Below are 144,179 nucleotides of genomic sequence, written 5' to 3' on the forward strand. Positions count from 1 at the left end.
CAAGGCGCGAATGCTAGCCGATCTTCCCTTTAAAGTCTCGTCACAGAGAGCAACAGATCTACAAACAGTACAAACGCAGTTCAATCATAACACATCACTCACTTCACTTCTGAAATATAGATGGCAGCACTGAAAGATCAAACGCAACACTACATACGCACTCAGACTTTTAGGTACACACACAGTTGCACTTCCGGCACAACTCATTAGGTAGTAAATCGCCCATAGATGGTGATAGACCTGAGTTGTGCTCGGTTTGAAAGAAGAAGAAAAAGTCATTAAGCTTGCTTCTGATGCCTGTGAACTTTGTTACCCTCCTACAGCAGAATATGAAGAAATCTGCGACGTACGTTGCAGAACAATCAGTGCTATTGCCGAACAATCTGGAAAAAACTTTAAGAAAAGTGAAGAAAACACTATTATATATATATATATAAGGATTTTTACCGCAGAACATTTCCAGTCAGCCAAGGGCTCGTTTGCCGACCAATGCAAAACATTCTGCTTTGGTGTTAGTTACCATCCAAGAACATTTTGTACAGAAGAGTAATAATCCGCCTCATATTGATACAGTAAAGAAGAAACAAACGAAAAATTCTAATTAATTAGTGCCTTTTTACATTTTTATTTGTTTTTATCGTTGGTTTCTTCGTTATTGTGTTAATTTTAATAATTATTGAAATTTCAGGCTTTTTTACTCTGTCTCTTACTGCTAGCTCATACATGGTTCTAGACCGTTTTCAATCTGTTCTAATTAATCTACATCAACTTGCCCTCAACTATGTCTTTTTGATTGAAGTAATATAACGTAAAATATCCAAGAAACTTGTAAAAAAATTGATGATTTTTTCGCCTTTTTTGAGCTAAAAATTTCATAAATAAAGCAATAATTTTTGTAGAAGAGTTGATTCACTTTGCCCAAGAATATTTAGAAGACACCAACGAATTAGGCAAATACACAATTGTGTATTTGCAATAATTTTTGGGAATCAATTCATTCCTCAAAGGTCACTTGAAATAACAGTCTAAAAAACTAAAACTTACGTACATAAAAACTTCGCTGAAAGAAATTTTAAGTACAGTCAGTCAAAATGACCACCGTTATTGACAATGTTCCGTTCTACAGACTTAAAACTGCGTATTCTCTTACAAACGCCGACGTATCAAGTTGCGCTGGTGCAACCTATGGTTCACATCGTTCCTTACTTTTGTTTGTGCAGGTATTGTGAACTATTTTGTAAAATTTAATATTTTTGCACTATGGTTTGTGAATTTGCACTACAGGGTGACCTGTTTCAAAAAGTATCCGTAGTTTTTGGAATTCCCTGTCAAATCGATGTGAACTATTCTAATACTGCAGTGTAGTTGTTTGTACCATACTTGATTGTAGGAGGCCATTCGCAACACTTTGAAATGGTTACTTCATTTTTTGAAATGAAAATATACGTGAGGTGCACCAGGTAACTTAATCAAAGCAAATGAAAAACATTTGCATCAATTTTATTCAAATATCAGTGCTACTAACAAATGTTGGGAATAATCGCTATCATTTTCCTTACACACAATTCGTACCAGGACGATTCGAACAACGGTTTTTGACATTTTTGGCAGCATTTACAGTGGTATCAACGACATTTATTTAGTAATAATTTTTTTTTTCAAATTGTTCGATATTTCATGCACTTGAATAATTTTTCAGAGAATAATCCCTCACACGGATAAACGTTCAAAAAAAGCAAGCAATCAACTTCTAGGCTATGAGCTGTTTCTGATCGCCGATGGCACCAATATTCATCAATTGATGAATATATTAGCTGAATATTCGCCTTAAACAAGATTTTGCTTCCAGAACGTGACACGAACTACCGCCGTTCATTAAATACTGTGGCTGGGAATCAATTAACATTTTTAACCGGTTAATCTTAAATTTTTAATCGATTGACTAATTGACTGATTAATCGAGTTTTAATAGAATAATTTTCCTAACTATATAATATATATTAACTCTATAATATTAATATATTACTATAATATTAATATATTACTATAATATTAATATATTACTATAATATTAATATATTACTATAATATTAATATATTACTATAATATTAATATATTACTATAATATTAATATATTACTATAATATTAATATATTACTATAATATTATGTAATACATATTAACACTCTCTCTCTCTCTCTCTCTTATAAAAAATATTTTATTAATTTCTTTCTCTCACACACCTATCAGGTAAATGTAAACACATATGGGAAAATTTAGATTAAGAAATGATGACTGCTTTCCCCCGAAGGTATTTAATATGCTGAACATGTTTTGTCACAACCTGGAATTCCTTCACTTGGAACAAGTAGTTTTTTTTAATCAGTTATTTTAGGTTACTCACTGATTTCGAAAGTACATTCGATCATACTGTTGCTTGTTTTTCTACATAGAAACTCCTCCCAAATAGTATACGTGAGGAGAGGAGCTAATGCTTTTTTTTTTTGAAGAATACGAAAAAAACTACTGTTTATAGTGGAGGTAATAAATTTTGGGTCCTATCTTCTGAAACTCCCATCAAACTCAATTTGAAACTGAGATCATCAGTTTTCGTTGAATCGACTTGTATTTCACCATGTCAAAAAATTTGATAAAAATATTGTTTCAAATATTTTTAAATATATAGGGACGCATCCAAAACGTTATATATTATTACATAATTTTAAACATTTTATCGGCTTTGTTAAACAAATCAAGTTTTACAAAACTTTTACGCACTTTTTATCTGCTTGATCAAGTCAATTAACTGAACTAAAATTTTTAACTGCGATTAACAATTGATCGATTAACCGACCCGATTAATCGATTATTCGGAGCAGCCCTATTAGATACAGACGCTAAGGAGAGAACTCTAAAAACTATGGGTACGCTTTGAAACTGATCATATCACACATTAAATCTGTTAGATTACCGTAAACACGGGTTGCTTTGGCCCACTTTTATGAAACGTTTTGTTTAATTTTATGCTAGAAAATAACAAATAACAAATAATGAGATTTAAGCTAATTTTTAGATGATACAAAAGTTTCTCTAAAAGACTGTGATATAAAAAATCTATTTTCTATAATATTTTTCTGGATTTTTTTAAAATTTTATTAAAGTGGGCCGTAAGTTGAGGTAATTTTGTCCCACACACACACACACACACACATATATATATATATATATTCCTATTTTAAAACATTGTAAAACATGCTTGAAGCAATGAAAATCACTGGTTTTGAAGAAAAAGTACTCCAAGGTACCCTCACATATGAATAAAAAAATATACTTTATTCTTAGTTTAGACTAGTACTTCTTTGTCTAAAGGGAAAAAGGTTTACAAATCAGTAAAGAAAAAAAAAACTGAACCGCATTAGTCTTATTATAAGTCTTAAATAGCTACGGTACGTAAGTATTATCTTTGTATGTCTTTTATAAGTTGAAATACAATTTTCAATTCTTGGCTATATAATATTAGCAGAAAAAAGTCCTCTTTTTTTCCCCAATAATTTTGGACGCTTGATACCAGGTCATTTGTAGATAAAGGTGGTTTTGTTCTGTTGGCCACTTCCAATCTTTTTTTTAGGCTCCATATAATCCACAATAGTACCAGTTTCTGCTGCACTCATAACCAGTCCTAGAAAACATTTTTCCTTCTAAGAAACTACTACAATATTTCCTTCTTCCAAAGTGTTCTTTAGGGATTGGGGGGTTTCCACAATTTTTGGTGGAGTTGATTACAATGGTTCATTTTCCTCAACAGACTTTTTGTCAATTTTACCACTGCCGCTCCCGGTGTTGGCTCATGCATTTTTCGCTACTGTTCACACTTTTTAATTGGAACAAAGTAACCCGTTTTTTAGAGTTATCAGTACTGTTTTTTGATCTAGTAACCATAAAAACTTGATAGAGTTCAAAAAATGGTGCTACGCATTCTCAATCAGGATGATATGGGCTTTAAAATTTGAATTCCCCTTGCACAAACGGAAGTTAGATATCAACAAAACATGTGTAAAGTTATTGAAACAGCACTGCTGTACCCTAGCGGTGAATATTAGAACTTTTTTGAAAGCCGGCTTGCCTAATTGATGATGTAGCCTCTCATAATCGCCGGTTACTATGCGAACCTGAAGCAATCCGTTGTAGCCCGCATGATTCAATAATTTTTTTTCGTATTGGGACAAAGCAACACTCTAGGGGGCCGAGTAGCCATTTATGGTACCTATTGGATACGTTTTTTATACCGTTATTTAATAACGGTTAGACAATCAATTATGCACTTATTACGACAATTATCAATTATGCACTTATTACGACAATTATCAATTATGCATTTATTACGACAATTATCAATTATGCACTTATTATGACAATTATCAATTATGCACTTATTACGACAATTATCAATTATGCACTTATTACGACAATTATCAATTATGCACTTATTACGACAATTATCAATTATGCACTTATTACGACAATTATTACATTATTTTACAGGAAAGAATGAAATTAGTACCAATTTGATGGCGTTATGATTCTTGCCCTTGGTTTATGACACACAACACACACACACAAAAAAAGGCTATCGATTCCAAAGACATTTTGGGCCAATTTCGAAAACCCAAAAGTAGATCATCTATTTGCGATCCCCCTCATTTTTATCTCCCTCTTCCTTCTTGAGATATCCTCTTTTGCTGTCCTGGTCTTCGAAATCAATAAAACATCAAAGACATCTGGTGCCGGTATGAATGTAACAATAAAACCAAGTTAAGAATCATTCTTGTATTCTATTCCTTAACTGAAAAATGTGAGGAATAAGGAAAAAAGAAAGTAAGCGGAAGTGATCCAAGGATTTAGGAGTTCTTATTTGACGGAACAGGAAGAATATACGTAGTATGACGTATTGGAAGAAACAAAATAAAAAACTGAAGTTGAAGATATAAAGGAGAAAGTAGAACAGTACATTCTTTTCCAATAAACGCTCAGTGAACTTAAACTGCTTAGCAGTACTTCAAGTACCGTGAAAAACTTTATTTGCGAAAAAAAAAAGAGAGTTTTATGACTCTCCCCTCTCTCTCCATAGCAAGTGCGCAAGTCTTACCAGACATATTGTTTTCATGTAAGAGAAAAACTCGGGGAATAACAGTACTATATACACAGTCATACTCGGTTATAATGACGTCAAAGATTCCTTGAAATTTTGTCATTATAACCGAGGTTTACGTTTTCGGGAATTTTTTTTTGATGAAAATATATTCACAGAGGCAATCTGAAATACTTTGTATGAAGTTTTTATTTCTTTATGATTAGGGTGACTAATATTTGATCGAGAAAATTCAATAAATGAGGATAATTAGTACGGGACATCTCCCTGATTCCTGCCAAACATGTTTCTAAATGTTAACGAAATCACCAAATATTGTTTATAAATAATCCTTGGTGAAAAGAAATGTTACAGCAAGTCTCTACTGAAATCATAGAAAAATGATTACCAAAGAATAAGGCAAGTATACGAAACAAAAACATATACACGAAAAATTTACGAATATGAATTTTCAGAATTTATGAAAATCACTTTTATCCTTTAAATAATATTTAAATTCTTTAATTATCTGTCTCTGATTGATTTTGGAATTACTTCTATCATATCTGGAATTATTTCTTTGATCAATTCTATAAGTTTTTCTCTGTTTAATTCAGGAATTATTTTTATTAATTTCGTATTTCTTAGTGTAGAAATGTAGTGTAGAAATTTACTTTCTTTATTTCTAAATTCTTACATAAATATAAAAAATGCAGTTCTATTTCAGTTATATTGCAAATTACTTGCGCCATTTCATTGCTCAATCCAACCTGTGAATCCACGCGTAACTTTGAATATGCACATGCAACCATTATTTTAGTTGTTCCAGATGTAAAAGGATTTACTTGGCAATAATATAGATAAATGAATCAGCTAAATAGTGCGCATGTATTTCTAACAGTTTATCAAATATTTTTAATGTTAGAAAAATAATTCAAAAATAATACCAATATATGGAGATCACCAATGAATTCAAAATGGTTTTACCAGCAAAATTTTTAGTACTTTATTTTTACCAGCCCCATTTTATAAATAATAATATTTATATACTTACAAAAACATATAAAAACATGATAAGAGTCAAATAAATAACTGAACAGAATATTCATTACTAGAGAGAAATTCCAATTCAGCTGTAGTATGATAGTCATGAATACCTAAAAATCGCGACAGCCATTTTTGCCGAAAATTGTAAAATCACGCAACGTTATATGCTGAATTCCCCTTAGTGACGTGCGTGATGTGCCTCGGTTATTGCCATCATAAATCAAAGTTGAATGAATAATAATGTAAAGGGTGGAATGCAGAAAAGAGATGTCGGCGCAAATGAGTCGCATTTATTTTCAAATTCACATTGGTTCTTTGTCCTTCGGCTACGGAAATTTGTCATCAGGGAACATAAAAATGGGGAAAAAATTCCACGGAATTTCTCATCTCTCTCTCTCTGCTTGAAATATACTTACGTGAAAAAAAAGAAACTCGAAAACGGAATGTACTGCTGCTTAGACTGTTAAAACAGAAAAACTAAGCAAAAGTTTTGATTGTAACGTGAATACAGCTCGAGACAATTCAAGGAATATGATTGTAGTAGAAAACAGTATTGAGAGAGTGCATGTGTAATAAGAAAATTGCAACAAAAAAAATACACTAATAATTTAGAAAATAATGTAGTTATAAATTCACAAGACAAAAAAAAAAAAATTGAATGATATCAGCATGTAATAGAAAAATTATTATATTTATCGATCGAATTGATGCTCCAGATTGATGTCTGGAAATTAGAATATAGAAATGGGTGAATAAATCCCAGGATGCTCAAATTTGAGAACAAATAATCTCTAATTGTATAATAAAAAAACTATTACAATTATTTAAACATTTCATCTATGATTTTACTGATATAAAAATTGAAAATTGATGTCGGATGCTGAAGTCTACATACGTTAAGGGTCATGTAATCTAATATTGATGTAATTAATAAAACAATTGTGTTAAAAATGTGAAATGATTAATGTGCAATACGTAAGTTTCAAATATCACGTTACATGGAGTTTATTAGGAAGCGCAAAACCTATACCAAGAAAAATAAGTAAATTTCAGTTTAGTTGTATCGAGAATTTTCCTCATATTTATCTTAATTGACAACCAACAATTATTGATTCGAAAACAGTTATGAATGTTATTGAAAACATTTAACATTTTTTTAAAATCTTTTAGGTTTTTTAGATTGTTTAGAATCTTTCACATTTTTCCATCGTGCTATTAAAGCAATAAAACAATAAATATTAAGGGTGCCTGTAAGTGTTGATGCGGCCTTTGTCTCATCAAATGTTTGTCGTAGAGGAATGGTTTCGATTTAAAAAATGCTCAAAATGTGTTAAAAAATTACTCTGTACCAGTTTTGAGAATGGAAATGCAGTGCGTCACAAAATAAAAAATCTAAATCTTTAGACGGTCTTTTTGTCCTCTAACTTCCAATTAGAGAGTTGTTGCCCCGTCTTTTCTGAGCCCAACAAAAAACCCATGCTCTTAACTGCAATATTTACTGAGATATTTAAATTCCAAAAGCAAAGAAAATTTGGTGAATAACAGCAAAAACGCTAATGGACAACGTTCCTTTCCTTCATTTTTATACTGTCCTTTCCCAACTTTTCTTCAATTTTTGAATTCGAATATCTCTTCGATTGTTGCTGTTAAATACTTAGAATCTCTTTTGTTGGGCTCAGAAAAGACAGGACAGCGGCTCTCTAATTGGGAGTTAGAGGACAAGGGGACCATATAAAAATGTATATTTTTTTTATTTTGTGACAAACTGCATTCTCTCTCTTAAATCTGATGCAGGGTAATTTTTGAACGCCTTTTGAGTATTTTTTAAATTGGAATCATACCTCTACGACAGGCGGTTGATGAGATAAATGCCGCATCAGCACTTATCGGAAACCCCGTATATTTTACAAACTATGAAAAAAAAAATGTCTCACACATATATATATAACACGCTTTAGTTACTTAGAAATCTAGAAATATTTTTCGTCAGGACAAAAATTTGATTCATGCGCTTTTAAACAACTTTAATTGCTTGAAAGAGTTTCGAGACATAATTTAATAGAGTCATTACACAGAGTGAGAGTTCAGTTCTGTCTGAAATTACCAAGAAAGAAATTTTGTTTAAAAAGTACTATTAAAACAGAAAATGCTTTTAGCTTTCAGGAACTTGAAGAGCTTTCCTATATAGTGGAAAAAAAAAATTACTTTGCAATTTCCTATCCTCTGCATTTTTTACTCGGTAAACAGCAAGTGGCTTGCTTGACCGTATCCGAACGCATGCTCGAATACGGATACCGAACAAAATGGACCTAAAAAAAAGAAATTTTCCAATAGCTCAGGTCGATGTGTGTTGCCTCAGGAAATTTGCGCATTGATTTTGAGGGGGGAGGGGAACACGACTTGAACTTCACCATCACCGCTCACGGGGCATGGTTTTTGAGATTGATTTGCTTCGCAAACTGTTTGCAAAGTTTACTTTCTTTCTTGTATCAGATTTCTTTTTGGTGAAACATTATTGCCGCTCCAAAAAATATACTGATGGCTGATTGGTACAACGTTTGAAATATCTCAGTTGAAGAAATAAAAGTCTGAGATGGAAACATAATGGAAAGAAAGTGTATGCAATGAATACAGTAGAATCTCGAAAGTCTGAGATGAACAGGACTAAGATCACCTCGGACTCGGATTACTAAAAACTCGGATTATCCGGAAAGGAATTTCAAACGACATCATAAGTAAGGGGGGGGGGTTACCTACTCTCTTACCCGTTTTGTGTTTAATACAAATACAAATACAAATACAAATACAAATACAACGCCACAACAGGCAAAATGCCCAACGAGGTGGCTGATAAAAAGATGCCCATAAAAATATGGTTGTCATATGTTTCGAAAATACAGCAACCCAATTAAAAATGCAATTAACACAAATTACAAACAATATATACACATGATAAAATATTATACAATGCCCATAAAGAATACTTATGGTTGTCTTATTCTAAGAATGGATAGCTTCTCGATTTACCCCAACATGTTTATCGTATTTCTTTTTAAACGTGTCAATTGTGTTACAATTTACTACCTCCGGGGGTAAGCTATTCCATTTATTAACAACCCTATTGGAGAAAAATTCCCTGCGACACCATAACCTTGCATTGTCCCTCACCAATCGATACTGGTGTCCCCTTGTAAAAGCAGTCGATTGGCGGTGTACTAAAAGTTCATGGTCCATCCTATCCATCCCATTGAAAATTTTGAACACTTCGATCATATCTCCTCGACACCTGCGTTCATCCAATGTAAACATATTCAAAAAATGAAGTCTTTCTTCATAACTCAAGCCCTGTGTGCCAATAAGGACACGCGTAGCTCTTCTCTGCACCCCTTCAACCAAGTCTATGTCCCTCTGTAGGTATGGTCTCCAAAACCTTACAGCATACTCCAGTCCAGGACGAACTAAGCCTCGAAAAAGCGGAAGAATGACTTTAGGAGAACGCGAAGAGACCTTTTTGAAAATGAGACCAAGCATTCTATTCGCTTTTTTGACAACCGCTGAACAATGTTCAGAAAACTTAAGTCGCTCGTCAATGAGAATTCCCAAATCGGTGACTCTAGTTGCATCCGGGATAGTGACACCATTCAACTCGTAAGAGAACCGTGGGTTGTTCGAACCAAAATGAGCGACCATGCACTTATCTACGCTAAACGTCATGCTCCATTCATTTGCCCATGCTGCAATCTTGTTTAAGTTGGTCTGGAGCAACTCCATATCGCTTTCATTCCCGATTACCCCCATTAGCTTCACATCATCTGCGAATTTGCTAGTAATTCCATCGATACCCTGATCGAGTTTGTCGATAAAAAGTGAAAAAAGTATGGGGCCAAGGACACTTCCCTGAGGAACTCCACTTGTGACGTCTGTCCAACCAGAGAATTCCCCGTTCACCATAACTCGTTGCGACCTATCTCTTAACCACGATTCTATCCAATTCAGCAAGTTGCCCCCTATTCCAATCTCATGTAAACGCTTCAAGAGTTTGCCATGTTGGACCCGATCGAATGCCTTCTGGAAATCAAGGTAAACAACGTCGACATTTTTGCTCTTACCCAAAGCCTTAGTCACGTAATCATAGAAGCAAAGGAGGTTAGTTACACATGACTTCCCCTTCCTGAACCCATGCTGATTATCCGACAATACATTATTCTCGTCTATCCACTTCACAAACTGCCTTTTGATGATAATTTCCAAAATTTTCGAGAGGGAGCTCGTCAAACTCACTGGACGATAATTAGACACCACTTCTCTACTACCCTTCTTAAATATCGGAACAACGTTAGCCAGTTTCCAATCTCTCGGGACGATACCCTCAGCAACACTACTCCTTTATATCTGTGCGACTGGCCCCAACAATTCATTAGCACCTTCCCTGAGAACCCTGGGATAGATATCATCTGGTCCTGGTGCTTTGCTTGCACATACATTTCTTAGAAGATTTAGGACCTCCACGTCTTCCACTTGAATATCGTTGAGCGTTTTATTACCCCATGCAACACCCGTATATCGAATATCATTATCTCCATTAAAAACTGACGCGAAAAAGTCATTGAAAGCACTACACATGCCTACATTGCTCTCTACTTTTGAGCCTCCTATCGAGAGGGGGCCAACTGTCCCCTTACATCCATTATTGACGTATCGAAAAAATGATTTTGGGTCAGAGCCAATGTTATCTGCCAACCTAGATTCAACTTGCTTTTTACTATCCCTTATCGCTTTCTTCAACAGTCTTCTTTTATCAGTAAACAATGATAGGTCACCTCGTCCACTTTTATACTCTCTGAATGCTCTTTTCTTTTCAAGATAAAGGTTCCGCACGCTATCCGTGAACCATAGAGGGTGTGATGTACAAACACGCTTTTTTCGAACAAAGGGTATGACGTCGTGCAAAACAGAGGACAGCTTCGTACTAAATTCTCCCCATTGACTTACCACCCCTACTGATTCCAACCGGTCTTTGAAAACTTCCGCTAACCTTCTTCGCAAAACATCAAAGTTAGTTCTCCGAAAACAAGGAACCAGTCTTTTGTTATCAACCTTACCCGAGGAAAAGTTACAGAGAAATCTGACGATACGATGATCACTGGAAGAAAACTCTTCCCCCAATGAAACATGTTCAACTAGATCCTCAGAACTAGTAAGAACTAAATCCAAAATAGCAGTACCCCTAGTGGCTTCTGATACATGCTGAAACAAAAAATTTTCGAGCACCAACTTAAGAAAGTCTCTTTCATACTGATTTCCAGATGAAAGGTTCTCCCAATCAATACCCGGGTAATTGAAATCCCCTAGTATGAGAACCCTCTTTCGCTTACACATGTAGGAAATTTCATCATGCATTTTGGCGATATAGTTTTGATCCCTATTCGGTGGATTGTAACAAACCCCAACAATAAGCTTATGACGTCTTTTGTTCTCAAGTTCAACCCATATGGTTTCAATATCACTTCTCTGCACGTTACACTCTCTAGCCTTCAAACATGATTTCACGTATATCAACACTCCACCCCCTTTCCTATCAGATCTATTTCTCAAAAAAGTATCGTATCCGGAGATGTGTAAGAAAGATTCATCCCCATCGTTTGCCCAAGATTCTGTAATGGCTATAAGATCCAAGTCCTCCACAACTATCATAGTTTCTAAAAAATCTTTCTTGTTACCCAAGCTCCTGGCATTTATTAACACACATTTTAATTTGCCCGGTGGTTTGTTGTCAATCGAGAAGCCATCCAAGTCAGAGGTGGGTAATTCCCCGTCAGTACTGTTGTGATTATCATTAACTAACCCGCATTCCCGACTACGTGGTCTGGGAGTAAAAAACCTGACCTAAGACTATCGTAAACCTCCCAGACCCCTCTCTTATTTAGATGGATCCCATCCGAACGAAGCCACCTATCGGTAAATGCGGGAAGCTCCAAGAACGTGACCCCAAGTGAGGAGCAAATGTCCTTCAGGCCTATATTGAATTGGTGGATCCTACTCCTATATCCCCTACTACCCCTTGGCAGCACTGGAATCACTGCCACATCTGAACCCCCCTCCCTAGCGGATAATAGCAAATCCCGGTATTCTGACAGAGACTCACTAATATTCGCTCCTACCTGATTTGTTCCCACCCACAGAATCACCCGCAAGGGCAACTTTCGGCGATGAAAAACGTCTCGAACGTTGCCAATCTTCCCCCCAGGAAGACAACAGCGCTCGAAACCCCGAAAATCCCTACACACTCGGTTCCCAAGTTCCCTAACCATAGAATCGCCGATGATTAAACCCCTATCACTATCCCCCTCTACCTCATCCACGACCACCCATTCGCCCTCTAAAATGTCGTTGTTCGTGGAGATTGCTTCTTCATCAACAGGTGGCTCGACGACCAGAGGGTCCGTTATAACCGGACCCTCTAGCACCCTAACTTTTTCCCGTAAAGCTTCGACCTCGTGTTCCAGCCTTTTTCTATCCAAGCACCCTTTACAATTGAAACTATCAGCTACTATACCCCTAGACCAGGGAAACCTCCCGTCGCAAGCTCTACACAACACTAGTCGAGGTCGAGGCATACTAACACTATTGCTAAAGCTAGATAATAATAATAATACTTAACAATACGAAAATGAGAAACGTTAACTGGAAATTAAAATAATGTAAAATACATTACTATGCAAAATATACGTAAGAGATTATACGAAAAAATTACGTAAAGTAGAATGCTCAGCACTAAATCACGAAGAATAAAATAAATATGTATATAAAGAATACAACACCCTCTAAAAAAAGTATTAAGCTACGAAGTACAATTTATACTTATTAGAATTAGCTAACTATCTCAAAACACTAACACTACAACAATAGGCCCAAATGGAAGGAAAACAACGTTATTGAGAGTACCCGGGAAAAAGTATACACTGTTTGCTAACACTAACGTCCAAAACCTACGAACTTATATCAAAGAAGCGAGCGAACCTGGCGAAAAAACAACGAAAATGAAATGCGAACGAGAAAAATAAATATAAGTCGATCGAAAATACACAACGAAAATTTAAAAAAAATGAGAGCAATATTAAAAAAAAAAAAAAAACCACTTATCTCACAATCCAACGTGCGCTAAAAAAAAAAAGAAAATCACCGCAGAATATGACCCAACAATAAACAACACGCTAAGTAAAACTCACGAGAACGAAGAAAAACACAAAGAAAGACACAAAATGGCGCACTGGCGTGTCGGTGAGCGGAGCGCGATAATAGCACGTCCGTTCCCAACGACGGCGAAGACGATTATGAACGACGATATGATAAATTCAACTATTTGATTCATTACACAACTGCCGAGACCAATGGCTTGTTTTTAAGAGAGGCTGACTGGGGATTCAGTCCCGGGGACTTGATATGTGAGTGTTGTGTGTGTGAACACCATCATACATACCGAAACCGTACACCATCCCGATATATCACCTAAGCGATTTACTATCGAGTGCTATTTAAGGCAGGATGGTGTCAGAAACACCTTTAATCACTGGATAAATTATAAAAACCATACAATACAATATAATACAAATATACAGAGTGATTACATAATTCCCCATTGCCGCATTTTATTGGCGAATCGTTAATCCTAGAGACATACTTCCAATTAGAAAAACTATCCAAATAACGTGTAGAACTCAGATACGTTATTCATGATGCAAGGGGTCGTATAGTTATAAATATAAAAATTAACTTTTTACACAGACACTGTGTTTTCAAAAACCGAATCAGAATGTTGTTGCCCGGTTTCTCTTGAGGCCATCAAAAAAAAAAAAATTCCACGTGTCCAAGTGCGATATTCACTGAGACATTTGAATTCGAAATCGGAGAAAAATTGAAAAGAATAGCACAAACGCAGGAACGCAAGAAAAAACATTATCCGTTAGTGTATACTGTTCTTTACAGATTTTTGAAAATATCTCAGCGTTTTCATTTGGAAACGTGGAAATATTATGTTGGCCTCATGAAAGACAGGTCAACAACTTTGTAATTGGATTTTTGAGAACAGGGTGTCCGTGTAAAAAGTTAATTCTCATATTTTTATACCTATACAACATATTGGATCATGAATTCATACGAACGTATCTGAGTTCTACATGATATTTGGATACTTTTTCTAAGCACCGGATAAACTACCTAGGATCAACGGTTCACCAGCAAAATGTGGCAAAGGGAATTATATAATCGCCTTGTATATAAAATGACAGAATAATAACAATTTTTTTACACATCACTACATAAAATCATCTCAAAATTGACACGTTTCAACTTATTGCTATTTGACACATTCAATAAGCACAGGAGAAATAACAAAAACCATACAATTCAATATGATACAAATATATAAAAAAAAGAATTACAGAATATAATACCAATATTTTTTACATCACTCTATTAAATCATCGAAAATTGACACATTTTGACATATTTTAACAATTTAATAACGATAGGCAACAAAAAACAAAAATAGGCAGCCACTTACACCATGCTACAACTAAATTTACTATGGAAGGCCCTGGGGGGGTCCACCAAAAATCGCTCATTGAAGTAGGTAATATCGAGACCTCTCAGAACTACAATTACTCTCCTTCGTAGGAGGAATGAAATGAAATAAAAAAAAGAATCTCGTTTTCTGGGTGAAAATGAGAAATTTTGGAAAATAATTAGAAAAAATTTATCCGAAACTTCGAAGTATCGAAACGCGAATTATCGAGACTCTACAGCATTCAAATACACATAAATTTTACATAAAATATGAATAAATATCGGTATTATTGGCATTTCATTTCAAAGATGTATGAACCAAGTTGTATTGCTCGTTAGATGTCTATTTATGCTGTTGAACAAAAAAGACACGACACTGACATGGGAATTAAATGAATTTCCTTCTTATGTTAGTCTCTTAAAATCATACAAAAAAATCAAACGAATTTAATATATTGTAGTGAAGTATATTCAACTATCTATTTTCTTTATAATGTAGAAAACGTTTGTAACTACAGAAAATATTTTCACCGAATAACGAAGTGGAGCCGGTTAATAAGCCAGAATACAGTAAATTTCTATACATAACAAAAAGTAAAATTATCTCATTAGTTAGTAATATACTTCAAAATTCTTATTTTCATTTGATACAATGTGTATTGAATAGAATTTATTGATAAATATGTGTTATATATATACGGGTAATGTGATAAATGCGTTGATTACGCATAATCACCAACTATTGTGGTAAGTTTGATAAATATTGTGAATTTATCATATTTACCGGTGACTATGCACAAATGATCTCTAGCTACTCTAGCTGATATTGGTAAATATGATAAATCGTCCATCAATCATTTACATTTTCCGTACATTATGCATAAACTGTGCAATTTAGGATGATGATTTTCCAACTTCGAGGCGTGAATGCGAGTCGGTCTCCCATTTAAAAAAAAGTCTCTCCGCAGTACAACAAAACGATACCAACATAACATCAAGTATTTACCATCTTCACTTCTAAATATGGAAAACAGATGGCAGCACCAGGAAGAGCACGAAACAAACATAATCCTGACAACATAAATACGTTAGAGCCACATATACACTCAGAACATACATTTCGGCATGTATCAATTCGTTAGAAATTCCGTAGAGGAGGAATGTGTATGAAGTATATGTACGGTTAAGTAAGTAAGTCTAGGATGACGAATTCGATCAGTGATGTTAGTTATGTTTGCATGTGTTGATAAATATGAAGAAAGTCAACAATAACAAGACTGATAAAAATTTAATTTTACCACCTTCTTCACACTTAATTTGACATAATTTATTTTTTATGACGAAATACGTGTAGTGCACGTAGTACGTGCGAGTAAAACTGAGTTGCTAAATTAAAGTTACATTTCCATATGATTTCTTCCATATTTATCCAATTTATCAACTTAATTTAGGAATTATGCATCATCACCGAAAAAAGTGATAAATGCAATGAAATCTATCAAACTTTTACCGAAACTGATTATGCATAATCACCGGTTTTTCAAATTTACAGCATTTACTGCATATACGTATCTCGTATGGTATTTTAAGAAAATTTTTAAAGAATACTTATATAAATGTAATTACCCGTGAAAGAGTTACATATGAGCTGTGTGATATCTGTTTAAAAGCATAAAAACAAACTCAAGATCAATCCGAAAAATTCAGTTCAATTGTAATTAGAAACGTCCGAAATAACTGAACTGAAGAAGAACTGTTGCAAGATAACGACAAAACAATTTTGCTTGAATGAGTTCACGCAGTACCCATTATCAAGATTTACAAAATAATTCCCGTGGAAGTGGGAAAGAAACAACAACAAACAAAACTAAGAAGGAGTAAAAAGTTTTTCCCACCTTTTCGATCTTCACCGTAAGAATTAAGACAGACAAAACACACAGGAGTTGTGATGGAACTCTTGATTCCAATGAAAGTGGAGCATCGGAGGTAGAAAAGTGGAATTGTGTTGGTAACTTGAAAAGCAGCTGTTGCCCTCTAACAGAAGAGGCCAGATGAGAAAACTCTTCATCCAAAAATCAGTCCTTACCAGAAACAAAAAATTAAATGAAAAGAAAAAGCCTTAACGTTTTTATTTTTTTTTATTTTTCGGAAAGAAAATATTAGGAGATTACCGAAGCGCATTTTGTTCAAAGAGCATCAAAGTGAAGAAATGATTTCGTCACCGACTTTTTCCCTTCTTTAACTAAAGAGAAAAAATGTGGTACCTCTTCTGTAATTCCACTCGTTTGTCTACTCCATCTTCGGAGAGCTGGGAGGAAAAATCGAAAGAGTCAACAGCTTTGTAACACCACACGTGTCCTAAATCTTTATGAAGAGATGAGAACTTAACGACGCTGTCTTAAATTCAACAAAAGCCGTCATTGACATTTCACTGATTTAATCGATATTTGTCTGATAAAAAAAAAAAAGACGAATCTTTTTTTGCTTGAATTTTCTCTTTAATATGTACCGGGTAATCCAAAAGTCAGGAAAACGTTAAAATTCAATAATTCACCCACCAGTGAAGCTAAAACGATTCCGAGAATGATGAAAACCAACCTACACTGGTGAAATAAATTAAGAGAATTTGCATATTGCATCGAATTTCATGAAAAGAACTGAACTGAATGTAAAACCACTGCTTCTAGACAAAAATGCAAATCTTGTACGTCAAATATGTAAGCGTACACGTGTGGGTAGGCGGAGCAAGTAGAGAAACAGGCTATAAAGCCTGTTAAAGCGCGCATAAGTTAAGACGCATTTCGTTCGCTAGCACACCTCGGCGAATTTCTTGGTGTTATTTTGCAGCAATCGGTTAATTTCAAATTGTAACAGTAAAAATGAGTAACAACCAACGTTTAGATGACGGAATGAGGTGGCGAAATGTGGGGAGGCTATAAGCAGGCCAATCTCAAGTCCAGATTTGTAGAGAGTTAAATTTAACGCCCAGCGTCGTATGTAACTTATGGAAACAGTTCCAGGATACCGGATCCATCGAGAGAAAGCCTGGGCAAGGTCGTCCAAGAGCCACGACGGCCAGAGAAGACCGCCATTTGTCGATTATAGCGAGGCGTAACAGGAGTGCTACAGCTTCTCAGCTCTCTCGTGACTTGTATGCAGCCACAGGAACCCGTGTATCAAGGGTGACTGTTTTCAAAAGACTTCATGAGAGAGGGTTGTTTGCAAGAAGACCTGCTGTTTGCGTCCCGCTCACTTCTACGGACAGGAGAATCCGTTTATTATGGTGCAGAGTATGGATCAATGGGCGACCGTTCTCTTCACTGATGAGTCCCGGTTCAGCCTAAGCACCGATTCTCGCCGTACGTTCATATGGAGAGAACCAGGGACCCACTACCTACCCTCCAATGTCCGCGAAATCGACCATTATGGCGGAGGAGGTTTAATGGTCTGGGCAGGCATCATGTTGGATGGCCGCACACCACTCCATGTCTTTGAAAGAGGCACTGTGACTGGTATGAGGTATAGGGATGAGGTCTTGGAGCCCTATGTTCGCCTTTTCAGGGGTGCAGTTGGCCCTGAGTTCATTTTAATGGACGATAACGCGAGGTCACATAGAACTTATCTGCTCGACGATTGAGGATATTCGCCGGATGGATTGGCCAGCCAGATCTCCAGACCTTAACCCTATAGAGCAGCGGTTTTCAACCTTTCTTGACTCGCGGAGCCCTTTTTAGTAAAAAATTCTATGGCGGAGCCCCGTAGACCCATTTCTTAATTATTCATCAAAAGTTACTGATTTATTTTTACTATTTATAATTATTTTTTTAATTTTTACTGGCTTTTTTTTTTATTTTCCTCCAGTGGTCGCGGAGCTCCTGGACAGTGCACAAGGAGCCACAAGGGCTCCACGGAGCACCGGTTGAGAACCTCTGCTATAGAGCATGTCTGGGACGCTCTGGGGAGGGCAATTGCAACTCGCAACCCCCCTCCGGGAACCATCCAGGGAATGAAAACAGCGTTGCTGAACAAGTGGGACCAATTGCCACAGGAAACGATAAACTGCCTTATTTCAAGTATGAAATAACGCTGCGAGACCCGTATATCTGTAAGAGGGGACCATACCCCCTATTAACCCATCTATTAACCCATTTTTTTGTTTATTCTGCAACCGCTGTTTCATACCTTCCGACTCCAACGAGTGTTACGCACGATCATGCGTATGTATTACAATTATTGAATGGTTATTTGTTTTTTATTGTATCAATGTATGTACATATCAAATTTCATTAAAATTGTTACAGTAGTTCAAGAGATAATCGACCAAGTCTGCAAATTCTCTTAATTTCTTACACCAGTGTACTTAAAATACGAAAATACGACACCAAACAGCGGTTTCGAGGCTAATATAGCATCTTCTTCACGGGTAGAAAATCTGTTATAGCGTAGGCTACTCACTTGATTTTTTTTACGCTACTATAAAATATATAATTATAGTATACCGTACAAGCACTATGTAAAAAATCAGAGAGGAGCTCAATCGATCTTCCATAGCACAACATTGCTGGACCAATAATCACCTCTGACTTTAATTCTGCCAAAAATGTTCCTCGCCTCTTGATTTAGATTTCTTTGAAGCACTTCACATTTATAAAAATTCTTCTTCTTTAGCTAACGATTTCTCCAGCATTCCATATATCTCCGATATTTCGGCCCGATTTGACCCTTTCTTCCACTCCATCATCAATACACCCCGTCCCACAATCGTAATCGTATGCATCATTATCACTATAAAGTCAAGTCTCTTTCTCTGCATCATCATTACCATCGTGTGTCGACCCCATACCTACCACGTGTTGTGTTCAAGCGAGTAGCCTGCGCTATTATAGACTTTCTGCAACTGAAGAAGAGGCTGTATTAGCCTCGAAACTGCTGTTTGGTGTCTAATTTTCGTATTTTGAGTTATAATCGTTGGTTTTCATCTTTCTCACTGTAATCAAAAGATATTTTTTTAAATAAAAATATTCTGTTTTCACAGAAAGGGTGGATAAGAAGATTGATTTATTGTCAAAAAATAATGCTAGATTAGTTCGTTTTTTGACTAAGAGATGGCGATTCAGTTGGCCTAGCTATGTATTATATAGGATAGTATGCCAGATTAACTCTCGGCTACAATTGTGCAATGTGCCGTCCGTCATTTAGTGACACGGATGTCAGACAAGGAGCCATGCTTTTCATAGCATTTAGCATAATTTCTGTCGATATGGCATATAGATGTTGCCGGATGAAATCTTTTAATGTTGCCAATGACGATGGTTGATCGTGGTAGACCTTTAACTTCAAATATCTCCACAGCCAAAAGTCACAAGATGTCGGATCGGGAGATCTGAGCAGCTACGCATGCGGAAAGGATAGACTGAGACACGATTCTCCCCAAATGTTAAGCGTAGTAATCGCTTTAGAGGAGTAGCACGCAATATGCGTTTTGGTATACTCCATCTATATATATATAATAACATGTCCTGATTGACTGATTCATCATCACTGAGCCAGAACCACTGACACTATAAATATAAAATTTATTCAATAGTTTTGTTATAATAGGGTTTTTCGAAATTCGACCCCTAAAGGGGGGTCATAAGGGGGTTCAAATGCTACATAGAGCAATCACGCCGAGCTGAAACCACTGCAGCTTTAATTATGCAATTTAGTCAGTAGTTTTACTTGATGACGAAAAAACAATTTAAAGAAGGGGATTTTTGAAATTCGACCCCTAAAGGGGGTCATAAGAGGGATCAAAGGTTATATAGCGAAATCATGCCAAGCCGCTATAGCTATAATTATGAAATTTTGTCAGTAGTTTTAGTTTGTAATGTAGAGGCTCACTAAAAAGGAATATTTCAAAATTAAACATCGAAGGGGGTCATATGTAGAGGGGGGTTTCAAAGGTTATATGGCGCAATCATCGTGGAGTCCAAACAGCAGAAGCTATAAATATGAAATTCGGTGAGCATTATATTTTATAATGCAGAGAATCACCTATATACGACGGGATTTCTGAAAATTTAACCCCCAACGTGGTGAGACTGTTATATGGGGGAAATCATAGCAGAACAATTTTTAGATGACCAAATTCACGCGAGCGAAGCTGCGGCTTACAGCTAGTCTTGCATAAAGATGAGAAAGGTGAATATCATACCGACCGAAAAGATAATTAATGCTGTGAATAGCGCAGTTCCTCGTCTGACATCTGTGTTACTGAATGACGGACGGCACATTTAAGAAATGTAAGCCCATTTAGTTGATCTGACATATTATCCTATATAATGAAGAGCTAGACGAACTGCATCGCCATCTATTAGTAAAAAATGAACTAATCTCGCATTATTATTTTTTACCTTTTGATAATAAATCCGGCTTCATAGCCACCCTTTCTGTGTAAACAGAACTTTTTAGTTTCATTGCTTCACGAATTATTTAATTTTAAAGTTTTTCCTGACTTCTAGATCACCCGGTACATAAAAAATCAAAACGAAATGAAGTTCAGTGAAACTTCGATATAACAATATTTTGCGGACCAAGAAAAAATATCGTTGCAGAGGAGTTATCGCGGGTTTTTAACATCTGACTGGATGCGAAGATGAATTTTAGGAACGAGAGAAAATTTAACTGCTCTTGCGGGGTATCGAACCCACGTACTCTCACTTACCGGGTAAGCGCCCTAGACCAATGGTTCTCAACTTTTGGAAGCCCACGGCCCGGTTGATTTCTTTTTTTGCGAGTGGAAGGCCTAGCCATACACACGACTAGTGGGAAATAAATAGGTAAAAATGAAACGGTGAGCCACTCATGGCCCGGTGTGACTGATGTCAGGGCCAGGCACCGGGCCACGGCTCAGTGGTTGAGAACCACTGTTCTAGACAACTTAACTACAAAGAAAACGAAAATATCTCACTATCCTTAGAGCTCATGTGCACTGAACGGGACCATACACGGACGGTCAGACCTGATTCAGGCCAAAGCTCACAATTGCTGACACTGCCACCAGATGGCGTCTTATCTAAAATTCATCTTCGCATCAGCCAGCTGTTAAAAAGCTTCGTATGGATAGAGGAGAGTGACATCATACTTGGAAGAGTTATCGAGAGATAGCATTATCATCAGGCGTCACCAAACTTACGCTGTTGTTCATCTCTTCTGAATTTTGGCGTTATTAGTAACATAATAAAATACATTTATATAAGTATTTATTCGAGCAAAAAAATTCTAATTTATTAGTTTTTGAACAAAATTCAGTTAACACCCTGTAAAGTAGTTTCTCGCACAGCATTTTTTGTACTGTACAGAAAGTAGCTTCACGGAAACTTCATTAACGATTTCGGAGGTTAGACAGTGCAAAATAACGATGTTATTAAATAAACTCGAAAGAAAAAACATTGGCGAAAAATATATTGAAAGGGATTTTGAGTGAAAGAAAAATATATCGTCGTAGCCGTTTAAAAAAAATATTGTTATAGAGGTATTGATCGTGGTTAAAAATATCGTTGCATCGAGAGGAGTTTAACGTTAGACTATAGGCAATTTGAAGCTCGATTCGAAAAAATACCGTTGCAGGGAGATTTATCGTTGCATCGAGAATTGTTGTATCGAGGTTTCACTGTATGAAATTTTCGTAATAAAACATGGGGGGAAAAAAATTGAGTTAAATTAAAGTTACCTAGTAAAAATGGGAAGTTGAAAAAAAAGGAATATACTATTAGAGTTTCAATTATACAACGTTTAAGTTCCCTTTGTGAATTATAGTTTTAATAAAAGTGTTCATTTTAATATTTATTCTTTACATTATAAATTTTAAAAGTTTTACTAATTCAGAATCACTGTAAAAATGTTTCTCTAATGATTTCAAAAGAAAGGTCAGAAAAGATCTGAAAGAACAAAGCCAAAACAAACGAGTTTCTACTCAGCTAAACAATATACTTTATAAATATCTGTTAACATAACGATTCAAAACTGCTTTGATGTTGAGTTTTTGTACTTCAAAATCAGTCGAAACGTGCTGAATTTAAATTAGCTAGCAGCTTAAATTTCTGAGCATTTGCGATGCATATGGTTTTGTACCTAAGAACAAAACATAATGTTACTAAAATATAACCATGCTCCAAGATCCGTTTTTCTTTTTTGCTTCAAAAAAAAAACATGAGGTTCCGATATTTTTCTTTTTTAGCAAAGTGCTCGTTACTTCACTTTTTTCTTGAATTCCAAAAGGTTTTTCAGCTTTATTTCCCATTTATTGTAAGTGAAATTTTAGACGTAGGGAGATACATTTTTTTCCTCAAACAATTTTATATCGCTGGGTGAAGGTAATTTTTATGTAACAAGTCTTTTCAAGCTACTGTGACGATTTGACTCGGTATAGGGAAAAATATGTCAAAATATAATATGTATAGAAAATTCTATTCATTTAAAAAGTTTGCGTGCATTGTGAAAAGTTGTCAAAGCTCCTTTCAGATAAACAAACGGATGAATAAGGTACGTAAAAAGGTATAAAGGCCAATGATATTACGGTCTCTGATTCTGAGTTTGTCGATTTCCCTTATCACAATGATCCAAAAAAAATTGTATTAACCTTTCCGTTAACAGAACACCTTTAATAAAAATCGGGAACATTACATTTTTTTCTCTCTCTCTCACGTCGTTTTTCGTAGACATCCGAGACTTTGATCGACGTCTATATAAAGAACAATTCGACGGGAGTACATGTACCACGCCTTTCTCGCTTGTCCCAGAGACCTACGCATGTATACCTCTGAAGATGTCCACCAAAGATGTGGGTGAAACGTCAGGGATGGAATTTCTTAGACCATGATCAAACAAAACGAAAACACCGTACGTAATTCATTAAACACCGGCCATGAAAAGCCTTAGACCATAGTTTTCTAACCTTTTTTGTCCCATCACCCTCTTCTTCAGAAATTTTTTTCTCCCATCGCCCCCAACGCAATTTAACCCATAGAATCCTATTTTATACGCGTAGCTTCTACCGCCCCCTGGAACATTCCATCGCCTCCCGGGGGTGTTAACGTCAAAAAGTCACTAAAGTCACAAGAAGTGTCTGCAATTTGGTATATATAATCTTTGTATACCCCGACAAAGCAAGAACAAAAAACAACCACCACGAGGTGGTAAATCAGGGTTGTTTGCAGTACAAGAAAAAATTACTATAACGGATGCAGTATGTGAAAGGGCAGACTCTTGCTGAAAATAAGTCCAAGGTTCTACGAATAGAACGGCAACGCAACATGTAATAAAACGTCGTTAACATACCGCTGTGATGTGTGGATGCCAAGGAGTATCCGGTTATCAATGCAGCGCCATTAATGAAAAACAGACACGACAGGCAATCTCTGCTATAGGCTGCATAAAAATTGTATAAATATAATAAATTAGCACACACACATTTCCCCCGTCCACCCATACCATTAATTACATCGAAAATACCAGAAAAAAGTCAGACTATAAATCACCACCTATTGTTGCCCCACGTGTACTTGACGTAAGCATCATTCTGTACTTTTTTTTCGAACGTATTAATTGATTAAGAGTTGATCACCCAAGACGACAAGCGATTTCATTCGTTAACTTTCCCAGCAAAAGAAGTACTTCTTATAACGCGAAAGTCTAACTTTATTCTTCCTTAGTTGTAATAGGTCAAGGATGTGCTCAATCTTTTGGAGAACGTGGGCCACACACTCAACTGATTTGATTATTTTATAGCCTGTCACTGACCGCTACGAAACTAAATAACCAAGGACCATAGGACAATTTCAACTGGTCCTGATGCTTTGCTTGCACCTACATTTCTTCGAAGTTTTAGGACGTCCAAATCTTCTACATGAATTTCGTTGAGGACATTGTCACCCCATGTCACACCGGTACTTTGAATATCGCCTTCACTAATAAAGACTAACACGAAAAAGTCATTGAAAGCACTATACATGGCGTATTTCTCTCTACCCTAGACCCTCCTATCGAGAGGGGGAGGGAACTGTCCCCTTACATCCAATATTGACATACCTAAAAAATTATTTTGAGTCAGACTTTTTAGTTGACTTTAATGCAGCAGTAAGAATTATAAAACAAAGATACAAATTATCACAAAAAAAAATTATCACAAAAAAATGAGTAACTTTGCCTGGTTTTAATTTATACAAAAATTGCCACGTTTTTAAGACAAATAAATTACACTGGTCGAATGGTCGACGCGTTTCGGCTCTTCAATGGAGAGCCGTCATCAGGACCTCGTGGTCAGAACTCACACGAATGAAGAGTGATGTTTACGTCTGGTCGTCCGAAGAGTTCGCCTTTGTATTTGCTGCGTCCGAGTGGTCTTTGGATGCGAATTGGGGAGCCATCTGTTGTAAAGTGTTGAAAGTTTTTTCACGACTGAGGTTAATAAAGCCTGTCCAAGCTGACGAAATAGGTGGTGTGTTTCTTCCATCATTAACGAGGAAATTCTGGCATGTTCTGATGAAGTATCCCTCGAGAAAATTCAATTCCGAATTGTGTGTTGCTTTTTTAAAAACAAATGCTTTGTCAAAATCATTTTATAGAATGCATTCTGTTTGATTAAAATCATAAAAAATATGGTATGGCAACAATAGGAACATTGATTTCATTAACAGGAGACTATATCAAATTTTGTTAGCTTGTTTATATTATTTAATTGATTTTCAGCTATACCCCTGAGTTACACGATAGATGAGACCAACGATAACCGCTACGTCAGGATTATACGATTATGCCTAAAAACATAAATAGTAATTAATTGGGACAAAAATTTAGGAAAAGCATCTTTTTTCTGGTAAAAATTAAAACAAAAATGCAATAATTCCTGCACAACGTACTGGTACAACGTAATGGAAAGTAGAAAGTTGTTTTGATGATGATGGCTTCGAAAATCAAAGTTGCTTCGTCGCTGCAATCTAGTCTTTAAAATATCCATATTTCTTGAAATCTGCGCAAACGAACGTCATGTGTAGTACGCTTCAAATGTTTTTCATAATACCTTGGTTTCGGAGGCAAGAAAAACTTTTACTCGTGAGTTTGAATTAAGTAAGAATTGCAGACCCGGCGAGTTATCATTGATGAGCGTTAATTAATTTTTTAATGCTGGCAATAAGGTATGAAATAGTGACCAGTTTGAAGAAATGGCAGGTATCGCACCAAGCCTTGGAACAACATTTTTAAAAATTACGGCGAAATTTTCATCTTCAACCACTCTCCTCTCTCTTCCCCAGCTTATACCACCCTCAAAAATCAGCCTAGTTCAGTGCATATACTGTTCTGATCGATTAAGCAATTATTATTACTTGATTATAATTTGGTAATCGCTACCAATTTAGCGATTATCCTGTGATTATGCTTTAATTTGAGAAATGTACATTTTTCACAAAAAATCGCGTAACCCGGGGTAGCGCACCATATCAGGTTCGAGATCGTGTGAACCACATCAAAGTTCTCTGAGGACTACGTTTGGTTTGCGGGTCATGGGTTGAGCGAGCATGTTTGTAACAGGTGCGCCCTCGTTTGACAATTGATAGGCCCATACAAGCAAATATGTATAAAGGTCCAAAATCTGTTAATACCTATAACACACACATTGTGAATGGTTCACTTATATTACCATGATCGATATTTCTTTCAGTGACATGTTATGTTGCTTTTATATATATTCATACTTCTATAGTTTTTTATCGCAAGCCAGTTAATGATGACTTTTCTGTATCACTTCGATCAAATCCATGTCTCTTTAAGGGAATGATTTGGGATGGTGACTTAAGAAATAGCTTCTGTTAATACATTCTTCCCAACATTTGGGTAATTGTTGCGTCGCTTCATCCTTGATTGTAGCAATACAGAAATTTAACTTTTCACTTATTTGGCACTAGCGTTCGCGAACTTATCACCAGGGTGTGGCCACATAGAAGATGAGCACGACAGGGATTATCACGATGTTTTGGTTTTTGAGTACGAGTATTGCTTTTTGCATATACCGTCAAAAGTTTCAGTTACGAAGCAAGAAGAAACAAACATACCAGAATTACGCCATAATCAGATTTTTTCCGGTGCGCGTATATATATTTTTTGTCAAAAATTATATTTGATACACTAAACGAGTTTCATTTGCATCTACATTAAATTAAAACTAGATGAAGCTTAAAAGCTTTCAATTTCTTTTCAAGTATTTTCCAATCTTTTGAAGATACCGTAACGTCCCAGGCTAAGTAAATGACTTATCGATTAGTCATCCTAAAAAACGAAGAAAAATCGTTTTATTTACCCACGATTATATGAATTTAACTTCAGTTACTCTGCAATAACGATGTGTTATTTCAGCGAAATGCAGATGTATGTTTGAGTAATACGAATGTATTAATCGTTATTTGAACTTTGTTTTCATTTCAATATACAGTAGCAATTACAAGATGAGAATGAAGCTTTTCACGAGCCGTCAAAACACAAACTTTGTAAAAACATTGGTACGGAAAATTGTTGATAAAAAAAATTTCTACTCTTTTCCTTGAAGGTATACAAAGCTTTACTGAATGCATTTATCACATCTAGAAAAAGCAAAGCAGGCATGACTTTTTTTTCTACTATGCAAAGACGGGCATCCTTCCAGATTCCCAACTCTAATCTAAAAGATAGAAACAGGAGAATATAAAAGACCTGAACCTTCACTGCTTTTTATCTACTTAAGGCATGCTCTTTTTGTTATACGTATCGTTTATAAATCATATACATGAATGAAAATATTACGTTAAAGAATTGGAATGATGTAGGATGATTTTCATGAGAGATTTCTTTTGACGCAAGTGGTTAACTGTTTCGGAATCTTAACAAAATTGCCATCCACTTAATTAACTGTAGCATTTAAATCAGTCACCCAAACAAAGAAAAATAAAAACAAATGAATGCTAAATATTTTAAGAAAAACCAATTTACTCTTTTTTGCTCAAATACGATATTCGAGTTTACCAGCTCCATAATAAACATCAATCTAATTGCAGTTGTTGGTTGTCGAAAAAAAAACAACTAAGAATTTTGATAATTATCTTGGGTTTCTCACAATTGCACCCAGAATAGTTATACCATATCAGCAAATTGAAAAAAAGAGAACGGAAACACATTTTAGGCAATGCGTGAGGATAATTTGTTTGGCATAAGGGGGCTGCAAATCACGAATAACGTTCATACATCTTCTATAATTATTAACGAACCAAAGATAATAATCGATCATTACAGAATTGGAAGTCGCCAGGGAAATAAAACTTACGTGAAATGTGTGAATTCTTGTTACTTTGCTGCAAAATACATCTCATATAATGTATTTGACATGTCGTTCCGAAGAGTATTTGACATAGTTCAACCGAACTGGAATAAATACTGCAGTAAATTCCCATAATTACTTGGATTCAAAAACTAAAGAATAAAACATATAAATGAATGAAAACATGAGATTAACTGCAAATTGAGCAGCGGACGATGGGATTGTAAAGTTACTAATAATACAGGGTGGGCACAAATTCCGTATAGAAACTTTAAAAATTCATAAAAACCGAAAAAATAACCGAAATAAAAACGGTTTGCAGGGTTAGCATCGCTAGGTCACAGGAATTTTCTAAGACGGGAAAAAATAACTCAAAACAGCCGATAGATGACGCTGGTACGAACGACTTCGGTGGAAATATGCAAATGAGACGGTTATAAGAATCCAAACTGTATATGTGAACAAGGATGCTGAGCGCGAAGGATAAAGCTTTGTTGGTGAAGTTATTTTACGTGAACCAGGAATCAGCGACCATTGCCTTGTGTAAATTCCGAGTTCAGAAGAATGTGAGGACCGGAAAAGGGCCTTTGACAGCGACAAGCCTCATAAAGCTTGTTTAGCGGTTTGAGGAAACTGGAACGCTGGAGGATCGTGTTTAAAGAAGGCACGTTCACCGCGTGTTCCAGCCGAAATGGAAGCGTTAGCGTCCGAATCAGCTGCAGGGACCAGCAGTGCTCGTGAAGCTGCCAGACGCTTGGACTTATCACCATCCTCGATACGCAATATTCTTCATGGAATCTTGATCTGCACCCATACAGATTGCAGTCGTGCCATGAACTTTTACCAGCGGATACCATACAGAGGGAAGAATCTCCAAAATCGAACAGAATCCTACCTGGGTCTTTAACATCTTGTGGACAGATGAAGCTCATTTTTTGCTTCATGGCGACATTAATACCCATAACTGTCGCATCTGGGCGACGTCTAATCCACGTGAGTACAGGCAGAAACCATTGCATTCCCCAAAAAGTGACAGTGTGGTGTGGGTTCACAGGTTCATTCCTCTTCCCACAGGACCCATATTCTTTGAAACTCAGCGCCCAGTAAATCGGTGGAAAATGACTTCGGTGAATGCGTTATTTAACGCTTTTGTGCGAGAAGGTTGTGCCATGTTTGCTGAAAGAGATGCGCTTTCTACCGTCACGTTTATGCAAGATGGAGCAACTAGTCACACTGCTACTCCGGTCAAGGCACTCCTGATACAGACGTTCGGGGAAGACAAAATCATTAGCAGGCGTTGCAGGTTCCCATGACCTCCTCGGTGTCCAGATTCGACACCGGCAGACTTCTGGTTATGGGGATATTTGAAATCCCGGGTGTATCGATCCGGTCCATCCAATCTGTCGGAACTGAAAGATGCGATCCGTCGAGAGGTGTCATGTATACATCCGGACCTGCTGCAATCTGCAGTTGCTGGATTTGTGACTCGCCTGCAATGTGTTATCCCCTGTGGTGGTGATCATGTGGAACACATACTGCTGTAATAAACGATTGGAGGCATTCTGTTCATTATTTGCGTTTCCTTTCTTCGACTTGTGTACGTCAGCACAACCTATCGGCTGTTTTTGTCAAAAGTTTTTACGGCAACCGTTTTTTCCAATTTTTATGAATTTTTAAAGTTTCTACGGACTTTTTGCCCACCCTGTATTTAAGAACGAAATATAATTTATACGAATCGCACGTGTATATTTAAACAATAACTTTTGCTGCCGTATAGAATTTTTCATATACGAGATTTTATTACCAATATTTCTAATCGGATGAGAAATCTCTTCGCAGCAAAAAATTCATATCTACAAAATAAACCAAAACTAATGCTATACTTTCTAAATATTCATAAAAATTTAACAGATTGTCATTCAGATTACATCAGCATTCATGATTTTTATTGGAAATCCCATTCTGGATAATAACTCATCGCAGTACTTCGGGAACATAAACTAGAACAAAATAAAAGAATTGGAGTTTCTTATACAAAATTGCCTCATATCTGCATCATTTCGAAATAACATTACTTTTGTGGCCAGTGTTCTCGAAGCATAACATGAACTTTTGTGAAAAATGCCATTCGTGCGACAATTCGTGTGTTTAATTTTTACAATTTTTTAAAAAGTCTAGTGACTTTTGATTCACCTTTTATACAAACCTTGGACGGACAGTGCTAAATACATTGTAAGTATTTTCGTATATTTTTTACGAATGTATTTCACAAATGGCAAAAGACTGTTTAAAACAGTCAAAATCAAAATATATTTATGAACTGAAAAAATAGATTCCAGTATATGTGACGCCAAGTGAAGGCGATTTCATCGAGCTAAAACGATAGATGAAAAATGGACATTAAGGGTTAAGATCTTTTATGAGTTACTGCTGAAGTTAGCTTTAAGATCCGTCTGTTTTTTTTCATTATACAGAATTCTTTTCTTACTTCATTATAGTTGACATTACATATTGTCGAGAATTCGGAATCCAGCATTTTGGGCTACTGGAAATGTCGTTGGATGCATGCCAGCAAAGAAAACTGCCATGCAGAAAAAGTTGATAAAAGGAAATGTTGTGTAGGGGTTTTTTTTTATAAAAGGAATGCACATTTAAATATACATAAAATAATTTTTTTGTATTTTTTATCGTTATAAAAAAATGCACAGTAGTAGTTGGATAACTTTTTTTACGGACATAAAAGAACATGTTTTCTTGTTCCAAATTCAAATATTGCATACTTTTGGATTCGTTGTACTGCAAACTTGCCCCCTAATATACATATACACATGTATCTATGATTCACATCGAAATGGGAAAAAAGCGTTGAAATTATGAAACTGCTTCGAAAAATTGATTTTTATGCCGAAGATTTTTACACTGGAGTTCTCAATTTTTCTAATTTTGTTCTAAATTTTTTGTTTCTCTTACAGATATACGTACTGTATATAAATATATAATTTAATCAACACAGACCAGAAAATGAAACGAAGGTAGATACAGAAAAAAATTAACTATTAACATAGTAAAAACTGAGTATAAAATTACATTTGAAAAAAAAGAAAGAAATCTATATATTTTAGTGCTTTTTGGAGTAAATCAACGAAAACAAAATTGACTTCGAGAAATAAAAACAGAATAAAAAGAGTTCGTAGAAAAAAAGAAATTACAGTGTTCTCTTTTTGAAAAACATTGAAGAATATTTGAAAATAAGAGCGAATTAGTTTTCCTTGAGAAATTTTATTGTGTTTTTAAACCTACGTTAGAGTAAAAATGAACTTCACTACGATAGAGTGAAAATTGAATTTCAAGAAATTTTCTTTTATTTTTGATGTATCGTACATTTAATTTATTATATTTACGTATTTTTATAACTTTTGTCTACGCACTAAATCAAATAAAATTAATTTTCACGAAATTCAATAATGTCTCACAATAAAATCGAATTATAAATATTTAGGGGGGGGGGAGATGGTAGTCCATGTTAACATATGCCGATTGTACCTAAAGCACATTCCGTGACACAGTGGTAGTAGTTCCACTGGAGCGTGTGATGGAAAGATGACCACCAAAACATATAACCACCACTATAAACTTGATGTGCTGGTTTGATTAGCCCTATGGGGGAAGGACCCTAGCAAAAACTATCAATAAAATATCTCTGTTTGCCAAGTTTTTAATTGGGGTTCATTCAAAAAAAATTCGCTGATAAAAAAATAAATCACATCTTTATTTCTAAAATTTTACTATTTTATTATATTTAGACCGGATTTTCAAAGAGTTATTGAATGGTATTGTATGTGTTTGAATATATTGTTTATAACTAACCGGTTATTTTAACCCTTTTAGACACGATCATTGATTTTGTGGAATTTTCAAAATTTGTTTGCATTTTTGATACTGAAAAAATGCATTGGAAACTAATGTCAACATATACATATTTTTTAAATTTTTTTTTCAAATTTTTTTGGTTATTTTGTGAAGAAATAATTTACTTCATTCAAATCTTTTTCACTAAGATGACGGAGGGTATATTCATCTTCACATACAATTTTTTCTAGAACTTTATTACTAAATTTTATGTAACAAAACACGTTTTTCCCGAAGGCACTTTCTCCTGAAAGCCATCGTAAAAACCCCCCGACAGTTCAACTTTAAATGTTGCTACCTCTCTGATGAAAGTCCCAAAAGTTCATATTCACCATATTTCTGACTCAAAACTTACGCAATCCTTCAAGTCAGGTCTTAACTTCCTGAGGTCAAAAGAAAAATTCTACCGTGAGAAAAAGCAATACACATATTTGTAGCACCAGCGTCTGAAAGAGTTAACACTTATTTACAAAACGTCACAATGTAATGAAGTCAATTAGTAACTATATTTTTCTCATGCTGAGAAAAAAATTATGTATTCAGCATCAGAAATCCAAAAAATCAATAGACTAACCATATTTTTATTTAGTAGTAGTAAGGAAGAATCCGTTATTTTATTGGTGTCGAGGATGTGCAACAAATAAAGGTTTACGACTAGACATATCTACGAGACAATATGTCATGATAATCACTATGTATGGCCTAATGCAATACGTTCCTTACAAAACATTTATTCCGATCGGATGAAAGTGAATCAGATGGATGTTAACGTGATGGAAATACAATGTTAGATTTCCCGAGGAAACATGAATCTCATTTCTCTCATAGTTTATCTTGAAATGCTAGAAGGAATGTCTATTCCCCTTGTTAAAACTGTGTTTAGCTTCAGTAATAGATGTTTGAGAACTGTGTATATATATATATATATATAGTATACATATTCCCGTCTCTCTCTCTCATGAAAATCTGTTATCTGCAGTGTGTTAAAAAAAATTTTCTAACTAGATTCTTAATCCAAAACAATTAAAAACCGGGCTTAAACATTCAGAATTAATATCAGCACTTTTTTTTTATCATGATATATTATGCTATTAACAATAAAAAATATTAGTAAAATCACATAACAGAAAATATCTAGCAAGTTGTCTTCAATATCCAATGACTTAAGCTGAAGTTGATAAAGCCGCTGAGATACAGTGAAATTTTTGCTTTTTGTAAGCTTCAGTTGTTCCGATTTTTTTTTAAAGATTGATGCAGAAGACTTAAAATTATGGCAGCACTTTTATGCCTTCTGCTTAGGTCAACAGAAATTCCGAAACAGCATTCAACATATCTATACTAATTCTGTTTCTAGATTTCATATCGATAGGATTTAACTGATTGAAAATTCTGACTTCCTGCGTACGACCAAGTTATAAGACCTTTGCATTACAAACTGCATATTTAAAGGAAGCTTGACATTCCTAACTCTCAATTACATTCAATTTTTCATTCATAGTTAAATGGAAATCTATCGGAGTAGTTTTTAAAAGAATTAATATAGATATATGCGAAAAGGAACCACTTTTTAGTGGAAAAACAAACCTAAACTACAAGGAAAAATTGAGAAAAAAAGAAACAGAATTTTTTTCCCAAGAAGACCTATCAAATGGTTATTTTTTTAATGAAATGGGCATGCAAAAAATAGATTTGGTTATAAAACGATCAAGTTGGCAGTACGGGATGGCACACTTTAATCTGCATAGTTAGAAAATTTATATACCATACAGTATTTCGAATTACATTTACTTCGAAGGAATTCATGTTAAATTGCAGAGAATTTGAATACCGAAGAAGAAAACACAGTTCGCATAGGTTTCTGAAAATTTCTTTATATATATATTTTTAGAATATTTCAGCAGATCCATTTTCACACACTTCCATTTTTTTTTCTGAGAAAAGAATAAAAAATAAGCACTTTAATAAATCAACTAATATGCAAGATAGATGATATGCAGAAAAAATGAAAAAAAAAATCACCATGGGAAGAAGGGACCAAAGAGGGGACATATGTTTCTCATTGGTATTTTTAGTGGGACACATATATCTTAGTGGCGTTCTGATAATGATTAAAATGCAATGAACAACTAAATTATTTTTATTAAAATCAATTTTGCGAAAGATACGAATAAAACAATAAAATACCCACGAAACATATGTGTCCTAGTGGTATCGAAAGGGTTAAAGTATTTTAACAAATTATTTTAAATATTCTACATTGCTTAAAACAATCAGGAGAAATGTGGTTTTTATTAACTGCTACTTTTAAGCATTTTAATTGATGAAATATTGACAGGGAACATTGTTAGGTATGCACAAGAAGTCGTGTTACAAGAGTTAATTATAAACAAAATTTAAATAAATTTAAATAAATAATACATTGTAATAATATCCCCTAATTGTTTTGAGCAGCGTAACAGAATTTAACCACATATTGCAAGGCAGTTTATCGAGAATCTGTTTCGAAATTCCAAATTTCGTTTTTAAACGTGAAAATAATCTAATAATATCCGAATTAAATCATATTCTCTTGTAAAAAATCTGGAAAAAAAAGGTTAATTCATCATTCTCTACATCAAAAATATTTAAAAATGTAAATCACGATATGTTTGATGCAATAAATTATATGACCCCCGATAAAGATTAATTTTATAGTTGTCCTGCTATGTTTAGAAACGTTATAATATATATATGAACATTGCGGATACGTTATGTAATGAATAAAAAAAAATCAGGTTATAGATTTTAAGTACTATACAAATAAATAAAACTCTTAGAATATGAAAAAAAAAACCCAATCATTAGAGCGTGAAATACGTCCGTTCCAGTGAAATATTTCTATTTTGTTCCTTCTTTTTAGAAATTGTTCCTTTCCGGACATATTGGGAAATAAGCTTTCAATATATAGTCCATTCTTTTCAAACCTCGAGATCCCACACATGGCAACACTCTTTTTCGCTGCGTTTTTTTTTGGAATATTTATTTTTATTTTATGATTATTATTGTGGTGCTGGACGACGCCGCCTAGCGGGCAGCGATCATCAAAGTATTTGAGAACAAAATCCCAAGCCCGCTTGCTCGCTCACAAAACCACGTGCGATGTGGCCTGAGAACTGGCTGCTCATCGCGAGACTCTCTTCCTCATCCGCCAACTGTGTTACTTACACGCTGCTGGGACAGTGAAAAAGTTTTTCTCCTACGAATAAGAAATTTACAAAAAAAAAAAACCTAACTAATATCCATAAAGAAAAAAAAGTGAGTTTAAGAAAACTTTTTGAATTTTCAAAAATTTAAATTATTATTATTTTTCTACATGGATACAGGGTCAGGCACATTACTTCTTTTGCTGTCAACTGTCGTAGGTAAGTTCAATGTGATTTTATTTTTGCTTGATAATTTAGAAATACCGATTTCATCGAGAATATAATTCATAATAAATTTTAAAATAAATTATCACTTTATTTTTTATAAGAACATTTTATTTTTTATAAATGATAAGTGGGCATTTTTTTCTGAGTAAAATAATTTAGTTTGTTTTTTGAAATGGCTATTTCCGACTGAAAATTTTTTTTATCTCGGAAATGTTTCTTAAAGCTTTAAAACTTTCATTCATTTTCAACATTCTTTAAATTTTTCGTATATCCCTTGAAATATTTTTGTGATATTTGTTATGTTTAAAAATATAATTTATTTCTTTGAACTCAGAAAAAATTCTATACAATTTAGTCTATAAAAATGTTAGAGAATAATACTTTTTCTCAAATATGAAATTTATATATTTTATATAAATTATATTTCAACAAAATTATAAGTATTTTGGAAATGCTTCTTAAAAGTTTAAACGTTCAATAATTTTTAAACGTTCTTTAAATTTTTTGTATATTTACTGAAATACTTCTTTGATATTTTTTACATTTAGAATTTTTATATTTCTTTCCTTTTATAAACTCAAAAAAATTTATATAATTTAGTCAATAAAAATAATTAGAGATGTTATATTTTTTAAACCCACATTTACACAAAACTTATACTTCATAAATTATATTTCAACAAAATCATAAGAATTTATAATGAAAATTTATGAATTTTTAAAGAAAATGGCAGCGTGAAATGAATCACTTACTTTATGGTGATAACCCTTAGATGTCATGTCACTATGAACTATAAAAATATGTGTATTGAAAATCAAAAACATTAAAATCATGATATAATTTTTTTCCATTCACACATATTAATGTTAAAATTATGTATCTTTCGTTATCATGATTAGTAAGGTTTCGATAAAGTCTTTATTTATACATAGATATATGCATATTTTGAAAATGAGTCAAATTTCTCATATATTTAAAAATAAATTTATATATAAAGTCGTTTTTTTTTCTCTCTCATATGAAATTTTGTATTTTCAAATTTTCGATGATGGATGAAAAAATGTAATACTGTACACAATGAGAATTATTATGCATAATTTATAAGAAAATAAATGCAAGTTGTGCGGAAAATAAATCTGAATATTTTCGGCAAATTCTCGTGACTAGTTTACATAGCAAAAAATTTGACGATATAGCTGACAATATAGTATATAGGCCTATTTATCCGTGAAAAATAACTTCTACCTCGTCCAATTTGTACATCGCTAAGAAATATCCAAAAAAAAAAAAAAAAACCCAAACTAAAATACACTCACTGTATTTGAAAATATCTCCAATTCGAAGCACTACAATGCACTATATTTACTTTTTTTTTGTATTCGACCCGAAAAAAAAATCTGTTGGAAGTGACAAGAGCAGAATAATTCCGTACGAATCGGGGTAAAGAAAAATACCCAGTAAATTTTTCCTTTCTGCAAGTTTTAGGTAAAATATTCCAAGAAATATTTGTATCAGATTTAAGGCATGTGCCTATATGCCGGTGAATGAAAAAAAAAAAAAAGATAAAAGAAAATTGAAAAATAGGAAAAGGAAAGGAGAAAAAGAAGACCCGCTCCCAGAACCGAAAGGAAATTTAAAATTAGTTTCTGTAGGTAAGAGACCCTTGAGGGAATGAAGCGATGCTTTTATTTTATTTTTCGTAACTTCGGAAAGTATTTCGCTCATTTTTTCTTACGCCAAAGCAGTAAGTTGCAGCTACCAATGAGACAGACGAGAAAAGTAGTTACAGCAAGGAATTCTGTTCTTAGTAGAATTACGTCTTTAATTTTTAAGATCAATTTTCCGAGACGTCTGCACAGAAAATTTCCGTTAAATATTTATCTTAATCCAATGGTTTTCATGTGCTCTTCTTCTCTTTAGTTTCAAAAATAAAAATATAATATTTTTTTTTTCCCTCTCATTTTCTTGTTTAACGGTAAGTTCGTGAGAAAGATCTTTTTGGCTAGCCAATGTCTTAAAACGATTTAAAGGAGAATCACAAAACTGAAATCGATAATTGCGATGGCTGGGAACTTCTTTAAGACGCACAAAACAAGCTGCAGATTTATATAATTTTTTTTTTCCTCTCGTTTTTTTAAGTTTCCTCAAAAATAATTTATCTCTTTTTTTTTTCTTGTTGAAAGCGAGAAAGATGATTGCCAATATATATTTTTAGATTTTTATTTCCATTTTTTGGAAAATGTTTAGATGATTTCCAATTCAAAACTGTTTAATGCACTTAAATCTCTCTAAACGCTTTTGAATTGGCATTGCTTGTGTCATTTTGTGACACGTTCGAGCACCACAAACTAGATTATGAATAGATAAAAATAAAACGTTTTTCCTCTTGAAAATATGTTTTTTTTCCTCTCGCACGGAATACTGTGATTTTCTGAAAGCTGTCTTAAACGATAATCTTTGAGTTATCTTGAATCCTTTGGGACATTGGAATTTAGTATGACTTGGAAGGAAATTTGTGAAAATTTTTTTTATGAATTGCACTTTCAGTGTTGAAAGTGTGCGCTTGCTTTTCCTTTTTTTTATGTATTGAATTATGTAAACTCTTCGTTAACAGAAGGGAATATTAGTCTGAAAGAGAGAAAAATAAACTGAGAAATAACTTCGTTGCATTAGTTATTTGCGTGAATCATGTCTGTTTTATTCTGATAACGATGCCATTTTTTTCAACATTTTTATCCTTGAATTATTTAAGTATTGATATCATAAAAATCATCACACAAAGTGAAACGTGATTTGAGATATCACTAATTTCTTAAACTGCTGCAATCGTTTATTTTGAAGATAATCGAAAATAAATTTTTTGTGTGGTCAGTATTTTCTAATAGGTTACATGTGATGACTATAACAAGGAACTTTTAAGATTTTTTCTTGTAATGTAATACCGATATCGATATACGACATACACACATACACTGCGTGGACAAAAATAAATGTTGCGGTACATTTTACTGTATCAGTGTTCCTACTATGCAATCCCCAGATGAAAGTGTCATGCTACGGAGCTGTGTCTAATGAGCTGATTCAATGTCAGCAATAGTGTTGTAGCAGTAAAATGAAATCATCTAAGATTATACATATTTAATGAACAAATTTGTCTATCAATGAATATTTGCTTCGCTGAAGTTGATCGCATATTCAGAATGTATTTATTGATCTCGAACTGCGTGCGAAATATTGACTGATAGAAGGCGAGGCATTATTCAGCTACCTTCAGATTTACTTGACCTCCGGAGTGAGACTTGTAACTTCCATACCTAGTCGGGGATACATAGTCAGGATTCATGGCACTTTGGATAGATTAGAATTTTAAATATCTTCGGGGTTTGATTTCGTAGCATTCCATCGACATCATAAATGCCGTGGCACACTGGTTGGGTGTGCTTAATAAACATTCAATGTAATTTTATCAGCAAAATATCTCCTGATACACAGTTTGGGAATCACTGAATCGATAATTTTTATTTTAATTATAAACACATAACTTAATTGCGTAATTAATATACCGTCATCTTTCATTCTTATCCAAGTTTGGGACAGTCGTTATACGTACAGTAGTCTCTACTGTCCATATAACAAAATCATTTCTTTCAGAAAATTCTTTACAAAGAAATAGATTTCAATGTAGAGCGAATAGATGAAAATGTTAGCGTTCCTGTAAATATTTTGTTTTATACAATAGGAGTTCATTATATAGAGCTCTACTGGATATGTATCGCCAAAAGCGTGCCTCATCACCTTATATCTCTACAAGAAGCATAATTTCTATTTTTTTTCTCTTAAAAGAAAACGTGACACAATAAATTCTACGAGAATGCATGAGGGGTGATTATCGTGATGATCTTAAAAAAAATGATAACGCTAATCTCTAGAGAGAAATATAAGAACTTCGTGATGCGAATTTAATATTAAGTTGGCCCCATTTAAAATTTTTGTCCATGTCAGAAGAATATTATTCACTACTGCAGCGTTTCTCAACCTATGATCCGCGGACATTGTTGTAATTGATATTAGTAATATTCATGTGGGGTTCAAATAAAAATTATAGGTGTCTTTATAATTGGGTTCACCATATCTCATCGAGGAAAATCCGGGAAATAGCGAACCTGGGGAGGGGAATATCACTAATTGTAGACAATAAATGCAATTAACGACAAATTTGCTAATTACTGCCACAAGGGATGCTGAAAATCACTGTAAACAAAAATGTATTTCACGTGAAAAGAATCAATAGACCATATTTTGTTGAGAAAAATACGGGTAACTACGATCTTAAATATGGTGAAACACGAGACATCATCAATTATCACCAAAAACGTTACCATAAGCTAGCAAAATCACCGATTGTTCTTGAAATTGCGTAAATAACATGAAAACCGGACACACCTCCACGTTAATATTTCTTGAGAAATTCTAACCTGTTGGAGGTGTGCCGGAGATTGCGTAAATAACAACAAGCCTGTGTGTGTGACAAATATGCGCGATGAATATAAATTATTTATATAGCCATAAATATTTATACATCTATAATTATTATAATTTATAAGTTATGAAAATGTTGCTTATTCATGATTTTATTAAATATTACAAATAAGCCTAGTTAAAAAACGGGACAAATGCATAAAAATATTTGGAACAACCAAAAATACAGGAATGTCTAGTAATACGAGACGCAAGTGGTCCATCGAATTGTTTCGGACATTTTACTGATCCTTGAATTAAGAAAGGTTGAGAAACGCTGCACTATTGTGCTCGTATGAAATATCTTTCTCTGGGTCACTGTTATGGTCACTCACTGACCTCCCTGTCTTGGTAACTATTTTAATCACTTTATACCTGTAAACTCTCTAGGTCACTTTAATGCTGTCTCACTGACCAGGTATCTCCCTCTCTATGTAACTGTTTTGGTCACTTACTGACCTGGTCCATCTCTCTCTAGGTCACTGTTTTGGTTACTTATATGCTTGTAAACTCTCCACGTCATTTTAATGCTTTCTCACTGACCAGGTCCCTCCCTCTCTAGGTCACTTTTGGTCAATCACTGACCTTGCTCTCAAAGTCACTGTTTTGGTTGCTGCTTACGTGCTTGCAAAATCTCTAGGTCGCTTTTTTTGCTCACTTACTAACCAGGTCCCTCTTTTTCTGGGTCACTCATTGACATGGTCCCCTGCTTTGTAAGCCAAAGTGAATTTGTGGTTTTACCATCCATGAACTGTAAGAATTTTGCTCCTCCCTCTCCTTTCATTCTACTAATTTTCTTAACCACCCATTCCCCAAATTTGCCATCCTCCCCTGAACACATCACTCTGGGCTATATATAGCCTGTGCTAACTCTCTATAAATACTCCTCTGCCTACATCACAAGGGTCAGGCATGTTTAGTTTTCTTAGTCAGTGTGTAATATATCTTTAAAATCTAGAGGTTCCCCCTAAATAATGGGGCCTTTTTTTGGGTAAATTTATTTTCCTTCGAGAGAATTGGGTCCCAGTATCGAGATCTATATAAAGGTACTTCCTGGATGAATTTGAGGTGTATGATTCAATTCATAAGCAATATCCTTAAGAGAAATCTTTGAAATAGTTTAATCGTGAAAGAGCATCATTAATTGATCATTTATATCTTATCTTATGCAACGCTCCTGTTGACGAAAGACTATCAACAAAATTAGAATTTTTCCCACGTATAATTCCTTTCAAGGCTCATCAGCTCTTTATCGGCCCCAACTGCTTTTATGATGCTATGTAGGTGACGTTAAGAAAAAAGAATCTCCACACATAAGCATATGTTGTCTTACAAGGACTAGACCTTCAAGCTTAACGCCACCACATCGTTGGGCGTTTTGCCTGTTGTGGTCTTGTATTTGTATTTGAATTCTTTTCTAATATGTAACAAGAAAGGACAAAAGATGGACCATAAGTATTTGGATTGGTACCCCGTAGTGTTTAACATCCGAAAAGAGGTGACCCCACACTAGATGGACCGTCGAGATCCGAGAGGTGGTTGGAGTCAACTGGGTGACAAAAGCATCAGAGTAAAATTAAAAAATTTAAAGGAGACTTTCCTCCAGCAGTGGATTGAAAACGGTTGATAATTATGATGACGATAGTCAAATATATTGTTCACTTTTTCTCAATACTTTTGGCAAAAGCTATCTACAAATGAAAGATCTCTTGTCCGAAAATAAAACTATTCAGTCATTTACCTAAAAAAGCAAAGCCTTTCTCGGAGAAAATACGTTTAGAAGCTATCCTAGCTGTTGTGTTTTATCCAAGCCGTTAAACCTCGGGCGTAATAGCCGGCTTTGTCTTTATGGGTTGCATGGTCTTTTAGACGACCATTGATCATTTGCAGATCATTTCTTTTCGTGCGGAAGCATCCCCATGGACAAAGCTTGTCTGTTTTTATTCCAGATCTCTTTATTGGGAGTGGCGTTTACTTCTAGCGGGCAGCCTCCGGTTAGGAATACAAACGGAATGACGCTCTTTCCTTTCTGCTTCAGATATGATAAGTGATAAAGTAGGTCTAGATGAAGACTGGCAATTTTATGAATCCTTCCCGTCACCACATCTAAGAAATTGCTTTTTGCCTACATTTCTTGAACTAAAGCCGAGGTGTTTCCAATCCATAACTACTATCAATAGATATCAATACTTTTAACTTTGTTTCATGTTTCGAAATGTTAGTAATACTTTTAACGGTAAAAGTAATTTTTTTCTGAGGACTGAATCGCATTGAATAAAGTGAAACCACCAATTCAAGTATGTTTTCCAAAAACTTGAAATACATTCGGTCTTTATAAATCAATAACATAGGGGAAACAAACTTTCCGATGCAGCAGAAAAAAAAAGTCCAAGAAAATACAAATTCAAATACAACGCCACAACAGGCAAAATGCCCAACGAGGTGGCTGAGAAGCAAGAATTGTCCTTCTCTTTCTGATCATATACAATGTGATTCTTATACAACTGGCCCAATGAATTTACTAATAATTCCGTAGTTGATTCCCGTAGCCACTAAACATTAGGACGCATTAATCTCTCGGCTTTGTAGAGCGGAATAGTCGAATAACTTGCGAATGCCACAAGCAGGAGGCAGCACATGCGGTGCTAAGTACAAGAACACACGAGCCCCCCCCCCAAGATTCCCAGACCTCAGAAGCCTTGATTTCTTTCATAGGGGTTTTTCTGAAAAACAGAGTATACACATTGAACATTGAAGGACCGGAGACACGCTGCTTCACATCTCAGAGAGATATCGAAGCGTTCCCGAAATATGGGTGCATACCAGAGTGTACACAAGCAAACCTCACACTCACACATTACAAAATATGAAGAATAATATTCCTGCTGCGATCAGGACAATCAACAAAATGCAACGCATCACTGAGGACATGAAATATCAAGTGGCCTTCAAAAAAACGGTATCCACTGTCAACACCTGCTCTAATCACAATGAATGGCACTCGAAAGTTAAAGTACTCGAATGGCACTCGAAAGTACACATAATTACATGCATGGGATCTTGTGCGATATCTACTTGTGAATCACTTTGTAAATCATAGAAATTGTCAGTGGAAGGTTAATATCATTTTAGCGATAGATGGAAATTTAACGCACGCTGAGTATAGAAAAATAACATGACTTGTAAAATTTATGATATGCATGAATTTGCTATTAGTAGAAGCTAAAAATAGAGCAGCACAAACAAGGGTACAATCATTTTCCTGTAACAGATTCCTAGATCAGAAAAATTATGCTATTGGTAATATGACGTTTTTTGACGTTCTTAACTTTCTCCAAATTGATTGGGGTGCCTCGAAAAATTCCCTAAATATCAACCTTACAAAATTCTGTCGTAAAGCTTATTCTAACATCATCTCGTATATTATAAAAAACTTGTTCGATCTGACATTTCGAACCAAATTTCATCTACTTTAGGTGATTAATGGGAACATACTTTCGGCGTCGAAAAACTTTCATACACCTATATTATATTTTCAAAATTTCAATAACCTATCAAAAGTTATCTTGTTATGAATTCACCATACTTTAAAAAATGTGAAACATCTCATAAAAATTGTTAACAAATCACGGTAAAAAAATTCATTTTTTTTCAGATGTTTCAAACACCGGATATGAAAATATTTCAGGATGACATTTCACCATCATATACTGTGTGATGAACAAAACATAACACGTTGAGAACAGGAAATTTTACACTCTATACATACGTCGAAATACATATTTATGATAATCTTACGCTTCGATTCTTGATAGAGTTTCTTACGTACAATTTAGAGGACAAAAGAAAAAACAAAGTAATTCTTTATAGGTAAGAAAAGAAGGAACGAAAATAAAAATGGGAAGGAAAAACTGGATGCTTCTTTCATCTAGCTCTGGAGAGGGATCAGTGTTGCTCTTCACATGTCTTGGTCTTAATGCTTCTTGATTGATTAGCTGTTGAGCATGGGGACTCGGAAATCTGTAGGCGAAAACTTCCGTAAAATGCGTCGTTGCTGCCTATCCGTGATCTCGGATGCCAAGCCGAAATATCTAGGCGCATGGAAAAGGAAGAAGGTCTATGGCTGCTGTTTCAGATCTTTTCGGAAATTTTACGCACAAAAGCGGCCGGCTTCGAGAAGACGAAATGAAAGGGGAAAAAAGATACAATAAATAAGAAAAAAGAATATTTGTCGTGTTTTTGTTTGCCCAACAAGAAACATCGGGACATTCCGGGCGAAATATTTCTTGAATACTTACCTAAAGGCAGTTGTTCTGTACGTGCGTGGGAATGTTTTTTACCTCAAGCAGTTCCGCAACTGAGTTATGGCTTTTGCGGAGTTCAGTCGATCGTCAAACGTTTCTGTAAATATACACACAGGTTTTAGTTTTATTTATTTTTGTTTTATTTTATAGCTAACAATACTTTTTCCGGGTGTGAAATTTGCATCTATGGGAAATGTTGGAGTTACTACTGTCACGTACCTGATTTTTGAAAGTGAAAAATTATTTAATTCTCAATGACTATTTTAATCGACTGGTTGAGCAATCTTGGAATCAGATATAAATGAATCACATGAACAACAGCAAATTATTTGCCATGAGTTGGTGGAGTTAATGTGATAGAATAACAAATTAACTGAATTTCGAACACAAATAGGAACAACTTATATCATTTTACTCGTAGATAATCTCTATCAAAAATTATGCATTCAGAAAAGAAAATTGAAGAAAAATTTTGACGTAAAATACACAAACAAAATCTGAAGTGTTGCGAAGTACGATCTTTGAATCGGAATTAAAACTTTTTGAAATCAAACATAACTATATATATATATATATTTCTGTTTTTATCTACTGTATTCAGTTTCATGGTATTGTATTCAAGAGCAGAAATGGTAGTAGATGACAGGAATACATTAGAAAGTGTTACAGCACTATTTAAGTTGTGTTTCGTCTGTAGCTGGTCCATTCTAATAATTGCATTCTTGTAGAAGCAGAAAATAACAAAAAGTTTACAGGAACACCTGTGAAGTATAATGTTTCTGGAGAAAAACCGTTCTTATTCATTTTCTTCTTAAGCAATGTACACTGCTTTTTGAAAGTCAAGCATATGATAGTAAATTTGACATAACTAAACAACATTTGTTTTATTCGTAAAATTCACAGGAATGTAATAAATGTTATTATTTATTGAAAAATATGTAATATATATGTAATGTAAAAAAATTTAATTTCATGATATACAAATAAATCATATCAACTGAAACAAGAAACGCGACCTTCCTCCATCTTAACACGAGTTGCACATTGACGTTTCATCCTCTCAATCGCGTGATTCAGAGCAACAAAGGGCGGCAACTGTTATCTCTGTAGAAGGGTAGTTTATAGCTCCTAGAGAACAGTTGGAAGAAACTAAGTGACTAGGGACATATAATGTTCTTTAAAAGCATCTCTCCAAAACATATTTTACGCAGTCCAAGTTCCAAAAAATACTCCAGCTACCGCATACGAGCGATATCTTTGCTCTTTGGCTTCTCTCATCTATCAGCAATGCTTCATTTTGGACCTATTGTGTGGTACAGGACCTCAGAAATGATTTGAGAACTCAATGCGAATACCTTTCTGCTATTACAGTACCCTCCCGTGAATATGTGTAGATTGTTGTGGTGTAAGGAAAATCCATCTAGGAAAAACCCATCACATCTCAAATAACATCAATAAAAGTTTTAAGAATCTTCCAGATGAATTTTTTTTTTAATAACAAAGCTAATGCCACCAAAAATCAGCACTACTAAAAAAAAAAATAAGCATTTCCAAACAAAACAATTTTCTTTCCGTGAGAATTTCACATATCTGTCTGTAGGATTGTATTGTAGGATTGCATGAAAGCATATAAATCCTGTACAGTAGAAGAACCTCGATTATCTGAAAGCGGATTATCCGTTAAGCGCATTTAGCTGGGTACAAAAATTCTAACCTCACGGAAGGTGATGGAGATCTGGGCATGAAATTATTGCACCGATAAAGTAAGGTTCAGCAAAGGGTAATATGATTTGGTAATTAAAAGAAGGCGCTGTGATTAAAGATATGATTAAGTCGGATTATACAAACTTGTTTCTTGCCTAAACAGCGGTTTTTTCATGACAAAAAAAAAGAACTATAAGCATAAAACACACACACACACACACTGGCTGTCTAATAAACTACGTCTAAGAGGCCGATTTTTATTGTTAGCTGCAGTCAGGACATTCGAATTGAATGGGCTGTAGAAAAATGTGCCATTTAGGAACCCCATGATTAGGGTCAAATATGTTTGGTTCATTGGTGAATACTGGTAAATTTAGGGGATAAAATTATGAGGCCCTGTGTGTGGGCAAATGCATTATTTATCGATGTGGGAATCAAACCCAATTTTTATAGTCATTATTTAAGAGTGTGAAAATAAGGCTTTTTGTATATTTTAACTTTCCTCAGTTGTACACTGAGTATTTGTTTTAAACCTTCAGATGCATAAGTATGATATTTTCGGAATATTCTGCGATTATTGTTCTGGCACAGCCGATTTTTTTTTTATTAACGGCGATTTAACCGTGGTTTTTCGGACATATTCAGATACCAAAACCTGATTTCGCATCAAATTTCAAGTGAATTTAGAAGTTAAAACAGTCCAATGTCAATTTGTTCAACGCTTACGAAGCAAAAATTCCTGTTTTGCATTTTCCGTTTGAGCAGCATTTATTAAGACGAACCACAATCGTTCGAATTCCGGAAAAAGTAGAGAGGGTCGGTCGGCTTAGGATATTAAATCGATTATTCCGTAAGAAGCACGGCTCACTGAGCCAATATTATCTCAATATTGGCTGTCATAATTGGATCGGTATCGTTTCTTAACGCACGAACGAACGCGGCGTGTGCGGTACATTGCACAACAGTGACCAAAACAAAGCCAAGAATAACAGTTATTGGGAAATGATAAGACCACGAAAGCAATTCCGCCGTGTGATCTCAGGCGGTACGAGCGAATAATTGAGCTTCCGTCAATAAGTGGCTGGTTGTTCTTGGAGCACACGGCTGCTTTCACAGCTCCTCGGCAACGATTTTCCTAATGCTTATCAGGATACCAGGAGATGGGGGGTAAGGGATAGAAACATAACGCTCCGTCACAAAATGCTGATACAATTAATTACTGCTTTGAGAAATAATTAATTTATTGAACCCAGGCAAATGTACCAAAATAATTGAGCTCATTGCGGAAATAGCAGATCAGGATAGCAAAACACGAAACGATTAAGAAGCGAGCGATACCATGCAAAGCAAAAGCCAATAGCGCTCCTGTTTCGCTGCAACTGTTAAATTTGCCTTCAAAAGATTTAATCGAAGCCAATACAATTTTAATCAAAACGAGAAAGGTATTTAACTCACCGAAGAAATTGAGACATACGTACAGCACAGTTCACATCACTATATTATCTACATCCGTAAAATTTTATGGAGAGCTACACACAAACCAAAGTATTGGATTTCTACATGAGCATGAAAATATTTTCCTATTTTATTAATTATAATTATTATATCTTATTTTTCTATTATAATCAATTTGTTTCTTATTCTTTTTTTTTTTTGATGGGGTGTTTCAGGAAAAGTTTTAGAATGAAATAAAATTTATACTGTTGAATCCAAAATAAATTTAAAAGATGAAAGAATATCAGCAAAAAGACGAAATTTCAGCTTCGATAGAGCCACTTTATTACAAAAATAATTGAAATAAACACAAAAATTAAGATTTTTATTCTCCCTCTCTCTAAAAAAATGTGAATATTTTGGATAAAATTTTTTTCACCGTACCGATAAAAGTTTATCGCGTGACATTTGGATGAACATGTCTCAAGATTTTTTGATTTTCGTCACTTTTTACGACTTTTGGGATACCTAAAATTTTTTAGGACGTGACTGTTTTAGCATGTAATAAGTTGCCAAAAATCAAAAATATCAATCAGATGTTCCGAGAATTTTTATTCAGTTAATTGGTACGGGGCTCTTTTCTTTGGTCATCGAAGCCATGGTTGATATAAGAGAATAGGGATAATGACCAGGAGGATGAGGATTGGTAGTCTCATCTACGGCACCCCGATATATGAGTGAAGGTTCAAGATTTATTTTGGTATAATACCCCAAAGCAGAAAGCTTTACATTGTTCTGCAGCGAGCCCTCAAATGACTAGAAATGTTCTGCGGTAAAAATTTCCATAATAGTGCTTTTTATTCTACACTTTTCTAAAAATACTTCCAGATTGTTCTGCACAGTAGCACTGATAGTTCTACGACGTACGTCGCAGTTTTCCGCATATTCTGATTTGGGGGTATAATAGAGAGAGGCGTGAATTTTACTAATTAGCATTTTTTCGATCGGGAGCCGTACAAAAATTTCATACATTATGTTACAGAGGTGCAAATATCTAAGATAAATTTTTCTCTTTTAGCTGATATTCTTATATGCTTAATTTAAAATCAACAGTATTTTTTTAGGGCACCATATACTAATTATCGATATTTGAATGGGTCTCTGGAAGAAGAGCATATATTAAAATTTCAAATTTTACAAAAAAAAACCTGAACTCTTCTCATTTCCAGGTCGTAATCGCTACGGAAATCACATAAGAGATGTCGTATGCGATAAAGAGAAATTTTTCGTTAATTTATATTAACGTTCGAATATATTAAAGTTTTTCAATTAAGAAAACAAAAATCAGTTAATATGATGTATTTCAGCGTTGTATGCCTACAGCTTGTAAGATTATGCATAAAAGCATTTGATGCTATATTTTAAATAATTTTTACGTTCATGATGTTGATGAATTTGGAAATTGCTGACCCAGTAAACGTTTTAGTTTCTGAAAATCACCTTTTAGGACACTGTGTCATTAGATGAGAGTATAAAAAAATATTAAAAGCTGTATTTTTAGATTGATTAAATTTAAAGTATGAACATTCCTTCTCTTATCCCTGCTTTATAGTTAAATTTATTATCAAACAAACAAAAGGTGTATCTTATTTTGAACATTCAGAAATATATGAAGCATGCAAGTCATAAATCATACTAAATTCTCTAAGTGATTAGACTCCCGTAAGCCACAGAATTTGTTTTAAAAGTTCTTATAGCTACTTTTTAGTTTCCTAATACGATCAATGAGATGCATAGAATGTAAACCTACAGAATATTGACTGACTGGTAATTTTGTAAACTCATTTCATGTAGATGACAGGGAGTGTACATACAAATGAATCGTTCAAATCGTATGAGTTCAACATTCAACCACAATTAAAACTACTTTTAACCAAGTCAGTGAAATATGTGATGACCTTATGTTTTAAAAAAGAATAAACTAGTTCAGAGTCATGTGGCTTCTCTGTTAAAAGTTTTAGCAGCTCTCATCGGAGAAGAATCGCCTTGAAATGAAGTATAATTAAGGCATCCCCAAAGCTGCCATCAAACTGTTTTATTTCATCCATTTATCAGTTAGCTGACGCATTCCAAGGTTTCCCACATAACGTTATTAATTTTAAGAGCAGTTCTAATTTTCACTTTGGAATCTTTCGGGATTCCAAATAATTGCTCGATGTCTCTTAAAATCGGCAATAAAAGCAGTGTCTCTTATGAAAGCTATCTACGCCGTTGTCAATTAACAGGACACTGGAGATGATTATGAGAGAGCTACCAATATTCTTCGGCTATTATGATACATTGTGGGCTATTATTCAATTTGCTGGGGGAAGAAAGGTTTTTTTCCCCGTTTTCAGTATACAATAGCGCTTTGTTGTTTTTAAAAGAACAAAATTAGAATATTTACGGCTTCATCTATTGAAATAATCAAACAGCTCTTTTGAATATTATACGAGTTAATCTGGGGAAAGAATACTAATTTTTATCATATGAAACCAACATATTAAATGAAAAGTTTTTAGTATGTAGAGAAATAGTTCTCATTATTGTTTGATTCTTGGTTCGTGGAACTGATAACTGATACCGAATTACGGTTTTTAGCTTTTATACATTTTTCAGTAATTCACTTAAATTCGGCAACTGAATCTTTCAATTCTTATTTCGAACAATAATCAAGAAAATACATAAATGTGATTAAGAACCGAAATTCTTTTCTTCCTTCAGTAGAAACGAAAAAAATATCGTTCAAACTATACTGCAGAATAAGTTTGAAATATTAGGCATATAACTTGTGGACTTGGTGAATTCAAAAAAAATATTTTAAAAAGAGTTTACTAGACAAAAATGTAACAAGTTTTAAGTTCCGCATAAGAAAAAGAATCAGATTGCTTTAGATGATATACAGGGTGTTCATAAACTGTTTAGAAAAAAATTGAAGGGGTGATAGTACTCATCAAGACTAACAATATTTACAATGGAACCTATAGTCGCAATCCATTCCCCCCCCCCCCCCCCCAAATTCGGCATGTACTTCGTACCAAGAACATAGAGGGCGAGCCAGTCTTTCATTTGTCGATGTGAACTGTGCAACCACACCCTTGACTTTGAGAATCTCCTTCCAGTCTTTCGCTGATCTGCACGGGATTTTGCAACTTATGATTTCGTTGTATCTTTTTTTCCCACTGTTTAAACTTTAACGTGGACAAATATTGTTCATCTTGAAGGGCACTATCACCGCTCTAATGTTTTCTAAACAGTTTACGAACACTGTGTATACGAAGTACAATTGGCTGGATACTAAGTGCAGATAATTTGGGAAAGAAAAGTCACATTCCTCTGTGGGGAATCGAACCACAAACCTCTCACTGCTGGGCGAGTGCTCTGCCATTAAGCTCCAGAAACATATTTTCCAACCTTAGAACAATACGGTTAGAAAATTAGACTGAACGGGACTGCGCAATAGACAATTCAATAAGGCTTTCTCACGCAAAGTGGTGGTTCGATTCCCCACACAGGCATGTGAGTTTTCTTTCCGAAATCATCTTCGCTTGATATCCAGTCAATCGTACTTTGTATAATAAGCGGAGAGGTTCACAACTTTATGTTCTTCCCTATACATAGCAACTTCTTAAATATATTTATTATATATTATGATATAAAATTATATCAAACAATATTATATATTATATCCGAAATTATATTCAAACTTCGATATAATGAACGATTAGACAGGGTGCATAGCTAACAGCTGACACCGCAATTTACCGGCTAACCGTTGATCCTAGAGGTATTTTTCCAGTTAGTATTCTAATCACGCGTAGAACTCAGAAGCATCATTCATGTTGCAAGGGATTGTATAGCTATCAAAATAAAAAAATATATATATGGACATCTTGTGGTGGAAAACCCAATAAGAAAGTTGTTGTCTTGTCTTTCTTGATACCAACAAAAAATCTACGTTTCTGAGTGCAATATTGGCTGAGATATGTGAATTAAAAAAATGAAGAAAAATTTGGGAAAAACAGCATAAATTAACAGAAAATATTTTAGCCTCATTTATGTTGTTTTTCTCAATTTTATTCCATTTTTTGAATTCAAATATCTCAGTAAATATTGCACTTAGAAACGTGGAATTTCTTTTTTTTCCTTAAAAGAGACAGGGCAACTACTTTCTAATTGAGCTTTTGAGAACAGGGTGTCTGTATAAAAAGTTGATGCTTTTATTTTAATAACTGTACAACCCCTTGCAATATGAATTACATATCTGACTATCGCACGTTATCTGGATACTTTTTCTAATTGAAAGTATGTCTCTACAATCAATGGTTTGCCAGTTGTTTCCCTGTATATTTGAAAGAATATAAATCCGCGAAAAAAAACCAATCTGTACACTTTTTATGAATTTATTTCTTCTATGCAATCGGAAAATAATAGTTATATGCGAGTCAGGTCTATACTTATCTATTATTGCATTTCTATATACGGTAAAACGACGAACTATTTAAAAATTAGTAAAGAAGACTCGTTCGAATACTTATTTTAAAGTTTCTGTTTCTCAATGATGCAACGCCCATTCGCGTGAGAAAGCATTTCTTGGACCCACGCGAACCTAAGTAATGGTGTTCTTTAGCTTTACCCATAAAATCCGGTTTTAATAGACCACAGCTTCCGACATTACACGATTTCCTTCCTGCCGCAGCCAGGAAAACGCTCCATGAAATCAGATTATCCTCACAAACATTATGCTTCGATATTTTCTTTCAATGGCCTACACACGGACTGCATATCAGTTAAGGTGAAGCCATTCTGAGCCACAGTTCAGGTACATCAATTACTTGTGCAGAGTAAATTCACGCGAGCTTCACTGCTGCCAGTCAGAAATGAATATCATCGTCATATTATATGTGTTACATAATTTTTTATTACGGCTTTAGTTGATATTCTTTTTTTTTCCCGTGAAATACTTCATAATGAGTTGAAGTGTTTTGATGTTTAATGTCACGCAGAATATGTTTTAGTATGCACGTCTTGTGACCACACATGTCTATGTACATAAAAAATGATGTTTGCGATGAATTTGGAGTTTTCGCTGTTTTCCATCGATGTGAACAAATACCATAACAATTCTGTTAGGGTGGATTCACATCTACAGACACTCATCGTGTCATGTTAGACATGGCAAACATTCTTTAATATAAAAATGTGTCTTCGCCTGCGCAGACACGATATGATAGATATGAATACGTACATTGGTTTTATAAGTTAAAGAATTTTTGCCGTATCTGATACGACACGGTGAGTGTCTGTAGATATGAATCCACCCTTATTCTAAAACTTTTATGGAGATGTTATCGATGTTAATATAGGGTGGTTTCGAAAGAGACGGGTCAAAGTTTATGAGGCGTTAGAACACAAAGAGACAATAATTTTTTTGTATTGCGATGGGTTGCATGGCCGGAAATGAATAGGGGGGGGGCAGCAAGTATCAGTTTCACTGATATAAAATTATCATTTTTCATATAACATCAGTATCCGCAACTTGAACCAATACTGACCAAATTTAACAGGTGGAAAAATGGGAGACATTATTTTTCTGTAATTGAATGCATTGTCGGAAATGATATATGAAGGAGCTAGAGGGCGAGATAGTCGGAATTTTTAATTGTCGAAACGTGTTCGTTTCGCCATCTCTCTAGAATCATTCTTTCATATCAACCCCAAAAAAAAGATTGTCTTGATGCGTTCTAACCACCTCGGTTCTCCAAGTTTGGTTCATCTTTTTTAAAACACGAAATTTAGGTTGGCCTACATATCAATTTTTTTAGATTGTTAAACCAACACCATCTATAGAAGAAGTCCTCCGCGCGAAGCTCGTGACGTCACTGAAGAAGGTAATCTCACCTGTAGCCATTGGATATAGCAGGTCGACGCGTGCGCCATCTTTACCCTTTTTTGTAATATAGCCAATGGCTATAGGTGAGATGAACTTCTTCAGTGACGTCACGAGCTTCGCGCGGAGGTCTTCTGTTATAGACGGTGTTGGTTAAACCAGTTTATGTCCTTCAAATGCATTTGAAATTGATATGTATCTCACATTAACACGAGTGAGTGTGTTACTACAAAATAATAATAAAAAATTTAAGAATTTATGTATCATTAAAATTAGTTTAATTTCGTAATATTTATTGTGAAATACATGCTTATTCGAGACATGCATCAGGCATATGCGCAGTAATCACATCAAAAATCCTGGTGATGATCGTAGTAAAATATATATCTATTCTGATAAAAGAGAAAAATCTTACCTGGGATTTAACTACCATCTAATATAATATAGATTTAAAATCCAAAATAGTCAATAAATGACGTTTCCTTGTCGTTGATATTGGCAATTGGTGCTATGAAAACGTGAATATTTAATTATACGTCTAGTTGATGCTCTCTCGAACGTAGATAAACGACATCGACAACTTTCTCTTTCATTATCACTGTCCTCAAGATTATGAGCAATTAATTAATAGATTAACGGAATTGATACATGATATTTTTCATGCAACATAATCGAAAGGTTTTATCGAAAGAAAAGCTGATATCATTGCTACCCTTGTGATTCACGCGACATCAAGTTCAAAGATGATTACATAGTGCAATCGATTGAATCGCGGGAAACATTTTAACCGGCAATGCTTGCAAACTAATTTTAATTTTAATCTACTCCACCCATTTGTCGTAGCTAAATTATTCGCATTTTTGAATCTGACTTGTTCCACAATCAACAATGCTCGAGAAGCGACAGGCCACGTCGAAATTTACTAATCTGTCTTGCTTAAGTCGAGAGCTTGACGCTCTCAAATGAAATCCTTCGGATTATTTATTAGAGCGTGAGACGCCTAAAGTGGACATAAATCTTCTCGTGGAAGCGGAGAGAAGATCGAAAAGAGGAAGTGTAAGCATTGAAAAGAAATCTTACTTATAATCACCTACTGGCAATTGAAAAGCAGAAAGAAATGACGAAGGTTGCTTCGATTCGACAATTGAAACACATTTGGACAAGTGCCAGTTCTTCTGAAAAATCCAGGAGGTCAGTCGTTGATTTTACGGAATTCAGCTTATAGAAGACGATAGAAAAAAAAACGAAGAAAGAGAGAAATAGCGCATGAGAGGATTGAAATTGTTTCCACGCTGCGTCTTTGCTGAATCCCCTGTTTTTTGAGAATTGAAAACATTCCTTCCACAAGGTGAAATGAGAAAAAAGAAAGAAGCATGAATACCATCTTCAGTGTCCGCTTCATGAAAACCTGCTCAGAATGCAGAAGAGAGACCGACACGGTCTCGAGAAATTTTCTGTTGCACGAAATTTATTTTCTGTCAAGAATTACACTTGAGCAAAAGCATTTGCTAGGTTTGATGTTATCTGGTACGTTGACTACAAATAACAGAAGAAACGTTTAGAATATATGATTCGAAAGGGAAAACTATACATATATATATATCTGTCACGTGGTTTTGATTTGCAAATTCTGTCGCTATAATATCGAGCTAAAGAAATTCCGAAGAACCAGAAAATGAAGAATTAAGCATTGTGTGATAACGGTTTTTACTTGAATTTTGCAATCAAATCTTTCATCAAAATATTTTTTAAAAAATGCTTTCAATTGAGTTTTGTTCCTCCAAAGTGTTTTACTCGAGAAGTCGCGTGAAACAAATAATTGAACTTATATATTTAATTCAATATACCGTAACACACGGGCCTGCATTGTTTTTGAGAGTTTATTCGGAAAAAACCCATGCTCTAGGCATAGCAAATATGTGAAATGATTTTTTAAAGTGATGTTGATGTATTCTAAGATGATGTGTAAAAACAGGTGTTGCCATAAAAAGCCATCACATTTTTAAAAACATTTATGAGATTTTAAAATTGGTGCGAAGTAACCCATAGGGGCGGGTTATTTTGCACCCCCTTATACTGTATATTGGTTATTTCTTATCAAGACAATGTTTTGGAGCACCGTTGAACCACTCAAAATTTATTGTGTTACCACATAGTATACCGACAGGGAATGGATTTTATTGGTCTTGAACGGAAAAAAATGATCAAATAAATACAAATACAACGGCACAACAGGCAAAATGCCCAGCGAGGTGCATGGGGTCAGACATTGCCCCCCCCCCCAGCATCAAAAGTGGAGTGGGCAGATCTGATGTATATGTATGTATATGAATTTCCATCATCATCATCGTGGCCCCCCAGCAATAATGACCTTGCCCCCCCCCCCCAGACTTCCAAGTCTATCTCCGCCTATGACGAGGTGGCTGAGAAAAAGATGCCCATAATGAAGAAAAGTGCAACTCGTCTCATTTAACAAATAACAAAAGCAACTAATACGAATGAAATTTGGTATTATTTTATCAAAAATGAAGAAACAAGCGATAATCAATCATTTTGAACGTAATAAGATTAATATTAAGCTGAATTAAACCTAAAACGAAGCAAAAAAATATATACTTTGGGGTTGCTTTACATTTCTTTTAGGGTGGAGAAATGCAGCAAAGTTTTACTCAAAACATTATCATAGAATTACTATCGAGCATAACATGATAGATAATAATTTTGAATTACAATTTTATATAGGCCGGATTTAAAATACAGAATTAGTTTCTACATATAAATAAACATCATTTACTTTCTAATTAAGTCATTTTTTCACATCCTAATCCAACTTTTTACTGACAGGAATTCCAGGCGAAATCGCAGGTTTCCTGGCGAAATTAGCACAGGTATGTTTAGTAAACGATATCCAAAATAGCGGATGCATCACTAACTCAAATACTGAGTTGACCGAAAATGTCTCATGTAGAGAAAAGTCAAAACCGTTTGGAAATTTTCATTTGAATAGCTGCTAGGCAACGATGAATCTTTTTTCAGGATTGGTGCAAAGTTACCCCTCTAGGTACCAAGTAGCCCCGAATTAGGGTACTGTATATTTTACGAATATGAATGGAAATAGATATAATTAAGCTATACGGATTTAATTAGATTTTAATACTATATAATTGAATATATTAATTAATTTTAGAATTTTTCATGAAGTAATATCACTTACGCTGTATAACTACAGTAACTTCCCTAACGGACACTTTTCTGATCTTGAGTCCAGTGGAATAGGTCTTTAATGTATTTCACTTCCCATTAGCGGACATTCTCGATAGCGGACAGTAATGTGTGTGTGAATGTTTTATCTTCTTTTCACACTTCTTCAATTTATTGATTTATAATGAAGAGAAGAAAGGTTATAAATTTTTCCATATTTATCACACTTCCCAACTTTATTTGAAAATTATGCATAATCGCCTGTAAAAGTGATAAATATAGTGAAATTTAATCAAATTTTCTTTATCGAGACGATTGGTAACTATGCATAACCACCAATGTATCATTTTTAAAGTACATTTTTAACATTAAAATATACGTTTAAGAACCAATTGCGACCGAAGTCCAGCGTCGTATAAATGTGAAAGTCGTTTAAACGTATACGTATATATCGTACCTCCCAATTAACAGACAAAATTCTTGGTCCCATGGTTGTCCGTTATCGAAAGGTTCTACTGTATTATTTTAATTACCCATATGCTGTGAGTGAATTGAGGAACTTGAGGCAATATTAGCTGCTTTTCCCTTAGAAGCTGGGATTTCAACTACTGTTTGTGTTATATAGCATAGTTTATCTGCACCATAAATTCATAGACCACTTTCAAACTGCCAACGCCGTTGCATTGCTGATTTCGTAAGTGGTGTTGAGCTGTTGAGCTAGATGTATTTGATCCTTTACTGTGTTAGGAATTGCCGAAATTCAACATTCGAGCCGAAGCACGGCGAGACCGAGTCCAGCCCAACTGACACCGGTGGAAAATAACTTGAGGGGTGACACATGCGAGCAGTATTATTGGCCGTGGAGTCATGAATAATGGTTTTCAGCGTTGCAGAACGTTGTTCAATTAACAGCATTCGTGTGCGGTGATTTCCTCTCTTGTATCGCCACTGGAATTAATACGAACGTGGATTTCGGGATTGGCTTACAAAAGACCGACTAATGTGGAGAGGAAGTTGACATAACTGTTCTCACCAACTGCGGATATTCGCATCAGTTGGCAAACGGAACGATCCGTTGTATCACACTGACCTGCGACAGTCAAGTTATATTTAGTTTTGTACTATATTCGCACAAGAGCGCTCACTATATTCGTTTTGATTAGACGCGTTGTAGACCCAGCTGTTTCCAGTTAAGGTTTATTATGCATTTCTAATCGCTATAGTCACTATGTATAAAACAGATATTAGATTTCAAACAACTTTCATTCTCAACTACTTCGATTCAAATAAAGAAATTAATGTATTGCAATTCATTATTCCCATTGCGTAGGTACAGGGTGTCCTATGAATTTGTAAATAGTTTAAAAATTCACAAAAATTGAAGAAATTTGTACATTTGGATGCGGTTTGAGAGAAAGTTATTCTCACACGAAACGGGATTTTTTTAGGGAAAAAAATAGCTGAACTTTTTGTTGAAAGAGGGCGTTTTACGGAAGTAAATCAGAGTCCTATAAAACGCAGAGTGTACAATTAGTAGTTCATACATATTTCTGAGTTTTCCTATTACATAAGGTTCCCATTGTGATGTTGACATAAGTGGATAAAACATTATTAGTGAAGTTGTTTTATCTCGGCCACGAATCGCTGACTGAAGCTTTGCGAGCGTTTCGGGCACAGAAGAGATTGGAGAAAGGTTCAGGTCCAAACGCTATTACTGGATTTTCGTTCAGCGCCCTCTATCTACAAAAATGTGAACTAACTTTTTGTCTAGCAAAAAACACACACACCCTCTTCGTGAGAATAATTTTCACAATCAGCATTCGAATATACCAATTCTTTCAATTTTTATGAATTTTTAGACTAATACCCTTTATATCGAAATGTATTACAATTTTATATATATTACCCTGTTAATTTATATGGATCCCCTTGATCAAATTATTCAATTGTCACAAAATCTTTAACACATTACTGTAAATTCATAAATAAATGAATCTCAGTAAGCAGCAACGGATCACAAAAAATATTTTTATGGAATTCTACTGGCAAAGTATGAAATCCGTCATTCTATGGAATGCCTGGTCATTTCAGGCAAAGTATGAAATACCGGTTTTTTATTCCATACTTTTTTTAGCCTAGGCATTCTATAGAATGCCAAAACACAATCAGGCAAAAAGTATGAAATTCTTCATCTATAAAACAAACACTATCAAAATTTTCATTAGATAAGCCGCAGCATACCAAATGCGCCAAATAAAATAAGAGACTTTTGTTAAATTATAAATTTCAATGGATTTTTGATGAATGATACGTTTTATTCCCTTCCGGAAAAGTTTCCTTTTGGCTTTCGTGAGTCCGGATTTGGTGAGAAGCGAAATAAAGTATCAAATTTTCTCGTCGAATTCGAATTTCACACAATTTTCCTCAATTTCTCCCGGAAACTTTTCCCTTTGTTTCTCGTGAGAAGGAATCTGTCGAGAGGCGATATGATATATCAGAATTTCGTCAAATTAAAATTAATTCGTCAAAAAAATATCACAACTGAATTTAAGCCGGTAATTTCTTTTGGAACTTCAAATCTGAAACGGACCACAGATTTTGATCCCTCAACAGATCCCTTTTCACGAGAATGAACGGGGAAACATTTCCGGAAAAAAAGACGAAAATTGTGTGAAATTTGAATTTGAAAAATCTAATATTTTATATTTCCCCTCAACAAATCCCAGCTACGAATGGAAATATTTCCGAGAAAAATTGTGTGAAATTTTAATTTGACGAAAATCTAATAATTTATATCACCCCTTAACTGATTAGCCTAATCTTAACTTAATTAGCCCTTAACTGATTCCTTCTCACGACAAACAAAGGGAAACGTTTCCTTCAGAAATTGAGAGAATTTGTGTGAAATTCGAATTCGACGAGGAAATCTGATATTTAATTTGGCTCCTCAACAAATCCGGACACACGAAAGCCAAAATAAACTTTTCTAAAGAAAAAACATCATTTATTAAAAATCCGTTAAAATTTGTAATTTTAACAAATATCTCTTATTTTATTTGGTGGATTTGGTATCCTGCGGCTTATCTAATGAAAATTTTGACAATGTTTGTTCTATAAATGAAGAATTTCATAATTTGCCCGATTCTCTTTTGGTATTCTATGAAATGCCAAGGCAAAGTATAGAATAAAACCGGTATTTCACCCTTTGCCTGAAACGACTAGACATTGTATAGAATTCCTAGGCATAGGTACCTACTATAGAATGGTGGGGATTTCATACTTCGCCGGTAACGTAATCATACTGAAAAAAAAAATAGTTGCTATAAACCAAAAGAATACTTTTCATTTTTTTTAATTAAAGCAAAAACAATAAGTGAAGAAAAGATGATGTTTCCGGGAAAAACAGCCGTGTTCTTCGAAACTTCAAACGTTTTATCTCCACTGCGGAACACATCATCAATGGAGATAAATGCAGATACAACCAAATATACTGGTTGCCAGAGATAACTGACTTATCGAGATAATCTCAGTTATCTCTGGATAGCCGCGAGAAATTCTAATAAACTACTCTTCTCGTATCCACCAAAGTTGTTCATGACAGCCGCGAAACGTTTCTAATTGAAATAGCCCGTGATAGCCTTATCAGTTTTTCAGCCCGGTATAATTGTCTTACAGCAGGGTAGGCACAAATCGAGAAAATAAAATTAGGCACCAGCCGGATTTCTTAAGAGCCAATTATTTTGCTTCGAAAAACATGGCCAAAACAGATTCTTTTTTTTTACTTGTCTTGGGATTTGGTGACCATTTCCGTGTTAGATGAAATCGATTCTGAAAATTTGTGTTGCCCTCACAGACTTCAATTCAGTAATGACACATGGAAAATTATACAGAATGATTACATAATTCCCCATGCCGCATTTTACTGGTGAACCGTTGAACCTAGAGGAATACTTCCAATTAGAAAAATTATCCAAAAAGCGTGTAGAATTCAAGTACGCCTTTGATGTTGCAAGGGGTTGTAAACTTATTAAAATAAAAAAAATAACTTTTTATACAGACAACCTGTCATCAAAAACCAAATTAGAAAGTTGTTGTCGTTGTCTCTCCCGAGACCAACAAAACAAATTCCACGTTTCTAAGTGCAATATCAGCTGAGATATTATATATAGAGTTCATAACACGGAAGAAATTCGGGGGAAAAACATAATTAAATGTGTGGGAATCCCCGTTTTATATATCCGCATTTAACGCTGTTCTTTCCCGAATTTTTCCTCCGTCCTTCGAGTTCGAATATCTCTGTGAATATTTCGCTTAGAAACATGGCATTTTTTTTGTTGGCATCAGGAGACACAGGGCAACAACTTTCTAATTGGTAGTTAGAGCACAGGGGGAACGTATAAAAATTTAGTTTTTCATTTTGTTACACACTGTATGTTCACTCTCAAAACTAGTGCAGGGTAATTTTTGAACGCCTGTTGTGTGAGCAGTTTTTAAATTGGAATCATACCTCTGCTACTGACGGTTGTTAAATAAGGGCGTGCGCTTACAGTACACCCTGTATATTACGGTAAATGATCGAAGGCTGGTAAAAGAACGAAATATGCTTGTAAACATTTTCATTTCGGACTTTTAACAAGTCAAAGCCCGTTTTTAATGAATCAATTAACCATCGTGAAATTATTAGTTTCTGACGCTAGTTAATTAATTAATAATTATGATCATTTAATAGGCCTTCGTTAAAAATTGCCTTTACAGTTTGGAGTAAATTCATTAATTTTTTTGAACAGAATGAATACTTTATATCAATTAATTAATTATATAATGATAATTATTACTCACTTAACGTCATGAACGGATAATTTCATGATGGTTGATTTATTCATTAAAAACGTGTTTTGACTTGGTAAATTCCGAAATCAAAACGTTTACAAGCGAATTTTTGGCTTTCACCAACTTGCTTTGGTAAAACCTAGGTTTATCACTCTCCGGGCTTTTACCGTGACATACAGGATGAACTAGACCCGTTCTACCAAACGAAAGGGGGGGGGGGATGATAAACGAGCACAAGTGGAACATGAAACACCCTACCTACCCTGTGCCATCTCAAACCGGCTTGGAATTATGGTGGATAATCGATAATGAAAAAAAAATGCGTCAAGTCTGTAAAAATCCTAATTTGTGAAGTTTCTGAGAAATCACAAAAAATGGGCATTTACTTGGAAAGAACAAAGAAATCCCATAGAATATCTGGAATCCCATAGAATATCTGGAATCCCATAGAATATCTGGAATCCCATAGAATATCTGGAATCCCATAGAATATCTGAGTTAGAATATCTGGAATCCCATAGAATATCTGGAATCCCATAGAATATCTGAGTTAGAATATCTGGAATCCCATAGAATATCTGGGTTAGAATATCTGGAATCCCATAGAATATCTGGGTTAGAATATCTGGAATCCCATAGAATATCTGGGTTAGAATATCTGGAATCCCATAGAATATCTGGGTTAGAATATCTGGATCTAATATGTCGAGCCATAGGCGTTAAAAAAATTCACGAAATTCAAAATCGAATTGTCGCTAAAGTTTCTAATCGCCACCTCCAGAAACACCCGTTTAGCAACAATCGGTCAAATTTACCAAAACCTTGTCCAGTGTACCAGCTTTACGAAAGAGTCTACAATAAACCATACCGGTGTTCTGGTTCAGGAGAAATTTAGCCTTTTGTTCGCAAATGCATCACTGAAATCAACGTTTGTCGAAGTAGATATTCAACGATAATTCTCGGAATTGGCGGTTACAGATTTTGGCGAGAATTTGATTTTGCAGAAAATATATCCCATAAGGTGCCACACCACCTCTATCAGGATATCTCTATTTAACGGCGAGCTGTAAGCGCAATGAGAGTTTGGCGAAGTGGAAAATCAAATTATCGCTAAAATGTACTAAAATATCTACGTACTTCTATAAACGCTAATTTGAGTATATTGCAAACAAAATGATAAATTTCTCCTGAACCAGAACACTGATGGATTTTTTGCAGCCTCTTTCAAAAGCTCATACAATGGACAAGTTTTTAGTAAATTTGACCGATTGTTGCTAGAAGGGTGTTTGCGGAGATAGAGATTAAAATTTTTTTCGACAATTCGATTTTGAAGTTTGCCAATCTTTTAACGCTTGTAGATCACTATGGTGCAGATATTCTGATAAAAATATTGTCACACGCACATTATGGGATTTTCCTATTCTTTCCAAATAAATGCTTAGCTTGCGCGTAGGTTCTTCAGAAACTTCACAAATCAGGATTTTTTCTCAGACTTTCGAGATAAGACAGGGTTGGTATGGTGCTTCATGTTCTACTTGGACTCGTCTATCACCCCCTTTCGTTTGAAAGAACAGATTACGTTCACCCTGTATATAGCCACCAATTCCAATTTTTTCAGTCGCCATCTCGCTCTTGGGATTCGTCAAACCTTGTCCAACAGTACTTTCAGCTGTACTAACTCAATAAAAAACCTTACGTTTTATGATTTATATAGTAAGTGAAGATTTTCTGTGAAACGTATATAATCCATATTTATCAGAGAAAAAGTTAAATTTGAAAAAAAACTGTTATATAAATAAATAAATAAATATATATATATATATTTTCTTTATTTTCAACATATCGCAAACTTTAGTAGTAGTGCATGTCAAATGGCTTATAGGGTGCACAGGAAAGTCCATTTATCCTGGAATAACTCACGAATCGTTGATCCTAGAAGCACACTTCGAATCGGAAAAAGTATCCAAATAACGTGCAGACCTGAGATATACGCCATTCATAGTGCAAGGAGTTTTATAGTTATTGAAAAAAAACCCCACATATTTATTTGATCACCCTGTCCTAAAAAACCCAGTTAGAGAATGTTGTTGTCCTTTCACTTTTGAGCCAAACGAAAAATTCCACGTTTAGAAGTGCAATATTCGCTTAGATATTTGAATTCGAAAATCGCTGAAAATGAGGGAAAGAACAGCATATAACGCGCAGAGTGAGCTTTTCTGTTAGTGTTTATACGGTTCTTTCCTTTATTTTCAGCGATTTTCGAATTCAAACATCTAAGCGAATATTGCAATTAAAACACGGAATGTTTTTGTTGGACTCGGGAGAGACAGGCCAACAACTTTCTAATCGGGTTTTTGACATGGATACGTCTTTTAAATCATCTAACGTTACTGGGAGCATTCGCAAAAAGTTGCGTGACGAAATTCTTTAAACGATCATATCTCAGAAAGTACAAAACGCAAATCAAAAGCAATGGTATCATCAGATGCATATGACAAACGTGCATCCAATGATATTACTCCGGTTTCAATGTCTTTTCCCGTCTGGGCACTAGTCCCGCTGCTCTGATTCATTACAAAAACTGTTTTCCACTTTATCTCGAGCAGTTCACAACGGAAATAGACGACATTGGTATCGTTTGTTAGCTATTCCAAAGACAAAGCCGATGATAATCGCGCGGTAATGATAACGATCTACCACGCGATTCAAGGCAGAAAAAATTTATTCACGTCATCAAAACTTGCGGCCGTGTCTATGACACAGTCAATCCCCCATTTTTTTTATGACAGTGTGACCAAATAAAAAAATAATTATTTCATTTTTTAAAGACTATACAACCCTTTGTAATATGAATGAATTATCTACACGTTAATTTAAGGTCTAGACGTTATTCGAATACTTTTTCCAATTTGAATTATGCTTGTAGTACCAACGGTTCGCGGTTTATTCCAGGATAAAGGGATTTTCCTGGAACTTTCCTATGGACCCTGTATATGTAGAGTACAGAGTGCTCTAAAATGCTATGTACAATTTCAACTGAATTATGTTCAAATCGTATTCATCAACTATCATCAGCCTGTATATTCAGATGCAATTAGGAAACAGGTAAGGGTATTTCATAGGATTCATAAGATGTACGACTTTTGTTTGGATATTTATCCTCGGTCTTGCTCAAAAGTCAGAAAAATTGCAACGAGTGATAATCGAAAATTCGTGAAAAGGTAAACGAAATAATTTATTCCCTATCGCATAATCAGCTTTTAGAAACTAAAGTAAATTGCTTGTTGGATGTTGTCCACTGAAGTGTTACTTGAATGCTTAATGACGAGTGTAATGAGGGATTAATCGAAGAGGAGAAGCAAGGTAACTTGCTTTAATACGATCTATGACACTAACAGATAGCTGGATTTTTGTACGAAGCAAACTTTGAAATCCTTCTTTTGGTGGCAATTTGGACTAGCTAATAAGTTATGTTTTTAGCGCTTCAGTCCAGGCTATTGATCTTCGTACGTTTCACGCATGACTCCAAATTGCGGTTTTAATGTTTATTCTAATGAGCAACCCAATAATATACCTTAATCCCTCTCTGAAGTCAGTAACGACAATGAGATTAAGTTCTCGCAGGCGAAATGAAAAGCTTGTCTTCCGAATGATTTTGCAATGGATATATATATATATATGCCGCTGTGGTGGTCGAGTGGTTATAGTGCGGACTCGTGATGCGAGGATCCGGGTTCGAACCCCACAGTGGTGGTCGGCTGAAGTTGGTTTTCTGTGGTTCCCAACTTCAAGGCGCAAATGCGAGCCGATCTCCCCGTTAAAAAGTCTCGCCACAGAGAGCAACAGTCCTACAACGGTAAATCATTCACCCATAACACTTCACTCATAGTTAGAAAAACTGGGGACAGCACTACACATAACAAGCATTACACAGAAACAAAACTTTACGTCAGGTTGCACTACACGTACACGCACATTCCCGCATGTACCGATTCGTTGGGGGGTTCCGCGGGGGGGGTGCATTTGGGGTGTAGCAGTAGTAGGTAGGGACTCCAAAAAATGGCTCGGGGATCGATGATGTTCTTAAGTCAGCCACCTCGTTGGGCAATTTGCCTGTTGTGGCGTTGTATTTGTATTTGTATTTGTATATATATATATTATGTATCTCATTACAAATTATATTCTAGAAATAAAAGATTTTATCCCTGTGACGCTCAACAATGTCAATATTTGCTATCGATAGGGCAAAGAAAACAAAACACATATAAATCCAGTGTAAAAAATTATCATTATTTTTTAATGAAAGAAGAATGTAATCCACATTAGAAAGATTAGGTCATCTATAGTGTAATACTTTTTATACACAGGAAGACAACATTTTTGAAATTGAACATTCATTAATTTTTTTACAAATTTTTCACACAATTGAATGCAATATTTGTAACACTTATAGTCGGACGATATGTCTATAAAAACTTCTAAACCAATCATAAATTATGAGAGTCTCTAAAAACCTGGATCGAAATATGTATGTAACTCTACAACGATATACTGGCAAGTGAGATATACATATTGTCAACTAAATATTTATCAGATTTCTAATCCTATTATGCCATAGAGTACTCTGTAAGTATAATTTTCTTTTACAGTGATACCTCGGTTTTCGTCGATAATCCGTTCGAAAACAATCGGCGAAATCCGAAACTGACAAAAACCGAGGTAATTATTTCCCCATATGAATCAATGTAAATAGAATTAATTCGTTCTAGACACTCCGAAATAATACCAAAAACACATTTTATAGAGAAGAAATATAGTGTTTAATATATTTAAAAAACCGCACCTTCACCGTGCTTAGTAACACTGCGTGTGCCAGTGTCTCTTGAATTTTTCGAACCTGCCTCCGCTGGCCTTAAAATCACTAAGTACACTAGCACTTGTCCCAGGCATTTTCTTAATGAGATCGGCCTACAACAGTCTGGCCTTTTCACACATGATGGCCTCCGAAATAGAATCACCATCTAGCTGTTTTTGATTGACCCAAATTAATAATAACTGTTCGACATCTTCAATTGTTTGCGATCTCTGCTTCGTTTGCACATTCACGCCTTTTCACTACATTAGCCTTCTTTATTGCTTCCTTTTTTCGCCACAATGGAACTTATCGTGAATGGTGACTTCTTGTGAGTGCGGCCGATTTCAGAAATCTTAATGCCACTCTTGTATTTTTCAATGATTTCCTCCTACAAGTAAATCATGTTCCTGACCTTCTTCTTCAAAGGGCTGCTGTCTCTGGAAAACTTCTTTGGCCACATGGAATTATTTGGCTAGACGTGGGATGATGATCACATAACGAGAAACGCCACCGCACTGAGCAGGAGAACGAAAATTAGCAGATAGGTCACGTGGCCACGCCGACGAAAACCGAGACAAATTTTTTGCGGAAATAATCGTGGAAAACCGAAACCGACGATAACTGAAGTCAACGAAAACCGAGGCATTGCTGTACTTGTTTTTTTAGTGGATTTCTTAGATCAAAATAATCAAAATAACCTAAATCTCCCTTTTTTATAGTTATTCTTCAAAATAGTTTTCACACAGTAACGAAATCGTAAGTTTGAAGATCTGTTTTTAAAGTAAAACATGCATGTGCAATCTCATAAAAAAGAGATCGTTGCGTTAATATTGGATTTCTCTATTTTTAAAATTGTTTGAATATCTGCCAGTGAGGTAAGTTTCTTATTTCACTTTCTTCAAATTAACCCATTTTCTAAAGTGTTTCTGAAGTCTATTCTCGGGGTTGTTATAGAACGAAGGAATTAAAATGAAATATATTTTAGTGACATTTCTCTTTTTAGGTTAGAACACAGTTTTTGAACAGGAAAAAAGCATTGCAACAATTTTCAATAGCTTTATTTGTTCTACTGAAACAACCAATCACTAAAATATTGTCAAGATTTTATTTAAATCATAGTCATAACCTTTAGTTTATCAATACTATCCATAGAGTAAAAAAATGATGAACAGCAAAATTATATAAAGAAAATACATTAGTAATTGATAGGAAAGCTAAAAATTAAAAAAAAAATTGAGTAAAATTAAAAATAAATTATGGTATGTATTTGAATGCAGTTGAAACTGCCTTTTTCACTTATTATAATATCTTCATTTTTAACATTCAAAATATTTTCATGTAAAATTCACTTGATTTTTGTATTTGACACCTTTTCGGAAAAATTTAGAGATGAACTGAGGATACCCATAGGAATTTATAAGTTTTTATTTCAATGATATTTTATAGAATTAAGGAGAGAGAGAGAGAGAGAGAGAGAGACATCATCAATTTATAGCAATTGTTGAGTTCTATTAGGTACGAGCCGATTATTTGCTATTATAATTTGTAATACCACGCTCGTTATAGTTTGCGAAATAATAATCATCTTCGAATGTTTAGGATTATATGACCGGAACACTGTGCCGAAATGATTAATTTTCCAAAGGCCCTAAAATTAGTCTCAATGAACTAAATATGTCGCCTGACATTAACCTCATTACCAGAGGATGATCGTGACATATTCCAGAAACGCGCGCTTGTCGACGAAATAAAGTGATGCGAATAGCGTTACAAGTTTCGATTGATTTCGATGTTTTAGTGGAGCAAGAACACATTATGAAGCAAAGCAGCGTCTGGTCAAGTAATTCGGAAAATTAGCGAACTGGAGGAACTTGACCGTTAATGGATGTAAAAGTCAAATGTCACTTTAATTGTATCTTGTATACATATACATAGAAAAATGTACATTATGTTGCAAAATTAATTACTTTTTGTCGAAACTCACCAATACCAGCGCCATAGGCAGCTGAAATATGTAATGTAGTGCATAAACATTGTAAAATATTCATGTTTACATACGAAAAATATTAAAAAAAACATTGATGATGAGAAGATATGGAATTTGAAAGCATTATATGAAAACTGAAAAAAGAATATGAAAATTCAAAACTTCAAAATTGAATTAAATCAAAACCAATGTCTAGGGCTCTCATCGGGGGGAACACCCAGACCAACACCTTCTATAGCAGAAAGCCTACGCGCGAAGCTTTGACGTCACCGAAGTCATCCATTTCACCTGTAGCGATTGGATATAGCAGTCCGCCGTATATGAAATCTTTACCTTTTTTTGCAGTTTATCCAATGACTATAGGTGAAATGAACGACTTCAGTGACGTCACTAGCTTCACGCTGAGGTTTTCTGATGTAAAAGGTGTCGCCCTGACATTGGCTTAAAACAGAACGTTTCTGAGAGCATTTCGAGCCTCGAAAGCCTAAATAAGTGCTCGATTCTCGACGAAAAAGTGAAGTGAGCCAAAATTACCCACATAAAAGGATAGTGGCATTTTTCAGTTTTATTTGTTACTGTTTATTTTGTTTGATGCAAATGTGTTCAATTTTTCCCCCTCTCCAAGTGTAACTGGATTTTTCTGTGTTGTTGGAATGATAAATAAATAAACATTGGCTCAAACTACTGTTTTGTTTTTTAATTAACCTTAAGTTTAAAAAACCTATTTTTTTTATTACATACACATAAGATAGCGTATCGATATTACCGGAACTTGAAAGTGGTAATAATATTGGGTTGATCAGAACGTGAATTTTGAAATTAAAAACAAAAATGAGTCAAAGAGTAGCTCGTTTTTACGGTATTAACATATTCAGTAGAACAATCAATTTTTCTTGAATAAGTATTTTTGTAGTGTGTAATGTTTCAAAAGAATTAAACATACACAATTGAACTGTAAAATGCCTCCCAATGGTCAATATCTAAATCAGTTGAAAGAGGAAGAAGATTTTTAAATCCACAAAAAAAAAAAAAAAAAAAAAAAAAAATCAGCGATATCTTTTCTATATGGTATTCAGTGAAAACTTTCAACAATGTATAAGTATGTAACTTTATTCAATGTATAATAAAATAATATGCAGTTTTTTCATTCTCTACTATGATGCTATAACACATGTGTTTTCACACACACAAGAAGCATTAAATATGAGATATCTTCCCCCGCGTTTCTAAACTTTACATAAATTTCTCTTAAGAACAGAGCAACAATGTCAGCAAATGTCTTCAACGTCTTCACTCGGAATAGATGTTTGTCCATTTCCTGAGAGAGAGAGAGTTTCCTCATCTTGAAAATAACATTCAGATCAGCTTTTACCTCAGGTCAAGATTTCACAAAAATCACCGGGAAACTTTTTTAACCCGATTTTCAAACGAAAATCTGAATTGAATTTCTTCACGAGTGCATTTGATCATTTCTCGAATGTGATTTACTTTCAAAAAATTTTTATTGTTACGTCAACGATGTTATATCAATCCGCTTCATCAAATCGGAAATACTTGAGAAAGACAGTAAAACTCCTGGCATTAGAGATGAGAATTACCCATTTTATATGCATATTTTTTTTAATAACCTATTGCAAAAGAAACCATCATTTGTAAGTTGTTAAACTAAAAATGTCACGCATTCTATTATTTCACTTTCGAAAAATAGGTAAAATCTCAATGAAAACATAACTATAGAGTGTAATCGATGTTTATCAAAAATATGAATTTATCCGAATATATTAATATAAAGTATAATTTTTTTTTTCAAATATGCAACTCTACTGAAAAGTTGTAAGAATACAATGTAATAAATGCTACGTATAAATATAGGAATTTTCCTGGTCGTCTAGTTCAGTGATTTCCAACCTAAAAGTTCTCATGAAATCCTTGAGATTGTACGATATTGTTCTACGGAATCCCAAGAAATTTTGTATATTTATCCAATATACAGGATGTCCTATAAATTTTACGTATGTTCGGGAGTCCAAAAATTCTCCCTCCCAGTGGATAAAAAGTTTCTAACAACCATCTTTTTTATGGGATTTTTTTCCCATTGGGAAATGGGAAATAACATTTATGACACTTTATTCATCGTATATGATTAGAACCAGCTTCTGGGTTAAAAATTCATTGAACAAGTTCCAATAAATTTCAAAAAAGAAATCAAATGTGAAGCAACACAGTATAAAAAGACGGTCAGTTTTGAGCAGGAGAACCTATAATTCCGTAAAGAATGCCAAATGTTTTCCGCTTACTACATGATATATGTTATATGACAAGAGCTGATTTAAAAGCACTCACGTGGGGGTGCGAAGTCTCAAAAATTTCAATGCACACACTCACATACAAGTAATAGTCACACGTGGAAAATTTCTCATATGCTTTACTTTTCGCAAAAGAAAAAAATTGAAGGACAATATTGTTTTTTGTTGAATTTTTTTCATCGCTCAAATGCCCGTAGTCACTGACCGACAAGGCCATTGGTAAAAGAAAACTGCTGAAAAATTACTATTTCTTAGTTGTTTGGTCCTTTGGCTAATAATATTCGGAAAAATCACCAACCGAAACCTCGTATTTGCCTTTTTCGTTGGTGATTTTTCTGAGTAAGAAAGTTTTTTTTGTTCAAACGCTCTTCGGGTTCCAGAGAACCCCACAAAAAAGCTTTCAGCAAAGGAATCCTAAGCTTCCACGGAACACCAGTTGAAAATCTTGTCTGGTTATAACCAATATCAATATCCCATAAAAATATAAAACTCATCTAACCACAATAAAGCTGATGCAATTGAGCGAATAATAGCGCTATTTAAAACCAATGAAAATCTCCTACCAAAAATAGATGAAGATGTTTGAAGAGTATAGGCCCTACAGGAGTGGCTGAAAGGCTTTAGTCTCTTATACTATTACGTTGTTCTAAGAATATCAAATTATAGTGGAAGTACTAACATTGAAATAAATTGAAAGTATCGAGAAGAACAACTTGTTAAAATTTACAGCACCCTCCACTTCATTTATGATTTCTGTTTTCTCTAAAAATGAACTTAATTTTGTTGCAGGAAGTTTGGCAAAGAAAGAGCAGAACTGTACAACGGAGGAGTTCATCGAGTGCCTGACTGCTCTTGAAGCTATAGCAAAGAGAGATGACCTCGCTTTGGCAACTACCCGTGAGGAATTGAACCTTGTCTGCAGGTAAATATTCTTGACGAACTTCATTGAGTTAGAGGGCTTCGGAATCATGTGAGATTCTCAGCAAACCTCTTTTTTTTTCTGCTCTCTAAGAAGTCTTCTAGTTCCATGAAAGAGGAGAAAACTATCGATCGAATGACTGAGACATTTTCGTAAGTTAAATAGAAACCCCCGGAGTTAAAGTTACAAAATATATTTTGCTCCGCGAATATAAAACTTGAATTTTTTATGCGATTCGCTCAGTTTTTTTAACGGTATACTTTGAAATACGGTGAACTCGACTAAAAATATCGATGCTTTGTTAAGTTTGAACTTGATAGACACAAAAATCTTAGTGTATAAATAATTAAAGCACAGATAAGGGGGAATATTTTTGTGAGTCCTCTCCCTGTGTTCAGATATTTTTGATGTAAGTAATTTGATATATCTGAAGTTTACTTTAATTAGCCTGTGCAGTTCAAGTTGATGTCACGGTTATAAAAACAGTCTTTTAAAGATCTTTTCAAAGGTTTTTAACAACTGGCTGTTGCGAAGATGAATTTTTGTGAATTCAACTGTCATTGTGAGGAACCGAACGCACGTCCTTTCCCTTTCAAGGCGTTCACCCGGAAAGTGAAAGAACGTGGGTTCGATTCCCGGCAAAGGCAGTTGAATTTTCTCTCTTTCTAAAAATTCATCTTCGCAACAGCCTGTTGTTAAAAACCTTTGTATGGATAGCGGAGAGTGACGTAATCCTTTCGTAAAGATCTTTTTCTGTAAATTTCAGAAACTGCAGGGAAAAAAAATTCCATGAAGCCCGAGGTTCAATTAGTCATACTGCGATATTTAGATTCACACAGTGGCGTCTCAACGGGTGTGCCTTAATGGAGCCAGTGCTCCGAATCAAGCGGGGGCCCTGTATCATTAGAGAACTGGTTTTCCGTTAAATGTGAATTTCCATCAATTCTGATATTCTCATTAAATATGAATTAAAAATGCAAATATTCAACCTGAAATTATTTTTTCATATGAGTTTTCATTAATTCTCAAAATAATTATTTTCATAATTCTCAAAATAATTATTTTCATAATTCTCAAAATAATTATTTTCATAATTCTCAAAATATTTCTTGTATTAATTCTGAAAATATTTCTTTCAAAAACTTTCAAAATATTTTTCATGAATTGCAAAAAATCATGAATTTTCAGGAATTGCGAAATAACTTTTTTTTGTCACCGATCCTAAATTATTTCTCTCAATAGATCTAAAATTACTTCTTTCAATAATTTGGAAACTATTTTTCCAATAATTCAGAAACTAATTAATATTATTTCCAAAATTATTTCATATTATTTCTGAAATTATTTCTCCAATTATTTCTGAAATGTTTTCTAAAAGTAATTTCGAAATTATATACTTCTGTCACCAATTCCGGAGTACATTTTTTCATTGACGCTTTTTTTCAGCATTTCGTCAGTGGGTAGCTGCAAAAGGCTTCGTGGGCCACATTTCGCCCACTGGTCATCCGTTGAAGACCCCTGTTAGTTGAGCTTTCACTTGATCATTCAAGTCGCACCACGGTCATTTTCTGCACACGAGGGCTAATTAGACCGGGATTTACAATTTATTGCCGATTCCGAACGGCAGGCTTGTTTTTTATACTCATTGAGAGGTTGGTACGCTAACCCTTCGTTGGGGGACTCCCTGCGGTAACAATTTTTTCTGCAGTCATGTCGCCATTTTTGTTGTACCCCTGTGTCAGGAAAGTTTTCTGACGAGGACGAACCGGGTATCGAACTCGCGACACCTCTAAACATCCTTTGGTACTTTAGATCATTTGATCATTTTTGTCGCACCACGGTCATTTTCTGCACACGAGGGCTAATTAGACCGGGACCTACAATTTATTGCCGATTCCGAACGGCAGGCTTGTTTTTTATACTCATCGAGAGGTTGGTGCGCTAACCCCCTCGATGGGGGACTCCCTGCGGTAGCAATTTTTTGCTGCGGTCAAGTCGCCGTTTTTTTTTTTGTTGTACCCCTGTGTCAGGAAAGTTTTCTGACAAGGACGAACCGGGTATCGAACTCGCGACACCTCTAAACATCCTTTGGTACTTTAGGCGAGTATCTTATCTACCTGGGCTACCGCGCCCTTGGTACTTTAGGCGAGTATCTTATCTACCTGGGCTACCGCGCCCTTGGTACTTTAGGCGAGTATCTTATCGACCTGGGCTACCATGCCCCCAGCTTTCACTTGAATACCACAGAAATCTGAATGCATAAATGATTAAAGTATAAATAAAATTTGAGTCCCGTCTTCTCCTTTATTGTCTGTGTAATTTTTTATCTAAAGTTAACTCCAATTTCTTGGCTCTTCTGTTCAAGTTGATTAAATCTTGCGATAAAAAAAGTTTCCTTTCTACGATCTCTTTCTGTGACGTGACACAACACTTTAATAACGTTCACCTATTTGTTTTAACCTAACGTAAAGTTGTTTTATTCTCTCTTTAAAATAAATGCAGTAGAACCTCTCTAATCCAGAAACCGATAGTCCGGATGTTTTGTTCATATGTTTTCAGAACATATTCTTCTCTTAACCGGGGCAATTCTTTCTTTACCCAAATTTTGTTTCGGATCTGGAAGGATTGGTGGAGAGTGGGTCCTCAATCGCATAGCCCGCGGGCCAAATGTGGCCCTCCTAACGTTTCACCGTGCCCCACTGACCATTTGTGGGAAATAGCTGGAAAAACATCGAAAGTTTATTAAATGAAAGTACGATGAAATTTGTGGGGGCGAGGGGGGGATTTTTTGAATTATATTTAATCAAAATAATTGAATTACATTAAAAGTGGACATACATAATTACACTATTTACAGAAATGCTTGAAAAGCCCTTAATGAAAAGATTAATTTTAGCATTTTCGATAGAAATACCTTCAGAATTAGTGACAGAAATTCTCAGAATTAGTGACAGAAATTCTCAGAATTAGTGACAGAAATTCTCAGAATAATTGAAAAAATAATTTTAGAATAACTGAAAGAAATTATTTCAGAATAACTGTAAGAAATGATACCAGAATGAGGGAAAGTAATTTCAGAATTAATGAAAAAAATAGTCAACAAAAAACAATTTTAGAATTTGTAAAAGAAATGATTTTAGAATAAAAATAAAAGTCTTGTTTTTACTTAGGTTAATCCGTTAAGACGCGCACATTGCATCATGACCTTTACATACTACAGCAAGGCCCCCTAGGTTGAGATTTTTGACGAGCCCCATACAAGATTTTTCAAGGGCCTCCATGTATGATGAATTTATAGTGTTAAAAACAGAAAAAAAGAAAATTCGGCCTGGTCGCCCGGGATGGAACGCTGTCAGCCCCACCCTTGGAGGGGGCATCAAGTCCTTGTAAATCTATTATATTGCATCTTTACAATATTATAAATACTGCAGTATGACTTGTACGAATTTTGTATGAAGAATATAAAATTGGATAATCGCTACCTTTTCCGATATCGCATGAGAAAAAAAATATTTTCTTCAGATTTTTTCCGAACCTAAGTCATTCCTACAAAAAATGTGTTGAACGCATAAGTAAAGAATGCTTTTTTCTTTGGACAACTTGGATCGGTATGTATGTTACAAAATTGTGGTTTAAAATTAAATTATCTATTTAATTTTGCTGTCAGCAATACACATGACAGCATATGTATTGCTTTCTGGGCGTGGTAGGCCAAGTCTATAAAATACTCGCCTGAAGTACCAAAGGATGTTCGGATGTGTCGCGAGTTTCATACCCGGTTCGTCCTGACTCTACCCGGTTTTCATGAAGCGGGGTATAAGAGAAACGGTGACATGACCACAGAAAAATATTGCTACAGCAGGGAGTCCAGCACTGTGAAGTTAGCTTACTAACCTCTCAGTGAGTATAAAAAAGGCTTCCGTTCGAAATCGGCAATAAATTTCAGGTCCCCGTCTCGTGCACATATAATGACCGTGGGTGATCAAAATGATACACACACATTGCTTTATAAATTTTTTTAAAGAAAATATCAATCAAAACACTCAGTATATCAATCAGTAATAGAGGCATATTACTGCTTTAAATATGAAAAATTGGGAAATAAACAAAATTATATCCATAACAAAAAAATTCCATAAACTGGAATCACCTAGTTCCCTAAGAATTCGAATTAGAGAGGTTATACCGTACATTACATTGCATGACATTCAATGCTGCTTCATTGCTGTTTCCTATGGAAATTAATAAAAAGTAAAATATCAATAATTAAAGGTTTAATAGCATTTTTTTAAAATTCGAAATGTATTTATGGGTCGTGAAGTTGACTTTGGATCGTGGCTGGAAAAGGTCAAGAACCCCTGCTTCACAACAATATTTTTTCTTGATCCGCAGGATATTGTAACATCAGGATTTCACCGTATTTCTGTTTACACTGTATACATCTGTTTCGACCGTATCAATATTTAAAATCTGAGTAGTTACATTAATCAAAGAAATATTTGTAGTATATATATATGATATCCGTACTGGCAACCTACGGTATCACAGAGAATGCAAGCTTAGAGGATCATTATTCTTTCAGTTGAAAGAAAAATTATGTTGCCATCTAAGGCAGCGAAAGAATAAGGTCCACAAGGTAGGTTTATATATATTTCGCTATTTTTTTTCTTTTTCGTTCTCACCTTATACGTTCGAGATATTTGGTTGTTGCGGTATAACGACGATTATCCAACACATTGCACTTTTTATACGTTCAAAAGAAACAAGATGGAAGGTAAAAAAAAATTCCGAAATAATAATAATAACATACAAAAAATATACCGTAGTAAGGAATTTTCTATTCGTTAAATTAATGCAGTCATTTGCAACTTTAAACACCGCATTAATAACACCTCAAGATTTAAGATCATTGGGCTGACCTTAATTGGTTGTCTGCTTCAAAATTCCTCAATGAAAAACTGGATAGGAATTAAATCACGGTCTTTTTTTTTTTTAAAAGTAAGGTAATTTTTTAGACATAGATTAAAAGGAGATATTTTTTGTTGTATTGTAAGATTAATGCTTCCAGAAAAATAAAGCATAACTTCTTTTTCATTCCACTGACTTGATTTATTGGAGCTAATCACGAAAAATTAATGTTTCTCAATATTTTTTCGACGGTTTTTCGTTGTTAGAAAAACATGAGATTATTCTCTCTCTTGTATGATTGTACGACATATCTTTGCAACAATAATAATTATAAACCATAAAGCAGTAAATGAATCCTCGAGTTTGGGAAAAAAATGAATGGTTAATTTGTAATTTACAACTGAAGTTAGAAATAAATACATCAAGGTAAAAATATACTATACCGAATTTCGTTACGTAATGGTCTTTATAAGCATTTTTCCTCGCAGAAATACGCAAATGGGGTTAGTTTTTGATCTAATGGATAACTAGATGGATTTTATCAACAGAACTTTCAGTCTGAAAAAATAACACTTATTCGAAAAACTTTTTTCCTACGTAGTATTTGCAAATAAATAGGATAAAAAGTCATCTAGGAATACCATAGTCAAATACATGATCTATAAGGATGAATTCATAATCAACTTACTACTGTAAGTTGCTTCTGCATTTATCACCAATCCCATACAATGCAACAATAGCATTTCTCAAACAATAATACTGCTATCACCAGTTTGTATTTTTTTCAGCAATGGATACAGTCTTATCGTCGGAGAATAGTTCCTGGATACGACAGCAATCATACATTATACGCAGCGAGAATATGACTCAACAGACGTAGTAGTCCCCACGTACGAGAAAGGCCAAATTTTGGTACTGCCCTGAGAATTGGAGCCGTTTGTGGCACAACTCCGTTACCATGGATGCAGTGGCAATCCATCTGCTTTGAAGCACTATGCAGGGTTTGCTACGCTGACATTTTAGAAAAATTTAGAGTTATTTTGGCATTGCTCAAATGTAGAGTGTCAATCGTTCCTCAGGGATAGACGTCAATCTCTTGCATCAACAGTACTTAGTGCTTCACTGTCTATACCTCGGTTAATCGCTTGGTGCTATTTTTTTAGTTGACGGTATCCTTGAACGACACCAGCGCACGAATATTTCACAAACTGCCCTGTTTCAGACATTCCGTGATCCTCCTGGCTGAAAAACTAGAAATCGTTCCTTTCTAAAAAATCTGATTAATCGCTGAATTAATATTCTGATTAATAACGACTGATGCATTTTGAATGCTCATTTCTTACCTCATATTCCCACCACTCCCACCCGACCCAGACCTGCTGAAACGAAGTTTTGTACGCTAACCATTCGGCTGTTTGGTGACTTTATTATTCATTATATGCTTGCATTGCAAGGGCTCCCAACCGTTTATGCTTCAAGTACCCCTTGAAATGGGTTGGAAGCCTGCGTACTTCTCCGTGTGTATTATGTCATATAGCTAAAGTTTTTCGCTTTTACATTACTTCACTCGTTTTTTCTGTCATGGCTGATTATTTTTTGCGTTTTCCTAAATGGACTCGTTACACATGTTCAGAATCACCACTACTACTACATCGTACACATGCACCTAGTAAAAATTCTTATGGGGAATTTCTAATGAACTGGCGCATACCAGAATGCGTTGTGTGTGTATATGCGGGCCTCTACCATATTAGAGATGAGAATGGCAGATGCCTGAATTTTCATATTTATGTTTGCACAGTGATGAAGGTCTGACTGCTCTCTGTGGAGAGACATATAGGAGACTGGCTCACATTCACACTGTTGCATCGTGTGTGTGAGTAATTTATAATACTATATTGAATATGGCATATATACTAACCAAAAGAATAGCCAAAGAATAACCATTGAAAAAATGATGTTTTCTTTCTCCATTCTTCTAAATTGTTTCATCTCTTGAAAATCATAAAATACTCAAATTAAACAGGCTGTCCCAAATTGTTTGCGCAGTAGATATCTCGGCAACCGTTGACTTTAGAAATGTACTTCGAATTAAAAGGAGTTTTCAAATGGTGTGCAGTTAATTAAAATCTCAAAAATTCTTTGAAGGGTCGTATACATTGAAAATAAAGAAATTAACTTTTTATACGGTCCCCGTGTGCTAAAACTTCCAACAATTGAAATATAGATTCCGCTCTGGAAAGTCATCTGCGAAAAAAAAAATCATATTTTTAAATGCAATATTTATGAGGGGGAAAAAAGAGATATTTTTTTAATATATAAAATCACTATGTTTTGGCAACTAATCACTGTGCAAGTGTTCATTGGCGCAAAAGTTGCCGTTCTTAGGGACTGTTTACGAATAGAATGATCTCAGCACCTTTTTATTCACAATAAATAGCAATATTAAATTTTTTGACAATTTCTTTTTATTTCACAAATACAAACATATAATACACAAATGCAAGCATATAATACGCAAATGCAAGCATATAATACGCAAATGCAAGCATATAATACGCAAATGCAAGCATATAATACGCAAATGCAAGCATATAATACGCAAATGCAAGCATATAATACGCAAATGCAAGCATATAATACGCAAATACCAATATATAATGCACAAATACACACACTACAAACAAACTTTGCGGTCTCAAGTAACTGAAAAGTCCTTACAGCAGGTCTAAAGGGAAAAATTAGTTTACTGAATATATTTTAGCAACAGCGTTATTGTATTTATTAGATGTGTTTCACTGTATTTTCGTTTACATATTTTTGAATAAAAGTTCAGAATCAAATTACTTACTGTGAAGTTCAGTAGAATATATCCTACATATAACGTCTATTTTTTTTTATTATTCTTGTACTCTCTTCAACATTGCTTTTATATACTCTTACAATACATTCATCAAAATAGTTTCGTATTCTATACCTCTAAAAGAAGTGAAATATTATATGACTTATGTTTTTATTATTATTAAGTTCATTTTCAGTGTGAAAAATGTTTAAAATCTCAGGGGCAATGTAGGAAAAGCTCTTTTTATGGAATGTTTTATTAGGTATCGATACTTGATAAATTCGATTACATCTATGTGTAGCTCTATTTTAATTTTTCGCCAAATATTTTTCATTGTTGCGAAACTTTTCTAACTCCACAAAAAATTTTGCCTTAAGGATAAAGTATGACGTATTCTGGGGAACTATGTATTACTCTATTTGAGTTCCTATTCTGTTATATATATTATCTGATTTCCAAATATTCTCGTAATATGCTCCTCCCCAGGCACTGATTGCATAATTAATAATTGAATATATCCATACGTATAAAATAAACCTTTTGAAAAATATTCTTTGATCATGTTTATCATTTTGTAAATAATCACTGCATATTTTGTAATCTTTTTTATTAAAATATTTTAGTGCAAGTTCCATTTAAAATCATCCTGTATTGTGGTACCCCAATAATTGCACTCACGAACAGCAAGTAACTCTTGACAAAATTATTTACACAATACAGAATTTTTACAACTTTCAATTATTACGTTTCGTAATTCGTGCACCACATCCTCAATCATTGACAGAAAATGCTGGAAACTTCAATGTCAAATATCTTTTTAAGTGTTGCATTTAAAAATATGCAAGTTTTTGTTAATGACTTCTGAAAGCCGCATTTGTATTTCGCTAACTGGAAGTTTTAGTACACAGAACGCAGAAAAAAGTTAATTTTTCTCATTTTTTTATCTATACGACCCCTCGGGAAATTTAAGACATTTTGAGTAACCGCACCCCATTTGAAAACTTTTTGTAGTTGAAGGTATGTTTCTAAATTAAACAGTTGTATAGATATCCCCTATGTAAACAATTTAGGTCAGCCTGTAAACACTACGTCAACCGAATTTTGTGGAGTATTTCATTATGGGGAAAAGTTAACTTTGAATCTTTTGTGTTTCAAGTATCAGCGATTTTCACCTTCCCGGAAAGATATCAGAAATTTTGCTAACAATTAAACGGAAACGTTATTATTGGGTAATTTCTCGAGTTTTAAGACAGATAATTTTATAGCTGATGGCACAAAATCGGTTTCCAAACATCCTAGATTTTTATTTTCACTTAACATAAAAGAAGCAGCCTTTGTGCATTGTGTCGATTCTTGACAGGTTAAATTAAAAAGTTTCAACTGTCAAACTCTTATGAAATTTTCAACTAATAACTTTTTACAGAGATTCAGAGATGAATTAAATTAAAAGAAAATTCTTAAAAAAAAGATCTTTGTCCAGAGCTTCTTCATGGATTGACGATGATTAGGATCGAAACTAAAACGTAACTTGTATCACCTGAATCCCAAATTACCCGAAAAGGTGAAAAACCCCGAATTTTACTAAATTTAAATAAAATTATCATAATGATTTTGAGAGCATTTATTTTTTAATAAAACGATTTTTTTTGTTTCTACTAGTGTGCACGTGGGAATAATTATAATAATGCATAATATAATGAATATAAGTAATTAAAGAAGTCGATATATAGACATGGTTTTAGTTTTGATGAAAATCACGGTGAGAATATCGGCTTTCTTCTAATAACATTAATTAACCATCAGAACAACCGAATTCCTTCTACCCAATATCCATTAGAGCATCTACTGTTTAAAAAGTGTTATCTTTCAAAAATATTCTTCGTGATAAAAAAAAAAAACTGGAATGAATGTCAGGTCATAAATTATATTTGATTGACGAGCCGTAATTTTGCTTCGAGAATGAGGGAGAAATTTTTTTTACAAATCTTCGTTAAAAATAAACGAGAGATAAAAATAAATCTTCCTATCTATCGAAGATTTCAAAGTTGCTAAAATCATTTCTTAAAGCAACACTTTTAAACTATGATGCCATGAATCAAAAAATGGAGAAGAATTGCCTTCTCTCTTTTCAAGTTGGCGTCTTTATAAATTTCGAACATGGATTTTGTAACTATAGCCATATTTTTCAGCATTTAATAATCGTACTGGGAAATAATTAAGTCAGCCATCCAATTAGATGATTTAAAAGGGGATTTTCAATCAAAGTGGGAAGATTAATATTTATCAGGGCTTATAGAAAAAAAAATTGTAGGAAGTTGAAAAATTATATGTATATATATGTAGGGTATAATTTGTTTATTTAAAAAAATATATTTTTGTCGCTTCCAGTGTAATGATTGATGTAAATTCTTACCGTACGTCGATGATTACATTTTTTCTTTAAAATAATTGTTAATTTGAATTAATATCCACTACGAATGGGTAAAATGATCCGGTCTTAGAGGGTCAATATATTACTTAGGATTGTATTTTATAGAGGGCCGTTATTTATATAAACACCGCATTGTGTTATTTCAGAAAACTGCAACAAGGTGTTAAATGTATACATGATCACAGTTTTAGATGCTTTACTGCTGTGCAGAAGCGTGTGTTTAATTCCGTTGTGTCAGAATCGAGAATTGTTATTGATGATTTATGCGTTCCCGGAAAGCTTCAAGAAGGTAAATATTCATGCTTATAGAATAAATGTGTTTTTATACAATTATTTATATATTTTCTTCTCATATTTTTTTCCTTTATATGCATGGAATGTTGAATAAATGACTTGACATTGGACATCTATTGCCATCTTATTTTCAAAGAAAAATTTAAGATGCGATATGCCAGACAGTTTCTTATTCACATTTGCCTTTTTTGTTGGTTACAGTGTTACAAGAATACGATATATTAATGTGCTTGTCAGAAACTTTCCAGTCACAAGGGTATAACAGAAACGGTGACATGACCATAGAAAAACATTTCTACCGCAGGGAGTCCCACATCGAGGGGTTAACGCATCAACCTTTCAGTGAGTAAAGAAAAGAAACTGCCCTTCGGAATCGGCAATAAATTGTAGGTCCTGGTCTAATTAGCTCTCGTGTGCAGAAAATGACCGTGATGCGACAAAAATGATCAAAAGATCAATCGATATGTTATGCAGTACGTCGGCGAGAGATATACAGGGTGAAAACTAAAGTCCGTTTCAGCTCAAATAACTCATGAACCGTTGGTTATAGAAAAATACTTTTAATTCGAAAAAGTATCTGAATAACATGCCTAATTTAGATATGGCATTCATTTTACTAAAAGCCACATATGTACCAAGATACAAAATTCATATTTTTATACGTTTCTCTTCCCTTTAACTTCCACTTAGAAAGTTGTTGCGCTGTCTCTGCCGAGCCCAACAAAAAAAGTTACATGTTTTTCAGCGCTGTATTAACTCTGATATTTAAATCTTAAAATAACTGAAAATGAGCGAAAGAACAGCGTATGAAGCGTACACCAGAGATTTTCTGGGATTATAAGCTGTTCTTTTCCTCATTTTCAGCATTTTTAAATTCAAAAAAATACCTCAGTTAATATTGCACTTAGAAATATTGAATTTTTTTTTTTGTTGGACTCAGAAGAAACAAGGCAAGAATTTTTTTATTTGAAGTTAGTACACAGAGGGACAACATAAAGAATTAAGTTCTGTATTTATTAAAAAATCAAATATCTCTATTGGTCTAGGTACACATCTATGACCTCTAGTAAAATAAATGACATATCTAAAATGGATATGTTATTTGTAAGCATTTTTAATTGAAATTATGTTTCTATAATAACGCCCGGTTTCGGCCGCCTGGCAGTCGAGTGGTCAGGGAACTAGCTTTTCACTGTGCAGGTCTGGGTTCGAATTCCGGTTCGGGCATGGATGTTTACTAACACTAACAAATTCCCTGGACGGATCATGCTGATCCCTTGGGAATACGTGAGGATCACGTTTTTTATTATAATCGATGGTTCAAGAGTTATTTGAACTGAAATTGTGGTTTTCACCCTGTATACACCATACATCTATAAACAAATTTAGAATCGCTATTTCACTCACTACAATGATTTGCTTAAGAATTGTGGATCGGGAAAATCGATGGTCCATAAAAGTTTACGGAAAGTTACACCTTAAACTCTGGTTTATTTTCTAGTTTTTAAAAAGGATCTTACACTTTGGCTGCGCGAATGGTCGGTGATATGCTTGTCTCTAAAGGCCGAAACACACTACACTGACATGACGTGATAATCACGTCACGTCAAAGACATTGTGAATTTCCACGAATCAGAATTCACAACGTCTCTGTCATGACGTGAAATCTCGTGTGTATAGTGTGTTTCGACCTTTATATATAAGCCGGGTTTTCCTACGAAAAAGTTTTCTACGGTGCGCTCAGCGTGAAATCGCTGATTGGTTAAAAACCTGAAATTCACGTTTTTTTTTAACCAATCAGCGTTTTCACGCTGCACATGACCTGCTCCTAGGAAAACCCGGCTTTAAGGTATCTTCACACATATCAGTGTTCTTAAGTCAGCCACCTCGTTGGGCGGTTTGCCTGTTGTGGCGTTGTATTTGTATTTGTATTGTATTTGCAGTCGACGTACCGTGTTAGTTCAGACGCCGATGTATCCGACACGTTACTGTGTGGACTATTCACACCCATCAGTTCAGTGTCGGTCAGGATCCAGTCACCGCTATGCAATTTATCAACTAACAATTCAATGACTAGTGGGTGGGATCATGAGCAAGTCAATGAGTACTAATTTGATAACCGATTTACTCAATCGCTCAGTCCTATGCTCCCCTGCGCACTGATTTGCTGATTCGCTCACTCTTATGCTCACCTCCTCATTAAATTTGCTCAAACGGCACTCCTATGCTCCCTTGCTCACTGATTTGAACATTCACTCATGCCTATGCTCACTTGCTCACTGATTTGAACATTCACTCATGCCTATGCTCACTTGCTCACTGATTTGAACATTCACTCATGCCTATGCTCACTTGCTCACTGATTTGAACATTCACTCATGCCTATGCTCACTTGCTCACTGATTTGAACATTCACTCATGCCTATGCTCACTTGCTCACTGATTTGAACATTCACTCATGCCTATGCTCACTGATTTGAACATTCACTCATGCCTATGCTCACTTGCTCACTGATTTGAACATTCACTCATGCCTATGCTCACTGATTTGAACATTCACTCATGCCTATGCTCACATATTTGCTCAATCACCACTCCCATGCTTTCCTTCCTCCCTGATTTGCTCAATCACCACTCCCATGCTTTTCTTCCTCCCTGATTTGCTCACCCACTCATTGCCATGCTCACTCGCTCACTAACTTGCTCATTTACTACTTCTGTGCTCACTTGCTCACTAACTTGCTCATTTACTACTTCTGTGCCCACTTGCTCTTCGCTCACTCTCATACTCACTTGATCTTTCCTATGGTCATTTTCTCATTGGTTTGCTCATATGCTAACCTCATGCTCACTGCATCTCTCCTATGGTCACTTCGTCACTAAATTTCTCATTCCCTCGTTCTCATGCTCACTCACTCACTAATTTTCGCATTCACTCAATCCTGTGTGTTCAGTTACTCATTGATTGAGAAAATTACTTGAATGAGAAAATCAGTGAGCAAGTAAGCACAGAAGTAGTGAATTAGCAAGTTAGTGAGCATAGGAGTGGCGATTGAGCAAAGAAGTGTGCAAGTTAGCACAGAAGAATTGAATGAGTAAGTTAGTGAGCAGGTGAGCGTAGGAATGAGTGAATGAGCAAGTGAGCCCAGAAGTAGTGAATGAGCACGTTATTGAGCAAGTGAGCATAGGAATGAGTGAATGAGCAAGTTACTGAGCAAGTGGGCATAGGAATGAGTGAATGAGCAAGTTGGTGAGCAAGTGAGCCCAGAAGTAGTGAATGAGCACGTTACTGAGCAAGTGGGAATAGGAATGAGCGAATGAGCAAGTTACTGAGCAAGTGGGCATAGGAATAAGTGAATGAGCAAGTTACTGAGCAAGTGGGCATAGGAATGAGTGAATGAGCAAGTTGGTGAGCAAGTGAGCCCAGAAGTAGTGAATGAGCACGTTACTGAGCAAGTAGGCATAGGAATGAGTGAATGAGCAAGTTGGTGAGCAAGTGAGCACAGAAGTAGTGAATGAGCAAGTTAGTAAGCAAATGAGTATAGGAGCGCGCGCACACACACACACACAGAGGCAACAAGAATATTTTTTTCAACTGAGTCGAGGCGGGAGTCTCGTGGCTGCGACGAGCCGTCACGGATGCATGTGAATAGACCTTGAGTGAGCGCAAAAAAAAAAAAAAAAAAAAAAAAAACCGTTTTTTTTGTTGTACCTGCGTGGTGAAAATGGAGAACACACACGCAGTGAAGACAAACAATAAGGGGTGAAAAATCTTTATTATCGGAAAGTTTACAGCAAATTCTCAAATGAGCGACCACCAGTTCCAATGCAGGCGTCACATCGGCGACCGATAGCAGCCGAATTGACGGGTCCTGCTAAATAAATCCGCCCGCTTTATTCACGACTGCCGGTCCTTTTTTAGTTCCTTTTCCGATCTTAAACCCGAACATAATCTCCATTCACTCGCTACTCACCGACGTTATCTCTCGCTTATCCATGGTTTATAAGATTACTTATGGTCATCTAAATTTCGATACGTCCGGTATTCTAAGTCTTCCTATATTTCCAATAGAATTGACCAAACCAAAAAATTAGAACCTATTTTTGCCTCTACAGACTGTTTTGAATACAGTTTCTTTCCTAATACCATATTTGAATGAAACATTTATTTATTCATTCATTCATTCATTCAAACACATTCCGCACGACTTCGGTCTATCGCCCTAGGCAATTTACTACCGATTGAGTTGTGCTGGAAGTTGTTGAATTGAACAAACTCCCCCACTATTGTTAACTCTCTAACGATCTCTGATTTCTTGTTAAATGTTACTAAATATCTATGTGTGCAAATCTACCTCGTCCTCTTGTATAGGCCTTTGAAAAGGTAAACAATGTTGCATCAATAAATAAATAAAGGTGGCGTTTTATACAGAGACAATGCCCTCTTGCGGTTCGCCGCTTGCTTTCCGACCCCACATTCATGGTAAAAGTTGTTTGCTTTGGTGAGTTCTGTCACACCTTACAGTTTTGACCATCAGTTTAATTACACCCTGTACATTCGTACGTTAAGAACTTCATCTGAAAAAAAACTGAAATCATCAGAGGATGATTGAGCAGGCCATTAAGTTCATCATCCAAAAGCTACGAGAGCAGGTTAAGGGTTAAAAGAAGTCTGGTTTAAGAAAAAAAAATTCCAGAATAATTTTAGACGTGGAATTTCTCCGATTCGTTTGAACCATTTTCAAATTCCAACTTGTTAGGATAACGGTACATTCCCACAGCGAAAAAGTTCATGGAAATTCCATCGATTTATTTATTTGTTTTTGATTTATTTATTTATGCGTTCCATGCAATACAATGGCAAAAAATAATATAACGTACAATATTATATACGTTATCAATTGATGTGCTTTACGAATATAAGAAATAAAAATACTAGATTGTACTATAGTCCCATGGAATGGATTGCCCATCTTATACATATATACATTTCCGTAAGAGCAATGAAAAACAGATAAATTGCGCGGAAAGCAATACCAGCTTTGTCTTTTGTAGCAATGGATCATCTTCAACGTGTTGTGATAAAAACATTATGCGTCGGAAAGGAGGGGGCGGTTGATCTTCTGGGCATCTTGAGTAAACAACATCTAAAACCATTCCAGAACAAGAAACTAATGCTAAATCATTTATGTCTAGATCCTAGGAGAAAAGATCGCGCTGAATATTACAGTCATAACACGAAGGGAAACCGTGCGCAGATTCTGAAAGGAATCAAATGCAAAAATTTTATCTACGGATCTTTTCTATTTCTCGGCGCTAACTGGAAATGAGCGCTTTCTTTTCTTCTTTGAAATATTTTATCGGTGAGTTTTATCTTTCATTTACAGTATAATGCATTATTGATGAACCTTATCTCAGCTGTGGGTTGTTTCCCGAACATCAAAAAATCCACATTATCTGTCGGTTGGAGCAAGCTTATCTGTCCAGGACGTCTTTTAAAGGCGTTTTCCCTTGAAGTTTCAAATTTCCTTTGTTGAGTAAGGCATTCTTATTTTTCCGGGGGAGGAGGGGGAGGGTAAAAAGGGGGGGGGGTTCAAGGAAGCAGCTAGAAAAAGCTGTCAGGTATAAGAAAGAAGGATAAAAAGAAGCCTCTGCCCTTCGGGAATTCCATCTTTATTGCAGGCGGCTTTTCACTCGGATGAAAAAAGGAAAAGTTCAAACACTACGAAAATGAAAAGCACAATAATGCGGGCACCTTCAGTAGCATGGGAAGTTTTTTTTTCTTACTTCTATTTTCTTCCTTTTTAAGAATTTAAGTTTCTTTTTATCTCTTAAATGAAATACGCAAATTAGAAAAGAAAAAGACCGAGGTAAAAGAAAGAAAGAGCCGTTAAAAGAACAATTCTTCTACTGCTTGGGGAAATTTCTTCCATTTTACCAATACCTAACTACTGCAGCAACCGATCTTAAAAGTATTTTGAAAGAATGACAATAATTATGTTTAGTGGTGGGATTGTCGCACATGTTCTCAATGTTTTATATTCGACGGAATTATTCTAATGGGCTAGAAAGGAACCAAAAAAAATTGTACATGTCACAGTTCCTTTCCAAGTTTTTAAAAAAATTATGCTATCTCTATCTTATTTCGTTAAAGCGAATTTGAAACGTTTCATGAAAAAAATTATGTTAGGAGTTTTACTATTCTAAAATTTCTCGATAATACAAAGAAAATTGTTAAAAATTAATTTTGATCTGATTTTTTATATTCCTAATTTTTTTATATATGTATCTAATTAATATTTTCTTAATTTTATTTATATTCTTAATCATTTATATTTTGAATTTTAAAGGAACGCAAAATTTCTATCGAAAAATTTGCAAATAACAATTATTTATAGAATTTTTTTTTAAGAAAGAATCTTAATTTTAATGTAATTATTTCAGTTTCGGATTTCTTAATTTAGATAAATTATTTTTTACTATTTTACACTAATTATTTATACTGTAAGCTAATAATTTATTTGCGATACAAAAAGAATTCGGTTACTTAATAGCTTGAGCTGAAAAAAAATTGTAACCTTTCTATAGGAAGAGAAAAATCATGATTTAATTACAATATGAAATTTTGTAGCTGAATGAGAGAATTTTAAGATTTATTCACCACATTCCTTACATAAAAATTTCGCACGCCTACATAAATTAAACTAAAAAATAATTTTTATTCTGCTGAACTAAAAATTAGATGAATACTAATTTACTCGTGTTTTTTGAATACTCATATTTTAAATATTTTCAGATTATTTAAGGTATGCTCCTTGCTTCAAAAACGTGTCTACGGACGAGCGTAAATGCGCGTCACAATATAGAAGGCTCACAACAAGTCACGTAGAAGACGCTGCTGATGATCAAGCCAGTATCAACGAGCAACTCAAAATTCATTGTTGGTAAGGATGATTCACCTTAAAGTCATAATAAATTTACATAACTTTGAAATATTTTACGAATAGTATGTGTAAAATAATACAAGCTATAAAAAATTTTTGCGCAGCGGTTATCTCTGCAAACGTTAACTTTTCTTAATTCTGAAAACATACTTTTAATTACAAAAAGTTTTCAAATGACATGCGGTTACTCAAAATGCTTTAAATTTTTCAAGGGGTCGTATGCATAAAAAAATAGTAAAATTAACATTTTATGTAGACTCTGTGTGCTAAAATTTTCAATTTGTGAAACGTAGTTCTGTGAGAATTCATATACAAAAAAATTTCATGTTCTCAAATGCAATATTAACGAAGATATTTGACTTTGAAATTTTCAGCATTAGTCACCAATCACTGAGGGTATGGTTCACAAATTGCGAAACGTTAATCAAATTTGAAGTTGTAAAATGTTTTAATTGTTAAAACAATTGTCAAAAATGTAATTTCTATTTATTGTGTATAAAAAATGGTTGAGTTCATTCTATCCGTGTACGGTCCATAAAAATGCCAACTTTGGAGCCAATGAAATCTTACCAACTCAGTGACAAGTTGCCAAAACATAGTGATTTTAAATATTTCATAAATTGTGTGTGATAATTTGAAAATATGAATTTTTTTGGCAAATACTTTTCAGAGCGGGATCTAAATTTTAATAATTGGAACTTCTAGCACACGAGGGGGGGGGGACTGTATAAAAAGTTAATATATTTTAATACACTTATTTATGAATATACTATCCCTTTCTTATGTATACTTTCCCTCAAAAAAATGTTGAGCTTTAACTGCAAGTCATTTGAAAAACTTTTTTTAATTGAAAGTATTTTTTTAGTCAATGGTTGCGGAGATATCTGCTGTGCAAAGGGTTTATTAAAGCTTGTATAATTAGAAAATGTAAAAGTACTACCACAACTTATTAAATAGTTACAGTAAGACTCGGATATAACGACCTCAGTTTTAATGACACCTGTGCTATAAAGTCAATAATTGGTAGTCGCAGCTGATTTCCGCAGAGAACAATGTTAATGAGTCTTGTTTATAATGCCAATGAAAACGCTTCGACCTCGAATGATACGACACATTTTTTCAGAGGCCATGAAACTCTAAACTTGGATATTTTTAGCATTCAGAACCAAAGAATTGCTTTTTTTAAAATTTTCCAACTCTCTCAGTACTAATTATCAACAGAAAGCCTCCTCCACACCTTCAACCCCATTTAAACGCGAATAAGTGATCTGAAAGATCGGTGTTGCTATGAATTAATTAACTTTACCTTGACCGGATGGTGTTAGACGTGAATGATTTTGTTTCGGAAGAACGCAGTCCATGTTAGAAAAGCTGAGGGAAAATTAGGAATTTGTTTTTCCACATGCTTTACATAACATTTTTCTTGCTCAGGCATTGGACTGCATTGTATATATATAGCTGACTGATGACTGTCCCAAGAGGTCATCAGTTGACATGGCTCACACAAGCGGGGTAGGAGCAAACAGAGCTCTGGGGCCTATGTTGTTCTGATTTTGTTTTTTACACCATAAATGCACTGCAAACAACCACGGCTATTTATTTTGCGTACATATTTAGTATTCGATTAAATTGACCAGAGTTGTCATCAGGGGTGTGCGACAGATTCTTCCACACAGCGCCCCGCATTTCAAGTAGTATCGCATATGTGGTAATATAAAAAAAGTTAAATTTTTTTAAGGTAGCTATATATATTTCAACTATAGAAATGATAATGATTATTCCAAATAATACAACAAATAAACTTAAATTATTCGCAAATTCAAGGAGCCCCCACAGATAATTTTCTCTACTGGCTCCGCGCGTCTTGTAATGGCGGCCTTGCAATCAACCTAATCCTGACGGTCTACTAACATTTTATTTTGAAATCAGTTTAACTTGGATAATAATGCAGTTACTGTAAACCATAATTAAAGCAGTAGAGGAATTAAATGCAACCAATTTTTCAGCTAGTTTTTTTGGCCCTCAATACCTCAGTTTTAGTGTTTTTTCTTCCATAAATTATAAATGCAATTTTTTAGTGCCTATTTCAGACATTTTTAGTGCCTTTTTGCCTGCTTATTTCGAGGATTTTTTGTGCCTAAACTTCCGGGCTTTACTGATCACATTCACGGAATGTTCATCTGTTATTTTATTGATACCTAATGATGAATATTTAAGAATACATGAGACTCGTAAACAAAACATTACCGTATTTTTTTGTGAAATTTTTCCCTTCCTTTATTTATAATCATTACTAAAATTAGAGATTTGCATAATTTAGAAATTATAGCCCTGTTGCAACCTTTTTTCGGGTGAATATACTACAACACTGTAGGTTTGCTGTAGCACTTTGTCCCGTTTATAAGTAATAATTTACGATTTAGCTGAAAATTGGCAACAGTTTAGGCAAGAATTAGCGATGTCCCGTGTTTATGATCCAAATTTCCTGCATTTCAATCGGTAAAATATCGTCACTCTAATCGTAATGATATTTCACCTTCATATATAGTATTTGATTGTATGTGACTGTATTTTTTACTATTTTAAAAGGTCTGCAAAACGTCAATCTTGGTTGTAACGACACCTCGTCAGATATAATCAAAAACGTTCGTGGGATCTTCGATATCGTTATGACCCAGTTTGACTTTAGCTGTGGTACAGTAGAACTGCTCGATAACGGACAGCCTTAAGATCGAAGATTTTGTCCGCTAACGAGGAGTGTCCATTAATAGATAGCAAAATACATTGGCCTTGTGTCGACGTAATTCAAAAAGCGTCCACTAACGGGGAGTGTTCACTATGGGAAGTACCACTGAATTTCTTTTACTATTATTCTGCTTTTACGTTTCGTATTTAGGTTGATTTTTTTGTGTCAATTTGCAGTGTCTTTACGGAGTTTGTCCAGTGTCAGCAAGAGCATTTGTCACGTGATTGCGGAGTTCATGCCAGCCAGTTCTTCCAAAGTCATATGGATCGGATGTCCGGGTCTTTAATTAACGAACATTGTGCCCAGTATACTCACGGCTCGAATGCTTGTGATTTCGACAAAAATGCTTCTTCGAGGACTTTAGATGACAGACTATCTTTTACGATGATTTTCGTTCTTTCCATGTTGTATTTGCTATTAATTAGACAACGATGATAACACAATCATAGAGGCTTATGGATGGGGATTTTTCCAAGAAGCCAGTGAGCCAGATATTAATTCCAAGTTTACGTTCTTCTCTTTTTTTAATTTTCTATCAAACAAATTCTAAAGAACAAGTTATTTTGAGTGATGAAGAAAAATTTAAAATTGTTTTTAAAGCTATGATCTTTTTATTTTCAATAGAAGATATTAAAAAATTACTACAAACAGGATATAAAATTGTTTGTCCAAAACAGAATACAGTAATTCATATAAAAAGAGCGGATTGGTAGTCGCGAGTGTAGTAGCCCTGACCTCAAAGGAAGTAATATTTCACAGAAATACAAATGTCCGAAATTCGTTATTTTACTGATAAGAAAAAGTGATATCCACTTCTTTTTTTTTCAAATGTGGACCAATTTTATCGAGCATTGCTTGTTGATTATTAATATATTGACCAGCTGCTCAACAGGTTAGGGGTCTCAAACTTTTGAATTCCGCAACTATAATAGCTTGTCCTGTGGATATGCTTATATTTACGGTTACCTTATCAAAATAATATAAATTGGGTAAAAACTCTCTAGTTCTTTCTAGCATTGCATTGGTACATATCAATATCCCCGGCTCGATTCGATATCTTCGACAAAGTTTTGCGACGCCCACTTGTAAAACTACTTAGGGATTCAGGATCAAGTCTTTCGGAGAATCACTTCACTAGAATACAAGTTTGTGTATAATTTGCCAATGATTCGAAATCATCCCGATGTATCTGAATGAACTAAGCAGCGAGTTGAAAAAGTTTTGGTCCAGGAGAGTTAAAAGATAATATATCGTTTCTTTTTTGTTTTTGGGAATGTTTGGTATGGAAGTTTAGCATTTTCTGACATAATAGTTCAAGTTCCAATATCCTATCTATATATATATCCAAGTAACTAAATCTGCGGAATGGTTTTTACGTCAATAACGATACTTAAAACAAGAGGGGAAAACGTGCCCGAAACTACAGTGTGTATGATAATTTCATGAAACTTAATTTTTGAATAGTAGATTTACGTTTTAAAATAGATATTAAACTTTGCAGTTGCAGAATACAGAGTTAATTGATATATTACTGTAGTAACCGTAAAATTTCATTTTCCATGAAATATATGTACTTATAAGGTTTTGACTAATAAGAATTATAATGTAATATCAATAAATGGATTTTATGTTCTCATTTTAATTTTGAATAACTATTGGAAAACTGGCTTTTTGATCATGTTGATTTGAATATTTATGGCTAATTAAAAGATGTTATTTGCTTATTTGTGTGATCTGACTTTCATAGATTTCATGTGTGGATTCCATTTGTAATTCTCAGTTCATTAGTTTATAACCTTGAAAACTCATATTTTTTTCACTATAATTCTATTTGAACTTTTTAACAGTACACTTTGGAGTGAAACGTATATTGATATATAGGTATATGTGTTAAAAAGATAATTCACATTCATTTGAATTCACAAAACTTGTCATTCCAATCAGTTAAAATAACAGAAAATAAACCTTCAATTTTCGCGATATTTTATAATATGTTCTCCAAATTCTGTTTAAATTTTAAGAAATACGGAACTGGATATAACTTTAAAGAATTGAGAATGCAAATTCTTACACTTAATTGCTTCATCTGTCACAAACTCAAAAAAATATGTAGATAGCCCTGCTGTCAATTGCAATCCAAGCAACAATCCTGAAATGTCAGTCCTCAACAAACTTTAATATACATCTATCCTCTATATATAATACGAAATACACCAATTATACGAACAACCATGTTTAAAATCGCATTAAACGTATTATTGTTTGGGATATTTTCACGACGAATGTGATTGTTATGTGCAGTACATAACCCACTTGTATTTATAAATAAATATATGTATCTTTTATTAAAATGTTATCTCAATCAGTTGAAGTCCAACTGATTACCCGTCGTTTTGGCGCCCTATACTCGAAACAAAACAGTTACTCGAAAGATGAAAGCTGAGAAAACACGTCACAATGTTGGCTTTGTGCACTGTCGATCTGTAGGTAATTTGAGAAAATGATGTAAAAATGCAATAAACAGAATTCACAAGAACATCTTAAGAGGAAGACGATGAAACTTAGAAGACAGAACACAGGAGTAAGACAAACAGTCCCTCACCAAACAATTCGGGATTTCGCCTGCTTTAAATTCTGGGTAAGATGCGAACCTATGCAAGAGAGACATACAACACACATATACACACACACACAATCGACAGCTTGGCGCAGCGAAAGAGAAGCCACTTGATCCCAAATGTTTGTCCGCTGACGTGGCAAAGAAGCCCGAGGAAACCACGAAATATACTAGGGAATTTTCTCTGAGAAACACAGCTGCGAACTTCGTTAAGATTCTGAAGAAAATCTGGTTTTGTACACATTGCTTTTAGGATGAACGCCACACGTACTTATATAAGAACAATTTGGCTTTCAATGCTTTAAGGCAAGTTACAAAATAATTCAAATTCTTCTGGTCTTTGATATTATCAAAGACCAAAGGAATACATTCACATAATATGTGAATGTATTCCGATTCCAGAAGTACGTATCCTCACAGAAATGAAAATTCGTACGATAACTTCTGAAGAATTCCATATTCAGAAACATGTGCTTCTAATATCAAAGACAAACATTTCATCTAACGACTGAAACTCAGCTCATTCGAGGTCGGGGAATATTTTTTCATTGTATTGTAAATAAATCCAATTTCCTTATATTCACAACCCATGAGGTAGTGCTGCAATACTGCCCCCCGCAGTGCAGTGGGTGCTCAAGTACCCATGGTATTTTGCAAAATGGTTCTGAGCACTCTGCAAATTTACTAAAAAATCGAAATCTCTAAATTAAGCTCAAGCCGAGTATTTTATGGGTGCATAACACTTTCAAAACCTCAATCACAATGAATTTGGTCTCAATCAGTGACGTCAGAATTATGCTTTGACTTGAATCATTTCACAGTTCGTGAGATTTCCAAGCGCGTCAAACTCCCGTTCAACCTGTATTCACTCGATAAATTTCAATCAAAAGTTTTTATATTCAATATTATATAGCCAGCGCAAACCAACTGGTTAGTAGTTAGTTGTTAGTTAGACTTAACACAACCCAGAAGTTTCACTTCTATCGCCCGAGGTGTGGTTACGCTTTTTTTTTTTAAATTCGGAATATAATCATGGGTGTGTTACCAAATGCTTGTTCACTGACACGGCAAAGAAGCCCCAGGACAACACAAAATATACTAGGGAATTTTCTCTGAGATACACAGCTGTGCGAACTTCGCTAAGATGCCAAAGAAAATCTGGTTTTGTACACATTGATCATATGAGAACAATTTGGCTTTCAATGCTTTAAGGCAAGTTACAAAAGGATTCAAATTCTTCAGGTCTTTGATATGTGAATGTATTGCGAATCTAAGAAGTACGTGCCCTTAAAGAAATGAAAATTTTCTTACGATAACTACTGAAGAATTCTATATTCAAAAACATGTGCTTCTAATATCAAAAACAAACATTTCATGCAACGACTGAAACTCAGTTCATTAGAAGTCAGAGAATATTTTTTTCATTGCATTACAAGCAAATCCATTTTCCTTATTTACCAAATATTTGTTCTCCACTTGAGATCACATATTTTCAACAAGATACATACAGCAACAGCTGTTGCGCCGTACATTCAAGTTGTTCGTTTTAAGTGAGCTCTAAAAAAAACTGGCTCGAAGCCAATGCAATGGGATGTTCATTTGCTTGTAGGAATATTTTCAGAATTCTTGTTTAGGAAATGATGTATATAACTTTTAACATTTAATTTTTTTTAAACTAAAATTTTATTTGGCGATGTTTTTCCCCGAAAAAGATATATTTTTTTCACTTTTGGTACTCACTTTTTAACAAGAGAGTTACGGAATTGTTCGAGTGAAATAAAATTTCAGCATTTATTGATTCGTTAGTTGCTGAATAATAGATGGAAATCGATTTATTATTTTTTTATGCCGATTATTATTGAATCAATTTCAGTTGAAAAAAATAATAGCAGACATATACAGAGTACTGGTCTTTGAAATGTTATAATTTATTTCGGGTCAGTCCACGGTGTCTCAAAAAAGTTATTACTCATTCTCAAGCTTTTGTTATCTTTCTTTCGGATTCAAAAATAATGTAAAAAATTATTTTCTCCCCTTAATATCGACGGCCCAGTTCAAAAAGGCAACAACTCAAAATTCTATGTTTTGAAATATCTGCATTTTAAAGATTCACTTTGTATGGAACTCTATGGAGAACAAGTCAGATTTAATTATAGTAGAGAGCGTATGAGCAAAGCTGGGAGTTGTTGCTGTTTTGTAATATGTAGATTTCCAAATGCCATTTTCCACCGTTTTCATGGCGTGCATAACTGGAAAATGAAATTTTCTCAGTTGTTGTCTTTTTGAACTGGGCCACCGATATGATCCAATATGAATTAGATTACTGTTTTGTATATCATTATATCCAAGGTTTCCAAATATTTTGTTGCCGCCGCTAATGAAAATTTGCCGCAGCAAATTTCACATACTTCGAAGTAGAGAGAGAATACAAAAATTTTCTACATCTTTATTTCAAAAGTTTAAGTGTAGAATTTATTTCTTTTAATGACAAATTGTATGTGGGCTTTATGTATGGATATCTTACCTGTTTTCCCCAAATATTAATTTGATCTCAAACTATTTGCATTCAAGCTCCGTTAATTTTAAATAATGTTATATCACAATGAATGAAATAATAAAGAATATCAATTTTCAATGAATTATTAAGGAATTATATGGGGAAGAAAAGGAACGTATTATGCTTGTAATGCGCATTAATTTTTTTCACCAAATCTAGACATAAAAAGTTCATTGGTTATTTTATTGTATAAGCATTCTCTAAAAGAAAAAAAATCAACGCAATAATTCACATTTAAAATTTTTCATGCCATTAGTGTATTCGTTTTCCACAATATGTGTTCACCGTAACAAAAACGCGTTTGTAACTTTCTTACCAAAAAGTTTTCTTGCGACTGTGAAATAATTTTTTCAGCTTTTCAATGTAATCAGATAATAACAACACGCAACGCATAAATTTTGATATGCAAAAATAACTTGCATATCAACAACAGTAAATTTCATGGCTTATACAAGGTACACTCAGACGGAAAATGGCCACCGGCCGAAATGAATCTGACGCCTTTGATATCGATTAAGGGCATGATCTCGGGACCAACGGGCTACGTAATCTAAACTAATGTTGATCTAGAACAAAGCAATGGGTGCGTCATTCACAGGATAGGAGAGATAAATTTCAGATTCGTCTGTGTAGTATTTGTGGTATTTTATGAAGCGTATATCACTCTTAATACAAAGGACACAACAGGCAAATTGCCCAACGAGGTGTCTGAAAAAATTATGACCATAAAAAATATGGATGTCAAATATAACCAAAATACCCAATATAAAAGGCTTATCATGTATTATACATATAATTTTATTCTCAAATACAGTATATCACACACATAGACCCGAGGGGGGTTTTCTTTTTTTAATTCTGATTAAGGGGGCACAGGACTGTTGAACATAGGAAAATTGGGCAAAAAGTAACATTTGTTAACATGTAAGACATATCTAAGTACTACACGTTATTTGAAAACTTTTTCTAATTGGAAGTGTACTTCTAGGATCAACGGTTCGCCAATAAAATGTCATACCCCCGTTTGTTATGCACCCTGAAAAAAAAATATTAATAGCTTATAATCTCGTTTCAGTTTCAATCATTTCATTGGAGAGATAACGTGAGCTTTAATTTTTTTTCTTTGTTGCGTCTTATACAAGCGTTACAAATTTTCGTCCGAGAATCAATAAGCTTCAACCTTTTATCGAAAGAACACGTCTAAACGTAATCTGGCTTAAAATTTTAGTTCTTCTAGAAATTCTTAGTATATGTATTCGATTCCAGCCAATTCACGTAAGCGGAAAAGAAATCTCGGCAAATTGCCAATCGTTCTGAAGCCGTTTATTTTTCTCTGATATCTTGACATGCTCCAATGGATATAAACGATGTATAGAAGTTCTACATGAAAAATAATTGTAGTACTTTATCTAAAGCAAAACAAAACTCTCTGTACTGCTGAACAAAATTCTCGAGTTTTGTCTCGGTGGCAAAACCAAACGATTGTTATCGTTAGCACTCATAGTCAACATTGGTGTTTTTAACGTCAAATTCCAGATGGCAAAAAAAATTCGGATTGCGTTATTGTAGTCGAGATCCTAGACAGACCATAGCAAAAAAAAATTGTTTCATTATATAAATTTTCTCACATAATTACCCAATAAAAATAAAAATGATTTTGTTAAACAATCATGCTTGCTTGAAATACTGGTATAAGGATTTTAGTCACATAAAGTACCTGAGAAAAATATTTTACTTCAACTACACTATTTATACAGCGTGCTCAGAAAGTCCTTACCCAGCCCTTTCTAGTGTCAACCACTGGACGTAGAAAATACTTCCAATTTCAAAAACATCGTGAATGAAGTAAATATTCATATTATGACAATTTCATGTAAATCAACTAATTTTTGAAAAGAACTATAAAATTTAACTTTATATTTTTCCTACATTTCTATATTCATATGTAGAAAAAAATTGTTTGTAGTGATATGACAAATAAAACAAGTTTCATTGCCGTACGACAAACCTCAACCAAGAAATTTTAAAGTATAGAAGGGATTGTGGGATCATTTACGAATTGAAAGCAAAATTGAACTTGACAAAATAACAAAATACTGGTTATAAACAAATCTCTGATGTTAACATATTGAGTGATTGTGGTTGATATCTCACTGCTTTGCGATTTTTTTTTTCAATGATATTCGATAAACTACTTGTTTACAAACACGTAATTGTTTAATTTTATTTTCTGAATTTCGGCATATGAAATATTTAACAATTAATAGAGAATTTCACTAATTAATCACAAACAAGAAACATTACCTTTTGCAGTAATATTAAATAGAGAAATGGTAACTTTAATTATTCCAATTTTTTTTACATTATCCCCTCATGGACACTTAAAAAATGGCTACCAAACATAAAAAAAATCATAAATTTTGAAATTAGACATCTGGCTTAGTTTTTTCCAAACTTTGACAGATCTTGTTTCGTTCGTCATATTGTTGCAAAGACATACTTTTTATATATGATTATAGGAATCTAGGGAAAATATAAAAAGTTATAATTCGCAATTTTTTAAATGTTTATTTGTTTATATAAAAGTACCCATAATATAAATATTCAGTTCATGGAACATTTTTACGATTGGAAAAGTTTTTGTCTAGAACCAACAGTTGAGAGAACAATCTGGGTAAGGACTTTCTGGGCTCGCTGTATATATCTAAATTATTCCCCCGTATATTATTGCAATGTTACTAGCGCAAGCCGAGTTTTCCCAAAAAAAAAAAAAAAATGTTTTTTAATACCTGCTGGTGGAATAGCTTTGTTTGAGATATTTGAAATGGATTCTCTCTGGTTTCGTCTTCTTTAAAAACGTCTTTAGTAAGGGAAACGAATTTTTCAAGATATGCAAAATATTTTTTGATGAACATAATGGAACTTCAAAAATTCCAATTCATAGCATAGAAATCGTTCTTTGTGTTGTAAAGATAGAGAAAAGTTTTTTTAAAAGATGCGTTTATAAAAGTTTCTTTTGAGATTTCCTAGAGAGGAAAATATGATGTTAAATTTCGTCATATAGAAAAATAAAAGTTTCTTTAAAGACATCATTGAAGCTCACTCTATAGGAATACTATTTTTTGTGAAATTTTTCTATGACGTCAAAATATCAACTGAAATATCAATATATATAGATAAAATTGATTTTCTGTCAGTGTGTGTATGTTCTCTGTACAAATCTACAATTTTAGACCGATACTGCCAAATTTTGTATATGTACCAAATAGGATTCGACTTAAAAGATAGGCTATTTTTAAAGTTTTTTCGAGCTAGGCAAACGCCCGAAATAGGCAAAAAGCTGTCGGGAAACAATGGTTTACGGGTCTCAACAATGACTTTCGGTAGTTACACTTTGGCTACCATGGTTCCCTAACAATGCGTCTCAGACATATTTATTCGTTTACAATGGTTTGCCTTTTTTTTAATGCTGCCAATAATAACTAACATTAAAAGTTCATGGTCCATCAATGGATAAGATGGACCATGAACTTTTAATACACCGCGAATCGACTGCTTTTACAAAGGAACACCAGTATCGATTGGTAAGGGTGAATGCGAGGTTATGGTGTCGCAGGGAATTTTTCTCTAATAGGGTTGTTAATAAATGGAATAGCTTACCCCCGGAGGTAGTTAATTGTAACACAATTGACACGTTTAAAAAGAAATACGATAAACATGTTGGGGTAAATCGAGAAGCTATCCATACTTAGAATAAGACAACCATATTTTAAATACATTATGGGCATTGTATAGTATTTTATAATGTGTGTGTATTGTTTATAATTTTAGTTTTTAATTGGGTTGCTATATTTTTGTGTGTGAAATATATGACATCCATATTTGTTATGGGCATCTTTTTCTCAGCCACCTCGTTGGGCATTTTGCCTGTTGTGGCGTTGTATTTGTATTTGTATATGGAGAAACCCCGGGCAGCACCGGGTATTATATATGGTAGTATATAAATCGTTTCAAAATCTATTAAGCTCATCTTTGACAAAATGCTTTCCATATATACTCGTAGGCTTCATATAATCTACCTTCGTCTATACCATTCAATTGTACTCCTTCGATATGACATAAGTTTAATAAAATATATATTTTTAAGTTTTAATTTGGAGATTGCTATACAGAAGAATTTTAAAAGTTTTTAAGACCGTAGTCACAGCAAAACAAAATTATGTGATACAAACCAAAAAAGGAGATACTTAACCCTTAAATGCATAGCTTTGCATGTGAGCAAAGGGTCCTTTAAATGTACATTACTGTAGCCAGTTTGAACATAAAAATTCAGAATTGCTTTTGAATATAAGATGAGGTCATATTCTTTCCATTTTATATTTTGAATTTGCTAATAATGTCTCACCCCGACAATTTTTTCTTTGTTGCAGAGCACGTGTGGCTGTGATTTCACTAATTTGTTAAAATGATGTGTTTGCATTTATTATTTTTACCTAGAAGTTTGCAATCGGAATTTTTTTCTTACTATAGTTTGAATCATAAAGAAGGTAGTTGTATATATATTTGGAAAGTAATATATTACTTCAATACATTTATTTTATATGCAATTTTTTAGGTTCTGTAAGTCCCTGTATGCCCTGTAAGCCCTGTATGAGCAGTAAATTTTTTAAAATTTCTATACGCGTCAGTAACTATGTAAAAAATTATCAGCTCGAAAAAAAATCATGCATTTAAGGGTTAAAACTGTAATCATCAATCACGAGATTTTAAGTGAAAAAGATAAAAGAATCCAACGAAATTTTTTTCTTCTCTTTGATTTAGAGTTGTCGATCCCATTATAAGTGCAAGTTCAATTTTGTTTTAGGAATGCAGATTCGGAAGGAGCACGAGAAACTCTTAGAGCCGATTCTATTTGAAGTCTTGAAGAAACTTATCGCTTTCAATTCCCATTAAAGTTGCTAGTTTAAACTCGAGGACTTTGTGTAATTGGCTTCCCATCGGAATGCAATCAAAATTGCGTCTCTGGCTGTGTGACGAAGGGAAAATAATTCACAAGATGCTGTGTCCGGTTCAGCTGCTCGTAACAGGATTATTTTCTAACAGTAACTAACGAGACGCAACGAATAGCAATACAAACAGTGAAGACTGCACATACAAAAGACTGAGAACTAATAGCAATCGTATAACACAGAGGTTCTCAACCGGTGCTCCGCGGAGCCGTTGGGGTTCCGAGTGCACTCCCCAGTGGCTCCGTGGCCACTCGAGGAAAATATTCAAAAAACCGAAGATTGAAAAAAAATAATTATAAATATGTTAAACATTAAAAATAAATCAGTAACTTTGATGTATAAATAAAAATAGGGCTCCGCCATAGAAATTATACACCAGAAAGCCAGTCAAAAAATGTTGAGAACCGTTGATATAATATATTCAAGAGCCGCCTTTAGGGGCATGTGATAAGTGCCGTGGCACCGAGCCCCCGAAGTAAAAGAAATGAAAAAAAATAATAAAAAAATTGCCAAATTAACACTTTTTTCTTTCAAAATCATAGAGGGATCACAAAAAATAGATGATTTGCCTCAGGTGACTGAATGTATTTTTGCTTCTAGTTTTAGACCAGAGGAAACCACAGCCTCGAATCAAACAGCGAGAGCCCCCAAATTATTGAAGACTTTCACCAATTCTTAAATTATTTTTTCATTAATTTTGAATTTTCATCAGTTCTGGAATTATTTCTTTCAATAATTCCTCTTAATAATTTCTTTATATCCTTCTAAATATTTTTTTCAATAATTGCTTTCAATTTTCAATTACTCGGAATTTTCATAAATTGTGCATTAATTCCTAATTTACATGGGTGCTGAAATAATTACTTTAATTAATTCTAAATTCTTATCAATTTTGGACTCTTTCATTGATTATTTTCACGAGTTCTAAATTTCTATCAATTCGAAAAATTATCATTAATTTTTGTGTTAATTTACATTTAATTGTGCGTTAATATTTTTTGTATAAATATTTTTCAGCAGTCCTGTATATTCTGTAATAATATATGGAATTTTGAAAGATAATCCTCCAAAATATACGTTAATTGTACAGTATAATATCGGGGCTAAAGGGGCCCAAACTTTTTTTTTTGGAGTCTCGCGGCTGTTAATGGTAGACCTGACACATTCAGGAGAATTTTCTCCAGAGAAATGAGAATTCAGAACATACTGAGATGTGTTTTGTGTTGAAAATATGAGTAGGAAAACGAGAGATATCATATAAAAACTATCCATTAAATTTAAAAAAGTATCAGATATATAAAGCTCACTTTCACCCATGTTCCATTGATAGTAAGGCAATGGAGCAATGACAATGGCAAAAATGGCAAAATCTTGTTATCATTTATAGAAACGGAGAGCATAAACGAAAAAGAATAAAAGATTCAAGTCTGTGAATTTTTTTTGTTGTAAAACTTCCATTTTATTTTTAAAACAAAGAAATGATTGTGTGTGCAAATGCGTCTTTATTCTTTGGCTGAGCAAATATTAAGATTTCTCTGTGAATATTGAGCCATAACTTTCCTTCTTTCTTTAAATTTCACTCTAACATTTGCGCTTTTTTTCACCCTCTGGCGGAAAAAGATGTTTGCGAAAGAGTCACAGATGAAAAATAAAGATACCTAGTGTTTCAAAGAATTACTAAATATTATATGCGTAAAAATAGCTTAGTTTTATAAATCGAGAAAATTCGTCTAAAATATCAAATTTAAAGATCGAAGTGACATAAACCAGGGGTGCACAACCTCTGGCCCGCGGGCCAAATGCGGCACCGTCAAGGACTTCCATCCGGCCCGTGAAAGTTGTTCCAATAGAATAATATATTAATACACGTAACACAGGCCCGCAGCCAGAAATTTCGTTCGGGGGGGGGGCCACAGTGATAGAACAATAGATTTGGCTATCTTTTTCTCTTTTCTCGGTCATGTTCACACATTTTGGGGGTGGGGACCAGATCGTGATAGACTTGAGTTGTGCTCGGTTTGAAAGAAAGAAAGAAAGACCTCAAGTCCTCCCCCACGCTACGCTCTTGACACAACTCGATAAATATAGAACCAAGGCTGACCGTATTTCCTTCACGAAAATACGGGATATCACCAAAAAAGCAAAAACAATTGTCAAAGGCAAGTAAAGTTACCAATTATTACGGCACCTTAGGTTTCTTCGCCGTGGTAATATTGCCGACTCGTCAACTATAATGTCGCAAGCTCTGATATGGTATTTCAAGTTAAATGACCTATCCGTAAAAAGTAATTGAATAAAAATGTTATAAAGTGACAAAAATAGAGGGTGAATCTGACCTATTCTGCCAAACGAAAGGGGGTGATAGAGAAGCCTAAGTGGATCATGAAACACCCCAGCAACCCTGCCCTATATCAAACCGTTTTCGAATTATGCTGGATAATCGATTATGGAAAAAATATGTGTCAAGTCTAAAAAACCTGCATTTGTGAAGTTTCTAAGTGACCTACACGCAAACTAAGCACCTATTTGAAAACAACGGAAAAAAAATCCCGTAAGATGTCATCATTTTCATCAAAATACAGTATCTGGATTTATTGGCACTGAAAGATTGGTGAAGTTAAAAATCGAATTGTCACCAAAATTTTTCATCGCCTTCTAGCTGCAATCGGTCAAATTTACCAAAAACGTATGCCTTGTATCAGCTTTTGATAGAGCTAAACAAAGAGCTGTTGCGAAAATTGGAGAAAATGATGTCACCAAGGAACGCACGCGTCGTCCTTTCTCAGTTTTTGAATCTGGTAACCCTAACCATAACTTGAAAACGGTTTGAGATAGGACAGGGTTGGTGGGGCTGTTTCATGATCCCATGGGCTCATCTATCATCCCCTTTCGTTTGGTACAATTGGTCAGATTTACCCTGTATAGTACAAGCCATTTATAAAAAGTGTATCATGAGAACGCGCATTTTTTGGCAAAAATAGGATACAAGAGCGCACATTTCTATACTACTATAGTCGAAAAAATTGTCAAATATAAGTAAAGTTGCTAATTATAGCCGATAAAATTGTTAAAAACCAGTAAAGTTGCTAGGTACAGTGTTTGAATGAGAATGAGAATTGTTTTGTGTACTAGGTACACAAAACCATTCTCAAAGACAAAGTAAAAAGTTGCCGTCAAAATATTTAATTCACGAAACAAACGTATATGTTTGACAAATATGTGAGATCAATACTATATATTATAATATCACTATAATTAATTATGATAAAGTAATAATTATCGTAATAGTATTTATAAGTTATGAAAATGGTCTTAATTTTTTATTTCAAAAATTCAACTAAGCCTTGTTGAAAATAGGGAGAAAAACAGGGCATTTTATAGAAAAAGTTTGGACGGCCAAAACTACTGAAATATCCCGTAAAATACGGGTCATTAGTCACTCTTTATATACAAGTTTCTGGCCCGCGAGCGGTAGAAATATCGCTCGCATATATCTGGCCGGTGGACTGAAAAGGTTGCACAGCCCCTGACATAAATTAACCTCTTTACGATCATGGGCGTAATATTACGTCCAAACATTAGTGGAATAAAGTCAAACCAGTTCTCTGTATTTTTTTTGCCACCGTCTGTCGTAGAGGTATGATTCCAATTTAAGAAATGCTCAACAGGCGTTAAAAATTTACTCTCTGTGCCAGTTTTGAGAGTGTGTGACAAAATAAAAAATATAAATTTTTATACGGTCTCCCTGTGCTCTAACTTCCAATTCGAATATTTCTGTGAATATGTACTTAGAAACATGGACTTTTTTTTCCGTTTTCATCAGGAGAGACAGGGCAAGAACTTTTATATTTTTATTTTGTTACACCCTGTATTTGCATTCTCAAAAGTAGTACAGAGTAACATAGGCGGAGATAGACTTGGAAGTCTGAGTGGCACGGTCATTATTCCTGGGAGGGGGGGGGAGGCGGCACGATGATGATGATGTCAATTCATATATACATACATACAATAGGTCAGTCGACTCCACCTTCGACGCTGGGGGGGGGCAATGAATGCCCCCACTGCCCTCTCCCCCCGTATCTCCACCCGCCCATGTAGAGTAATTTTTGAACGCTTGTTGAGCATTTTTTGTCCCACACATACACCCTGTATATGTGTGGAATTAAATTTTTAAATTCTGTAGTCTACGAATTTCACGTGTGGAAAATATTCTAATTTTCAAAAGGAAATTAGTAAAGAAGTATGAATGGTATAAAATAAACGTGGAGTGTAAATCGGAAAAAATGCTTGAAAAATATCTTTCAAGTTCTATTCATTATATATGTGTATACTTCATTAATTTTTGACTTCATGGTAGAATGGAAATTACGGATTCTACATAATTTATTCATAGATTATTCCATTTATTTATGTTATGTGCAACGTATTACTTGAAGAAACAGTTAATGAAACACTCTCTCTTGGCGATTCCTTTGATCTCTCTCAATTTAAAATGTACTCTCTTATTTATTCGGTTAAAAACAAAATTATATATATTTTTTTAATTTTTTTTCTTATACTTATCAACTTTTCTTATATATGTGTGTATAAAATATACAGGGTGTCCCATAAATTTCGTTGGATTTAAAAAAAGAATAAACAATCAACAAATTGAAGCACCGGTATGCGTTGACGCCCTTAGAATTATCAACGAGTCAGACTGCTTCTGACACGAGGGGAAAAAATTAGTTGAAATTTTGGCTGATAGGCGTCACTGTAGTCTTGTTTCCTGATAATAAGTAAATTTAATCCTTTAAAATGCCATGGAACTCAACAACTGATTTATCAACAAATTCTTTCTAGATAATAGCGAATGCGAATTGAATTACGGCTTCGTTCATCATCATGTTTCTTTGAAAGACTGGAATGTGTGAACACTGGTAGTAAAGGCATATTTGGTGTACTTTCTCAAGTGAAAACAATGCCTGATGCATCATCTACATGTTTTTCATGTATTTTTATAACATGACGCTAAATAGAGCCACCTATAGGACAGAATTTGAAAAAACTTTTTTTAGTAGAAAGTTCCGACTCTTTGTCTAGTTCAGTTCCCTAAGCTTTTTGTTCCATCGCCCCTTCTTCAGATATTTTTATTTCTCATCGCCCCCACAAACTCAAGCGAACTCATAGGATCCTATGTTATACTCACAGCTTCTATCGACCCCGGGTCATTCCATCGCCCATCGGGGGCGATATTTCCCACTTTGGGAAACAGTGCTGTAGTCTAATGGCGCGAACCGCAACCCGACATGTCAATTTGTTGATTTTTTAAAATCCCTCGAAATTTATGGGACACCCTGTATATACTTTTTCGGAAAGCAATATTACTGTGATACCTTAGCTAACGAAGATAATTCGTTCCGGATTCACGTTTGCTAGACGAAATCTTCCTTGAACGAAACGCGATTTCCTATAGGTTTCTATGGAGAAGCTTTTAATTCGTTCCAGATATGGCCCAAAACTTAAACATAAATATTTTTTAAAACACCCAAAGAGCACTATAAAAAAGACAAAAACTAATTGAAGACTAAAATGAACAGCTTCAAAATTGTATAAATTAGAATTTACAAGAAGATTAGATACTGAAGATTTTTATTTTACACTGTGTATTCAACGATTACCAGCTTTTGTTTACTAAGCTGGTGTTGATGCAACCCAGTCGAGTTCGTAGATGCCACCATTCATTTGTGATTTGGTCAGCTCATTTCTGTGTTTGATATATGCAGATGGAAAAGATGAGCTCAGACAATGCCCAGATTGTTCAGTTTGATGCTAAGGGTCTTGCACTGAAAGAACGCCGTGCTCTATAAAAACAGACTCGATTTTCTTTTTTTTCTTTCCATGCATTTTCTATTATCTGAATTTTTCATTTTACATGAAATGATTCAAACACTTTTAGAAAGAGAATTGAAGGTACATCTGGAAAAAGATTCTGAGTTGGATATAAGTCAATCGGGCTCAAGTGACAATAATTCTGATGATGACTGGCGCTGAAATTCACCTCACGAGGTGGCGGTTTTATTAAAGCCGATGCATCCATATCAACGAAAATGTTCATTAGTCGAATCGACATTCGTTAGCCGAGGCAGAAATGAAAAAAATCTTCGTTAGCCGAGGAATCACTGGGTTATATTTCTTTCACATTTTTTCAATAACTGATGTGTGGTTTTCAGTGTTATTACTGCAGATGAATCACAGAAAAATATCCTCCACTGATCCAAAAAAAAAGTTAAAAGTTTTGTACTTTTCTACACCTCCGATAATATGCATCTCTTTTTTCTCGAGAAAAATAAATAAATAGGTACTCCACGTGGATGAGTTTCTTCTGCTTTTGCGAGCGTGATAAATAATTCGAGTACCATAATCGATGGATATCCGAGAAACACATTCTAATTCCAAATAATAGTAATAAAGAAAACCTCTCTCTCTAGTAATTTTTTTTCTCTCTTACGATATCTGAAACACAAGCCAAAGATTGTCCGTAAGCAAAAGATATTTGAGAACTGAAAAAGAAATTAAAGCTTGCCACCAACAACAAAAACAGTCGGGTTCCCTAACAACAACACATGCACCCAAAAGAAATGTTTGGCTCTGTTTCACAATTTTTGTATCGACCGTCAAACTCAAGAGCTCAGGTGTTTCGGGAGATTTTCCTTGTCTTTAGAAGGTATAAATAAAAATAAATGCAAAATATTCTTGGACTTCCTGTTTAAGCTCAGCTGGAATAAACTGGCCATTTCTTTTAGCGGGAATAGCAAATGGAATGAGGTAAAAGGAAAAAAAATATATATCTTCTACATTTAGCCACTTCATAAATTTTTAAGGTATCCTTTTTTGGTTTAAAGAACAGTTAGGAGAGGGGGTGAATGGTTGGCTTTTGTTTTTACCAGTAGGTTTCGAAAAGGATTTTTGAGGGCTTCGCTCTTTTGGGTATAAATCCCTATACACATGCATCTTTTTCTTCTCCGTAAGTTTCGTCGCTTCTCAATCTTTACTTTCCAAAAGAAAAGTGTGTGTCGTAAAAACTCTTTCTTAAAAAGACAGCTTCTTAGTAGATTTGAACTTTTTGACTCTCGCTATAAAAATGTAAGTAGTTGAACAAAGTTGAGAGATTGGATGCACCCTCATAAAGCCATTCTTTCGCAGCAGCGACACCCCACACTAGCATATACCCCTCTCTTGACGTACTATCCCAATACGTTCAAGGAATGGCTCACTTTCTTACCGAAGTTGAATAAACGTTGTCTTCACAGTACTATTCCAGTTCTTTATGTTCCGTCATGAATAGATGTTCATTTCACAGGGCCTTAATGCCTCATTAACTTGGTAGTGTGCAAAAGAACGATAATGTTTCCAACGAAAGTACTTCAAAAACTCGTAATCTAACAATATAATACGAACATAAGAGATCATCTTTTCTCTATTGGATATTTAATTCAACAGTAGCTATTTCACACGTTAAAAATCTCCGCAAATTTTTCTTTCACAGTAATACCCTGAAGTTACGCTATAGGTGGGACCGACGACAACCGCTTGCGTCAGGGTAGTTTCCTATAGAAATACATCTAATTATTAGTTAATTGGAACCAAATTCCACGGAAGAAGAAAAAAGCAGGGAAAATCACCTGCTTTTTTCTTTCTTACTGTGACTGTAATGCTGTGGTACTATTCTATATCTCAGCAAAAGTTTTCATCTTTACAAAATTTAGGATCAGATTTAGTCCGGGCTCTGTCCCATAGGGGATTTAAGCACTTTAGGGTTGAGCGCCACGCTGGAGAGATCTTCACATTTTGCCTCTCAAAAGCCAATATAATTTCATCCTATAATCACGTTCTGATCGAATAAAACAATTCTTTACTTGATTATCACTTAATAATCCCTATTATCTGCAAATGTGCATTTTACACAGAAAATTGCGTAGCTTCGAAATCGCATAACTCAGGGTAGCGTAAGTCGGGGTTTACTGTACTTGTATAGGCAACAACATACTTTTGGTTCAATACATACTCAGCTGGCATGAAAGAGAATTGTCATCTCTCAAAGAGAGCTATCATGATTAAAATTTCAAACAGAACTTAGGATTTAATTTGTCTTGTAAGAAATTGTCAGTATGAGAAAGAAACGTATGTGTGAGAAAATATGTCATTCAAATGATCCGACTTCTATATTCTTATCTTTGTAGATTAGTTAAGCATTTAACTGTGTTCACGATCTATATAGGTAAATTATTTTTTTCAGGTAAAATAATATTGTTTCTTTCATTACTAAATTAATTGCATTTCAATTTATACAAAATTAGATTACACGTTGGATTAAATGAAATCGATGGAACAAAAATCCAAGGTTTTTTATTAGCTTCGAAAAATATTATCATGTTAAAATAACGTTTGGTTTATGAGCTTTATTCAAAAGACACTTTCTGTTATGGTGAATTGGGATTTTTATTTGAAAGAATTCAGTGGCAACTGAAATAATTTCGTGTTAGCAGTCTAGAGCCTCCAATCTAAAAATCATCGCATTAAACTTTTCAGGGAGAAAAATCTGAATAAATTTACTTAGCGTCACGGAAACCTTAGAAAATTGGACTTTGGCAGTGATTCGAATTCGTGGGAATTGAGAAATTCATGCTTGAGGATTTCATTTACATTTCCATTAGTTTTAATCCACGAAATTCACTGTTAAGATGAAAGTGGCAATTGCTTTTAAACTTTCATTGGCTTTTCCGACTCTCCTGATACTTTTAGAATGAAATCAGAAACCACCTAATATATCTCCGGTGCTCGTTATGGTTTTACACGGCTTGCTCGTCAGCTGTACCCTGTAAGCTCTGAACTTGAAAGTGGAGGTTAAAACACATCATGCGTTTAATGAGTTCATTACCGTTTTAAACAAGTGCGAGTACTTTCAAAGATCCCCTTTCTCTCCCGTAACCTGTCAAGAATATTTCTTTTCGGTTCAGCTAGTGCTTTACTGTACGGAGAGTTTGCGTGCAGTTGGCATGTTTTTTTATATTACATGGGGAAGTTTTTTTTTTTCTATCCTGCATCAAGAAAAAAAAGTAATTATTGAGATTCAGTTTTTTTTAAACAGGTGTTAAAAATAACTATAAGAGGAATTTTTCTTTATGCAAGAAATGAATCAGTGATGAGAATAAAAAATTCTTTAGAACTTCATGTAAAAAAAATATTGATTGCGAAGTAAAAATAGTATAAAATTGGTAAGTAGAAACGTGCGCAAAAGATACAACTATGCAATCACGAAAATTTAGGCCACACCTATGAAAAAAAAAGCAGCCATCTCGAGTATTGAAAAATGTTTTCCGATAAAAAATAATATGCTTTTTGCAAAAAAATCTGTCCTTACCGACATCAAAGCATTTCAGAACACAACGTTAATGCAATGATTGTTTATCGAAATGACTGCGCTGAGGGTTTCCATGGCCTTCTAGAAGCCAAACATCAACAAAAATCAATTCCATGTAGTGTGAAATAAATCGTTTATTTCGTTGTTTTTTTAGACGTATTAGTGTTTGAAAGTAACTCCTATAAAATAATTGTATATCGTAATATGTTAAAAGCTAGATGATCTTGTCTGTCAAACTCATTCCTGTTTACTTCCGATTTTTTACGTGCATATTTTAATTTAATTTTAATACATTATCGATAAAGTAAAAGAATGGAACTCGTGAAATATCAAATAGAATCTGTTGCATGCAAATACTGAAGAAACCAAAATTAATTCGAAACCACTGATCCATTTTATTTTCAAATTTATACGACCAATGCTACAATCGTCATTATTTCTTTCAATGATAATTTGAATGGTTAATTGATGACTGAATGATGTGCGAATTTTTACAAGCTTTTGTTCAATTTAATTTACATGTAAAACATTTTGTAACAACCGAATAGAGAGAAAAAAGAATTTTTTGATTTGTATAATCAAAAATAAATTACTTATATGGAAATGGCTCTCAGCATAAGGTTCTCAGTATTTGTGTTATCGATATACAAATATTGTATGTGGTCACACTTATATCTATCTAATACATATCTCTAATAGATTATTTATCAGCAGTACGTGAAAAATTGTATGAATACGTACTTTATCCCTCGTGATATCTTTTGTATGGAGATATATGGTCACGATAAACACTGTGCAAAAAGAAATGGAACGTTGTTTTGATAGGAACAGCGATTATTCTCAGGAAACTAATATTGAGAGATTGTACAAGGAAAAAAAAGTGAAAGAATAGAAAAAAGAGTTGGAAGAGAGAAGATCAACGAGCATCAACAAGCTGGCAAAAAAAATAAAGAAAGACAAGCCAATGTGATATATAATGAACGAATAAGAATCACAAATTCACTAAATGACGGATGCGAAATGAAATGGTGAGATACGAATTTTGGCGTCAGAAAATACTATTTCTGACGCAACGAAATAGGAAAATAATCGCAAAAGAAAAGGGAATGTTAAGGAGAGAATAAGAACATATCGGAATGAAATATTCAAACAGTTCCAGGAAAAATCGGCCATAATAATCATCATTAAGAGTTCCGGAATAATTATTTAAATAATATGCTAATGAACTTAATTCATAATATCTACAGAGGGAATTAACTTGCGTTAACATGAAGGCTCTTCCGAACAAACTCTTTTATTACAACGACTGAGCACCGTTCAAATATTGACATTGTTATGAAAAGCTTTTTGAGCCAAGCACGTTCGAATTTCTTTGATTTTTGAATGAACTTTGCAGAAATGCTCGTAATACGTGGGTAAACAAATGAATAAGATTTAAATAATAAATAGCATAGACACACGGCTTCGTTGTAGCTATTGTTAGTAAACTTTTAATAGCTTTTACAAGTTGCAATGAAGCGCTCAAGTGTGAGCTAATTTCTGGGAAACTAACCGTAAAAATTGCCACAATATCTTCACTCGTAATTATACATTCTGCAAGGGAATGCTGTGCTTGTGCGAATGTCTCCAAGAGGTAAAGTTTCTGAAATGTGAAGAGCTGAAAGTAATTAAATTTTCAATTAGTTTGCTGCTAACGGGACATGCCGTTTTTTTTCCTTATATCACTTTTCTTCACATGGGTTGTGAGCAACGGCTGAATTTTCTTTTCATTTCAAGGGACGTAGTATGGGTTAATTCTAATTAGTACAAGACCCAAGCAGTGAAAAAAGAAACTAAAATATAAACGTTGTAGAAGTTTGCTTTCAATATTGTCCTCGATATTAATTCATACGTTATTGCTTCTGGGAAAATTCCATACTATCTTTCCTTCAACAAAAACAACTTGAATAAACTTAAATTACTCTTACGGCAATGATTTTTAATTTAAGATGTATGAAATAACACGCTGCTGACTGTGCACAAGTACGGCAACACAAGTTTTGATATAATTGATCACAAAAATACCTGGAAAATTTTTGTGTATTTGCAGATTAGCCTTACATGAAAAATTTTTGTTTTAAATTATTTATAGCACAGTAACATCCTTAAGTTATGCAATAGGTGGAACTAAAGATAACAGCGTAAGTCGGGATAGAATTTTGCATACAAAAACACATAAATATTATTTACAATTTACACCGAAATTTGGGAGAAAATGCTTATGTTTTGGTAAAAATTTCTATAAAAACTGGTTTGTTACTCCTACACAACGTATGAAAAACAAAACTTATTTTAAAAGGATGCCTTCATAAAATATCAGGTGCCTAGAGGCCACAGTCAAGTCCTCACAAAAGGTTCATATTCCCCTTTATTCTGCGCTGAAGAAAAGTTGTGTTCGATTTAGACTTTACTTTTGATTAAACTTTGGTTTCAGAACAAGATAACAACTTTCACTCATGGGTTGAAATTAATTAAGAGTTGCCAACCGGGAGGGTCAATTGTCATTGATGAGCATCGCATTAAACGAATGTTTTGAGGCTGACAATAAGCTTGGACTTTAGGTATGAAACTGTGACCAGTCTTCGAAAGATGGCAGATGCCATGCAAACTCTGGCTTCTAACACCACGACAAAGTTTCCATCTTTAATAATTTCCCCAGCACATGTTGCAACCCCTCAAAAATCAGCATAGTTTAGTACATGTACTATTCTGATCGACCAAACAATTCTTTCTTGGTTATAACTTGAAAATTGCTACCAATTCAGAAATTATGCGGTGATTATGCTAGAATTTAAGGAATGTACATTTTTTACAGAAACTCGCGTAAATCGGGATGTCAATGCACAATCTTTCCATGTTCATCGTAGACGTATGGTTTTAGCTTAAAAAGTCCTCAAAGTGTGTTCAGGAATCACTCTGTACCAGTTTCAAGATTGAAAATACAGTTCATCATAACATAAAAAAAATCTAAATTTTTATACGGTCTCCCTGTGCTCTAACTTCCAAATGGAAAGCTGTTGCGCTGTCTCTCTTGTCTTCCGAGGCCAGCAAAAAAATTCCATGTTTGTAAGTGCAATATTCGCTGAGATATTTGAATTAAGAACTCGTAGAAAAATGTTGAAAAAGAATAGAATAAATGAGGGAAAGATGTGTTGTCCATTAGTTTATGTTATTCCTTCTCAACTTTTCTCCGGTTTTTGAATTCAAATATCGCAGCGAATATGGCACTTGGAAACATGGAATTTTTTTGTTGGCCTCAGGAGAGACAGGAAAACAACTTTTTAATTGAAAGTTAGAGGACATGGGTGCCATATAAGAATTTAGATTTTTTATTTTATGACACTGTAACATGGCTTTGTTGACGCTCGCCTGACCGTTTGACTTTGTGTAATAATGATACATATGTTATGCTTATTTTAAGTTTATACTATATCTATCCAATGCTATGCATGCATATTATGTTGTTTATATTTATAATTAATTTCTGTTGACACTAAACAATTTTAAGTTTTTTATACTTACGGACTTTTTCGCTGCCGACGTGTCACGAGCTATTCCAGAGGTTGTCGCTAGGAACGCGGAGGTCGGTGGTGGCGCATGTGCGTTACGCGTTATTTGCATGTTCAGTGATTTGGAAGAGAGCTGTATATAATCAAATGTGCCACAAGGGCACCACGGTACCTCGGTCAGACGAATTATGGCTTCATAATCACGACCGTACTTCAAAATGGTACTTCAGTTTCAACCGCCAATGAAGTCGCAGGTCGACCAAAAAGCTCGGCAGGTCCGACGCTCCCGCTGTGGAGCTTCCTATCTGTTGCTATGACTTCAAGGCCACCTAGTGCTCGCGAGTAAAAACCATTGATGGTCGTTCTCGGTCTCACTACCTTCTCAAATCCTGCCGATTGCTATAATATTTGGATGATCGCCGAACTCCATGCGTGACTCTATTGATAGCTATAGTCGGATGCCACTTCGTCCTTGAAACCCTCGGCCACTTCTCTGTGCGTGGTCCCACCGATTTTAAAACACCCGGTATCGCTTCTTCGTTCATGTCCTGAGCCGATTGTCGATCCTTCGTATATAACTCCTCTGACGTCCATTTCCGTGCTGTGTTCACTTGTATGTTCCCTTTTGACTAAAAATGATCTTCGGAACAACGACGTCGACTTCATCAAGAAAGACGTTATCCTGATTGACTTTCGCGCGCGGGGATTGATAAGTATAGTTTGAAATTTACAATTCATGAAAGGGTTTCCTTGATTAATGTCTTAATTAATGCTTATCTTAGTTTGTAATCGTTAATAAATAGTTTGTTTCGAAATTGTTACGTTCATTGGCAGTCAAGGACAAACGTTGCAACACATTGCATTTTCACTCTCGAAACTGGTAGAGTTGAGTTATTCCTGGACACACTTTGAGCATTTTTTAAATTACAACCATATTCCTACGACGAACGGTTGGTGAGATAAAGGCTGCATTATGACTTGCAGGACACCCTGTATATAGCCTGTCCCAAATTGTTTGCACAGCAGATATCTCTGAAACCGTTGATTTTAAGCACATTCTTTCAGTTACAAAACGTTTTTGAATGGCATGTAGTTACTTAAAATCTAAAAATTTGTTTAAAGGGTCGTATATATATAGAAAAAGAGAAAAAATAACTTCTTATACAGTATCAGTGTGCTAAAAGTACCAGTTATTGAAATGTAGATCTCGTTCTGAAAAAGTCATTTGCGAAAAATTTCATATTTTTAAATGCAATCTTTATTGTGTGTGATATTAAATATATTAAATCAGTATGTTTTGGGGATTTATCACTGTGTTAGTAAGTTTTCATTGGCTCAAAAGTTACCATTTTTAGAGATTTATTTATTTATTTATTTATTTATACAATATTGTTGGCCCTTGGGCCTATACAAGAGGATGCGATTGAGAATGACAAAGATATTGTTTGATGTTGGATAAAAAACTAGCGATAGAGGGAGATTCAACAATAGAGCTTGGGAGTTTGTTCCATTCACCAATGGTATGAGGAAAGAAGCTGTATTTAAAGCAGTCAGTGGAAGCAAAAATAGGTTTTATTTTAAGGGAATGGTCGAGTCTTCTAGAGATGTAGGATGGTTTGGCTAAGATACCAGAAATATCCATGTTGAACTGACCATGGAAAATTTTATAAAGCAATGTTAATCGAGAGATGAGACGAAGAGTAGAGAGAGGGAGGAGATGAAGTTCATTTTTAAGTTCGGACACAGAAATGAAAGATGACCAGCAGTCGTGAACAAATCGGGCGGATTTATTTTGAATAGATTCAAGTTTGTCTATATTACTGGAGGTGTAAGGGTCCCAGATTTCAGCGGCGTAGGAGAGGACGGGGGATATATAAGTTTGGTAACAGAGAAGTCTGATATCCCGAGTAGAGTGTTTAAGATTGCGGCGGAGGAAGAAAAGTTTGTTAAGACACTTCTGGTAAATGTAGTCGATGTGTTTGTTCCAACGTAGGTCGGCTGAAATAATGACACCAAGGTATTTGATATGAGAAACTTGGGATAACGGTAAATGATTGATGGAGTAGGAGTATTCAAGAGGAAGAAGTTTACGGGTAACTTTCATGTGAACCGTTTTTGAGATATTCATTGGCATTTGCCATAGGGAACACCAGTCGGCGATGGAAGCCAGGTTATGTTGGAGAAGTTCTTGATCAGATTGATGGTGAATGATACGGTAAATTACACAGTCATCAGCAAAAAGTCTAGTGGTGCAGTTGAGGGATTGAGGAAGGTCATTGATATAAATTAGGAAAAGTAACGGGGAGAGGACCGATCCTTGAGGGGTCCCAGACTTTACGGAGGCGGATGACGAGTTATGATCATTAAAATGAACAAACTGTTTACAAACTCTGTTTAGAGATCATAAACAAATAGGATGAACTCAAATATTTTATTCAATATAAATAGCAATTACATTTTTTGACAATTATTTTTACAATTACAGAATTTATTTTTGTAATTTTGAATTTAATTTACGTTTCGCAATTTGTGAACCGACCCTCAATCACTGGCGACAAATGTGGAAAATTTTAAAGCCAAATGTCTCCGTCAATATTGCATTTAAAAATGTGAACTTTTTTTTTTGTAAACGACTTCTCAGAGTCGCATATAAATTTTACTAACTGGACGTTTTAGCACACAGGGTCCACTTAAAAAGTTATTTTTTCTATTTTGCATGTATACGACAACTTAGAAACTTTAAAACATTTTGAGAGAGAGAGAGAGTAACTGCAAATCATTTGAAAACATTTTGTAATTAAAAGTATGCTTCTAAAGTCAACGGTTGCAGAGATATTCATTTTGCAAACAATTTTGGGCAGTCTGTATATAAAAAAATCGTTCTCGATTATTAAAAATAATATTACGGAAAAAATAAGATGTTTATATATATATCGAAAATGATGAAATGATGATACGACGAGGGCGTGTTTGTGCCGTTAGCTTATGAATATAAGCAATAATAAAACATCATCAGGTGGTAGATAATGATAGACAAAGCATCATCTCTCCGAAAATAACCAGAAACGCATCGTACAACAAATGAAGCTAATTTATTTATACGTGGATAAAAAAAAGAGATGTGTTGAAAAGAAAAGGAAACGTTACATCTCACGGAAACGAACGCATCACCATCAGAGCGAGAATTCCCCACAAATCTTCTTTGCTGAATATATGACATAAGTATCGACTGTAACTGATAGAAGTGAAGATGTCCGTTTATACGAAAGAAGCTGTGCATCAAAATTTCATCATCGCAAAAATATATATTCCTCCTTCACGCGAGACATTTTTCTAGGATAACGGTTTCCACTTACATGACTTGTGTGTGCTTGGCACTTACAATAAATAAAAGACACCAAAAGGGATACGTTTACTATCATGCAGTTCTCGTTGCGATCGACGACTTATCATACTTTCTATGCTTTCCATCCTGTTGACTAAAAAAATATAAGCAGGGAAGAAATAAATTAATTTGGAATCGTTACTCTAAATTATTTGATCACTCGAACGCAAGAACTCCCAAGAGTAAAAAAAAGTGTTTATAATGCTTTCACTTAAAGCGCATGCTCTCATCGATTGATAGAGTCATATATAAAATGCTCGAGATAAAATGAAATCTAAAGATGATACACTTACCCTTACTGTTATGTATTAAGGATAATACCTTTATTTATTTATTTAGTACACAAACTTGTGAAAGGCCAACGGGCTCTGACTTCACTAGGTGCACAATACAAACAATCAATTAAAATGGAAAGGCAAAGCAAGGATATCAGTAAAAACACCAAATTAATCAGACACACGAACATATATGTAGAGAGGAAAATTCATAAAATATGACGCTAATAAATGTGTTAAAAGAATCCTCGAATATATACATATAACAACCAATAAAATACACATATACATACAAATAAAATTCAATATATATGATAAAATTATAAATTAAAAAAAAATCGTAAGTATAATTTCAATTCAAAATAATATCACTCGTGGGAAAAAAACAGTAATATCTGTAAAACAATAAAACGATTACACTCAGGAAACGCAACAAAGGGGAAAAATACATAAGATAACGTGACTGTTGAAATACAAGAATATACAAATACAAAGGCCACAACTGGCAAATTGCCCGACGAGGTGGCTGAAAAAATTATGCCCATAAAAAATATGGATGTCAAATATAACCAAAATACAGCAGCTCAATATAAAAGCGTATATCACCAAAATGATAATAGTTCATAATATATAATACACAGTGCATAAAAAAAAAGATTATGGTTGTCTTATGAATAACTTTTCTCGATTTATCCAAATATGTCTATCATACTTCTTTTCAAACGTATCAATTGTGTTAGAATTCCTTAATGTAATGCATACCTTATATTAAGTTGTAATACCTTTAATATATATGATGTATCCAACATGAAATTATTCAATACATTTAATTTCCGATGCATTGAAAATTAAATTTATTGAATTACTTCAAGTTAAGTTTAAATTGAATAAGAATACTATTTTTTTTTTATTATTAAAATAAAATACAAATACAAACAAAAAGGCCACAACTTGAAATTGCCCAACGAGGTGTCTGAAAAAATATGCCTATAAAAATATATGGATGTCAAATATAACCAAATACAACAACTCAATATAAAAACATATATTGCGAAAGGAAAAATTAATAATTAATACTAAATAATACACCACCCATAATAAAGATTATGATTGTCTTATCTAAGTAGATTGGTTATGATTATCAATAACTACTAAGTAGTAATGATTATGATACACTTCGCTTTTCGTCAATATTATTCGTATTCTCTGAAAAGAAATGTATAATGATAGTAACGTAAAAATTATTCTTTAATTACAACAATTCCTCATCATTGTTTCTAAAAGTGTATGATTACGTACTCTCTTTAGTATTAGCAAATACAAAAATTTGTTATGTTCTTTCAAATAGACACTTGAGTAGTTTCGAAAATTTATGAAAAATAAGGGCGAAACATCATATTTTTATTTCAACATATCAAGAACAACAATCAGTACGAGAAGTTTTTCCGCTTTCAGTATTCAGTTCCTGTCATCCTATTCACCATCACGTCAGATATCAGAGTAAAAGCAGATGATTAATCTTTTGATCAAAGAACAAAATCATTTTGAAATTCGCTTGAAAAGGACTAGATAGAACAAGTGATGGGAAAGGAGTTTGAAGTGTGAGTTGGTCAGCTAATAACTTAACCTTTTTTTCTACTCACTTAAATTTATTTCTTCGTCAGACACTTGGGTTTTATCATCAACGTCCTTAACGATTTTGGGAGACTTGACATCTTTCCTTCCTACGCTCTTTGACTTCCCTAGAGAATTCGTCGAACTGTCTCTTAAAACTATATACGGTATGGGAATTCACAGCCCTTAAAGGTAATTGATTTCACATAACAACCATCAACTTCACAGCCTACACTCACCATCAATCAATCTTATTGGGTGCTCAGTAGACTAAGTTTGAAGTATAAGGATTTGGTTCAGGTTCTGTGAGGTCTTCGCAGTTTTTTCTTCTAATTTCTTTTGTTCGTGCACTGATAAACCTTCAACTTTGCAATTTTCAGTAATGATGAATAAATATTTTATTCTTTAGATGATAAATACTTATAAGTTGTAAAAAAAAAGGTTTAATTTATAATACAACCACTGGAAAGGAAGACGGAACTGTATTATGGAGGTCTGGCCTTTCGGGATGCAATAGCACGAGTTAATCCTGATGACATCAAGATATGACTTCACTATGTGATACAGTGACATTTTTGCATTATCGTTTTGTTAGGTCATATACTTATTATGATCTTCTACTGTATAAAACAAAAATTACTCCAAAAATTCTAGTATCGTGAACTGGGTTTTGCAGTTGACAGTTTAAAAAAAATCGACATTCGATTTTAAGATTTCTGTCTGTGTAAATCTTATCTAGTTGAAAGTTTGTGGCGCAGCGGTTGTCAAGGCATTCGCTTTTCATATAAATCAGATGACCTGAGGTTTGTGGGAGTTTTCTGATAAATGATATCGCCAATAAGTCGGTTTTTCAACCAGATTTAATATTAACAAAGACCTCAACTTTCATTTGTGCAGAATTTTTGATAACCAGGTGATAACCTCAGCTATTGTTATTATTAGTAGACGTAATGAAGATTGCAAAGCAATTGAAGTTTTGGTTTTGCATCTTACCGAAAGGTTTTTATTTTAGTAGCCAATGTCACCCCAGGGTCCATAGTAAATTCGGGGTCACTTTGCCCACTTTCTAATTTCTAAATGTCTTTTTGTCTCAGAGTACCACCTTAAAAATTATTAAATGGATGAAATCTTACAATGTAACTATAATTTTAAAAAGTTCAACACAGTTTGAAAAAAATAAGCAATAGAAGTTTATTTGTTAACATGAGATTCACTCTTATAAAAGAATCAACATATACAGAAAATAGCTTGACTTTATTCATGATTTGTTCCAAGATGGACTCATGACATTTCTGGGAACTATTCAACCTGTAACTTTTACTGCCTTAATTCGTATGTTTTCCTTTTGATTCTGTATAAGATAATACATGTTTGGAGCTTTGAACTACGTAAAGTTTTTTTCTGTGTATAGTAATGTATATCACAATGAAAACATTTGTTCAGTCGGGTTTTTTTTTTTTCTTATTTCCCCTTCGTTCTCTTCGAAATTCGAATTTGAAATTACTTTTTACAGAAAATTTACATTCTTATGAATTATTACATTATAAGATTAACTATTACATTATTATAAATGAAGTTTTAATGCACATAATTTACCTAATTTCAACTTTTACGCGTACTTTTCTAATTTATCGCAATGTTTCTTGTACCCACTTTAAGAAAGAGTCACAATTAAATCAAATGCTTTAAAAATAAAATTCACTGAATTGTTCTGCGTCATTTTTGTTGTCATTGCGATACTCTTGACACTCGTGTTGATCGTATTACCCTAAATTCATTCACAGCTTTGTTATATACACAAAGGTGAGGAATGAGGTGGTGGTGGTGGGAAAAGTCACCCCATTAAAGCGGCTGACTTAGCCCGCCACCTGATATTATATTTCATAAAAAGGAGGAGGGAGACGCATTAAAATCAGTCAATTAACGGGTTAGATAAAAAATGTTTAATTTCAATTTTAAAACTGGGCGAAGTCACCCAAGTTGGCAGTACGTATAAACATCATCCAAACTTTCTCTGCTCACAGCTTTGTTTAAAAATTATATATATAGACACTGCGAAGATTCACACAAGTATTCCTTCGTTTTAATTTTCAATTAAAATCACAAATATATACAGTAGAACCACTCGATAACGGACACCCTTGGGACCGAAGATTTTGTTCGTTAATGGATAGTAAAATGCATTGAGACCCACCGATGTAATTCAAAAAATTATCCGTTAACGTTGATGTCCGTTAACGGGGAGTGTCCATCATGGGAGGTTCTGCTGTATATTTTTTGAATGACGAAAAAATTTATGTTTTAACATCACATGAAAGGAAAACTAACATGAAAATTAAAGCGAAAAAAATTATTGATTTGTAAAATGAGAAATTAAAAAGTGGCATATGTTCTTCCACATAAATATTGATAATTAATTAATGTCTACTCAAATTAATTATTAATGGGGATGTCATTATTATCATACTCTCTCGGCAAAATTTTTAATGGTGGTTCCGTAGAAATTATTCGGTACATGGAAAAATTTGAACCGACCCCCCCCCCCCACAAAGATCTTGCTGAGATAGTAGGACAAATAAAATTTTTACTTGCATTCAATAAAACGACAAACCTATTAATTAATAATCTGAGTAGACCTGTATTTATGTAGAAGACCCAATATCTTTTTTTTTCCATTTTATTAATGAAAAAAATGTATAAAAACGCACATTGACTTTTTGTTCTCCCACTCCCTTTTCACCCACGAACGCTTTGGGACCGCTTAATTACAAAAAAATGATTTTTTGCTGGCATTTTTAAGTTAGATTTTTATGCCTCATGCTATAGGATATAAAAAAAATACTAATTTCATTAAAAAAAATATGAATTTTTTAGTGTAATTTTCAACAAAAATTCAATTGGACCTATACTAATGTGAAGCATACTTGGAGTTTGATATTTTTTCCTCGCGTACTTCTTGCATCGTTATGCAGAACTAACTGAATCTGTTCAATTTTATCTTATCGTTCTCATGAAAAAATCTATCTCTTATCACAAATTTCATTGCATTTAGATCACCATATTGGTTTGTAATTCTTTTCTCTTCTATGTTGCTCTATGTGTTTTTCCTGCTCTTCTATGTTTTTTCTTCTACATTTTTTGAATACGCTTATTACAATGTACCTCCAAAAATCACGAAAAGCTTTGAAATTTGAATTTTGAAAATTGAAATGCGAACCAATGAAGCTAAAAAGATTCTGTTTGCGCAGAAAGTGTGGCTATAAAACCGGATTTATTGTCAAAAAATAATAATAATGTGAAGTTAGTCGATTTTTGACTAACAGATGGCGAAGCATTTTGTCCAGCTATGCATTATATCGGATAGTATATCAGATTGAATTCTCGGCTCACAATTGTTCAAGGTGACATCCGTCATTCAGCGCAGACATCAGACGAGTAGACATGTCGTTTGCAGCATTAAGCAACATTTTTTTCGATATGGCACATGTTCCAGACTCTACCACGAAGCTGGGCTGGAAGAGATCTCGGCAACGGGATAAGTCCGGTGGCAGAGTTCTGGCACTCATTCATTCATGTCGGTATGGCATATACAAGGCCTTTGATAACCTGCGAATCAATAATATGAAGGAATCGATGAACGAATGAATAATCTGTCTCATGTTCTGGAGCGGTGGGTCATGTTCTGGTTAGGAGGAGTTATGACATATGCATGTTAACGGATGGCATCTTTTAATGGTGCTAATGATATTGATTGATTGCGGTAGACCGTTGCCTATCCATAAAGCCAAAAGTCACAAGGTGTCAGATCGGGAGATCTGGTTGGCCATGCATGCGGAAAGGATCGATCGAGAACACGCTCCTCCATAAATGTTGAGCGTATAATCGTTTCACAGGCGTAGCAATGTGTGGTGTGGCTTCATCTTGCAAAAACTTGCTCCCGGGTTTCGGCAGCAAGTTTTTGCCGCTGTGGTGGTCGAGTGGTTATAATGCCGGACTCGTGATGCGAGGATCCGGGTTCGAACCCCACAGTGGTGGTCGGCTGAAGTTGGTTTTCTGTGGTTCCCAACTTCAAGGCGCAAATGCGAGCCGATCTCCCCGTTAAAAAGTCTCGCCACAGAGAGCAACAGTCCTACAACGGTAAATCATTCAACCATAACACTTCACTCATAGTTGGTAAAACTGGGGGCAGATGACAGCACTACACATAACAAGCATTACACAGAAACAAAACTTTACGTCAGGTTGCACTACACGTACACGCACATTCCCGCATGTACCGATTCGTTGGGGGGTTCCGCGGGGGGGGGTGCATGTGTGGTGTAGCAGTAGTAGGTAGGGGCTCGGGGATCCATGAAAGTTCTTAAGTCAGCCACCTCGTTGGGCAATTTGCCTGTTGTGGCGTTGTATTTGTATTTGTATTAAAGGTGACTTAATGCAGCGCTTATCGTGATTGCAAATCTGGAATAATGCTGTTTTTTAACATTGCTTTATATCGATCACCATTGACGGAATTGTTTTTACCACAGTCTCTTCGACGTCCTCAAAGAAATATGTGCCGATCAAGAAATCAGCGATGAAGCCACACCATACTGTTACATGTTTGGCTGATGCGGGTGTTGTTGAACAAATGCGTGTGTTTTTCCTACTCCACACCCGACAATATTGTGTGTATTAACACTGCCAGAAAGTGTGAAATGTGCTTCATCAGTTCGAAGCACAGCGTGAAGCCATTGTTCTTCCATTTTAAGGAGTACCATTGAGCCAAATCTGTGCGAGCGATGAAACTCGTCAAGTTTTATTGTTCAGGTATGTTGCAACTTGAATGGATATCGCTTAAGGATAATTCTCATTGATTTGCAAACGCTGCCGTACGAAATGTCAGTCTGTCGGGATAGTTTACGAGCACTGCAATCCCCGTGTGCAGAAACTGCCGACATTGATTACACTCTCTGGCCGACTTGATGGTCAACAACAGTGGACGTTGAGCGCCACCCTTTTCTTCGATGTGTCTGTAAAAAGCCTGTGGCTTCGAATTTTTGTACCATTTTTGTAACTGCGGAACACGTCATAGGTCTTTTACCATCTCGCATGCCATTCATAATTCATACCACCTCGCATATCATCATGAGTCAATATGCCTACAACGCCGCACTCGCACTTAATTCTTGTGCTAAAGCCGGATTTTCCTAGGAGCATGTTTTTCTGCGCCACGTGAACCGAATAGGACCATTTTGCTTCGGCTAACTTTATCACGCTACTCATTGGTGTTTTCCTAGCGTGGCACATCATCTGTTCTGCCGTCTGTACATCCACGTATTTTCGCACAAAGAAAGGAGACTAAAAGATAACAACACAACAAAAATGAAGAGATCGGTGATATGCGCGGCGCACACATGATGCATTTGACTCCTCCAGAAGCTGTCGGCCGATCACGCCTGACGTAAAGTGCTGGCAAAGCCTATTGCCCTCTGCAGGAAAACAGCTGTACCGCATTTCCTATTGGTGAGTGCACGGCGTGTCGTGCTGGGCGATTCAAGTTGCACGAGGCACAGACAAGTTGCTCCTAGGAAAACCCGGTTTTAAGTTTTACTTTCTCGATTGATGACAACATTTCTCTGCGTACAATATCGACGAGACGGAACGACTTCCGCTGTTCAAAGACTGAACACTTTCTAAAGAAAGCTGTTCCCAGCCAGAGCGTCACTTTTTAAACCGTCCGCTAATCCGAATAATCTGATATCTGCAACCCGACAATGCTATCTGTTAATCAAAAAACGAAACAATCTTGCTTTATTTGTTTTATTTTTTTGACAATAAATTCGGTTTCACAGCCACCCTTTCTGTGCAACCAGAATCTTTTATCTTCAATGATTCGCGAATTATTGAATTTTTAAGTTCTTCCTGACTTTTGGATCACCCTTGTGTATTGACTGTGTACTGATGTACTTTTTATTCTTAAACTTCTTTCTCTCAATGAATAGGAACTTCATACTTCCAAATTACAAGTAGCTTTGGTGCATATAAACTTTAATCAGTCTGATTAAATTTGTCAGAAATTCTTCGATTTCGCAAAGCGCCTAGAAAAATATATGATGCCAAATATCGGATATTCCCTCAATTATTACGAAATGATGTTTCCCACCAGGTAGCCTTCACAATTGAATTTCGTGTTGCGTAAAGTAATTTAGATTTATGAAAATTACATTTTTTTCTAAATTATAATCGATATCCGATTTCATTTAAAACAGTTTCTATATCAGAAGCTTATTAATATCTGAGAACATCAGTGCAAACATTCAGAATTAATAATTAACTTTATCAGCCAAGCAAGTTTTATGTCTTGATGAAATTTTTGTGTACTTTCAAAATTGTAGAAAATTATCTTAACCACTAATATAAACTATATATATATTTATGACTACTTATCTTGAACTATTTTGCTTAAAAGACGAAATTTGCTTATGCAATGACACGTGATTATTTTTAATATGATAATAATTTAATGTTAATGTTTATTCGACCAGTCTAATTCGATCAGTCTCTATGTTTCAAATAGCTGGAAATAATCAAGCTACATAATTTTAGTTTTTTGCAATATAAATGAGGATTTACACATTTTCATTTAAAGTAGAGCAAATTCATATATAGACATTCTACTGAAATATATGTTATAGGAACTAGAAGAAATATCAGCTTCAATAATAACCAATGCTTCTTACAAATAAAAAAAGACACCGAAACACGAGAATTACTATTATTTACTCTCATACTGAATAAATATTGTATAAAAACACGGGGTTCTTCTGCTGTAATTCCCTCTTTAAGTAAGATAGTATGCGTATAGCCTTAATGCAGGCCATAAAACTTCTGTATTGAATATCCAAAATCCCATAGAGAAGCAGCACATGCTATTCTGTATTACAACCATATTTTTATGGGCACAACCATATTTTTATGGGCATCTTTTTATCAGCCGCCTCGTTGGGCATTTTGCCTGTTGTGGCGTTGTATTTGTATTTGTATTTGTATTTGTATTGAACATTTTATTAAAAATTTTATTGTGCAAATACACGAACATTATCTAATTAAATTTTGTGTAACTAATACGTGTATTGGTTTTAACGTGATATTTTAGGATAAATAGCAAAAAATATTCAGAATGATCATGGTGTGACAAAAAAAAATGTATTTCGCAATATTTTTTAAGCTTATTTGAGCAATGTTTGATATTTGAGTTACGTTTCTGAAAAAGTTTCATTGAAAAAAATGTATAGAGGAAGTATGTGTTAGGAATAGAAAACTTAAAATTTACTCTCTAACGCACATAACGCATCAGATCTGACACTTGTAGCTTTTTTTGAACGTTGGATGCTGAAAGACAATAGAAATAAATAAAAAGACGTCTCAAAGTTATGATTACTATCCAAAATTGTAAGTTGCAGTATAGGTAATGTGCGCCGAATGCATGATTTTCAAAACTGAATTAGAACGTAACTTAAAAAATTATTGAACTTATTAACGTGTTTAGTTATAAAATATTTTTTAAGAGACTATATTTCTACTCAAAACGTAATTTTCAATATTTGAATTTTAATATTTCAGATTGTCGTACAGCATAATATATTGTTATATGAATTTGGAACAACGCGTGGCTGATACAAAGTAAATAAGTCTATAGAATGAAATATATATATGAAACTATCGATAGCTTACGAAGTTGAATTATTTATTTAAATACTATATACACAATAAATTTTATCAAATTAATAATGCTTTGAAATATTTTTTAGGAATAGCTTACAGGCAATAAAATTGTGAAAAATGTGTGTTATCCTATACTGCACAAATAAAATAATTTAATGCTATTTTGTATTGCGTAATATAATTTTAAACCACTCGAATAATTCACGAATCTTTAAAGAAAACTTGACTTGATATTAATACAAATGTTTTATCAAAGGAATTAAAAATTTAAAAGAAATGACCGTTTTTTGCCTTGTTACAAAACTTAAACGAATTTAGCTTCAAAGAAAAATTTGAAATGCAGCTTGAGTTTGTGCTTTCAACAAAATATGTTATTGTTTGAAATGAACAAATTTTTCTAATTCTTTGGGTATAAAAATCAACAGCAATCATATTAAATTTCATAGAGATTTCTAAGCCAGCTAATGTGTTTATAAATATTATTGCTTATCAAATTTATAAATACGCTTTAACAATGCTATAAGTAAAATGTAGAAAACACAGAGTTGAATGACTATGAAAATATATGATTTATTTTTCAACGATGCAATTATAATTGATAAATTAAGAAAAAACAATCAGTAACAAATATAACCCGAAAGGATGGATTAATAGCAATGTATTTCAATATTCCTTTTTCAACTATTTAGAGCGTCAGAGAGAGGAAATTTTCGAGGAATGTAAAATCGTGTTAATACAGAAGCTATATCAAGTAACTGACGTTGATATTATATATCATAGACATTTCCTTTAAATTTCATGAATTAAATTTTTTTTCTTGTCCTTCTTTTCTTCCTTCCCGAGAAAAGCTCCATCATACTGGGCTTAGCAATTTTTTTTCATTCTTCTTAATCCTCCGTAACCTCATCTACCTGCTTTTTTTACGTTGCACTGAAAATTTTAAAACAGAGGCATAAATACATACATACAGTTATAGCAAGCGAAATAGCAACTGAAGGGGATTACTCTAGTTGTGAAAAAAAATAAACACTGTGTGGATATGAAAAAAACAAAAAATTTTATCTTAAACCTTCATTAAAATTTCCAGATTTAATATTTCTCGTATTTTATTTTTATTTTTTGTTATTTAGATTAACGTAACATTTTTATGCCTCTCTATAAATATTTATTTACATTTTTTTTTCATCCCTCTTTATTTAGTTTTCGTTTCAGCAAAGAAATGAGATTGCAGTGGGAATTAAGGAAGTTCTTTGAGCTTCTTATTATGTTTCGACAATTTCTCAAAATTACTCTTTCGCAAGAATGAAAGATTCAGTCCACTTCCTAAAAGAAAATATTTTATAATTTTTCCCACGCATAAATAACAGCTTTGTCTATCTATCTTCAATAATATCATAGTGCATGAAATTTTCTCACAAAATATTTGAGATGAAGCTATTGTTTTGTTCACATATACTGTAGTTTTTTTTACTTTGAAACCAGCCAGCGAATAACATTGGAATTTTCTTACATTTTTATGAATACAGTTCGTAATACAAGAGCTAGTATAAATAATTTACAATAATTCTACGAGATATTCTTCTAACATAAATTGAATAGCAGTAACAGAATACACACGCAATCATTATCAGCATGAAATTTAAATTTTTGATATAGAAAATACACGTGTGTGTGCATCTAAGAACAGTTTTTAATTTAAGTGCAAATGAGTTTTTTCTTCTTTGTTCATTTTAGTTTAATGATGAAGTTAAAAGCAAACTTGAATAATAAATTCCACAAGAATATTTTCATTCATTCAAATCTCATTGATATATTATTATCCGTGATTATTCTTCCATTATTTACATTATATGTGCATTTTAATCACTACGTGTCGTCTCGGTCACGTTAATAGACGACAACACATCATGCACCAATCATGTTCTCGATTATTACGTTACTCAAAATTCATCAATTAACAAAAAAAGAGTAAAAGTGTGAAGATAACATAGATCTAAATTAATACTAAATGTTTTAAAATGCATGTTTCTCCAGTTTCTAAATAATTTTTCGTTCGAGAACAATAACAACACAGCAACATCATGATTGATAAAAAAGAAATAAAGAAAAAAAAATATATATATATCTTACATGCAAGTTAACCAACAATCAGAATTAACAAAATCTAAACAAAATTTCGGATTTGGTTTCATGACGACTTTTTGCAAAATACGAAGGATGCAACTATTTCGCATTCGTTATTTCTTTTAACCGTAATAAACGGTTTCCAGCTGTAATCATGTAAACTTAGACGAATTCTAATGAGATCCTGTATCGACATTCTATTTTGTTTTCAATTCTTCAGTAAAAAACAAGAAAAAAAAACCTTCTCTTATACTGATACTTGCTCGATCACCACGCATACATATATTATCGAGAGAGAGAGAGAGAGAGTTCCAATGTCTATTCGTTTTGGAAGCAAATCGAAATTTAATAGCACTTTCCTTTTCTTGGTTCTTCGATTCCTAATTCAATTCACTTCCTTAATCAAATAAACAATTGTAAACGCTTTGAGTCTAGTCTGCAAGGGAAAAGGAAATACTTTATAGAATAGTTTTATTTCTACACTTTTATAAAACTATGCATGATCTTATGTATAGTGTGCGTGAGTATAGAATGCTTATAGAATTATTTACGAAACAAACTAATCGGAATTCAAAATTCTTATAATGTGTATTAGATTACGACCGCGTAAAATACAGGGTGTTAGAATCAAATGTTCCTTATTTTTGAGAATCTCTCACACTTTACAAGAAAATATAGAAAATGAGAAATTTATAGAAACAAAGAACAACAATCAGAAAGTTTTCATGAAAAATCAGTGCACTTGCATGTGTGCTTCTTCTGTTGCTCGGAATGATATCCAATCTTTAATCACTAGAGAGGAATATGTGTGATGACTCTCTGTGCATACAAAGTACGAAAGACTACAACTACTTTACTACACACCAACTCCGGTCATATCCCCATAGAGTAATTTACTACCGAAAGAGTTAGGTGGAAATGGAGGCTCCATCTATCGGGTGATCGCCTCAGACGAGGTAGGGAAAAGATCTTTTATTTATGTTCTTTCCCAGGATTAAACCCGCGGACCTGGTGGTAAATGATCATCTTACCACTGCACCACTTGGACGCAGTGCAATACCAAGCGGAGCTGAACATGGAAGTACGAAGTGGAGATGAGGCTGAAGTTTGGAAAGAAAATTCACATTTCTCTGTAGGGAATCGGACCATCAGCATCTCACATTTCGGGCAGGTGCTCTACCATTATGGAACAGAGGACTGACATTTTCTTCCCTTACAGCATATACGAGGGCTAAACAGGACAAGCGATGTCTATTGATGGTCGCCTCGAGTTCGTTAAGGGTCATTCAAGTATTACGTCAGCATCGATGGGGGAGGGGCTTCTGATTTGCTGACTTTTGATGACAAGGGGGAAGGGAGATTTGAATGATGCTTACGTCATCAACCACCCTTTATAAAAATATGAAATATTCTTAATGGCATCTTATTCGGTGCGCCAAAAACGGAAAAACTTTTCGATAGTTATTGGGCACACATGAACTAACATTCTCCCTATTGATAAGTCCCCTACAGAGCCACTTTAATGATCTCTAAATGTTTAACGGATCCTTCAAGTGCTCTGGAAATGTTTCCGGGCCACTTAAATGCTCTGGAACAGTGCCACGCATCACTCAAGTGATCCGTAATTATGCCACGGATCACGCAAGTAATCTGGAAAATGTTCTGCGGCTAACTTGAGTGATGTAGAACCACACTGGGGGTCGCTTAAGTGCTCTAAAGCTGTGCCACATGTCAGTCAAGGGATCTCTAAATGTGCCACGGATCGTTTAAGTGTTCTGGAACTGTGTCGCCGGTCACTTAAGTGATCTTTGAATGTGAAAATGATCTTTGAGGCCTACTTCAGTGATCTGAATATGTGCCACGGGTCATTTAAACGATTTGTAAATGCGCCGCTTAGTTCATTTTTACAAAATTAGGTTTGGTTGGGGGGCAAGCCACATCAGATAAGCTTCAGGACCACGTTTGGTACGCGTGTCAAGGGTTTACCATATATGAAGTGTGGGTCGCAATGAAATTTTTAAAGAGAACTTTGGAGTTCTTATCCTTCGAATAGCATTGAAATTAACAGAAATCGATTATAATAACATATATATAAAGGTATTTTCTTTCGAAATCTTAATTTTTTAAAAAAAATATTTTTTGCATTAAAAAAAAATTTTTTTTTTCTTTTGGGGGAGGCGCTCGAGCCCCTATGCCCCCTTCGCGTACGCTTCTGATCCCACCAATATACATTAGGAAGTAGGGGGCAGTAATGACGAAATTTTTCTGACAAGGAGGGGGGGGAGGGTTAGAGTTTTGCTTACTTCTGCTGACAAGGGGGGGTGGTCAAAAATGGCTGAAAGTTTGCTTACATAATGCCTGAACAGTCCCTTAGGGAAAACACCTTATCTATATACTCTCTCGGTCTCGAACCCGGGACCTGTGACAGTAACCTTCGCGATGGAAGACGAGCATCTTACCACCACGCCACTATCTGACAATAGACAGACATATTGTCAGCTATTAGTTGCTCATGCTGTGATTCTACCGCCATATGTTCACTTCCAGCACTTCTAGAGTAACGCATTACTAAAAATGAAAACCGTCCGTTATTCTGGCTCTAAAGTCTGGCAGATCCGTCCTGCTGTAGACGTATCCCCAGAAAAACAAATCTAGTATAGTAGAGCCATTTTTTTTCTAGTGGTATGGGTGGCCATGAAATTAGTTCACCGGGTCAGAACTGGATGGTTGTGTCCCTAAATTTTCAGACATCTGTGCCACAGTGCAAAGGGCCTCCTTACATCTTGCTGGAAGATAACTCTGAATATTACATTCGGGGTAGTGCAAAAACAGGCAGCATTATCCAGGTAAATGTTTGCCAGCACAACAGCAAAGAAAAATGGGTCAATGACTATATCACGTGTTTGAAAGAACATAAAACTGATTTTAGGACTGTTTTTGGCCACTTCAAAAATTGCGTGGGGATTTTTAGAATCCCAAATTTGGCATTTTTGCTTATGTCGTTGGGAAAATGAAATGTAGCCTTTAAAATAATGCCGAAGAGGAAATTAGGTTTGCCATCGATAAGAACGTTGGCAGAAGCATATAGTAAACGCAAGCCATATCTTGTGATAACGCACTTTTTCAATTTGTCTGCTCGCTAAAACTAAGCATACATAGTGACCATCTACAAAATTTATCGTTGAAGTTTCCGAGCTGTACAATCAATTTTTTTAAATATTGCAGCACATTATTGACTGGACATTACTGATTTATACTCGATATTTCAAATAACATTTTTTGTAATTTAAAAATATTTTCAGATGTTTTAAGGACATTTCAATCGGACACCTTGTATTGTTATTCCACAATCACGAAGCTGATTTCTCAGAATCTACCTCTTTTCGCAATCTTGTGGTTTTGTACTTTTTAAATTAATTTTTTTTTACTTGAATACCACTTTTACTAACTGATATGTTATTACTTTAAAATATTGAAGTCAATAAAAATTAAAATATTTTTCTGAAACGAGAAAAGAGTCTTGTTCGCTACATTTAGTTTGCAGTAACTGTACATAGTTAAAAGATTCACCCTCATCAACGTAAAATTTGTTAAGTTTATTTGATTCTCCGATTCCTTCCGAGGAACCTCCAAGCACTCATTTTCCTTTGGAACTCGTTGCATGCAAGGCAATTGCGAGCAATAATCATTTATTTAATTTGCCGTGAGCTTTTCTTGGAATTCGAAGTAACTAGAGAGCCCCCTCATCATTTCCCCCCAGTAATTCCTCTTACTCGAGTGGTTCGCGTTCAAGGATTAAGAAAGCATTTCATTCGGTTATATACTTCAACTATATTTCAATTCTTATTCTTGCTTGTTCGGAACATGTCCGACAATTTTACGGTTGTAGCATAATTAGTGACTGACTGTTGGGATTTTCAATGATCTATCGAAACCATAAAACTGTCAGGTTCTTAAATCTCCACGTTCTTCAAATAGATAGGGCTCCTGCAAGATACTTCTTGATAGGTCTTGTCGTTATCCTGAATGAGAAAGCAAAAATAGCTTCGAGAAGACACTAGAAAGTTCAAATATTAATTAAGGTATTAGATTCTGTTTGCAATGGAGAGAGAGAGAGAGAAGCTGTAGATAAAATAATTAATCTTCCATTTTTTTTCAATATGTTACATGTTGCTCTTGATGAGCATCGACAATTAATCATCACGTAATACGTCTAATGGTATCCGGTAGAAAACAATTATTCATCCATAGAAAAATCGAATATTCTTGATGAAAATTTATTGAATGCTATCGAAGTTAAGATTTTTTTGAAGTGTCAAAAAGTGTGGATTCTTCATCGACATTTCTGTACGAACACAGTTATTGATGTCGAAGATAATGCAGAGAATTAATAATAAAGCTGTATGGAGATTTTCTATTTATACGTATTAATAGAGTTAAAGTCTGATATTACGAGTACGTATCGCCTTGAGAATCTCTCTACAACGATTTTCGAATGATTGTCAAAGACTTAAAGATGCAAAACATATTGTTATAGCAAGTTGAAAATTATGAAACTTTTAAGTTATAACGTCAACAAAATTCTCAAAAAAGCCAGCGTTTCTTTCTTTCTATTCAGGAATTGGACTAAAAAAAATGAATTATTATCATTTATCATCCCACACGTTCCTCGTGAGCATTACTCTGAGGTACTTCTAGCAAAGGACGGACTCAAAGAATTCACATTTTTTAAACCCTCTAGAAATTTAAATGAGGCTTACTAATTATGTTGTTCCACTATACAAATAAAATATCCAATGATTTAGTCGACTTTTATTTCTCCCAGTACTAAGATATAACGGTGAGTATCAGGGCTTATTTGAAAAAACTCAACGACTATGGAAAGATGTTAACGAGTCCATACGGCCATGTGGAATTGAGAATTCATACAATAATTGAGAATTTTAATTGTTCGATCAGTCAACTAAATTGTTTTGATAGTATAAAAATTACATTAAATAAACGTCTTAGAGAAGAGTTTCTCAACCTTCATGACCTAACTTACAGAATGAGGAGGGACTATATATCCCATGATACGGGACATTCAAATTCGCAAATAAAATACATATTATGCAGGAATGTGCCGTATTTTGAGTGATTTTCCTCTATTTTTGGTCATTTTCGCTGTTTCATAGGTTTGTCCCGTTATTTTTCAACGAACCATACTCGGATTTTCAATCTTTACTGAAAACTATGAATGAAAATATGTCATCACTATAAATTATATTATGATAATTACGCTGTAAATATTCATCTGAATATATTTGTCTGTTCTATCCGTGAACTACATTTTTTTTTTCAGTTCATTGCAATTTCCAGTAATTCTCCATCACCCACTAATTGATAATTTTTTAGCAATAACTGGTGATTTCGCTGACTGGCAACGTTTTTGGTGTAAATTTCCGATGTTCCATTTAACCATATTTGAGCTTCCATTTACCGTGTTTTTCTGAATGAAATATGGTCACCCAAGTCATGATGAAATCAATTCCATTGAGAAATAAATTCTTTTTGCTGCAATTTGCAGCAGCTCTCTACTTCTTTCTCCTTCAGCGATTACAGTAATAATTAGCAAATTCGTCGTAAATTGCATTTTTTGCCTACAATTGTATCCCTTATTTAGAATCACATCACAATTTCCGTATTTTTCTAGTGATATGGTTACCCTAAGACCGAAGGTCTAATTTTCTATTTTAAACCATGAGGATATTGCTGTACTTATATCCCTTACAAGAATTCAATAATTTTTCGGTCACTTGGAATTTAATAACCAAGTCTGTCTGCGGACCACCTGTGCCATCGTCGTGGACCAAAGGTGATCCGCGGAACATAGATTGAAAAACACTTTCCACGACTGCGCTCTGGTTTATTCGCTAGTATTATTACGAAACGATAGAAAAGACAATTGATATGCAGATATAAAGCAGCAATTTTCTTTAACTGATTTCATAGACAGAGCAAGAAAATGTATAAATTTGCTCATAGCGAGAAGTTCATTATAACGACAATTTTTCAGGTGATTGTGAGCTCACGTTATAACGTACTTTTACTGTATTTGAAAGGTTATAATTTTTCCATAGGAAAAAGAAGAATTTAAATCGATTAAAAATAACGATAAAAGATGCGTACGTGTAGATAAGAGCAAAATTTAGATGACCATGAAATATAATTGTTTATTATCTCTCGACCCTCGACCCTTACTATAGTTTTTGAAACTTTGATTAGTTCAAAGAAATGATATTTATCAACAATTTTGGTTTTCGCAATAGAAATAAAAGGCCGATGTGAAGAGAACAATAGCAAACAATAACCCAAACAATGCTCGAAGATTGAATATTTATCTGATCCCTTAGAATGGAATACTGGCCATTCTAATCTTCTCTGGATTCTCTTTTTATTATAAAGCAAAGGGAAGAAAAATTATCGGAGCTCTGCAGGAATAAGCTCACTTAGGCCTATAATCACAGATGCCGGAAACCAATTTCGAAGCTACATTTTTAGTCTATCGTGTGTAGGCTCTGATGTTGTGTGCTATTTTTTCTCCCTTGAAACAAAGTTAAGCACTGGCTTTCGATAGAAGAATCTTTTGGTTATAGAATAACCTTTACAAAAGACGAATATATCGAAGAAAATAGGAGCCACGAAGTATATCATGGGAAAGAAATATGGATCGGATTTTTGCTGCATTTGCTATATAGGTAGTAGAATTGACGTTGGAAATCTGGTGAGAGTCATGGAGTTTGCTGGATTTGAATCACGAAAATTCTATAATGCAAAATAGCAAAAAATGTCTTTTCGAAAACATTGGTGACATGAGATTTTCAAAACAAATTGGCTTTTTTATACATGTATACTGTTCTGTGGTATTGGTTTTGAACAAAAAGATAAAAATCTGCATATTTCCAACATGGCGTTATCCTGATGTATATCCATGTATCAAATGTACTATTTATATTTAATCTTATATTTAATCTGGTCAAGAAATTTTCATCTCAGAATTGCCTACCAAATTTACAGCATGGAAATTCGGATTAAATATGCTAAAACCGAGCGTGTTTCACGCTGTTAAATACACATACAAATACAAATACAAAGGGATGGGCAAAATGGCATGTGGCTCTTCAGAATTACACAGTTTTTGCCAAGAGTGCTCCATCCGATCCTGATTCCTCCGTTCATTCTATTAATGATTCTGTGGTCCATGGTAATTTCTCGTCCCAGGTATACATAGCTTTCTACTTCTTCTACCTCTGTGTTGTTGAGCAAGATCTTCAAAGCAGAGGAGTTGAACATAACTTAAGTCGTGCAGATTCATTTTCAAGTTCACCTTAATTCTTGCTTTCGCCAATTCTTGTATCATTTCTTTTAGTTCGCTGGATTACTGCTGATAACATCAATCTTCGTAATCGAAATCTCTTGTATGTCCCACCATACCGAACAAACGTATTGGAAAATTCTCCTCTTTTTCTCTTCCTCAAGTGTGGAAGTTCTCATGTGCTTTTTTGACATGGTTTTTTCCCTCCTTGCATGTGTATGTACATTTTTTTAGTATTATATTTATTTATGGAACTTTATTGTTACTGTATTATTATTTGTATTAATATTTGCCTTCCTGTATTTCAAAGTGTGTTTATGTTCCTTTATTTCACTTCACTGTTATTGGGCATGTGCCTGTTGTGCGAATAAATAAATAGGTCGTCGGCGAAACGCAAATGATATAGAAATTTTCCATTTATTTTAATTCCTTTCTCATCCCAATCCAGTTTTCTGAATACTTCTTCTAAAACAGCGGCAAAGAGCTTTAGTATCAGCCCGTCAAACTCCTTTTCCAAGTTTAATCTTTGTTTTTCGTTTATCCAAATGAAGGTTGCAGTTGTTTTGTCGCATATTTTCTTGATGATATTGAAGCAAGTCTTCTCAACCCGAATTTCATCTAGAGCTTTAACAACAGCAGATGTAAAGATAGAGTCAAACGCTTTCTCAAAATCAATGAAGGCCATGCATAATGGTAATTCGTATTCCTTGTGTCTCTCTATGTTCCCTGATTGTTTGAATGTGATCTATTGTACTAAATCCACTTCGAAAAGCTGCTTGTTCTTTTGTTTGGGCTGCGTCCAATGTGGATTCAAGCCTATATGTTACCACTTTGTTGAATATTTTATAAATTACTGATAGGAGACTGGTTGATCGATAATTCTTGATATCCTCTTTCACACTTTTTGTAAAAAAAACCATCATTGCGTTTTTCCAATCTTCTGGCACATCCGATTTTGTGCGACAACTTGTGAACAAAGCAGCTAGCATACTGGCAAATTCTTCTCCTGCTTCTTTAATAATGTTTATTGAAATCCCATCTTCACCTGGTCATTTAACTTTTTTCGTACATCGTATAGCTTTGTAGACTTCTTCCTTCAGCACAGGTGCTACTTGTACAAATTTTGTTCCATTTTCTTTTGTTCCTGCCCCATTCCTCTGTTCCGATCTTTTTATTCACGCTTATACAGAGAATTATAAAATTTCTCAACAATACTAAGAATTTCATTTCCATCTTTTGTGATGATTCCATATTTCCTTTTTAGTGCAAAATTTTCCTTTCTTCCAACACGTAGTTTTCGTTTTGCTGATTTTTAGTTCCTATTATCTTTCAGTGCTTGCTTTACAATGTGCAATTGAACTTCTTGACATCTTCTGTGAACCGCTTTTGTACCATCCTACAAAGTTATGCATATTCCACTTTTAATTTAGGGTCATTCTTCTTAATCCGAAATTCTCTCCTGTCTTTCATTAGTTTTTTGTTTCTTTTGTTGTTTTCTTCACCGGTTTGATTTCTTTTTCTCCAACGACTTTTTTACTACTTGTTGAGATATTTACTGTAATGTTTTCTTCACCCTTATTCTGCCTCTGTAGTTTAGTTGCGGTGGCGCTGCTGCAGCAGAAGGGGAAAGGTAGGTCACGGTGTTTTTCCGCCAGTCTATAATAGTTGGTTGCTTGTTTGCTGTAACGTGGTGGTCGTGTTATGTTCCTGTGTACGTCAAGCTACTATCTCTGCTTTACATTCAATATTTATTTCGTTTTTTTTTAAATGATGAGTAGTTCTTGCTTCCAAACAATATGTCTGTTTAAATCCCAACACTACTTCTTTTATGGGTTGTGGTTAAATTCCTGTTCGTCATGTTGACATCTTGTCCATCTTCAGTAGTATTTTATAACAAATCAAATCGGTTCTTCAGCTCTAACTGCGATTTATATCGATGTTCTTGAAGATTTATCATATCGATGATAGTTTCGTATTTTTTATAAGTTTTGTTCTTTCCATTCTAGTGTTAAGCATTATTCTACATCTCATCAGTCAATGATCACTTCCTGTATTGTATTTGTTGAGAACACCGCAGTCTTGTATCATATGCTTCTTATTAGATAGGTTGTGGTCGATCTCGCTTGTTGTTTCAGTTGGGCTTTTCCGCATCAACTTTCTTTGGGGTTTCTTCATAAAAAACGAATTGAGGATGCATAATTGTTCGCTCTCTGTAAATTCGACGAATCTGTTTCCTCTACCGTTTTATACACCGTAACAATGACTTTCGAGTGTCTTCATGTCCTGCCGGTTGCTGCCGTAACCAGCGACACTTGGACTGCTGGGGACTGAGGGAGGTTCACGATTCTCTTTAGAGGGAAGGTTTTTTGGCCGTAATCCTCCACGCCGGCCAGTGCGGGTTGGAGGAAACCCATCTCCTAGACCCTCCTGTCGAGGGGGGGGGGGGCGCAACTGTCCCCTTACACCCATTATTGACGTATATATAAAATGATTTTGGGTCAGTGCCAATGTTATCCGCCAACCTAGATTCAACTTTCTTTTCACTAGCCCTTATCGCTTTCTTCAACGCCCTTCTTGGTTCAGTAAATGATGACAGGTTACATCTTCCATTTTTGCATTCTCTGAATGCCCTTCTCTCTCCAAGATAAAGATCACGTACGTTGTTCGTGAACCAGAGGAGGTGCGATGAACAAACTCATTTTTTACGAACAAAGGGTATTACATCGTACAAAACAGAGGAGAGTTTTGTTCTGAAATCTTCCCCCACTGATTTACTACACTCACTTATATCAACGACTCTTTGAAAATTAACCTTTCCTTCAAAAGTTCGAAGTTGTTTCTTCGAAAAAAAGGAACCATTCTTTTATTGTTCGGTTTATCCTCGAAGAAGCTACAAAAAAATTTAACAACCCGATGACCACTAGAAGAAAAGTTTCCTCCAACGGAAAAATGTTCAACGAGATCCTCGGAACTAGTGAGCATCAAATCCAAAATATAGAAGTATCCCTAGTAGCTTCTGATACTTATTAAGCCTTAAGTATGGCCAAGTTTACAATTAATCTGAAATCTTTGTCTTTATGGAAGTATACACGAATAAATTTTACCCATTTATTCCAAAAATATTAGTCTTCTCGTTTTCATTCAACTACTATAGAATTAGAGAAAATCTCGTAGAAACTCGGGTAGATTACAAAACCAGAAATCGTTCATAAAATTTTTTAAAGTAAGTTAACTAGAAGCGGATTACTATAACGCTTATCAATTACAGGCCTACACAGTAAAAGGATTGGCCATAAAGCTATTTTACATTAGCTACTGCTTAGTATGCTGGTGTACTAGCTCTCATAGAAACGCGCAAATCGGATTAGGGATAGTGCTTTGCAAAATTTGATCAAATTTCGTTCCCTTCTAATGCTAATCCTCAACGACCATAATAAACCTTGATCAGAGAGCTACAGAAGAGCAAACGTTGTTCTCTATTCGAGAATATCAGAATATAGATATGTACATCATTCTTATCAAGAAATTTACATAATTTTGAAATATATTTTTCCGTTTGAATGTACACGATTGAATAACACATGTATAATAATGTGAGTTGGTTAATATCATAGAGTTATAAATATAAATAAATATATTTATATTTATAATAATATTATATTTTATTTTATATATAAATATAAATAAATATATATATTTATATATATTATAGTAGGATAAAAATACAAGAGAAATAAAGATAAAAAATGAAGAGGTAGTAAAAAAGTATCTTTTGAATGACAAAAGAGCTAGTGCTGCTCACTTGTTCTTTTAAAAATATATATATACAAAAAAGAATTTTATTCCTGTAACTTCGTATATTTTTTCTCATGCTTGTTTGATACCTTATAATCTGAAGCTTTGTATATATATTTTTTCTAATATTGTATTTTTTAAACTTTTTCATTGTCTTTTTTTATTCCAACATGTTTTTGAGAAGGCAGGTGTCGGGGAACAAGGGTTGGCATTTTTAATGCAATTAGGCATAGCCACCCTTCAGAAACGCCTACATTTTTCGAACCATGCATGGGATTTCCCCCGATGAAGACCCACTGCATAGGTTCTATTTCACTCTCATAAAACTCAAATTTTTTTTCTTTTTTCTTAAAATAATTCTTTTTTGTGTGTGTGTGTGTATATATATATATATATATATACATATAAACGGATGAAAGTGATTTCTTTCACCCACGTTTACAAACTTATTTAAATCACTTTAGAAATTAGTAGAGTTACAATTAAGTGATGAAAATATCAAATTAGTATGGATTTTATTATGTAATTCTGCATTATCCTGTATGTACACATATTTGTGAGTAAATACACTCATGTCCATAAATTAAGGATAATGCCAGCTCCGGCAAATAAAGGTTCAGAAACAAACGTTACTTATTCATGAATCCCATTTATTAAACAAAAGATAAAGAACAAAAACGATGGTGAATGTATGATACCATTCATAAAAACTACGATTTTTGCTCCCTGAAGCAATTGTAAAAAATATCTCCTTTACAAAAACTTTCTATTACATGGTTGGTATGATGGTTAATACATTGTATGTCTCCCATGCGATGAAATACAGTCCGTACAACGCCTAGGCATTCTGAGTATCAAATTATCGATCTGATCTTGGGGAAGATCGCTCCACTCAGCAAGCAATGCTCTCCGAAGTTCCGGTACACATGTAGGAGGTGGTTGACGGGCTGCAACTCGTCGGCCAAGCATGTCCCACACATGCTCTATCGGATTCAAGTCAGGTGAGAATGCTGGCCATTCCATACGGGTTATATCCTCAGATTCAAGGCATTCGTTTACGATGTTTGCTCGGTGAGGACGGGCGTTGTCATCCATAAACACAAATTCTGCGCCCATGGCACCCCTAAACAAACGTACATGTTGTTCCAGAATGATGTCCCGATAAATTTGGGCTTTCATGGTTCCGGTTTGAACATGCAGATCTGTTCTGGAACCCAGTATAATTCCACCCCAAACGAGCAATGCTGCACCACCGTGACGGTGTCGTTCAATTATGTTGTCTTGGTGGTAACGGGTACCTGGCGTTCTCCATATGAAAGTCCGACGTGAATCAGACTGCAAACTAAACCTGGACTCATCGGAAAACATCACACAAGCCCACTGTGACGATGTCCACATTGCGTGTTCTCTACTCCAGGCTAATCGCTGCCGACAGTGAGTTGCCGTGAGCGGAACACATCTGACAGGCCTGCGAGCATATAGACCAATATCTCCCAAACGTCTGTACACGGTTTGCCTTGAAACTGTGGTACCCGTGGCTGCAGATAGCTGACGAGACAGGTCGGATGCTGTGCTCCGTCTGCTTCTTTTGGCAGTTACTGCCAAATACCGGTCTTCATTCGGCGTTGTAACTTGGGGGCGACCTGCACTGTAACGTCTACTGACATTTCCGTTATCTTGGAATCGTTGCCAAAGCCTAGAGATGACACTTTGGGCAATTCCAAGTTCCTCGGATACTTCCATCTGAGTACGCCCACATTCCAGGCGGCCGATAATTCTACCACGTAAAAAATCATCCACATGCGTTCTCTGTGTCATAACTATTCGCTTATGGCACTGAGCGCCTCACAGAACTCTTGTGAACAATTTTACTTCTTTGCCACCATTCCTTGCATACCCCCCTCTTACACTCTCGTCATTGTGACGTACTATCGGCATCATCTGGTGGCTTCCTGTAATTTGTATATCATTCTTGCAAATGTGTGTGATAATTCTACAGGTGAAATTTTTACTTTAGATTTCGATTTCCGTGTGATTCTGAATTATCCTTAATTTATGGACATGAGTGTATATTTATATTATGAGCTAATCACACACATACAAAGAAAATCTTCCGTTAATAAACTAATACTATTTTAGTTTTTTATTACATAAACGAACGAGTTGATGAAATCGTAAAATGTTCTATAAGTTTGTTACATACAAATAGAAGGACTAATGAAATGATAGAAATATACTAATGAACCAAAAGTATAATGAAGTGTTTCTTTAGCAAAATGTGCAGTCTCAGAGATGTAAACTCAGACATTACTCTCAAAATTTATTTACAAATTAGCTTACAGAGCTAAATACCATATAATAAGTTACCGGATTAAATGAGTTTGTAAAACGCGTTGTGTGTATGTGAGAGATGGTGGAAATGTTTGCAAAATGTACTATTATGTCTGCGTGCATTTTGTCACCGTGTATTTAAAAATGTTTTCAGAGCTTTAAAATTTAGAGATATCAATATACCATTCCAAGTCGTATAAATTTTTCTCAGCATTTGTGTTGTCATGGGTCCATGTACCCAAACAAATAAAGATTTGTTTAGTAGAAAGTATTTTTCTCAGCATAAATATTATTCAGAATTTTTTAGACTCATCATCCATAATATTTGTTTGTGCTTGGGAGCGTTTATATGGTCAAACTTAAAAAAATTAAATTTTAAATTTTGTAATCAAATTAATTAAATTTAACCCATTTACAAAAAAATATCCACCAATAACGTAGGTTAGAAATTCCTCAGAGGAATGTTAACGAGTTTCACGTATCCTATATAGTAGAAGTATATACAATAATGTAAAAAACATTAAGTTGATTGTTTTCTCATCTATAAGTTTACGGACCCCTAAAATGTCTTCAAGGACCCCCTAAGATGTGCAAGGTGTGCATGAAACCCTAGGTAAAACAAAGAGCCATGACTCAGCTGGGATTCGAATCAAAACTTGGATCCCTGAGGGTTATACGCTAATCATACAATAATCACGTACAGTGACTAGTAATTCAGTTTCAATATCTATTATCTAACTAGTTTTGGAGAAGTACATTATAGCAGGCGGCACCGGCCAAAGTGGGTTTTCTGTGATTTTCCAATTTTGAGGTTCGAATGCAAGCAGGTTCTTTTAAAGTCTATTTACAGGAAGCAAACATGCAAAAAATTATTATATCTAAACATTATAATTCATACCACTTTTACTTCTAAAATTGGCTCAC

At 34.5% G+C, this 144,179-nt stretch overlaps 1 protein-coding gene across 1 annotated transcript; it reads left to right on the top strand.

Annotated features, from left to right (window-relative positions):
• The first annotated feature begins 35,059 nt into the window (after positions 1 to 35,059).
• LOC149085473 (uncharacterized) lies at positions 35,060 to 93,262 on the top strand. Its single transcript, XM_089233490.1, has 5 exons — positions 35,060 to 35,378; positions 71,245 to 71,377; positions 81,702 to 81,844; positions 88,646 to 88,793; positions 91,716 to 93,262. Exons 1-5 carry the CDS (start codon positions 35,330 to 35,332, stop codon positions 91,972 to 91,974), a joined length of 732 nt encoding a protein of 243 aa, XP_089089616.1. The 5' UTR covers positions 35,060 to 35,329; the 3' UTR covers positions 91,975 to 93,262.
• Positions 93,263 to 144,179: the final 50,917 nt, after the last annotated feature.

This window comes from Pholcus phalangioides, unplaced genomic scaffold (assembly GCF_987345545.1).
Source record: "Pholcus phalangioides strain wild (caught in Gottingen) unplaced genomic scaffold, Ppha-v1.0 ptg000007l_1, whole genome shotgun sequence".
In the NCBI taxonomy this organism is placed as follows: domain Eukaryota; kingdom Metazoa; phylum Arthropoda; class Arachnida; order Araneae; family Pholcidae; genus Pholcus; species Pholcus phalangioides.

Coding starts and splice junctions, on each gene's coding strand:
- LOC149085473 (XM_089233490.1), top strand. CDS start 35,330: ATGGATACAGGGTCAGGCACATTACTTCTTTTGCTGTCAACTGTCGTA. Junction 35,379..71,244: donor TTTGCTGTCAACTGTCGTAG/GTAAGTTCAATG, acceptor ATTTTGTTGCAG/GAAGTTTGGCAAAGAAAGAG. Junction 88,794..91,715: donor CAACTCAAAATTCATTGTTG/GTAAGGATGATT, acceptor GTCAATTTGCAG/TGTCTTTACGGAGTTTGTCC.